Source organism: Thamnophis sirtalis, unplaced genomic scaffold (genome assembly GCF_051295495.1).
Source record: "Thamnophis sirtalis isolate CommonGarterSnake01/CBP01778 unplaced genomic scaffold, rThaSir2_p1.2 scaffold_6, whole genome shotgun sequence".
Taxonomy (NCBI): Eukaryota; Metazoa; Chordata; class Lepidosauria; order Squamata; family Natricidae; genus Thamnophis; species Thamnophis sirtalis.
In genome coordinates, this window is record NW_028261386.1 from 27,191,574 (window position 1) to 27,335,752 (window position 144,179).

The 144,179-nt window shown below is 40.2% G+C and overlaps 2 protein-coding genes and 3 long non-coding RNA genes across 7 annotated transcripts; 4 read left to right on the forward strand and 1 right to left on the reverse strand.

Annotated features, from left to right (window-relative positions):
* Positions 1–8,533: 8,533 nt before the first annotated feature.
* FDFT1 (farnesyl-diphosphate farnesyltransferase 1) lies at positions 8,534–21,345 on the forward strand. 2 transcript variants are annotated; one of them, XM_014063470.2, is made up of 9 exons: positions 8,534–8,650; positions 8,929–9,046; positions 11,924–12,021; positions 13,869–14,052; positions 15,613–15,741; positions 16,420–16,611; positions 17,317–17,493; positions 19,078–19,230; positions 20,766–21,345. In XM_014063470.2, the coding sequence occupies exons 2-9, from the start codon at positions 8,945–8,947 to the stop codon at positions 20,985–20,987; spliced, it is 1,257 nt and encodes a 418-aa protein (XP_013918945.2). In that variant the 5' UTR covers positions 8,534–8,650; positions 8,929–8,944; the 3' UTR covers positions 20,988–21,345. The 2 variants fall into 2 exon arrangements, with proteins under 2 accessions (XP_013918945.2, XP_013918943.2); XM_014063468.2 differs by lacking the exons at positions 8,534–8,650; positions 8,929–9,046 and having other exon boundaries at positions 11,619–12,021.
* A 2,753-nt stretch (positions 21,346–24,098) lies between these two features.
* CTSB (cathepsin B) lies at positions 24,099–40,451 on the reverse strand. 2 transcript variants are annotated; one of them, XM_087717480.1, is made up of 11 exons: positions 40,325–40,403; positions 38,678–38,793; positions 34,880–35,032; positions 33,380–33,465; positions 32,317–32,431; positions 31,684–31,802; positions 30,773–30,858; positions 29,791–29,937; positions 28,366–28,482; positions 27,243–27,371; positions 24,099–25,879 (listed from the first exon to the last, which is right to left on the reverse strand). In XM_087717480.1, exons 3-11 carry the CDS (start codon positions 35,003–35,005, stop codon positions 25,782–25,784), a joined length of 1,023 nt encoding a protein of 340 aa, XP_087573606.1. In that variant the 5' UTR covers positions 35,006–35,032; positions 38,678–38,793; positions 40,325–40,403; the 3' UTR covers positions 24,099–25,781. The 2 variants fall into 2 exon arrangements, with proteins under 2 accessions (XP_087573606.1, XP_013918948.1); XM_014063473.2 differs by lacking the exon at positions 38,678–38,793 and having other exon boundaries at positions 40,325–40,451.
* A 202-nt stretch (positions 40,452–40,653) lies between these two features.
* Positions 40,654–106,490, forward strand: LOC106546565 (uncharacterized). Its single transcript, XR_015697134.1, has 6 exons — positions 40,654–40,726; positions 44,541–44,627; positions 96,653–96,745; positions 98,012–98,206; positions 105,323–105,444; positions 106,316–106,490. It is a non-coding gene; the product is annotated as an uncharacterized LOC106546565 (long non-coding RNA).
* Positions 106,491–121,126: 14,636 nt separating this feature from the next.
* Positions 121,127–123,995, forward strand: LOC148044912 (uncharacterized). Its single transcript, XR_015697135.1, has 3 exons — positions 121,127–121,255; positions 121,607–121,728; positions 123,821–123,995. It is a non-coding gene; the product is annotated as an uncharacterized LOC148044912 (long non-coding RNA).
* Positions 123,996–124,388: 393 nt separating this feature from the next.
* On the forward strand, positions 124,389–129,303 carry LOC106546571 (uncharacterized). Its single transcript, XR_001313374.2, has 3 exons — positions 124,389–124,543; positions 128,041–128,162; positions 129,127–129,303. It is a non-coding gene; the product is annotated as an uncharacterized LOC106546571 (long non-coding RNA).
* Positions 129,304–144,179: the final 14,876 nt, after the last annotated feature.

Below are 144,179 nucleotides of genomic sequence, written 5' to 3' on the forward strand. Positions count from 1 at the left end.
TTCAAAATCTATTGGAAGGATATGGGAGAATTGAGAAGAAGCTGGAAAAACTAGTCTTCCTCACAGCAAAAGATGATGGGGTTGGAGCCCCCAAAATTAAAGGGGAGAAAGAAGATATAGAAGATAAAGATAAGACAATAGATGAATTTATTAATGGAGCAAATGTGGGTGAAAATGGAAAGGGAATGTGGAAAAGGGAATTCAACGAATTGGAGATTGGAGCTCTACCCCAGATTCCAGGACACATAAGAGAAAAAAATACTAATGAGGATAGACATAAGAAGAGAAATTTTTTCAGAAGCAAGATTGACAAACAAAGACAAGTTAACTTTAGTAGCAACTGGTGGGCAAGGAGATTATCTGAGAGACCATTCAAGCAACAAAGTGCGGAGAGAAGCCAATAAAAACCTTATAAAGGAGATAAAAAGAAGACTGACTCCACAATTGGCAAGAGAGATAAGACTGTTTTGTTACTGGAAAGATACAGGTTGACAATTAAAGTTGATAATAAAAAAATAGTTTTTATTATTGGTGATTAATAAGTAGGAACTTTGTAACTCCTAGATTGTTTTAGATTGTTATTAAATGTTTACTAACAATTAATTAACCATAAATAATAATAATGAAATGATAATGGATACAGCGTAATGATCTATACATGTACTGACAATTTAGTAAAAGAAATTTGGATATAAATTGTAAATTGTGACTTGGGAAAAAGATCTATAAATTTTATTAACAAATTTTCATTTAGATCTTGTTATAAAGGTGTAAGGTTTTTTGGGGGGGGGGCTCTGATGAGAGGAGATGGGGCATAAATAGTAAATGATTTTTAGCCAATTATAACAACAAGTAAATGTTAATGGTCATTGTTTAACAATATATACATGCCAGTGAAGTGCAGTGAGGTTTATGGCTGGTGAGGCACTGACACAGGGGTTTCAAAAATGTATAGACTTGTGGACTTCAACTCCCAGAATTCCACAGCCAGGCATGCTCAGTTCCGATTTAAAGCAACAGCATTTGTTTTTCTCCTTTGCGAAAGTTTTCCTTCATTCTTTTTCTTCTCCCTCCCCCTCCTTCCTCCCTCTCTCCCTCCCTCCCCCCTCTCTCAAACAGACACACGCACACAGAGGAGTTGGATTCCTCTCTCACTAACTGAATCTCAAACAAACACAAACACAGAAGTTGGATTGGATATATTTTCCAATGGCTTGAAAGCAGCTCCTCTGGCATACCGTCCCCCATTCCCCTGTTGCCTTCCAATCTGAGCCTTTGATTGCAGGTGGAGCCCGTTGCCTTTTCAAACTTGTAATCAGTAAAGCTGGGCTTATATACTTTTATCCAGGTGTGTGTGTTTGTGTGTTTGTGTGTGTGTGTAAAGGCAACGTAGCTCTGCATGCAATCAAACTACACTTGGGGAGGGATCTATACTTGAGGATGAAGTTTGAATTCCTCCTCCTCCCTCCGACCCACACACGTACCTTTCCCAGCTGTTTCAGAGAGGATTTCAACTCTGCTCTTGCCTGCCATCATGAAAAGAAAAAAAAATGTAAAAGGAAAAAGGCAAGAGCTGAGATCAGGCTGAGCTAGTTGCTGCCAGAGTCACCGTGTGGATGACTCTGCTTAACTGTTTAAAAAAGCCTCTAAAAAAACACCTTCTACAGGAGGCAGGAGAATGACGTGCCTCATTACGTCAGGAATTTTTCCGCTTTTAACCCTTGCTTAGCTCTGCTCGAGTGATTATAAAGTCAAGACTAGATGAGGCATCTCGTTCTCCTGCCTCCTCCTGTAGAGGCACTTTTTTAGAGGCTTTTTTAAACAGTTAAGCACTAAGCAGTCATCCACTGTGAGTCTGGCAGCAACTAGCTCAGCCTTTTTCCTTTTACATTTTTCTTTTCATGATGACAGTGGTGAGGCTCTGCCTCCCCTGACTGCACGTCCCTGATACATGCTATGGTATTGGCTAAAGTAACTTAGATATAAATTTTAGTCAGTGAGTTGGGGAAGAAAAGGGGGGGGAAGGCTTAGAAACTTTATTTATTGACTTTTACGTAAAAGATGCTATAAAGGTGTAATGTTATTGAAGGATTTTTTTGAAATAGCTAATGCATGCCATTGTGTGGTTGTGTCTTTAAGTATGAATGATTTGAGGTAAAAGCATGTTCAAATAATTGTAGTCAAATGAGAATTGTGGTACGTTGATAGTAAGATATACAAAGATTTTTGACTTAAAGTGTATAATCTAATATGAACTATAAGTAATGACTATGGAAGAAATGCATGAAAGTTATCTATAACTAATCCACACTCTTTCTACAAGAAGTAATGAAGGATGATTCTTTTTTTGTGTGTTTTTGTTCAATTAAAATAAAAATAAAATAAAAAAAAGAATCTTTGTTTGTGTTAAACAAATGTTACACGAGGCCTGGCATTAGACAAATGCAGAAATTAGGAAGAGCCCTATCTCATTTCAGTATTTCAGTTGTAAGGAAAATGCTACGGTTGCATACTTCTGGTCTCTTCATTTACTGCAGCACAGTAGGCAGACATTTCACCTCTGTTTTATTTTTGGCTAGAAAGTAAACAGAACTTTGGGGAATGATGAAATGGGCTGAATTTGGGCAAAGGGTAAAAAAAAAAGTGAAGAAAGTCTACAAAGGAATGTAGAACCTGTTGCTATCTCCAACATAGAAGTCAAATTCGAACCCTCACCACCCTCCAGGCCTTAAAACCTGGCTATTCCGGCAGGCCTGGGGCTAAAGAGCTTCTGCCCACCCTTCTCGAATGGTATGGTTATTGTGTGTTTTAAATTGTGTATTGTTTGTTTGTCTTTGTTATCCCGTTTGTACCTCCTTTTCCCTTGACTAAGTTGTGAGCTGCCCCGAGTCCCCTTCGGGGAAAAGGGCGACATATAAATGAAATAAATCCTAATCCTAATCCAAATCCAAATGGTTGGTAAAAGGGGAATTTGTGAGTGAGGCTATAAGGATGTAACCAAGTCTTTAAAGATGTTGTCTGGAGGAACAAACTGACATTAGGCAATTCAAGCATATTTTTAGGAAAAAGATTTCTCTTTTCTATGAAATCAAGAGTCCCTTTCTAGCGGGCATTTAGGGAAAGGCTTTTCAATGACTACAAGAGAGGTGATAATCTGCCTAATGTGTTTATGCAAAACACAAGAACTTGACCAACTGGGTTTTTTTATGAAGTTTATTTTTCTTGACAATTTTATTTATTTATTTTATAAATATTCAATAAGAATTGGGTTTATGAAGGAAATTCTAATCTTTGAAATGGGGGAGGACAACATAACCATCTTCCAGAGGTAGAGATAAAATGAAGGTTGTCTGCAATTGGATTCACAAATTTCATTGCTGTGCTTGCTTAACTAGTTTGCTGTATAAACCACAATTGCTTAGGTTCATACAATATTATCCAGAAGCAAACAAACAACATTATAATTTAGGGTGAATCGAACCTGTTTTTATCATAATCAGCAACCTCATACCTGTACTACAAGATGATGTTGTAGAGCACTATCTCTTTTTGCATCCTTACAAAAGTGCTGCTCTCACAAGCCTGGTGTGCTCTGAACTAAGGAAGGCTGTAGTAGAGGGGCAATCAATTGTGGACTCTAATGGGGAACTTCAATCTTCAACCACAGAATGTCACTGAAACCAATTAATGGAAATCAGCAAAGGAAATTCCCCCCCCCCCCCTTCTAAGCCTCTACTTGAGAGACCGCCTACTGCCAATTACCTCCACTAGACCGATAAGATCGCATAGATTAGGCCTCCTCCGAATTCCATCAGCCAGCCAGTGTAGACTGGCAACTACCCGGAGGAGAGCCTTCTCGGTGGCTGCTCCGACCCTCTGGAACGAACTCCCCATGGAGATCCGGACCCTCACCACCCTCCAGACCTTCCGCGCCGCACTTAAAATCTGGCTATCCCGACTGGCCTGGGGTTAAAGACTCTAACCCCTACTCGAATTGTATGATTGTTGAGTTCTTAAATGGTGTAGTGCTTTTATGTTTTATGTTGTAAATTGTTTGCCCTTCCCTCCCTCCTTTTGAACTGTGAGCTGCCCTGAGTCCCCCCAGGGAAAAGGGCGGCATACAAATAAAGTGAAACCAAGAAATATCTTGGTGCTACTGGAAATCTAATCCTTGTAGATATGAGATAAAGAATGTAGCCTAACAGGTCCAGTTATCCATTGCTCTACTAGCTTGTGCCAAAATACAAGTTAATAAATCAACGTTATTGAAAACTGTCTAATAAATGATATAAATTGACATATATTCTGCTGGATATCAGATAGTTTAGGAAAAGGTGTCAAATCCAAAGTATACCCAATGTCATTTGAGTATAAAATTCAAAGTAAAATTTTGTTCCTCTTGTTCAAAATCTGTTGGTTTTGAATGTATTTATTTATTACTGTTCTATAGCCACCATCTTAACCCAACTGATTTTGAGAAAATCTGATTTCACATATCAAAATCATTTGGATGAGGATTTGTGAAATCAGGTTTTCATAGTCAGTTGGATTAAGATGATGGCTATTGAAATGTAATAAATACATAAAAAAACTTTTTTTGCTGCAATAGTCACTTTTTCTCACAACACATATATAAATAGAATAGAATAACAAGAGTTGGAAAAGACATTGGATGTTTTCTAGTCCAACCCCCTGCTTAAGCAGGAAACCCTATATCACTTCAGACAAATGGTTGTCCAATCTGGAGCTGGAGTACTGCAATGTGCTCTACATGGGGCTGCCCTTGAAGAGTATTCTGCGACTTCAGCTAGTCCAGAATGCGGCCGCGCGAGCGATTGTGGGTGCACCTCGCTTCACCCACATAACACCTATCCTCCGCGAGCTGCACTGGCTACCTGTCGATCTCCGGGTACGCTTCAAGGTGCTACTTGTCACCCATAAAGCCCTTCATGGTAGTGGATCTGGGTACTTGAGAGACCGCCTACTGCCAATCACCTCCACTCGACCTATTAGATCCCATAGATTAGGCCTCCTCCGAGTCCCATCTGCAGGTCAATGTCGACTGGCAACTACGCGGAGGAGAGCCTTCTCGGTGGCAGCTCCGACCCTATGGAACGATCTCCCCGTGGAGATTCGTACCCTCACCACCCTCCAGACCTTCCGCACAGCCCTCAAATTCTGGCTATCCCGTCAGGCCTGCGGCTAAAGATTGTAACCCACCCGAATGGTATGAATGTTGTGTTTTTTAAATGACGTATTGTCCTACGTGTTAAATGTTTGTTTCCCCCCCCCCTTTCGAGTTGTAAGCCGCCCTGAGTCCCCCCAGGGAAAAGGGCAGCATATAAATAAACTTCTCAAATCTCAAATCTCTTCTTAAAAACTTCTAGTGTTGAAGCATCCATAAGTTCTAGAGGAAAATCGTTCCACTGATTAATTGTTATCACTGTCAGGAAATTTCTCCTTAGTTCTAGGTTGCTTCTCTCCTTGATTAGTTTCCACCCACTGCTTCTTGATCTACCCTCAGGTGCTTTGGAGAATAGCTTGACTCCCTCTTCTTTGTGGCAGCCTCTGAGATATTGGAACACTGCTATCATATCAGACCTAGTCCTTCTTTTCATCAAACTAGACATACCCAGTTGCTGCAACAGTTCTTCATATGTTTTAGCCTCCAGTCCCCTAATCATATTTGTTGCTCTTCTCTGCACTCTTTCTAGAGTCTCCACATCTTTTCTACATCGTGGTGATCAAAACTGAATGCAGTATTCCAAGTGTGGCCTTACCAAGGCATTATAAAGTGGAATTAACACTTCACCTGATCTTGATTCTCTGTGGCTACTTTGGCTTTCATCCTTCTGTGGTCCTAAAGGGACAGATACTAAAAGAAGTAAGAAAAGAAGTGTAAAAAATGTCTATCAGCCTTAGTATTGACTCTGATTATATCACTGAAATTTATTAAAAATATAGTAAAGAGCCGCCAAAGCTTCTTTGAAATAACTGTCATAACTTTATGTAGTGAGAACTAGTAACTTTAAAAGTTGTATCGTTACTACATCTTGCACCTCCCCCAGAGCAAGGAATGTCTTTTAAAGTATACAAAATTAATTTAAAACCGTTGTGAATGTAGAAAGTTATCACCCAGCCCTCTCCCAGAAAAATGATATCCTAGGAAATATTGAAAAGGCAGAATATATATTTCCCTGGATGTGAAAAGGGAGAAACATGTTTTAAAGACAGAGTAGCTTCCTGCCTCCCCCCTTTGTCAATGAGCCATTAAAGTCTGAACTAGTGTACTTTACATAAAAAGGTAGTATCAGCTTTTCACAGAACTCACCACTTGGCATTTGAGAACTCAATCAAACTTGGGATTCAAAACATAGCTTAGAGAGTTGCCCCTGCTGTCCCCATGGGAATCTGACTACCAATCAGAATACATTTCTTACCCAGGAACAGGAAACAGAGAGGTGGGGCTGAACAGAGTATAAAAAGCCCAGAAAACCCCTTCCTCAGCCCTTCTCTTCTTCTTCACCCAACATTGAAGCATGTGATCCCCCTTTTCTATTCAGGACTCAAGCCATGTGGTCCTGTCCACCATTAAACCATCTTTCCAAGCAGTCTCCAGTCTTTTCCCCCCACTTGGAGCTGAACCCAGGTCATTTCTTCCAACGTGTAAAAATCATAGTATATTCTCTTCCCACAAATTTCTTATAAATCCAAATATCACATATTGTTTAATCAAAACAGTTAATGGATTAGCATTTGCGCAAAAGCACACAGAAATTATGGCTCATGAAAAATCATGAAAGTATTTGTTCAGTGTTTTGTTTTTGAAATATATTTGCTGCAGCTCAAATTCTCTACATTTATAAATGCTCACACAATGAAATCAAGTACCTATAAGAAACTGTAACTATGGCAAAAAAACAGCTTCTAAGCAATGTTTGTAAAATAAATAGATAGTAAATAGCCAAGTGATAATGTGTATTAAATTTCAACTACTTTTTAAAAAAGTGGATCAATGGCTGAGGCTGCTTGTATGTGAGGGTAAGTCCATCATTCTGGTCATCGGAAGAGTGTCAAAACAAAGCCATTTGGCAAAATCTGGATTCCTTCAATTGTTTTCATTAACACTATCATCCTCAAACACCAAGCTTGCTTGAAAATTATAGGCCAACTGATCTGGAGGAAACCAAGTTTGGGGCCTCAAGTAGCAAATTTACAAATAAGGGTATGGATAGGTAGATGGGTTTATTTTATACTAAATCATAATATTGAATGTTTATAAATAATTAATGGTAACTGATAATGAATAATAAGCCTTGATTAAAACAAATGGCTTAGTGAGATTTCTGTCATTGAATTCAATAGAGTTCACTCCCGGGAATCCTTTTCATTATTCATCCAATAGCTAATCCCAGAAACATAAAAGTCTGATAGTATTTTAACTTTTTCATCTACTTGCATTGGATTAGCATTATCTTTAGACACAGGGATTATTTGAATATGGAGCGCCAAGTCAGTTTTTGCATTTCCTTAGCATACTTACAATGTTGTAATCTATTCCTTAAGTTTTCCTTTCATCAAAGTGTCATCAAAACATTTGTGGTGATTGCCATTTCCCCCAATAATTTTAATTGTAATTTCCACTCTTCTAGTCTAATGTTTCTCATTATATATTCCACTTGTAAATTAAATAAAGGAAGGGGCGGAAATCAATCTTTCATTATAGAAAAAATCTATAGTGAAAATTTTTGTAAAGTTACTTCCCTACTTTATAAATCACCATTACTGTGGAACCAGTGGGCTGTTAGAAAATTTTACTACAACAGAGATACAAAAGTGGGCGGTGGGTATAAAAAGGTTGACTACCCCTGATCTAGACAGTTGCTAGGAGTCCAAAGTGACCTGATGGCATATATTCAATCTTAGCCTAATGTTGAACCACTTAGTTGCTCCGATTCCATTCTGCGACTGTCTGCTCATCATTATACAAATTCTTCAGCAGACAGATGAGGTGGCTCGATGCTTCCACATTTTGAGGTCTTTCCACAAGAAAATGTTACAGGGAAAAAATAAATCCTTTGTGACATGACCTTATTTGTTTGGTTTTCTATTTGATGTTTGCAATATGAACTCTGGGATCCTGCCTCTACTGAAGGTCCCTTGTATATCTGGAAATTCTCGTTCCATGTACTATGTAAATCTGGACTACAAAACCTTGAGATTTATCTGACTATTTTGAGTAATAATTGCTATTACTACAGCAGTAGCCAAACCAGATTTGTAGGACGACATCTCTTTCTTCCTTGCACAAAGAAAAACGTCCCTCCGGCTCCTTTAAGAAACCCGGCGACTTCTAAATCAATCCTACCATTTTAGGCCGTCTATGGCCGAGCATTGACCAACCAAGAGATAGCGACGCATCGTTACACCAGCCCGAAATGATGTAATTGGCTGCCGTCTTCCTGGTGCGAGGACCGCGCGGCTACTGAGCTTCCTATCAACCTACCGAGTCGGCGGCGCTGCCTTGCTGATTGGTTGCTGCTAGGGGACTAATGCGAGCAGAGAAGCAACATACCGTAACCGGTGTGGGTCGGACGATGCTTTTGGGTTGAAGCGTCCCCACGGGCGGAGAAGTGGAATAGAATTGCAGGTGGCGTGTGGAGGAGGAGGGAATTTCCTCGTTTTTTGAAACCTCTAGCGGGGGGGTTGGGGAGAAAAACAGGAGCAGCCAAATGAAGAGAGAGAGAGGGGAAATTAAGGGGGGACCGTGAAGTCGGAAATTAGAAGTAGGAGCGAGGGGCAGGAATTATTGGAAAAGCAAAAGACAGGTGGCCGAGTTAGAAAAAGGGGAGGGCAGGAGAAGGAGAGAAGGAATCTGCTCTTGCAAGTCTTTCTTCAACAGCAACATTACTATCCCTGCCTTGCCAGGTCAACGCAGAAGTCAATGGAGCTGCTAAAGAGATGGCTGGGTCACCCAGAGGAGATCTACAATCTGGTGAAGTTTAAAATGGGTGGATACAAGACAGTGATGCCTAAGATGGACCAAGTGAGTGGGGTTTCTTACTACATATTTTATCCCTTTCAATAAACCCTTTGGTTTTTTCCTTTGGTTTTTTTAAAATTTTGTTTTCTGCTGAGGTACAAAAACAAAGAGTTTTTCTTTTTTTAATGATTAAGGCAGCTGGAGAATATCTCTCTCTCTCTCTCTCTCATATATATACACATATGCATGCACACATAGACACACACACACACAAACACATACATATTCTCTCTCCATAAACATTAGATATACTGGGGGGAAATGAGATAATGAAAATGCTTTCAAATGTAGTATGAATACTCTGACTTGGAATGTTATTTTAGGTGTGCTTAGAGGATACATTCTATTATGATTTCTCTTAATAGAATCACTGAAATGAACACATAAACATATCATTACCTGCAATAAGGTATATACAATGTCATATGTTTATACTTTTATAAATAAGAAAATAAAATGTGAACATTTTGTCATAAAATATTGATAGCATTCATTATTTATTAAGTGATATGACTAGCTTTTACTATTCTTGAATTGTTATCAACAGTTCATTTGCTTGTCAGTATCTTTCAAAACATATTTTATGGGAAACAAATACTAGACAACTTAATCCTTTGTGTGTGTATGTGAGAGTTTGTGTGTGTGTGCGCGCTTCCATAATAATTACATGATATTTGAAACTTGGTTCCCAATGTAATTTTTATTTTTGCTTTAAAAAAGTAGCTAAAGAGAAGCAAGAATAAGTCATAGAAGAAAATGGAATCTAATTCTTGTCCAATTCATCCATGGCATTTATCATTTTTTAGCAATGAAACATCTGCAAGAAAACAGCCTCAGAGACCACCAAAGACACCTAAGTTCAACCCTGAGCTATAAATATTCTCTTCTGTCAGTATTGTAGGGATACAACCTACAATATGATTTTATATTTGTTTTCAGATTCAGCAATTATATTGCTGCTAAGAAAAAATGGCCAAGGAAGTAGGAAGGTAACAGTAGAATCTTCACTTCAGAGCCATGTTCACACAGTGTACTTATTACTACTTTTTTGAGTTATCAGTGCTTAATATCATTTCCTAATCACAGCAAAGCTACTGAAGGTCAAGGTTAACTATGCTTCGAAATATATTTGCTTTGCTTTGTTAAGCATGTTATGGCAACCCATTGGGTCAGCACTACTTGGATAAGGGGACCCAGTGGGTGCTTGGATGCTAGCATAAAATCCTAGAATGCATGAGTTAGGAGCAATGGCCCTTTTAGTACAATCTGTTCAGTATAGGTATCTGCTGAGCTATGCCATTAGGTGACTATCCACACCCAATTTGAAAATTACCATCAAGGGAGAGGACAGACTGCTTCAGGTAGACCATTCCATGACTCAACTGTTAGGTGTTCTGAAAATTCCTCCCAAAGTCAGTGGCAATATCCTTTAATTTCAACACATTGCATTTTATTCTGTTGTCAGTTTCAATAGAAAACAGCTCATTGTCCTGCACAAGGCAGTGTTTCAACTACATGCCCTAGTTTTCATTTTTGGCAAACAATTCTTCCAAGGACCATAGTTCTGTCAAAGGCTTGCTAATCAGTCATTTACCATTTTGGATGGCATGGTTCACAAACATTGCTAAAATAGGTTTGTTTCAATTCTTGGCTGGAATTACCCTACCCTAAATGTAATCCATTCTAAGCTTGATTCCAGGAAAAATGATTTCAGCAATAGTAAATGTGTGTAACACTCTACCGGATCCTGTTGTTAGCTCCTCTACCCCCCATACCTTTTACCTTAAGCTGTCTACTGTGGACATTACGTCTCTAAGGGGGAGTGCATAAGCGTACCAGAGTGCCCACCGTCCCTGTCCTACTGTCCCTATTTATAGGTATTCTTTTTAGGCGTTTATGGCTATGTTTTGCTTATTTTTATCCATTTATGTGTGTCATTTTTTCCTGTGTTTTTCCTACTTGTTTCCTTATACTTGTTGACAAATTAAAATAAATAAATAAAAGCCATCATGACTAGCTTCACACCCCTCACCGAATATTGTGAACAAAGCATATTAATGGTTTAGCAGGACGTGGAATTCCAGCATTCATTATAAGGGCTGGCATTGTGGTTTGCAAAACATTTTTATTTTATTTATTTTGTCAAGCATGTATAAGATAACATAAGTATAAACACGATTTATGATTTTTTTTAAAAAGCTTTGCTAGTTGGATTCTTTCAATAAAAAAAGCATTGCGGTATTAAATTAGCCTATTATGTGATGCGCACTCTGCAGAAGGTAAGGTTTGTTTCCCCGGCGCGGAGGCTCTTTGAATTTAGCAGGATTTTGATTTGCCCCGAAAGAAGGGCTGGATAAAAACGCGCTTCTAGCCTCCCCTCTTCATGTGCTGATTACCGCATTTGCTCCTGCGGCCTGGAAGGCGGCCCTGCTCCATGCAGATCCTTCTCGGCGCTTCCCCCTTCGCTCTGCCTGGTGGGCGGGGCCTGTGCCCTAGAAGAAGAAAACAAAACATTCCGAATCTGAAGGGGGGTGTGCGCGCACGGTGGGCGTGTCTCGCTTCGGGGAACCCCGGAACCACTTCGATGCTCCGCAACCCCCAGGCTCGAGGGGCCCTGCGAGGGGCGTAGAGGGGGGGGGGCGCTAGCCGTGCGCCTTGTATGCCTTTTCCATGGCCAGCTGCAGCTCCAAAGCCGCTACGTCCCTTTTCAAGCGCACCTTGGCCTTTTCTCCACCGCGTGCAAGTGGCGGCGGGTCGAGCGCTTGTCTGACTGGCGGTGGCCGGTTGCGGACCTGCGGCGGCACCCCTCGTCTCCCGCAGCGCTCGCGGCCTCGATTTCTGGTCTCTCAGGCTGCCCCTCCGCCTCTGCTCCTTTTTCAGGACTCGCTCAGCGACAGCCTCCAGGTGTGTTACAAGTACTTGAACCAAACCAGTCGGAGCTTCGCCGCCGTCATCCAAGCTCTGGACGGGGAGTTGCGGTGAGTTTGTGTCTGTGATTCATATTCCCTTGCTGGGAAAAGGGAATAACGGGATGACTTTAGGAAGTTTTGGACAGCATTCACCAACCTGATATTGGGGATCTTCTTCATCATTTGTAATTCCAGGCGGAGGAGGAAAACGAAACCAGTTGCAAGTTTGAAAACGACCTGAAAAGTTTTAACTGATTGGGAAGGGCTGCTGATTACTCTTTTTACAAGATCAGACTGTTGTGATTTGTACCAGCTTTGTTTTAGCTGACTGAGGTTGGCTTAGCTTCAAGGGGACACACTAGGGCTCTTGCTTAGGATAGAAGTCAAAAACTTAATTAGAATTAAAATAACAAGAATTGGAAGGGACCTTGAAGGTATTCTAGTCCAATCCCCTGCTTAAGGAGGAAACCCTATACTACTTCAGACAAATGGTTATCCAATCTCTTAAAAACTTCCAGTGTTGGAGCATTCACAACTTCTGGAGGGAAGTTGTTCCACTGATTAATTGCTCTAACTGTCAGAAATTTTTACTTAGTTCTATATTGCTTCTCTCCTTGATTAGTTTCCACCCCATTGCTTCTTGTTCTACCCTCAGGTGCTTTGGAGAATAGTTTGACTCTCTCTTCTTTGTGGCAACCCCTGAGATATTGGAACAGTGCTATCATATCTCCCCTAGTCCTTCTTTTCATTAAACTAGACAGACCCAGTTCCTGCAACGGTTCTTCATATGTTTTGGCCTCCAGTCCCCTAATCATCTTTGTTGCTCTTCTCTTTTACTTTTACTTTTTACTTTTATTAAACATTTATAGGCTGCCCTTTTCCCTGAGGGGACTCAGGGCGGCTTACAATAATAGGGGAGGGGAGTGCAGGACAAAACACAAAAAGGAAAATGTGAGTAAAAATAATTAGCGGTAAAACACAACATTCAATCAACATTCGGGAGGGGCGAGAGTAAAGTCTTATCCCCAGGCCTGATGGGATAGCCAGATCTTGAGGGCTGTGCGGAAGGCCTGGACGGTGGTGAGGGTGTGGATCTCCATGGGGAGATTGTTCCATAGCGTCGGAGCTGCAACTGAGAAGGCTCTCTTCCGCGTAGTCGCCAGTCTCTGCACTCTTTCTAGAGTCTCAACATCTTTTTTACATTGTGGCAACCAAAACTGGATGCAGTATTCCAAGTGCGGCCTTACCAAGGCATTATAAAGTGGTATTAACACTTCAACTGATCTTGATTCTATCCCTCTGTTTATGTAGCCTAGAACTGTGTTGGCTTTTTTGGCAGCTGCTGCACACGTTATAAATTATATGCATCCACTGAAGTTAGCTCTGGCTGCAGTTATTATCCATTGACTTTAAGCTTTTCCATTACCATAGGCTGTGAAATAAATTAATTTATTATCTCTTAATCCTATACATAAGAAAAGCATTTTAGAATTTTGGGACATCCCCTGATTTGCTAGCTGAAGTCAACAGTTAATTGGATCACAGCCAAATCCTAGCACATTGTTTCCTTTGTTTTCTTTCATACCTACTACTTTGACTTGGAAGAACATATGCTTCATATTAATCCTTTGTGGATGCCTAGAAAAATAAGATTCAGCTATCACAAACTATTCCGTTGCTTCAGGTTAAATGCTCAATGTATGCCTTTAAACAATGCAGTTGTGTTGAAGTGCATCAGACTTAAGTGTGAACTGATGCTGTTCATTCCATACAAGTATGTTGTGCTTTTTTCTGCTAACAAGTTCTGCTAGTGAGATATGGGAGTTTTATACTGATTAAAGTTGAACAGGACAAATTATTTTTCTCTTTCCTCTGGCATCTAAGTCACAAACAATTTGTTTCCTTTTTTTCTGTAGCCATGCAGTGTGCATCTTCTATTTGGTTCTCCGAGCTCTGGATACTGTAGAAGATGACATGACTATCAGTCTTGAAGCTAAGGTCCCCATGTTACACAATTTTCACTCCTACTTATATCAGCCAGACTGGAAATTTATGGACAGCAGAGAGAAGGACAGACAAGTACTAGAAGACTTTCCAACGGTGAGTGGTGCCTCTCATTCATTTATGCAGTTAAAATATCCCTGCGCTAAGGCGCTTTCCCCCTTGACTTTAGTAAAATCAGATATATTAGCATCTGTTTAGAAGTGTGAAAGTTCCCTGTCCTAGAACTTTAGAGGTGCCGTTTCTTGAAAATTGAAATCAGAACTGTACTACATACAGTTGCTTTTATATGTACATCTGTATTACATGGTAGTCTATTAGATGTGTGAGGAACTGGTGCAGACCCTTCACATACATAATTGAGTATCTTGATTCAGTAAGTTTTTCCTTTGAGTTTACATGCATTAAAGATGTATTTTCATATTAACGTAGTTCAGAGTTGATCATTTGTAGTAAGTGGCTTCCCAGATAGTTTTTTGGTAGTTATCAGGATTGCTTAGGATTCTGCTGAGAAATGGCAAATTACAAGTGCTTCCTTTTCATTTCAAGCAAAATTTTGGTAGAAGAAAACAAAATGCATTAGCGCTTTGGAAAGCCACAATACAAATTAAACTTAAGGTTTTCCCCAAAACGTGTCTGCATATTTTGTGTTATTATTACTATGATGCCTGAACAAATCATTTTAAAAATCTGCAGAAGAATTATCCATAAGAATTTACAAGAAGCAGATATTTCATCACAGGATTTAGGTGGATATTTGTACCATTGGTGTAGTAGGGTTATTGGTTTAAAAGTAAATAGGATAAATTTATGAAGAATTGGGGTAGCACAGGTTTTAGTCTAATGCAGGGTATTAAACTTGCATTGTCAAGTGACGTATTGCACCCCCCCCTTTTGTAAACTGAGCATGGGTGTGGCCAGCACGTGATGCATCCGGCCCTTGGACCATGAGTTTGACACCCCTGTTCCAATTGTTATTGCTAGCCTCAGTCCCAGGTAAACGTTAAATAACAACTGCTAGGAGGCAACAGTTAAAGTACATGTTTATACTTAGGAGCTTCCTGAATATCTGTAGTCACTGGATGGGTTTTTAGCATGATGCTGCCAGTAACTTACTTTCATGGCACACTGGCAAAAATGTGCTTTGTAATGTAATCTGTGTAAATTAAACTCTGACACTGATTTAATCTCCAAAATAATTCTTTTTAAACAATTACAGCATTTTATAGGCATGTTGCGCTCAAGAGGAAAGGAAGTAGCAAGAATTAAGGAATAGCTTTCAAATAGTTATGTATCCTTCCTAATGAAGTTTGCAGAACTAATTAGTAAGAAAAATCATTTTGCCCTTATTTCTTTGGAAGTAGTATGATCTGCTTTAAACTTGAGTGCATTGATTTTGGTCCTCCTGGATAGAAATAACTTGTCCAAGTATCTTTTTTCTAAGTATATTTCCTGTATTACTCAAATATATATGACATTTGATTGTGGTAAATTCAAGATTAAAGGGCTGCTGAAATATTTTTAAACTTTATATGCATGGAACCTAAAATTAGCTAGCATTTTTGAGCTCCTTATTAATTCAGAAAGGGTTTTTGGGGGGTAGGGGTAGGGAGAGACACATTATCATTTTCTATGATCCCATTTCTTCTCTGCCTTTAGATTTCCCTGGAGTTCCGGAATTTGGCAAAAGTCTATCAAGATGTGATTACTGACATTTGTCACAAGATGGGTCTTGGTATGGCAGAGTTTTTGGAAAAGAAGGTGAATTCTAACAAAGAGTGGGACAAGGTGAGTGAGTTCGGAGGGGAGTATAAATTATCCTAGCAAACCTGTATATTAGCTATAACCATTAAGTTTACAATACAGAGACCATCAAAATCTTTTATTCAGTGAGGCTTTTAAAATGTAATGTCCATGAGCATGGGAACAAAATATTTAAGGAGAAACAATGCAAGTGAATAACTTCTATAGAACAAGGGGAAAGTGGTATTCAGACAGATGTTGGGGGATGTTTCTTTAGCTCAAAAGAGATGATCCCTGCAGTTTAGGTGTCTTGGAATTGGAGTTGGTCTTCAGTATGGATTTAGTTCACTCATTACCATAAGGTTGGCATAAAGAACTTTCATCACCCAAGATCTGTTGCAGACTTTGAGTGACATATCATTACCTCAACCTCTTAAAAAGAACAGCCCTGAGAATTGTATTGGCAAGGTTTTGGGGTTTTAAAGGCTGAACTTTTGGCTCTTAAACTCACTCCAAAACAACCCATTTGTAACAGTGGCTGTACAAATGTTCCTAGCAGTTTACATTGTAAACAAAGTTTACATTGGGGGTTTTTTTTTCTTTCTTTCATTAGCAAAAATAATTCAAGGAAGGAAATTGTACAGTTTGGCAGCTGCAGCTTTTATGGACTGAACTAGATTTTTAAAAGCATCTTAATAAAGCTCTGAATGTTCCAATCTACAGTATTGCCACTATGTTGCTGGCCTGGTGGGAATTGGCCTCTCTCGACTCTTCTCTGCTTCAGAATTAGAAGATCCTGTTGTCGGTCATGATGTAGAACTGGCTAACTCCATGGGACTCTTTCTGCAGAAAACCAACATCATTAGGGACTATCTGGAGGACCAACTTGAGGGCAGAGAATTCTGGCCCAAAGAGGTAAAAGAAAAAAGTATGATATATGTCAGGAAGAGGTCTTAACTCAATGGTATGAATGTGTACAGCATGCCAAACCTGCTAGATTCTATCCTGATTTATGCTGTTTAATTGATGTAGCATATGGTTGCAACTTTTTCTGCCCAGGGATCCTATCCAATGATAGCGTTTGGATTTGAGGCTGCATATATCTACACATAAAGTGGTCTCATTCACATCAAAGATGTTCCAATTGTCCCTAAGATTGATAGAGTAAGGTTGAATGACGTCTTTTGCAATCAGAGATAATGCTTCCCTACTGCTAATTGCAGCATGGAAATATCCTCTGTCTTTCTTTATGACTATCATTACTGCTGTTTTGTTACTAAATTATGGCTGCTAAGAGGCTTATATACTGTAGTTTTTGAGATGGGCATACTGACTGCTATTTTGACATTCTGATCAACAATCAGAAGGTCAGAGAAACCTTTTTCAGAAACTGCTCTAGCAGCCATTTTGTGAAAACTCAATGATTGATCATAGTGGTCTCCTAATACCTCCCAGAATGGCTTCTAATCTAGATGGTCCTTGACTTATGATTATTTGTTTAGTGACTGATCTAAATTACAACAGTGCTATATGAATAGAGTTTATGGCAACTACCCATAAACCAGCAAATCTCAGCTGTGAAAAGTGATCTCAACAACCTTGATCTCTTGGTGTTTCTAGGTTTGGAGCAAATATGTGAAGAAGCTGTCAGATCTGGCTAAACCAGAGAACATTGACAAAGCCGTCCAGTGTATGAATGAGCTCATTACCAACGCCCTACATCATGTTCCTGATGTCTTGACATATTTGTCCCGCTTGAAGAATCAAAGTGTGTTCAATTTCTGTGCGATTCCACAGGTATTGAATTGTCTTTTTACTTTTGTTTACTTACTACATTTAAAATCCTGCCAAATCGATCAAAGATTCCTGGCAGTTTACAATTAACAAAGCAACCATTGTTCAAAAACTCAGTTAAAACATTCAGAATGAATAAAATAATAATTAGGAGTAGGAGTAATAGCAAAGTTAATTGCTAAATACCTTCTGGAAGAGCTCTGTCTTAACCATCTTTTGGATCATCAATAAAAAAGGGCACTGATCTGATTTTTAAATGAATGAGCCCTAATCAACAATGCCTCCTAGAATTTCAGATCAAGCCTAACTTGGGTGACTAACTTAAAAAGCTTTGAACTTAAGATATTTTGGTTGAGAGATTGCTAGAAAGGTTAGGGTTGTAGGCTAGAAAATATCCTGGAAAAAGGCAGTAAATAATCAATTTTACTCGTATAAGCATACAGTAGATAATGAGCTTGTTGTTATTCATCACTAGATTAGAAGTCTAATTACGCTATTTTAAAATAGACTTGGATAACATGAGATTCATCATGTGATGGGTACCCATTGTCATAACAGTATGACAAATAACTTGGGTTATTCATTTGTTATCCTGAGTCAAAAAATGAAAAAGGATGGAAAAATGCTGGAAAAAGAATGGAAAAATTGTGTTTTTGTATGGCATGTGTAGTCTTTTCTGCTTTTCACTATTGCTGGGATTATCCTTATAAACCTAAATTAACTAAAAAATAGTTGCTGTGTTTATAAAAACTTTAAGGCCTAAATATACTTATGGCATAATATAACACTTGGTTCATGTAACTTGCTAAGAAAGTGGCTAGACTTTTACAACATGCTGAAAAACTCTTGGTTTTGCCTTACTTAGGAAGTGATAATAAAACAACCTTAAACACTAAGACTTTTATGGGCTTCTGGTTTGTTACCTTGTAAGAAGGTGCATTCCGCTTGAGGCAATTGATGATGATTCCTGCCCTAAGGAATCTGTCCAGGAACGTAGCATTCCTTTCTGTAGGTAGTGTTGTTGAACATTTGTGCTATTTATTATTCATTCACTGTTCTTTGGCCATGGCTGGTGTGTGTGTGTGTGTGTGTGTGTGTGTGTGTGTGTGTGTGTACATATATATGTATATATATGTATAGAGCCAATTTGTTGTAATGGTTAAAACATCAGACTACAAACCAGGAGACTGAGTTCTACTCCCACCTTAGGCATAAAGCCAGCTGGATGGAGCTTAGACCAGTCATTTTCCTTCAGCCATAGGAAGGAGGCAATGGCAAACCACTTCTGCAAAACTTTACCAAGAAAATTACAGCGACTTGTCCAGGAAGTCTCCAACAATTGAACACAGCTGGACAGAAGGGAAAAAATATTTATCACATTTATATAGCTGTCCTTCTCACATATGTGACTTTGTAGGCTATTTTATAAAACTCAAAGCCTTTAATTAGCATATTAATCTTCATAAATAACAATTATTATTTTTTTAAAAGTAGCTCAGTGTTTTTCTTTGGAGCCTGGTTGTGCACAACTATACGAACACCTGCTGATCTTGATCATAAGCCCTTTATCTCCTCTTTCCTGTCCAGGTGATGGCTATAGCCACCTTGGCAGCCTGCTACAACAACCAACAGATCTTCAAAGGTGTGGTGAAGATTCGAAAGGGACAAGCAGTCACATTGATGATGGATGCTACTAACATACAGGCTGTCAAAACCATCATGTACCAATATATGGAAGAGGTGAGTTGGGAGAGCCTAGAGATTGAGTTCCTGATGTAAGTGCCTTTTAGTGGGAAAATGTTCGCGTGTTAGCATGAATTCCTGTACAGATGTATGGAAGTCACCAGCATCTGCCTTTTCACGTTGAAACTCTGTAAAGAGGGAGAGCAAATTTTGCACAGCATGATGTAAAGCTTAGGAAGTTGGATTTGGTCTAGGATGATCTGGCTTTGATATCCAGGAGAGGCTAAGACTGAATCTAGGGTAGGGGAAGATAACTCAACATGGTTGTAAGTGGAAATTTGAACATTTGCAGTTGCCGTCATTAAGCAAATCATTTCAGATCATTAAAGAGTCATGTGGTCACCATTATTATGACCTGCCAGCTTCCTCACTGTCTTTGCTTGTAAGTTGGTAAAGGTTGCAAATGGCGATTATGTGACTGCAAGAACCCTGTCATCAACATAAGTATGAGGATGGCTCAGAACCACTATTTCTTTAGCCCCATTATGTTTGAATAGTGTTGCAAATAGTCATTAAGCAAGGACTATCTGTTGTGCTATTCTATCTGTTGGGCTATTCTATATATTTGTTGCTACGAATTCCTTCGAAAGAAACACTAAAATGTGTAATATTTCAACATGGAGAGCACATGGCATTTGGAAAAGTCATCGAGCAAAAAGGACTGAACTGGTATATTGAAGTCCTCTCTCCCATGAATTCTCTCCATGCTGTCTGTCCTTTCCTTCCAGGTGCGGCTTCTCACATTTTTCACTAGCTAATGAGAGGAAGAGAAAAAAAAAAGAAAGGAATGGAAAAGGGTTGCTGGTTTCTCATGGGAGTTGTTTGTAAGGAGGAGAGGGGAATTTCACAGACATCTAATGGAAACATAGCAAAAGCTCTAGCTTGGCAAAAAACTAGAGTACCACAAATTCACAGAGCCCTGTTGCACAGGCTTGTTTAAGAACTGTTCTTTATCTAGTAGTGCAATTACCTTTTCTTCTCTTAAACCAAATTACAGCTATGCCAAGCTCATCCTTTGGAAACACAAAATGGGGCTCTAATGATGATCTAAAAAGCCCAAATTTAATATTTTACTGCAAATTAGATTGTGAGATGGCAGAGTCAAGTAATCCATAAATGTGTTTTTAGTAGAAAAGCCACATGGGATCATTCCATCAATCTGTGATGTGTTGTAACAACTGTAGAGCCAAGGTGGCGCAGTGGTTAAATGCAGCACTGCAGGCTACTGCTAGATCAGCAGGTCAGCGGTTCAAATCTCACCGGCTCAGGGTTGACTCAGCCTTCCATCCTTCCGAGGTGGGTAAAATGAGGACCCAGATTGTTGGGGGCAATATGCTGACTCTCTGTAAACCGCTTAGAGAGGCCTGAAAGGCCTATGAAGCGGTATATAAGTCTACTGCTATTGCTATTACTGCTATTTGAGGTCTTGCTAAAATTAATATTTTGTTTAACTTATTATTTTATTTTATCTGTGATTGCTATTATCTTTCTTTAGCTATGGTATCTTAAATGATTTCTCTCTGTCTCACTAGATCTACCAGAAGGTCCCAAGCACAGACCCTTCCTCTGCCAAAACTCAACAGATTGTCAACACTGTCCAATCCATGAGCTTACCCAGTGGTACCCTGGTCTCCCGGACCCATTATTCACCCCTCTATTTTTCCTGTATTATGATTTTAGCTGCCTTGAGCTGGCAGTATCTGAACACTGTCTCAAAAGCAGCAGAGGAATATGTGCACACTGGTGAGAACTGAAGGTGGAGCCCTGACATTTCGAAGGGGAATATTTTGAAATGGGAGAACTTTTTGGAGTCCCAGGAATGTAAGGAACAGGACTGTGAATGTTTCACTACAAGCTGACTAAACTGGAAGCCTTCAGTTGAAAGCATCTGCTGCTGGTTTTGAAGCCTCTAACAGTTTCCCATGGAGACATTTGCTTTTTTCCCCAGCTAAACTAGCTACGGTCAATTTTGTTTGAGTCTTACTTGATATTTTCTTTTCTGCAGTTTGCTCTGCATTTGTTTTTGATGTAGAGTGTTTTTTAACTGATGTTTCAAAGTGTTTGTGAATTTTGACAGTAAAAAACATGTGGTGATAAAACCACTTCTCTATGTCCCGCTGTAATTCAAGCACTACATTTTCTGTTCAAAAACACTTCCAAAGCCTGCACTATGTCTTACGTTGTACTAATTTTAGGAATTTGTCCTTACATTAACTTTGGAGATAGATATTTATCTTTATTATATGATTATTTTTTTCTTTTTCCATAAATGTTATTGTGCCTCTTGGAAAAGGTTTCTATATTGTAATATGCAAGGGATTTGGGGATCCAATAGAGAGGGAAGTTGTATGAATGTGTGAACTGTGGCTCTTCTACAGTAAAGCTGCCCACTCCTAAAGCAGAGATCAGCACTGAGAATCGGAATACTTTTAACATCTTCTGTAGTCTGGAGAAGTTCTAGTTTGGGATAGCATGCGAAGTAAGAATGTGAGAATATTGGTAGGTGAGGCCAAACCATCCTCCCAGTATCTTCATATAGCAGCTTCCTTTTGCAGATTCATCCTAGGTACCTGGCCAAGCTCGTGGCCTGCAATTTTGTTTCACTGGCTCTTCCATCAGATCTGTGGTTTCCATGCAAATGGTAAAGCACTGTCCCAAAGAAGCCCAAGAAGGGTGCTTTACAAAGTATCTGTTCACATGGTTTAGAACAGGGGTGTCAAACTTAAGGCCTGAAGGCCAGATCGGGCCTGCAAAGCCAGCCTGGAAACATCGAAGGACTGGCCCACAATGCTTCTGTCAGTGAAAACTGAGCTCCGGAGGGCCAGGTGCAGCTCTCCCAAGCTCTGCTTTTGCTGGCAGAGGGTTGCAGGAGGACATCGCAGCTGAAAATGGAGCTGGGGAGCTCATTTTCACTGGCAGAGCGCTTGGGTCACCACAGGTGCCTCTGACATGAGTGATGTCGAGTTGGCCACAACCAATTTGGCATTCCTCCTCGCGCGGTCAAACACAACCCTGATGTAGCCCTCAATGAAAGAGTTTGACACTTCTAGTTTAGAATGAGATTCATGAGGTGAAATCTCTAAAATGAAGAAATCAATCTAGAACAGCATATGTTCATGGTAGTAAGTAATAATTATGAGGTCTGAAGTAGAGCTTTTTCAACTTCTGATAATAGACTCCAAGTTGAGCTCCACTAGTGTCACCGGGACATGTGCATTTCTCTTTACTATTACTATTGATTTCTCCTAGAATGGTTGACATCCTAAACTAAAGCCCCAGTATTTCCAAGTGGTCTCACCCAAGAGTCAACCAAGATCAACCCTAGTTAGCATTCTGAGGAACACCCATATGCTGTGGCATTAGCATGGAGGACTTGTTTTCTCTGCAACCCCTGGGTCCCAATTCTATGAAGAGGGGTCACAGAAATGTCTTGATTTACAATGCAGGTTAGAAGGCCCATTATAGTAGCCTTCAGCATTTGATACTTAAAAGCCATTTCTTAGATATAGTGAACCAACTTCAGAACAGATTCTGTAGGCCTTGTGCTATGCAATTTACCATATTTTTCGGAGTATAAGATGCACCTTTTTTCTTCGAGAGGGTGAAAATCTGGGTGCATCTTATACACTGAATACAGCATTTTTTGCCTCCCAAAGCCCCGCCCCTTCACCAAAATGGCCATGCATAGCCTTTAGGCTTTCAGTGCTCCTGGGGGCTGGGGAGGGCCGAAATGAGTGAGAAATGGGCCATTTTTTCCTCAATTCTCCCCCCAAACCCAGAGGAGCACTCTATAAGCAGCCTAAAGGCTATGCATGCCCCTTTTTGACAAAAAATGGGCCCATTTTTGCAAAAAGCTGACCATATTTTGCTTGTTTTTTGGGGGGAGGGTGGTGCAAAAGCACTCTACAAGCCTCCTAAAGGCTATGCGCGCCTTTTTGGGGGAAAAAATGCCATTTTTGGGAGGTCTCCAGAGTGCAAAAACTTTTTTTTTTTAAAATTTGTCTCTTCCAAATAAGATGGTGCATCTTATACTCTGAAAAATATGGTAACAAAAAGCTAAAAAATAAACACGAGACAGCTTGGATTACTGGGATTTTTGCAAATAATTCTCAACTAGATAGCTCTTGATTTACTTTCCACAAAGGCACCATTGATTAAATCTGTATATACTGAAAATTTAACTGTTTATTTCAGTCTATTCTTGCACCCTTTGAAGCACAGCAGTGAACGACAATAAAGCATATTTAAATAGAGTATGGAAGGCAAAATCTTGTTCAGCTCTGTGCGGATCTTTAAGTAATGAGCTATAGTGGGTTTTGAAGAATGGTTCTAGATGCTAAGGACTTTCATGGTCAAGGACTGTGATACCACTTGTAGATAATTGCAATTCCTAGGTGTATGTACCTCAGTACTTCAAAGCAATTTAAGGCCAAAATTAAACCAAAAACTAATATACATTATTCTAGTGCCAATCAAGAAATCAGAATTGCAGAGGAGCTAGAGGTTGGGAAAGAAGGATCTGCAGGCTGTATGGAATTCAAAATTAAAACCTTGTGACATGTGCATAAAGCATTATTGCTTCAAATCATCAAACTTTCGAGGTACGTAGGGAAGATACTGTAGCACACGATCTACACTCATACTCACTTCATCCAATCTCTCTATCCTAGATAGATATAGGCTTTATATCAAGACCATTAAATTTGATCTCAGCAACCCACATTATCCTCATGAGTTCAAATACAGAACCTCAAGGATCAGTAAAACGTATTGGTGTGTGAAACAGTCGCCTGCTAAAGTTTTATCAGCTATGGCACAACATGCATTGGGTCTATTTTCCAAAACAGAATGAACAAACATACACATTGTAGAAAAAAAGAGATACTTTACTGGACATAGGAATTGGAAGTACACTGATGAAATTCTGGTCATAAGTCTTAAGTGTATAAAATATTCTGCATTTAACAATAACTTTGCATTTGAAACCAGAAACCAATCACATAAAGCCGGTGGGTCAGATTCAATTTTAGGTTGGGTTCATCTAAACCCATGGTTTATTTTAAATAGTTTGTTGAAACAGACTGGTCACCTACCTAGGCAAAGCAAACCCATTTATGGCTTCTCATAACAGCAAATCCAATTGTGTCTAGGTGAGATTCAACAAACTCAGTAAGATTAACAGTAGCAAACTGAAGTTCCTTTAATTTGATATTCAGTGTTGAACCATTTTTATAGCCCCTTTTCGTGCACAATTTTTATGCTTGTTGCTTATGTTTCCTCATCATTTACAATAATAAAAAATGAAATAATTCATGCATATGTGCAGGACCAGTTAGTGCAATTGCCCAAATAGTTTCATGAATCAAGCTTAAATGACAGGCACAAATAAAGCTCTCTCTTTATTACTATATGTACTGCTTCTGCAACTATTTGTGTGTGTATGTGTGGGTCTCCTGTTGCTGCAACTATTTAAAATTTAATTTAATTTAAATTAAACTTGAAACTTCATGGTCCTACAGTCTCACCTAGCCAGGTTTATCAAGGAACTGAAGTTCAATGCGTAGAGTTACAACAGATTCGGGAGTTTTGTCTGTTTTGACTATTTGGTCAGTTTCAGAAGGTCTCTCCCTCTACTCCTTATCTTTTCACTATTGAGGCACATATTGACATTGAGAATTTAGGAAGAAAAGAATTAAGACTGCTGCTACTGTGAGGACATCCTCTTAAAATTTCTTTGAAATTTAGGCATTGATTTCAGCATTCATGCAGTAAATAAGCAACTACTTCAGCCTTTCTATTTTCTATTTCCTGAAAGTGTTTGTGTGAAAAAGAAGGGGGGGGGAGGGAGAATCCTCTTTACGACTTTGCACAATAATGTCTACTAAGGATTAAACTTAAAACAACCCAACCCTGAGATTCCATTAACCTACACTCTTATCTGATGGGTGGTCATCAATATGTGGAGGGTAAAATTAAACACCACTGCAAACAGCAACCTCAACATCTTAAGCAGGAGTTGGTTGTTTCTAATCATCCCTTCTGTTGGTGAAATGTACTTTTGGTTCCTTTAGAGCAGTGGTTCTCAACCTTCCCAATGCCGCGACCCTTTAATACAGTTCCTCACGTTGTGGTGACCCCCCAACCATAAAATTGGTGTCTCGGTTCCTAAGACCATCGAAAATATGTGTTTTCCGATGGTCTTAGGCGACCCCTGTGAAAGGGTCGTTCGACCCCCAAAGGGGTCCCAACCCACAGGTTGAGAACCACTGCTTTAGAGGTATTTCATTTAAAACAGCCAGTTTCACCTTAATTTCCTTGCCATTCTGTCTTGCCAGTCATGAAAAATTGTTGAGTGAAAATTAGAGAGCCTCATGCTTCAGACCCAAGGAGAGCCTGCTAGAGATATCTGTGTTGTATATTTTTTTTTAAAAAATGTTAAAGGCTTAAAAAAAAAATTCCTGATGTCTAAAATGTCTTAGAGCAAAGGATTGCCACCATGTCTTCTATCTTTATAAGTATGATTATGTGCCATTCAGCTGGCAGGATGATTACAGCTGCTTCCAGTACTGGCTTGTGCGAGGGATTCCAGCTACAACCTCGGACTCAATTCCACAGTGATCTTCCCCACGGAGGATTCGGAAATAGCCTAGAAGATATTGAGAGAGAAACATTGCAAAAAATTCTCAAGACTAAATAAAACGAAACAAACCCAGCCCAACTGACTTGTCCCCTAGCCATTTTTTTGGGTGTGTGTGTGTATACAGGTATTCTTCGATTTATGACAGTTCACTTAGCAATGGTTCAAAATTACAACACTTCTCCCCAAAAAGTACTTACAACCTGTTCCCAAAGTTACATATGCTGCAGCACCACAGTGATGGTTCATCCTTATGATAGACTGCAGAGACGCTGCAATGTGCCCTCTGCCTATTCCCCATCCTCACCAACACCCATCCTACCTCTCTAGGGTCTCCCTATTTGGCTAGCCCTCAGAATTACACTTGCTCCTCCCCCATCCCGTTTCCAATTGCTCACTTTTCGAAGATCTCCAGAGTCCCTGAACAGGCAGAAAATAAGTGGCTTCAGGTACAGAAGTGTGAAATCAATGTAGAGCTTCTTTCCATTGTCTCATTGGGCTTGCAGTCGCTGGATTTCATTGGATGATGAGACATAGGAAACAAGCTCCAGGTTGATTGGCAGCCACCTCCATGCTCGAATCCTTGAAGCTGCTCATTCAAACCAGTTCCTCAGCAGCAAGTAGGAGGTTTCTGCGCTACTGGCCATGGATGCATGGATGCCAGAAAACGGCCATCTTTTACTCAGATGCTGGGGAAGCTGTTTACCTTGGATCTTGCATTCTTATAACTTCACCAGCATCTGAATAAAAGATGACAGCTTCTTTTCTCCCATGTGGATCAACCTATTCTGGGGACCCTGGAGATCTTTGAAAGGTAAGTGAGCGATCGGAAATAGGGTGGGAAGAAGCAAGTGTCATCTGCGGGGGGGGGGGCAGCTAGCAAAGCAGGCCCAGTACCAGTGGAGACCCAGCGGGGCAGTATAGGTAGGGGGGAAGCAACTATGGGAACCCCAAGGTAGGAAAGCGGAGCGTAAGATATTTCAGTTCATGGGGGGAGGTCTTGGTGGCCTATTCCAGCACTACAACCCCCCTATAATGTTACCCACCTGAGATACATAATGTCCACTTAACAAAGTGCATTCGATTAACAAATATATTGGGGAAAGCAGGGAGGGATTGTGTTTATTTAATGTGATCCAATTAATGAATCCTCAAGTTACAAATGTAATTGGCCGGCTTTATTATATTCGTAACTCAAGGATTACCTGTACTGATATGCATGACAAAGAACATGATGGATCCGGTCAGATGTGTCAACCGAAAAGGATCATAGACGACCTCCAGATGTTGCTCAACCACAGCCCCTGGCAGTTTTACACCATAGGGATCCCTGAAAGATAATTAACCCACTAAAGGAAGAGAGATCACCTACCATTTTCACCCCAGTCTGTGTTCCAGGAATTAGCTATCAACCAGTAAGGTGTGCCATTGTCAACACCCCAGCCAAGAATTCGGATTGCATGGCCACCAACTGGTTCACCAGAAACATGCTGATAAACACCTGCAGGGAAAAAAACTGTTAACTCTATTCCCAAATATAAACGCTGTGATTTCCCTACTAAGATCACTACTGAGTTAACAGAATGCTTGGAATTTAAACTTGGGAAGAAACCGTAGATATTATGGCTTCTGAGAGCGTCTTGCTTGGCAACTTTATTTGAATCCAAACTTTCACATTTCAGGCACCCGGTGAGATGCAGCTCCCTCCAGACCTTCCGCACCGCACTTAAAATCTGGCTATCCCGGCTGGCCTGGGGTTAAAGATTCTAACCCCTACTCGAATTGTATGACTGTTGAGTTCTTAAATGATGTAATGCTTTTATGTTGTAAATTGTTTGTCCTTCCCCCACCCTTTTTGAACTGTGAGCCGCCCTGAGTCCCCCGAGGGAAAAGGGCGGCATACAAATAAAGTGAACTGAACTGAACTGAACAGCTCAAAAAATATATTTCAGGTGCAGAATGGGCTGCTTAAAAATGGAGCCAATTTAACCTTGAAAAGTTCAGGAATTGTTAAATCTATTCTGAATTCAAAATAATTGATCTTCATTTTATATTCCTAACAGAGTCATAAGAATAATTCATGAAATATGAGTCAACAAAACTTATGCAGCTGCTAAGAAGGCAAATGCAACTTGGGGATGTATTGAGGAGCAGTTAGACTCACAGGAAGTACCATATTTTTCAGACTATAAAATGCTCTGGACTATAAGACGTACATTAGCTTTAGAGGACAACAAGAAAAAAAATCTGCCTCAGCCTCTGCAGTCTGTTTGCCACCGATCAACATGAACAGGCAGCCAGAGTGAACAAGGCGTGGCAAACACGTAACCAGAAGCGATGCCAGTTCTATCAGAAGATTAAATCAAATCCATTATAATGGAAATTAAACCAAAATCACCCAAGTGTAATTAATTTAGCTATTCAAGAGTTTACAAAATGAATATTTTTTTAAAAAATATCTATTTTAAGAAGTTACAGAAAAAAAAAACACTTACCTGATTTGTACATGAGGAAGTCAGAATAAACAGTAAAGGCTCCCTCCACTGGTCCATTTTTGTAAATCTCAGCCATTATTTCTTTCTCATTGCCAGGCACGCTATAGGAAGTCACTCCTGGCCAGAGGAAAGGGGAAAGTGATCTCTAAGTTAGAAAGCATTTTAATTGCTTATTTCAAAACTTAATGAGTCTTCACCACATTATTACTACTATGATCCTCTGTTACTCCTGACTGTAACTGACAAGCAATGCATCCGCTGGGTATTCCAACATTCATTCTTTAGTTTCTTTCGTTACAAAGATTACAAACATGTTTTCACTAAATTCAAATCTGATGCTGTCATTCAATGAATCGGAGAAGAGCAGGTTTAAAATATTCATTACTTTATAACAAGAATATCATCTGTCTGATTTAACTTAGTGCATTATGTGAATTGATCCGAGTTGCCTGAAAGTTAACTGCCACTTAAGAAACCCTGGTTCACCAATTTTGGTAGTGCCATATATGAATCCAGCCTGTAAAACACATTGTACTTTTTATGCTACAGCTGATTTTTGTCGATGTACTGATTTATAATTTGTTTATTACATTTATATGCCGTACATCCCTGCTACACCAATCTAAGTTGGAAATGGGGAATCTTTAACTCAGCTTTCAGCCTAATAACCATCCATCAAAGCCTTGAGTATATCCCTGGGCAGAGATCTTTAAAAAATTACAGAATTGTAACAATGTGACAGAAGGGGAAATTACTAAATCCCCTGGGAGATATACTCAAAATAAAAAATGTACAAATAATTTTATTTTCTAAATGTACAAAGGGACAAATAATTTTAGCCCTGCTTACTTGTGCTATTGAAAGGTGAATGCAAAACTTGGCTTGGCTTGACTTGGCCTACATCCTAGCTGCAGACTTTACCCAGAATATCCAAATGTAAGGCCACATGCAAAGCTATGCCTCTTCTACCCCCCCACCAATAGAAAGCACTTTAATTCATTTTCTCTTATAAATAACATGTGGCTGCCTGTGTAACCAATCAAACAATAATCGTACTGTTTGCATTGGTAATTTTTAATTAACATTTCTAATCTTTTACTGCCTTTGGAAATATATTATCAATCCTCTTTTACCAACTCCATAATCCCTTGCGGCGTGGAGTCTGGATGACTGAATGGAGCTGAGTGTTTAACTGGCCAGATGCCCTTCCTGTTGCCAATGTGAAGTTTTTTTCAGCAGATATCTTCTCATCGTGTGCCCAGAAAGAGAAATATCTGCTTCTACCTACTCACAGCCTCCTGATTGTGAGTTAATCTATTGTGGAAATCTATTGTACCGAAAACAAAATGTTATACTTTATCATGTCAATATTTTGAACTTAAAAGCCTGTGGAAACCGGAATATGCAGTTTAATATATGCATTACCATAATGCTTGTCTTGCTTGTATGAAGGAGAATAACCAGCTTCACATGTTTTGACGCATTCAGGAGTGTCACCACCTTCTCCGGTGCATGGGGGCCGAGTCCCATTGGTGTGATGCTCACAGGGTGGAATAGAGTATGGTCTACAGCCTATTGGATACAATACAGAATAAAATGCCATTTGAAAAGAATCTTTTAGGGGGCAGTTGGCTAAAGTCCCTAGTCTAAGCTCAAATCAAAATAAATCATGTAAGCTATTGACTTCACTTACAATCATTTCACTTACATGCAAAAATATTTCATTCTGTAGTTCCCTGCAGTTGTACAATATAAACCACTAATTCAGATAACAGCTCATCCTGCTTTTCCCTTGAGACCTCCATTTCTAAATCATGACAGCCATAAAATGAGTTATCATGTGACTGACCCAATTTTATGACCTGTTTGCGGTTCTTGTAAAGCAAATATAACAGTGGTAAAGTGAACATATTGTTCACTCTGGACTGGGTTTGCTGGAAACCAGAAGTAAATGACAGCCAAACTGTCATTAATCACAGTCGCAGGACCATGAGGTGCTGTAAACAACTGTAAATGTGGGGCTGACTGCTGAACACCCAAAATATGATCATGTGAGAGAGGGAAGGCAATGTCAAGACTTCAAAATCTGATCATAGCTAGCTTTAGAAAGCTCCGTTGTAATTTTGAAGGTCGTAATTCGAGGCTACCTGTATTTCACAGGGATTCCCACTTCCAACCCCCACATTGTCTGCCTGTTACTTCCAATTCTTCCACTTGTCATTAAGCTCCCCTTTCTCATTCTAGTGAAGATTCTTTGAATAAACCCAAACCGTGTGTACATAGAAATAATGATGGAAGCCAAGTCAGCAACTTAATTGCAAGGTGAAGTCATGGGCAATACGCCATTCAAGAGAGACTTCCACCATTCAGTGCTGGTCACAGTCATTTTGCTCAGAGGAAAACTCACCAACATGTGAGTCGTAAAGGCCACCAGACACCAAGCCCTTTTCGGTCCAGTATTTCCATGCTCCTGAAGGATAACCTCCATTACAACTGCAAGAAAATGATGTACAATTATCACAAAAGAACTCCTTAGCAGAAATATATTTTAACTGGGGGTTACAGCCTGAAAGACTGAAGACTCTTTGGATTGATGATTATGCATGTGATACCCAAAGAAGTACTTAATAGAGACGGGAAAGGCAACTTTTTCAAAATTTTGGGGAACACTGTAATTTAAAAAAGTGCAGACATGGCACATTCACAAAATACTCATTTACCATTAAGTAAAAAGGCTGCTCTCATCTCTAGCTGCCAGCTCTTTTTGTTCTACAATGATTTCTCCGTACAACAGAAACCTGCTTTTAAAATTTTCTATAGGGCCTGGAAGCATTCCTAAAATAAAAATAATGCTAAAAGCTAAAACTAGAAGCAAAACAGTTTTCTGCAATGTTTTTAATTAAATGATTTTTTAAAAAAGGAAATAGGGAAGAAATTTGACAGGCACCAAGTAAAGTGTTCATGGTGATCTTGGAGCTCATGCAGCCTCAAAACAAAACAAAAATCTTTCAAGTTGAGCTTGACTCCTGATTAGTGTAGTATCTTGGCTACTATGAAGTAGAAGACAAACTGTGCTGGGAATAGAATGATCTGAAAAATATTAGATATTTATTTTTACTCTCAGACCACACAGTTCCAGCCATTCGGGAATGGTCTGAGGGCTTTCTAGAAATCAATCTTCCAGAACAAAAAGACTTCTGATCTCAACATATAGTATGAACTGAACTTTCCACTGTCATTCCTGAATATGTGAACCTATCTAGCAGGAGGAAAAGCTGTTCAAAGAAAGGACAAGTGGCAAGGTAGGAAGTAATTTACCCCATTCCACATTCAAACCCGCAGCAAGAGAGCAGATCTTCAGCAGAAATTTCCACATTCACTTTGCCATTAGTATGGACACAAACCCGGTCTGACATGGCTTCAACTGCACCAAAAGCCTACAAAAGACAACCCAAAAGTTCTGTTAGTGGCACTGTTGAGACCTGTATGCTGTCCTAATCCCCTGTCCAACCGCCACCAAGCAAAATTATTGTTGCTGCCACCACCTCCACTATCACTACCATTCTACTACATCATTCTCTTTTTATCATTGAAAGCTCTTCTGGACTTTCTTTGGGCATATGTACACTGATGCTTCATAATGGATAGGTGGTTCCAACACAAATAGAGCCATAGTGCTGAATAAGAATATATACACTGTGTTAACTTAAGAGTTGATTTGTCCTAATTGTAATTTGCCGAGTATGTCACAATAACTGAGTTCTCACATAAGCCAAAGTGAACCAGTTCATACCACACATAAATTAGTGCTATGCATGAATTTAGCCAATGTGTGTTTTTCTCAGATATTTGAAGCTTCAATTAAAGATGGAGAACTGGATATGAACTACCAAATCTGCTGAATTCTGGCCCATGGCAAAGGTAGTATGGATATACCACTTCTCTACTTACCCAGCAGGAACCGCAAGAGCCTTGGTCTCTGATTTCACGAATGGTTGGGCAGTTTGACCATTGTTGCCTTGAGTCAAAGCTTTGTGGCAAGACCAAATCACCAGCAAATTCAAACCTTTCAAACAATAGGGAAGAAGTTGAGTGAAAAAGAGAACCATGCGCTAATTAAGTAATGTTTTTGTCAGTCAAAGTCCTTGGATTTAATGTCTTATGTTTAATTTCTTATGTTCAATTTTGCTTCCAGCATGTTGACACAATACTAGCATCCATATGATTCAGAGTCCACACTATATAAAAATGAGATCTATTTAATAACTTCAAAGTTTAGCCCTCGTGAATGTATTAATATTTTGACCTGGAACTACATCTGTCCAGATTGATTCATTCCACTAAGAAGCAAGACTATCAACAGATCATTATTGCGGAATTCAGGTTTTGAAAATGATACCTGCAACTACTTTTTTAAAATTAATATGAAGCACCTCGTTTCCTGTTTTTTTTTATTTTTAAATAATAAAAACATAGAAAAGCTCTCTAATATCAACTCACTGGCTCCATCTAGCTCCAATTTTTTTCTCCCTGTTCAAATTGTATCTGATACCTGAAGACTGCCTGGATAAGTCCTTTCAGTTTTCTTGGCAAGAACTAGTTTGCCATCGCCTCCTTTCTAGTGCGGCGAATAACTGACCCAAGGTCACCCATTAGCTTTGTGACTAAGGCAGGAGTAGAACTCAAGGTCTCCTAGTTTCTAGTGTGATGCTTTAACCACTACACCAAACTGGCCTTCATCTACCTCAATATTTAAATATAAAAGTAGTAACAGAATTTCAGCAGTGGTGTTTTCCAGTCCCAACGAGCTATTAAGCTACGACTTTCTGCATAAAAACAGTTTTTCTGTCATTAAATTAAGCTCTTTCTTTTGTGTCCATTAGCAACTTTAATACAACTGTAACCAGGAAACCATTCCCGAGAGCAGAAGGCAAGATAGTCATTATCTACAGAGTCCAAAAGTTCAAGAACACATGTGCAGCAGGATTAGAAGCAGAACACATAAATATCCTACCTCTCTGGCAGTTTGGGGCCATGCAAGAAGGTGCCACACAACGTCTTCACATAACTCATGTCAGCATTGGCAAAGTTGTGTCCAGCCTTTTAAAAAAAGTAAAAATAACAATAAAACACAATATAATCAAGACCTTCAACCCCAAGCACAACTACCTTTTACTAATTAAAAACATAACTATACAGGTGCATAAAAATGAACTCATGGTTCCACAATCTACATGCTCATATTATTTCTTTATGGCAGGCAGAGATAAAATATATGTATATAAATACTGTCTTCAATAAATATTGTCTTTACTTGGACTAAAGACTAGATTTTCTCTCCCTGTCCCTGCTAATGATTCACTTTTAATAAATAACACAAGTGAACATACTTGATATGCCTTTCTCCTTGAATTTTCCCCATGCCAACCACTTATGAGGAGAGTTGGGCTGAGTGACTGGCCCAAAGTCACCCAGCCAGTCTAAGAAAGATAAGACTAGAACTCTGTTTCCTGGTTTCTAGTTTCCTGGCTTCTGCCTTACTTGCTAGGCCAAAGTGACTCTAAATATCAAATTCAATCAAATCTTTATTAAACATTGCTTTCAATTTTTTCCTTAAGTAACTTGGGACTTGCCTTAATTTCAGAGTAATCCCTTATTTAATCATTCATTCATTCAATTTCTATAAATGGCCTTAACCAATGACTCTGGGCAGCTTACAATTCTAAAACTATAAAAATAATAAAACATTTGAACAAATACATACCAAATAAATATATATAGCAACTGAGATTATTAATAGGAAAGCCAAAAAAAAAAGCGGTCCTTAATATATTCAGTGCTCTAAGCTCAGGTACATAGTCACGTTTTTAAAGAAGGGGTGTTCAACCTTGGCAGCTTTAAGACTTGTGGACATGGCCACCTCTGGAATTTTGGGAGTTGAATTCCACAAAAGTTAGACACCCATTTTAAAGCCTTATGAAAGGCCAGCAGAATTAGGACCCTTCTAATCTCTGAGGGGAGAATACTCCACAGAGCAGGGGCTATTGTGAAAAGGCCCATCTTTTAGTTCCTTTCCAGCTGGCACTTTGGGGAAGTGGGGAAATATAGTATTTCCCAGTCAACTTGCAATTTAAAAATCTTGCTCAGTGTCCTCCAACAAAAGGCTACTGGCCATAATAGAAACTGAAGCTCCGAGGCCAAGAGATAATGTCCCTAGAAGTTGACCACAGAATAGCAACTCATCTGCTTCTGCATCTATACTTTACCAGCTCAACTAGGGTCTTGCTTCTATGACTATAGGATGGTGAGGGGTGGGGAGTTAATAAAATTGCCCAGAAAGGAAAATGCCACAACTTATCTACTTCATGCCAGGTCAACAAACTGTAAGTTAATTAGCCCTTGTAAGTGAAATCAGTCCATTAATATTAAGTTTGCCAAGCTGTATCTCGGAAGACAGACAGCCACCAATTCCCACCCCCCTGCATAGTTGGCCCCTACCCTAAAATTTACTCACCTTCCATGTAGTATTGAGTTTATTGATATAGTTCACTAAGTCAGGAGAGAGAGGAGGGAAGTATGGAACATTACGGGCACTTGTGATGACCACAAACAGACCAAGAATTACCACAGAGCACCACATTTTGATAATGGATGCTTAAGATGCTACCTGGAAGAGAGAGATTAATAATTTACACAGTTGCAATGTTGACAAAATTAGTCCTATAAAGAGATCCAAACTTGGAACATGAATAAAGCAGTCATGTTTTTTCCTGAGCTTCTGTAGTTGCCTCTACGAATGGCAGTTGGTTCTGAGGAAACATATATCTATCTGACTTGATATATTCCTGACTAATGATATGTGCATTCCAAATCCAGCTCTGTGCAAGCACTGCCATATCTATATGAACAAGAAAATTGCCAGGTTTCCAGCACAGAATGAACAAATCTATGTCAGTTTGTCTAATGTTATACGCCACAAAAACTCAAATGGCAGTGAACTCATGAAAGTGTCCAATTCCAAATCATCCAAGTTCATAATGAAAGATCTTCCACCCCATTTTCAACTGCCAAAAGGTCCAATGCTTTAAATCTGCATCCTAAAAGCTAGGTTGTGGAGGTTCTGCCCTCTCTTTCCCTGGTTCAGATTCAATATAGAAATTTGGACTGCCAGCAAGCTTAGAAAAACACTGTTGGATACAATCCAATGGGAAAAACATAGCCAAGATGGAAATGCAATTTGTTATATATTTATTTAATTTATATGCTGCTCATCTTGCCAATGTATCATTGGCACAACCAAGAAATAAAGAATAATTAGACATAAAAGAAGATATTGCTACATTCACTCCTGACTCAGGATAGGGAGAAATATAGGCCTATTCCTTTCCAAGGCAAAACCAAGAATTTGAAATAGAATTGTGCAATATATAGCAGCAATTTGATGCCCCATCTCCACCCCCGGAAGTCAATGAGAATGGTTTTTATTCCAGAAAGGTGGAACATTCACATTACGGCAGTGCACCAGGAACTTACTGAATATTGCATCTTATTCAAACTGTGAAACCAAATTTGGCATTTTGAGGCCTACTCTATGACTCATGGTTTTGTATGCCGTGGGAGTACAGAAATTTGTAATCTTTTCAGTAAATAATGGTTATTTAGGTTATGGTTTTGCATGCTGCATGACCTATCATGTCTAAATATTGCATTATACAGGTCATCCTCAATGTATGATCACAATTGAGCCTAAAACTTCTAAGTGAGACATTTGCTAAGTGAATGTTGCCCCATTTTATAAACTTTCTGGCGACGGTTAAGTGCATCACTGCAGTTGTTAAATCAGTAACATGGTTATTAAGTGAATCAGGCTTCCCCACTGGCTTTGCTTGTCAGGAAGTCGCAAAAGGTCACATGATTCCCAAGGGTACTGCAACCATCATACATGCGAGTCAGTTGCCGAATTCTGAATTTTGATCCCATGACCATGGGGATGTTGCAATGGTCATAAGTGTAAAAATGGGCCAGAAGTCACTTTTTTCAATGCCGTTGTAACTTTAAATGGTCACTAAATGAACTGTTATAAGTCAAGGACTACCTTTAGCATCAGGGCATTATAAGTATTGCTATATCAGTCTTCACTTGTACAACAAATGGTCCAAGGTTTAGCTCTCTCTGAAGTAGGCAGCCTGTTTCAGGTGGTACAGCAGAAAACAAATACGATTTGGCTGATCTTCAAGCTATCTTAAACAACTGTATTCTGTCCAACACAAAACCTTACTGCTAGGAGAAAAATGTTCCCAATATTTGCCTTTTATTTCTCTTGTAGAATTTCACATAACTATATCAGCTCTTTGATTCAGAAACTTGTCATGAAACCCTCTACCAAATTCCTGTATTTCAAGATATTGGTCAGCTGACACACACACACACACACAAAACAATCACCAAACCCTCATAACATAAACATCTGCCAATAGTTAAGTAAACATGTCATGGGTCACAAACTGGAAAATGCTAGAATGCTGCTACAATGCTTGCTTTCTTAACTTCTTCTTTTGCAGGTGAAATGCCTTTTTTTATCTATTGTTGTTGCTTGAATTCTTTATAGACCAAGGGTTTATAACTAATGATGTGTGTGCTGAGTGGAGAGGAAGCATGAAAGACAACCATATGCTATTGTAAGCCCTTTAACTTTGTTAAAAACAACAGCAGAAAATGAGCTTCCCAATGCTGCAAACTATTACACAACTACAGAAGTTCTACTGTTGTTTTTATTCTACTTCAAAATGGGAGTGGGGTGGGTGGGAATGCCACTTGTTTCTTGCCAACTGTAATCAAACATGGTTCCATGCACCAAGTATGGCATACAATGCATTCCACACTGTTGTATGCTTACTTACTAAAATATCCCTACTCAACATCTTGAAGTCAAACTCTAATGTTTTTTGAAGACAGATAATGAAGAGTTCCTACAAATTAGAATTAGCCAAATTCATAGCCATGGGACATAGATTCATCAAAAGAAGCGGGAGGAGAGTAATGTTAATTGTTGGAACTCTTTGGACCAATTCCTGAGATCCTCCCCCAAATTGCATGTTCAGTCCTGCATTCTAAGATTACTACTTCTTCTGCAGACCACAAGAAGCCAACATTCACAGCATCACAGAACTGATACTGCAAGGTTAACACATTACAATCATGATGGTGAACTTATGGCACGCATGCCACAGGTGGCACATGGAGCCATATCAGTGGGCACACAAGCTCAGCTCCAGTGCACATGCATGCCGCGGCCAGCTGATTTTTGGGCCTTCCCACCAGAAATTGGGAAACAGGCTGTTTTCACCCTCCGGTGGGTCTCTGGGAGGTGGGAGTTGGGAAAGGCTCTGGAGCCTGGGGAGAGTGAAAAAGAGATCTTCCGGTCTGACCAGAAGTCAGCAAATGGGTCGCAAATGACCAGAAGTCAGCAAATGGGTCGCAAATGAGCCAAGGTGGCGCAGTGGTTAAATGCAGCACTGCAGGCTACTGCAGGCTACTGCTAGATCAGCAGGTCAGCGGTTCAAATCTCACCGGCTCAGGGTTGACTCAGCCTTCCATCCTTCCGAGGTGGGTAAAATGAGGACCCAGATTGTTGGGGGCAATATGCTGACTCTCTGTAAACCGCTTAGAGAGGCCTGAAAGGCCTATGAAGCGGTATATAAGTCTACTGCTATTGCTATTGCTATATTCTGGCCAGGGGTGGTGGGGAAGGCCTTTTTCATCCTCCCCATGCTCCTAGAAAGGGTCTGGAGCCTGGGAAGGACGAAAAACTGTGCATTGCATGCAAAAAACAGGGGGGAGTTGCATGCGCATGCGTGGGGGAGGGCGCATAGAATTATGGGTGTGGGCATGCACACAAACCCCCTGCTCTCCCCACTTTTGGCATGTAATGCCAAAAAGATTAGCCATCGCTGCACTACACTACAACATGAGGGTTTTTTTTAAAAAAAAATTGAGCTTGATCAGCAATCTAAAATATTAGTTCCTACATTCCCAAATAAATTCTGGCCTACTGACCACAGCACACGGGACATTCCCTTAGAGATGTATAGGTTTAGCCAGTATTCAACTCTTAATAGCCCAAGTACTGAACATACAAATTAGTTCCCCCTACATTTTACTGTACCGAAAACCACCTAACTCAATTTCAATTTATTTCCCCATTCAGTAGGGCATCCACAGCCCTATTCTAGCTTCCACAATGTTAAAAAATATAGAAGTCATTGTTCATTTTAAAGCAATAAAATGTTTGCATATATTAATAGGAGACTACCTCAACAAGAAATACTTGCATCCAGCCTGTCTTGCTGTTGTTGGGCCTGTTTCAGGGAAATTTCATTAGAATTTGCTTACATGGCAAAGCACCAATTCCACTTCTAATTCAAGTTTCTGTAGAAAAGCAAAATACATGAGCCTCTTTCTGTTATCAGAGTCATGCTAAGGCCTTTTCCTTTTAGTACTTGCACCTAACCAAAACACAAACATGCCTGAACAGCTAATGTCTCTGCAGATGGGCAACATGGCCTTCCCCATCTAATTCTCAACTCACACTACTTGAAGGTATAAGTTGCTCCGGTGGGAATATTACCCACTGTTCCCCTAATAGTGTTTACACTTAATACAAACTGACACACTTCCCTGCTTTGTCAACAGCAGTCAGGTGATCTCTAGAAGAGGTGATGTAATCAAGCCAACTTCCAGTTACTTAGGGCAGGAAAGTCCAATTCTTGTAAACCAGACTCACTGTCTGCACCAAATCTGACTCAGAAATAAACTGAACAGTAGCTGGCCAGCCCTCACTCTCTGGCTGCTCTATGGTCAGGTCCCCTCCCTCACCTGAGCTGGTCAGCTGATGTATGGTTTCCCACTGGCTGTGGCACTTGATGGGAGGGAAGGCGAGGGAAGCAAAGCCATGGTGTTTTATCTAGGTTTTAAAATCTGTTCTGCACACATAGAAAGGGGTTCAATGGGAAATACCATGGAGAACTGATGCAATCTCCCCTTCCCCTTTTGTATTTTTGATTCCCCAAAGACTCAAAACCTTTTGGATAAATAAGGCACCTTACATCTTTCAGCTAATTCAATTTAAGCTATTTTACCAGCATATCAATGTCATTGAGGATTTCCTTACACATAATCTTGTCTGGTTTTGATTTCAGTTTTGAGTCCAACATAGCAATGAACTCCTTCCTCATCCATTCCCCTATGGCACCCACACACACCAATCACTGGGCTGACTTGGGGCTACAGGAGTTATGAAGAGGCCAGGATGGGGGATGGTTATCCTGAACTGAAATCCCTTCAATGAGTCAATCCATATGGTAGAAATAATCTGAATATGGTAGAAAATAAGACACTTCAAAGCTCACACCCACAAACATGAACCCACAGCCAAAGGCCATGAAGTGGAATCTGGGTCAAAATTGGGGGCGACTATACAAACCCCCCTCCCCCCAAAAAACAGGCTCTTTCCAAAATTCTGGCTAAGATTTTGCAAAATCCACAAAAAATCTCATCCGCTTCCTCTTTCGTCACGGCCAGCCGGGAGCAGGAAATCTTTTCCTAATTGCTCTTAAGAAGAAATCGAAGAGCTTCCTTTTCGAGCAAATTACCCAGAAAATAGCTCTAATCGTGCAAAGAGAGCTAATCATTTTTAGCCGCGAGTGTCGCGCGAGTAGCGGAGTAGATGGTGAGAGTAATAACAATTTTTAAAAACCTAGGGAATTAAAACCGGCCCATCCCTTTAGCCACCTTTTAAAAATCAGCGGCGACAATGACTGACTCTGGATGACAACGGAACTCTAACGCCTCAATTTATCTACGAGGTACCAGATTTTGCAGCGGAGGGGGGCAAAGCCCCCGATTTTAACTAAATTTAACCTGGATTACGGCTTCCCCTAAAAACAAAACCCTTCCTTACCTAAGGCAACACTGGCGGAGTCACCAAAGGCCTCACAGCTCGCCCGCCGGCTCTGCCTGCCTTATCTACGATCCCAACCACTACCCCGAAAGCCGCGTCTCAACAGCCCTGCCCTCAGCTGCTCCTCCCAGCGCTGACTCACCCCACGTGGCCGCTCCGCTCCGCCAGCGGCAGTCGCAACCGCAGCGCCTGATCCTGGGGCACGTGATTCCCTCCCACTCCCCTGAATCACCTGATCTGTTTCCCCCTCACCCCCCCCTCTCGTCATCCTTTTAACCCGGCAGATCTGTTTTCGGGAGATCGCTGGGTGTGGGGTGGGGTAGGGTGGGGTAGGGTGAATTTAACCTGGACAATCGTGCTGCTTTCCACCTTGTCTGATTGGGACCGACGCATATCTTAGAGGTCAGTCTGGTTGCCCCGGGCAGGGCGTTCCAATATGCGGCGGCTGAGCCCGGCCTCCGGTTTACTCGGAAGCAGAGCTTTCTCTGCCGTTTCATGCTTCGTGGTTTCTCTTGAGTTTGCACGGGAATAAAAGATGGCATAGGGTTTTTAGGGTCTCTTTAAAAAAAAAAAAAAACAAGAGCGAGCCGATTTGCGATTTTGGGATTTTTGAAAAAACAATTTTGTCCCGATGCTTACCTCACCTTTCGGGTGTTCGTGGATTTTCCCTTTTAAGTGACGGCGAAAAATATGTACAACCACTATACGCAATTTCTGATTTCTGCCAAATGTTGCCCTGTGTCAAAAGTCGCAGCCCACAGACACTTCTATTGTAAGCATCCGAATACACGTTTCCCCCCCACCCAAAAAAAAATCTCTTAATGAAAAGAAGACAAGAAAAAGGCCATGTGCCCCCATCTATTCCATCCTAATACTCTAATCCCTGCATTTCTTGACAATCCCTTCCAGGGGTGGGTTCCTGCCAGTTCTAACCTCTTCTATAGAAGAGGTTCCACAAATCTTCAGTGCCATTTAGAACCAGTTCCAGCTCCCTCCCCCCCCCCATCTGCACGTCATTAAGATGAAGAGCGAGAGGAGGAATTCTGGGAGTTGAGGTCCACAAGTGTTAAAGCTGTCGAGTTTGAACACCCCTGGGGGTAGGGTTAGGGGTGCAAGGGTCTTGTAACTTGACAGCTTTAAGACTTGCGTGTTTCAAATGCCAGAGTTTCTGAGCCAACATTTTAGTTGCTAAGCAAGAGTATTGTTAAGTGAGTTTCACCACATTTGGCAACGCCTGCCCAGTCACATGACTGCCAAGCCACTCCCACCTGGTGACATGGCCAGCAAGCCACTCCCACCCAGTCACATGGCCAGCAAGCAACTCCCACAAAGCAGGCCACACCTACAGAAGAGGTTCTAAAAAAATGTGAAACCCACCACTGATCCCTTCCCACAAGACTGCTCTTATAAATTACCTTCCTGCAAAAAATACAAATTTTGTTTGTTATTTAAGTTATATTTCCCCAGGAATAATTTGATTTCTGAATTTACCTTCTTTTTTCAAAGTGCAGTTCTAACCAGATCAGTTTAGAGACAAAATATCAGTTAATTTTAAGATACATAAAGGCAAATATTTGTATCTCAGGGATTGAAATGAGGGATCCTTGGTGCTCTCTAACCTAGATTGGGCAATGCAAGGTCTACAAGAAAAACAACCAAGGGCAGAGAGCACCAAGGACTCACAGTAATATATTCCCAGGTAAACATGAATGGAACTACAATTTAAGTGTCACAACAACCTTATAAAATTTGGGTGTATGAGGCAATGGTTTTCCAGGGTAAATGTCTATGGAGATTCTCAGTCATCCAGGTCATGATTGTTCCAAAGGTGCTTTTTCAAGAAGCAACTGAGCTGAAAAAATTTCTTGAATGAGAAGTGAAACATTTTCAAAGAATAACCAGAAATTCCAGTTGCCTGCTGAAAAAGTACCTTTGGGACTTTCTAAGGTAGGAGTGTCAAACTTAATTTCAAACACATCAAGGTTGTGTTTGACCTTGGGGGGGTTATAGCTAACTTGAGGTGACTTATGTTGGGGGTGCCTGTGGCGGCACAAGCACTCTGCCAGTGAAAATGGGCTCTTGAGCTCTGTTTCGGCTGTGATGGCCTCCTCCAACCCTTGCCAGCAAAAACAGAGCTATGCAGCCCTCCCGAGTTCCGTCTTCACTGGCAAAGGCACTGCGGGCCAGTCCTTCACTGTTTCCAGGGTGGCCCCTGGGCCAGATCTAAGCACCCCAGGGGCCAGATCCGGCCCCCATGGACTTGAGTTTAATACCCTTCTTAGCAATAGCAGTTAGACTTATATACCACTTCATAGGGCTTTCAGCCCTCTCTAAGCGGTTTACAGAGTCACATATTGCCCCCATAGTCTGGGTCCTCATTTTACCCACCTCGGAAGGATGGAAGGCTGAGTCAATCTTGAGCCGGTGAACCGCCGAACTGCAGATAGCAGTCAGATGAAGTGGTTGCAGTACTGCACTCTAACCACTGCGCCACTTCGGCTCTTCTAAGGTAATCCTGTCTGTTGTGAGCAGAATAGAGAATTTGATCCTAGATCTTTTGAATTCTATTGGAGGGTTTCTAAATGTATCCATTACTTACTTTTGAGTCCATCGGCCCGCCTTATTAAGACTAGCCAAAATGTCAAAAAGAAAATAGAAGAAAAATGTCCCTAATTACTCAGAGCTTTGTTCATCAGTCTGGATGTTTTCCATCCACACAGCTTGTATCACTACTAAGTGAAGATTTCATTGCACAATTTCCTTGTCCGAGACTTGACATTTTACAAGGACCTGAACAAAAGCTTCTATCCTTTTTCTTGTATCACAACCATGTTTTTTCTGAAGGAAAACCTGGGAAGTGCACAATATTTTGAAAATATAAGTTTTCTATAGTTCAGCCTATTCTGCCTAGTCAAGGAGAACCTGTAATTCTATTTAAGGCTAGAGCAAACTTTTCCTTCCTGAGATTCCGGGGGTCTCCTAAAGAAGCCACCTATTTAAAATTAAGATAGATGGAGGGAATTATTAAATGCAAGGGCAATAGTTAAAATAACGATTGAATTCATTTAAAATTAAAACAGAATAACATTAGTTTTTAAACTAGCCACAACCACTTTTATATCCTGTCTCCTTGTAGTTTTTGGAGTGTGGTCTCTGGCTTGCTACTTAACAGATAAGTGAAATGCTCCCAGATCATTACTTAAAAAACGACAACACTCAGCCATTGTTCCTTTGTTCCAAAATCTTAGGTGTAAACCTGATTCCTACAAAAAAGTACAAATTCATTCAGCCTGCCACCTGCATCTCGCTATAGATTTAGGGAACTTTAAGGAATGCTTGCTCACTAGCCTGGTTGATGTATCCTGTTGTTGCCATTCAGTGCTTAGTCTGCTTTTAGTTTACATAATATGTGAACTACAAGGACATTATGGCTTTGTTCAATCAATGACCATTTTTTGCTACACAAAAGCTGTGTTTAAATATAGTATCTTTTTGATGATACTTTGGCTGGATGGGTCTCAGGGAAAACATGATTGGATATTTTGTAATATTATCTCCCAATCGGTTGCCTGGTGCCACTTCTACTGTTAAGGTCCAGATTCAATCAATTCTGCCTTTGTTTTGATTGGGAATTACTTCATTCTTCTTTAAAGAAAAATGCCATTGTGTTGCTTGGTTTCTTCTTATCTTGTTATCTTATACTTTTACAACATCAGCCACCTTGTGAGGTAGCATATCTTTTAAACATATAAGCCAAAGGGCAGCATGACTCATGATCCCTGACTTTATCTATGATTCCCCAGAGACTGAACCAACCAGAAGTTTACTAAAGAGCTGCAATGTTCAATATGACTGAAATAAAAGTATATTAAACACAATTTAATTGTTTAACTGGGAATAAGCATGTGAACTATATTTTGTTGAATTTAAATGAAATGAAATTAAAATAATTGTACTGATTTTTTGTTCTTATTACAAATTTTGTAATAAGACTGCCAGCATGCCTGTCAAAACCAGTACAGAAGTGCATCTTTTAAAATGAAATACGGTTTAATTCTAAATAAAAGAGTGGCTTGGATAATAGCAGTGTTAAGCCACAGGTTGACTTATTTAGATCTAGATTAGCAAGTCATGTCAACTTGTTAATTCTACCTTTATGATGTGGAGGGTAATGAATCAACGTTTATATAAACCCATCCAATTGTGATTTATTCAGATGGAGGAACATCATGGCTTCACACAATATCAAAACCCAAGCTTAGTATATGGAAACTCTTCCGCCTGATTTCATGAGGAATGGCTGGTAGGATGCTTGTGAATGCCTAACACAAAACAAAGTATGCTTTGTTTGTTTGCTTGCAAAGCTGTTTCCCATGAGAGGGCAAAGTGACTCCAAACTTGTTTAAAAGTATTGCATCTTTTACTCCATATATTGAATGTATTTTAATAGGTACATGTTCTGAGCAGGGCCTCATCTTTTATCTATTTGGTTTTGGTTTCGCATATGATATAATCTTGGGTTATGTGGCCAAAGAAATCAAGGTCTTATCTGCACGTGTTGTATCCTGTGGCATCATCTAGCCATCACATGAATAAAACAGACTTTATTCTGTCACATTTGATGGGTGACATTTTTGGCTCTCCTCAGTGTGCTTTTCTCCCATCCTTGAGATGAGACAGTGATATAAACAGCACTGAATCCGTAACCTACAATTTTCTGCTGCTATTGTGGTCCTCACTCAATATAATGTGGAGTAGCTTCAAGGCAATAATTTGTGGTTTCCCTCCCATCCTTGTCATCTACTTGTGGAAAGATGACTAGCCAATCACTCCTTGAGTGAGTGTGGGGTTGGGTTGGCTGTTCAAGCCATCATCATTATTACTTATTTTTTATCTTTGTTTGCAACTAGACTTTGTAACTAGATAGATTGGTGTCCCCAGCTTTGCTGAAAAGGGAGGCTTACAGCCTCTGAACTGATGGACCAACATACCACATGATGAGCTATCTCTCTGAATATCTTCTCCAATGGAAAAAGCAGCTCCTGGGTAGAGTGTTTCCCCATCCTGGAGTGGAAAATAAATAGCCCCCTCATTTTCTCCAGGGTCTGGAAATTGTATCATGTTTTTTTAAGGTCTAGTTTTCTAAGAATGTCATTTTAAAATTCTATTCTGTGATTTTCCAGAAGAACAGAATTGTCATGGTGAAAGTAACAATGTGTGAAAGATAAGGGAGCCTTGGTTACATGGAGCCTTTGACAGTTTCCTCAATTGTCAAAGATCTTGTTGCCCTTGTCAAATGATTGGTAGAATTGTCTTCTCACTGCAGCAAGCCAGATGTGCTGTCCAACCTTTTCTAACAATGGCTATATTTGGGATTTGGGGAGTTTATGGTGGATACTTTAGGGGGAGGGCTGGCCAATTGAGAAAACATGGCTAGAAAATGAGGTGGGGCGTTCCTTGGAAAATCTAATCTTTTGTATAAACCAGGCCCATTTTCTTAGTTTGCTTTGGAGTCATTTCCCCTGCAAGAGTGAAAAATTCCCATACTGTTCATATTTTGTTGCCAGCTTTTATGAACTTCTGATCTATGGCTAACAATTGTCCAATATATAAGAATGTAAATTGGATCCTAAGTATCAAACAATGGTCTGTGATTTCACTGGATAAAAAGAAGCAGATTTGTTCAGATTTGTGGTTAGACAGCAATAAGAGTACAGGACCACTTCCATCTCTTTACTCATATGAACTGAAACAGCCCAAGTAAACATCATCCAGCATGCTTGTAATACAGATGACAAGGTATTTACAAGAATTCTGCAGATGTTGAAATTGATTAATATTTCAACATCTGCAGAATTCTTGTAAATGTCTTGTCACCTCTATTTTTCTTTCAAGCATCTGTTCCTACCAGCTACTTCTGCAGAAATGTACTGGGTATAATTGGACTCTAGAGTCAAAGAATCAAGGGAAGATAGATCTCCAAAAGATCAATTAGACTACGTCTGTAAAGCCGAATTTGGATTTTAAAACACAGTAAAACTTTTGAACTCTCATGTCTTTTTAGTTAATTGTCCTGGCATCTAGTGCTTCTATAAAAATTGGTTTTGCTTTCAAATTGCTTATGGATCACACAATTTCTGGACAAGGCAGGGGGCCCATCATGGAGACAAACAAAATTGGGTGGTGGTTTCTCTCCAGTTCATGAACAGTGTCAGCTGCAGATGTATGCAGGTGTTAAACTGAATGGAGAAACAGTAATGTGGAAAAAGCTGGGGCTGGTTGTTGGTTTTGTTCTGTATCTGATCTAATTTTAGATTGAGCAACTGCATTGTTGATGCAGGTTCCCTTTTTCAATAATAGAAAGAAGAACTGCATTATTAGGAGAATTCAGTTTTTACTTGATGGGGCACAGAGAATAAGCCTGGCTTGTAATAGGGGGACTATTCTTGCTGCTCTGGGCAGATGGGAGCTAATGCGATCCCTTAGGGCAGGGGTGTTAAACTTGATTTCATTGAGGGCTACGTCAGGGTTGTGTTGGCCTCTGGGAGCCAGGGTGGGCATGGGTAGGATGGGCATGGCCAGCTCACCGTCACTCGTGTGATAAAATGCCACTTTGGCTAGTAGCTTGTTTTGCTAGCACTCTGCCAGCCAAAAACGGAGCTTGAGGGCCGCATGCAGCTCTCCTGGGCTCAATTTTCAGCTATAACGGCCTCCTGCAGCCCTCTGCCACCGAAAATGGAGCTTGGCAGGGCTGCATGTGGGCCTTCCTAGTTCCATTTTAGCTGGCAGAGGCACTGCGGGCCAGATCTTTGCTGTTTCCAAGGAGGCCCTGTGGATCCGGCCCATGGGCCTTGAGTTTGACACCCCTGCCTTAGGGTTTGGATTGGGATTTTGTGAAATGTTATGGTTTGAATTGGCTTTTAGGTAATCTAGACATAAAACGGATGATGTTCATTAACCAAGAATTTGTTTCATTAGTTCATAGGATGCATGTGGCCCAGATTCTATTTTTTTATAGTTTTAAGAACTTTTTTTTAAAATGGAGGTATAATTTTTCAATGTTTTTTTGGGAGGGGAAAAGAACTACATAAAAACATATCAAATTTGTAAACATCTCCCTAGAATAATGTTTTCCAACCTTTGCAACTTTAAGATGTATGGATGTTAACTCCCAGAATTCTTCAGCTAACATCTTAAGATTATCAAGTTTGAGAAACACTGCCCATACCAGCACATGGGTCACTTGGGGATGTCACTGCATGTGACATACACACAATGGCCCACAACTCCACCCCCCAAATCCTACCTTGTTACCCCTACAGGTCATCTACCCTAATGATACCCTTCATTATTCAATCCCCATTAAGTTGTCAATAACATTAACAAATCAGAGCTATTGTTAAATTTTATTTATACTTTATTTAAACTAGGTCAAGTTGTACAGTTTTGAACAGTGTTTCAGAACATTACAAGCCAAACAGTTATTGTAACACTGCACAAGTATATTTGTCTTCTAAAGCAAGACCTAGCAACTGTTTACATAACACTCTTAACTCTTGTATGATTTGTCTAAGCCAGTGGTAGTCAACCTGGTCCCTACCGCCCACTTGTAGCCATTCCAGCTTTCATGGTGGGCGGTAGGGGTTTTGTCCGATACTGAAGCACTTTCCTTAATTTAATTTAATTGACTTCCCTACTTTATAAATCACCATTACTGTGGAACCAGTGGGTGGTTAGAAAATTTTACTACTAACAGATATACAAAAGTGGGTGATAGTTATAAAAAGGTTGACTACTCCTGGTCTAAGTAGTCTATGTGCAACCAGCCACTGCATCTGGAAAACTAGAGAAGCCAGAGGTTAAGAATTATATTAGACATTCTGGATTTTTAAAAAGTTTGCTTTCTGTCCCCTTCCATTCTCTGGTGGACTCGCTTTTTTTCTCTTTTTTAAAAAAATTCTAGGCTTCCTCTCTGGTCGAAGTACTGTATCTTAGACTACAAATCCCCCATAAAATCACTTGATAGCAGTGAAGAATTAGGTGTGTTTACTGCCATTTTGCAATCATATGGATTTTTTTTCAACCCAGATATGGTAGTCCTGTTAGTGTGGTTCTGTTACTGTTATTATCTCTTTATCACTGTGCTTTGTTTGATCCAATGGGTAGCTTGGGCCAGGACATTTGTGTGTGGGGGGGTGTGTGTGTGAGAGAGAGAGAGAGAGAGGGAGGGAGGGAGGGAGGGAGGGAGGGAGAGAGAGAAAGAGAAACTCAGGACAAGTCCCTACACTTCAGGTTAAGAAAAAGACCCATCAGATATTTTAGGAAAGTTATTTTATTGTATGGAATAATAACAGAATCTTAAAAATCTGTTCATATTTTTTTCTTGTTTCTCCTACTAAAACAGAATAATAATAATAATCAAGGTGGAGTTATTTTTACAAGGTTTTTTTTTACTCTTTCTTCAACCTTTTATCCAAGACTCTCTTTAAAAGCTCTTTCATATTTTCCTCAAAGTCAGCTCTGGAATCCTTTGCAAGTGAGCCAATGTAGCATTGGTGGTTGATCAGAAAAACAGGTGTGGGGGCTTTCCTTCTAGTTATTAATTCTGAATAATATCCTGCTGTTAAATTGGAAAGCATTTTGTAGCAGCTAAGTTTAATAATTTCAGATGAAGGTTACTATATGGCTGTATTTGGGACACATTGTAAAAAAAATCATCCTGCTCTCTTCATATCTTAAAACATGGAGAGTGAAGGGATATGACCAAATGCCATGTGAAATTATAGGAAACAGCACAGTGAACAGTAGAGAAATGAGACTAAATCCTATAAATATCTGCTCTGAGAAACAACTGCTCTATAAATGAGAGAATATCATTGTCAATTTTATAAACAAAAGGAATGGAAAGCAACACACACATCGAGAAGGTGAGAGCTTGTCAATATTTTGAAATATTTATTTTGTATCCAAACATAGCCTTAATTACAGTAGACCCACTGAATGAATGAAATTGAAGTTAGTAATTGAATCCCATTAATTTCGGGAAGTCTATTTGAAATGCAGCTAATGTGCTTTCTATCTGCCAAATCACAAGATAGTTCAAAACACAAACATCCAACAGAACAGCCAAAGTTCACTGTTCCTACAGACTGAAGGAGGAAATTAGAGAATCCTAAAATTCTGTAGGTAAGATAATTCAAATGTTCCCGTCTTTCTCCCCGGTCCTTAGTATTTTTCAGACTGAATCCTTATTCTTTGATTTCTTTTAAGAGAGCTTGTCCCTTGCTTAAGGGAGATGGAAAATATTCATTTTTAATCAATCTGGAGTAATACTTTTTATTAAAAGGTGTAAGCTTTCCGTAAGTTAGACTTCATCAGATATAAGGCAACTGTAGATCAGGAAAGCTTATATCTTTCAATAAAATGTTTCTTCTGTTTCTTAGCTACCATAATCTCATGTATGTGAGATGGGTGGCTATATAAATGTAGTAAACAACAAACAGAAGCAAACCGTGGCTCTCTTCCAGCAGTGCCTTTAGCAATATGAGTCTCGGTCTTGAGATGTTTGCAAACTGATTCCCAGCAACAAGCTTGTAAGCAAGTTGTGGCAAAAAACCCTTTATGTGGGCCATTCTAATTTTACAGCAGGCAGAATCTAAACTGTATTATCTGTTATTAATGTTTATTTTCCCAGCAGATGGGTCACTTTTCATTTATTTCCCAGGCATTTTATAGCAGTCTTTGGAGCAGATGGTATTTTTTAAATTATGCACTTTTAAGATAGTTGTAATTTCTGTGCAAGAAACCATCTAAGGATCTTTGCTCAGATTATAAAAGGTAAAGCAAAGAGAAATATGTTTTTAATGCACCCCAATCATCTTCCATTACATCACAAACATGTTGCCAGGTGCATCCACAAGAGGGAAGTAAATAAAGCTCAAAGCATTTGAAGTGATTCAATGAAGAAGTCCTATTCTGCAGCTCTTCTTGCTCTATAATCAAAGGAATTGTACTGCACAATTATGTAGAATCCATGTTTGGGTAAATTAGCATACAATTAACTATACTATTGGTACTCTGGCTGTCCATATTTTCATCTAGATTCTGGATTTTAACTTCACTCTAAAGTCTTAACATGCCACAATTTAGCAAGTGAATTAAATCCCTTCATTTCAACTAGTTTCTTAGTTAAAGGAGATAGATAGTGGGATTAAAAAAAACCAAACTCTACTGAAATCAAATCCTTTCAGAAGCAGATAAGGCCAGCCACAGACTTTTGATAGAAACTATGATGTTGTTATATATAGTATATTATGCCATTGCACAGATAGTGGGAATTATATTTTATTTTGATTTATGTACACTGAGAGTATATGCACCAAAGACAAATTCCTTGTGTGTCAAATCACACTTGGCCAATAAAGAATTCTATTCTATTCTATTCTATTCTATTCTATTCTATTCTATTCTAGTTAAAGGAGATAGATAGTGAGATTAAAAAAACTATTGAAATCAAATCCTTGCAGAAGCAGATAAGGCCAGCCACAAATTTTTAACAGAAGCTATGATGTTGTCTTATATTATGCCATTGCACAGACAGTGGGAATTATATTTTATTTTTATTTATGTACACTGAGAGTATATGTACAAAAGACAAATTCCTTTTGTGTCCAACCACACTTGGCCAATAAAGAATTCTATTCTATTCTATTCTATTCTATTCTATTCTATTCTATTCTAGTTAAAGGAGATAGTGAGATTTTTTTTAAAAAAACTATTGAAATCAAATCCTTGCAGAAGCAGGTAAGGCCAGCCACAGAAGCTGTGATGTTGTCATATATACCCTGTTTCCCTGAAAATAAGTCCTGCCCAGATAATAAAATCAATTGGGCTTTTGAGCGCATGTCCTAAAATAAGCCCTTCCCCCAAAATAAGCCCTCCCTGAAAATATTGCAGCACAGCAACAGCCATGAGGTGACCACACTTACTGCCTCCTGCACCTCAAAAATAACAAGACCTCCCTGAAAATAAGGCCAAGCGCTTATTTCGGGGATCAAAAGAAAATAAAATCCTGTATATTATACCGTTGCACAGATGGTGGGAATTATATGAACGTGTCTGTCACATTATGCAGAGTGTGTAATTTGCAACATTTACATGGTAACATGATGCACATGACAAATGTCCTCTTTGCCCCCTTCAGTTGGCAACTGCAGATTCAACCCTGAAAAAAACACATTTCAGGCCACTGATTAGTGCATTTAATTCTGGTTTGCATCGTCAACAATTATTATGAAAGTGCGTGAGAGAATTTAAAAGCCAAAATTTAAAAGGGAACTGAAAATCATGAATTTTGTTCATTTTCTATTTGGTTCCTCTGCTTATTTAAATCTAGCCCTAACTGCAACTCTCTTTCTTTTACCTCCTCTTTCTCTAGTTTGGAAAAGAACCAAAGCAAGCCCTTGTAAGCCACTTCCTTCTAGCCCAGTTTATGCACAGGTTTCTTATTTTGGGAATAAAATTCAGGGAATCCCCATGGGGGTGAGAAAAAGAGAGATTTCCCATGTAAACTGGCTTGCGCAACTAGAGAAGTGGTAGGTAAAGTAGAAATCGGAGGTTTGCCTGTTTTCTTACAGATGTTTCATTACCCAAGCTGGGAAATCTGGCCTGTATTCCGTAATTTGAGTCTAAGACATTTGTAAGTATCAAGAAATTGCTTGAATCATGAAATTGGAGAAGGAAAAGTTTTCAGGCTTCTTTCCAAAGGAGCTCTTTGGAAAGAAAATTGGAAAACTCATTTGAAATGCAACCAAGTGAGAAGCATGTTGATTGTTTTCAGTTAAGAGCTCAAACTAGGCATGAAAGCAAAACAAAGTGTGTCTCAGTATGGAATTGTCCCCTGAAAAGCTTACATGACATTTAGTATTTATGGGCAGTGTTATAATCACACATGTTGCATTTCTGACAGAGGTGGTATTCATCCAGCTCTTACAGGTCCTGCAGAACCGATAGCAGAAATTTTGAGTAGTTCGGAGAACTGGCAAATAGTCTGCCCCTGCCCCTGCGGCCTCCCAGCTGATCTCCTTTTGTTGCTCTGAACAGGAGAATGAAGCTGGAAAGCAGGTTAGTGGGAGGAATGAGGATTTTGCAGTATCCTTCCCCCAGGAGTGGGGAGGGAATGACGATTTTGCAGTATGCCCACCAAGGCACGCCCACCAAGCCATGCCCACAGAACCGGTAGCAATTTTTTTTGAATCCCACCACTGATTTCTGAGTGATCTTTAGTGGTATGTGAGAAGATAAATGCTGATAATCCTGCTTCCTTTTTCTCTTGGTGACTCAGCAGATCTTGAGAGTCTGCAGAGAGGAACTGAGAGCAAGAAATCTGGAGCACAAGACGCCCTCAGCTGACAAAGGTTCCACTGAAGAGTCCAATGTTGCTGACTTGTTCTTTAGATCTTGCTCCATTGTAAATAGTTAAGACTTGTGACATTGCTGCATGCAGTGCTAACACAGCAGTTCTGAGAAGAACTTTCGGCTACATGGGCGGCTATGTGAATCAGAAAAATAAGTAAAACAACTGACACATAATCCAACACAAACTGTGTGCAAAGCAAAAAAAAAAACCTTATGACCAGTATTACAGATGGATACAAGCACGCATTATTACATTAATCATACTTTTCAGTTTGGACAAATAGAAAACAGTCAGATATGATTAATAAGAAAAGCAATAAGTATTTTTTGTTCTATTCTCTCAATGATCGACAAAAAAAATGAGTAAAGATGGAGCATGTCTTTTAATTTACTTTCACATTGATTTTTAAATTCATTCTCGCTTTTTAAATTATATATACTGTTTTTTTTTAAATGTTTTATCTGTATACTGCCCAGAGTCCCTGTCTGAGGGAGATGGGTGGTTCAAAAATTTGATAAATAAATAAAGTTTATTACTTTTAGCTAATATATTTTCGTTTTTACAATTTTGAAGTTTTATGGATATCTATACGCCGGTGAAGAAGGCAACTGGTAGTGAAGAAACCAGTTTGAAATCATGAATGACTTGGTGTTGCAAATGGGAGCCGAGTACCTCTTGCAGATGATAAAAGTGTACAGGCAGTCCTTGACGTATGATCACAACTGAGCCCAAAATTTCTGTTGCTAAGTGAGACAGTTGTTAAGTGAGTTTTGATACATTTTACGACCTTTATTGCGACAGTTGTTAAGCGAATCACTACAGTTGTTAAAGTTAGTAAAATGGTTGTTAAGTGAACCTGGCTTCCTCATTGATTTTGCTTCTCAGAAGGTTGCAAAAGGGGATCCCATGATTCAGGGACATCGTGACCGTCATAGCAATAGCGCTTAAACTTATATACCGCTTTACAGCTCTCTCTAAGAGGTTTACAGAGTCAGCGTATTGCCTCCAACAATCTGGGTCCTCATTTTACCCACCTCAGAAGGATGGAAGGATGAGTTAACCTTGAGCCTGGTGAGATTTGAACTGCCAAATTGCCGGCAGCTTGCAGTCAGCAGAATTAGCCTGCAGTACTGCACTCTTAACCACTGCGCCACCTTGGCTCAAATCATAAGTACATGCCAGCTGTCAAGCATGCAAATTTTGATTATGTAACCATGGAGATATTGCAATGGTTGTAAGTGTGAAAAATGGTTATAAGTCACCTTTTTTTCAATGCTGTTGTAACTTCCAACGATCACTAAACAAACTGTTGTAAATCAAGGGATACCTGTACTGTGATATCATTTTCTTTCAGGTTAGTAAGCAGTGACATCTAGTGGTAAGTGCAATGGTTGTGACTCATTTTGCATTTTCCATCATAGTTGTTGCAAATGATCATACAATGTGCATATGTGCTTGTGTGCAGGGCAGCCCCCAGATTTGGAGATTTCCTCTCCCAGAATTCCCCATCCAGAATTCTGGGAATTGGTCTATACATCTGCAAGCATTCAGTACAGAAAATGGGTACATTATTGTCATCTTGTGACTTGTCCCTTCAAGTTCCTAATGAAATCTGTAAGCTAATTATATGTGTGCATAAAGATAGTTTCATATAGATTCCAAATTGATGAGGCTACAACACTATACAGCAAAGTATATTTTCACATCTGTAGGGCATCTTTGCAGATGCTGTGAACATGTAAGCATTAGACTCAGTAAGGGCCTAGGCCTGTTTTTTGCAGAGCTATTCTAAGTTCCCAAACCTTTGACCTAATTCATGTGGCTTTCCTATTGATGTAGCCTTTGGCCGTAACCCATTTCCTCCAAGGCTCTGTCAGTGGCCAATGGGATGTTGATGGAGGAATCACTAGAACTTTGTCCTGAGACTGCCTGTCGGTGGCCGTATCGATGAACTCATTCATCTCTAGAGGAAACGTGTTGGTTGGAGCCAATGAGAGTGCTTTGCACAGCTTAAGGGTGACAATTTAGGAAGAAAAACAGGAAAGTGAAAGAAGATAAGGAAAAGTGCCTGGAAGGGATAGTTTACAATGAAGAGGGACACAAAAAATTCTGTATTTTTCAGAGCAGACACAGTGGTGTTGGAGGAAACAGTCAAGACAACTCAGAAATGAGACTTGTTGGGTCAAGGAAATATTAACCTCCCAACTCCACCTGTATCTACAAAATGAGATTCGGGACGGGAACTTAAATGGAAAGTAAATCTCTCTCTCTCTCCCTCTCCCTCCCTCCCTCTCTCCCTCTCTCTCTCTCTCTCTCTCTCTCACACACACACACACAGATACACACAAACCATAACACACTGTATGTGGGGCTACTCTTGAAGGACTCCCAAAAGCTGCAACTGTCCTAGAAGACAACCGCATAATGAGTTATGGGCATGCCTTTGATATGTCCATCAAACACCTCTTTCTGGGGGCTACATTGGTTATCAATGGGCTTCCTTGTGCAGTTCACAGTGCTGATTATCATCTGTAATGTTTAGGGGCCTAGGCCTTTGAGAGACTGCCTGCCTGCCTTCCTTCCATAATTGCTGCCTATCCTGTACAATCTAGAAGAGTTGGCCTGTTCTAGGTCCCATTGATTAAACAATGCTACCTGCTGGGATTTAGGGAGTGAGCCTTCTCTATTGTGGTGACTGTTCCATAGAACGACACCCTTCCAAATATTTGTAAGTTCCAATGTTAACCTTGTTGGATGATCCCTTAAGTCCTGGCTCTTTTCCTGAGCTTTGAACTATAGTGATGGATGAAACTCTTGTGAATTATGTGGTGTATGACATGGTAGTTTTCCCACAGAATATTCTTTATGTACCTGTGTGTATTGTTTTATTCAAAAAATAAAACTCTGCCTACGCAGAGTTGTAATGAGTCAGCTGGTTTATAAATGTAATACAGTAAAATAAAAGTAAAATATAGAATTGAAACCCTAATAATATACCTGTGGTTGTATTCATGTTATTAATTCAAATTATAGCTGTAATAATTGAGACTGGTGAGCTCTGTGTAGTGTGATTATTAAAATATATATAGTTGCAACTTTTCCTTTTTATATAAATGTTTCCTTTATTGGGAAGAGCAACCAAGATGATTAGAGGACTGGAGGCTAAAACATATGAAGAACGGTTGCAGGAACTGGGTATGTCTAGTTTAATGAAAAGAAGGAATAGGAGAGACATGATAGCAGTCTTCCAATATCTCAGGGGGTTTCCACAAAGAAGAAGGAGTCAAATTATTCTCCAAAGCACCTGAGGGCAGGACAAGAAGCAATGGTGGTTGCTCCCAGTTTGGCCGGATTGGGCGAACTGGTAGTGGCAGCAACGGGAGGCTCCGTTCACCTGCCTGGATGCTTCTCCGCATGCGCAAAAGTGTGTGCAAATGCGCATGCAAGCACAAGTGAACGGGTAGCGCCAGGATTTGCAACCCACCTCTGCAATGGGTGGAAATTAATTAAGGAGAGAAGCAACCTAGAAGTAAGGAGAAATTTCCTGACAGAACAATAATCAGTGGAACGACATGCCTCCAGAAGTTGTGAATGCTCCAACACTGGAAGTTTTTAAGAAGAGATTGGATAACAGGGTTTCCTGCCTAAGCAGGAGATTGGATTAGAAGACCTCCAAGGTCCCTTTCAAATCTGTTATTCTATTCAAGAGAGACAAAAAGGCTTTCTTCAAATGAACTCTGATTTAAATGTAAAACACATGTATTGATTTGCGTCATTGCAGAATGGTTTTTACATTATGTTGTGAGTTTGTCTCAGAAGTCTAGGAACCGGTTAGGTTTCTAAAATTAAAAAAAAAAAACTAAAACAAGATTTCCAATTTAACAAAAGGTTAAGATCTCAATGCTTAATTTTGTTGCAATTTTTTGGAAGGCACATTAAGAAAGGTGCTTGAATTAGACCTTGTACTCAGTAATACTATGTTGTAGATAAGGCTAACCACAACTCATTTGTCCATGTCATCTCCTGGATGACAAAGTGATGTTAAAAGAGGCCGTGGGAGTTTGGCTACCCTTTCCCATTCTTATCTGGTGTAGCTTTTCACCCATCCTGCTCAACCCAGGGACTGAAGTAGAACCAGTAGGTCAAAATTGACTCCTGTCTTTGTGACCCTGCAGGATGCTGGCAGGAATCCCAGTTTTCTGACGGCAGAGACCTCCCCTTCCCACTGCCCTCCTGGTCTTCCACCTCCTTTCCCCCTCCCCATCCAGTTCCTTACAATCTGGCATGGATTCAGGGGAGGCTCCACTCTTACTTACTGAAATAGCAATGCTGATAACTGAGTGCCCTAGACAGGAACAAGCTGATAAGTTTCCATTCAGAAAATTATTTCTCTACTGGCCTGCTCTTCCATTGCCCCATCCCTTCCCATGTATCCTAATGTCAAATTTACATCTGTGTTCCTTCTTGGCCATGGAGTCAGGCAGGCTGCTGCAACTAGAACAGGGGTGATGGCTGTGAGGTTCAGGGGTCAGGGAGCTGGAAATCGAGGCAGAATAGAAGCTTTTCAAATAACTGGTTGAATATGCTCAAAGCTACTTCATATCTTAAACATATTCCATAAAATAAACTATATGCATAAAGGTTTTATAGCACTCAGTTGCAAGAGTTTGCATGGCTTTCCATTGTGTTCTACATTAAATAACCATGCAACTTTGTGTCTTAAGGTAAGAACGAAAGGACTTGTTTGCATGATAGGGAATCACAAAAAGGACACCCATGTTTTAGCCTAACATTGGGCAAATCCCACATGTCAAGTATTCAGTGTGTTGTGCAAATTGAGAAAATGGGGTTAACCACCCCAAAAAAATCATAGTTCATTTAATCTTGGATTAGAAAAACAGAGCCATAGAATTGGAAGGGATTTCAAAGATTATAGTTGACAATGCCAGATTTACTACTGAATTCCTAAGAGGTGCCCCTTTCAAAGAGATACCTGTTATGCAGGGGAGACCACTAACTTCTGAAGTCGCCTGTTCAATTGTCAAATAAGCTCATGTAATAAGAAAACATGCCAAATGTTCAGTCAAAATAGCTCATCTTGGCCCTTGCGTTTCAGAAGTAATAGAAGACAAATTTGTTTGATCAGATATGCTGCAATCCATCAGATACCACGTTGCATTTTCAGGCTATACATAGCCAATACAATATCATCATGAATTCTTTACCCTGAATATTTGTTAAACCGTGAAGCTCATAAGAGGCATATTACTTCTGAATAAAGCAGAATTCCTTCTAGTGTTGACTTTCAGCTGTGATGCCAAAGCAGCATCTGGCAATGTGGAAGGTGGTGACAAGGAAGGGAACATCTGAAATGGGAATTCTACTTTTCCCAAACCAGTCAAAACCCCTCTCCAAATCCATTCTTTTCTATTCTCCCCAGCTGATTTTGACGCAAAGATATGCTGGTGCAGGGATGGGTTCCTGCCAGTTCTAACCTCTTCTATAGAAGAGGTTCCACAAATCTACAGTGCCGTTTAGAACCGGTTCCAGCTCCCTCCCCCCGCCCATCTGCACATCAACAAAATGAAGAGCGAGAGGAGGAATTCTGGTAGTTGAAGTCCTCAAGTCTTAAAGCTGTCAAGTTTGAACACCCCTGGGTTTTTTTCCTAAAGGGTTAGGGGTGCAAGGGTCTTGTAACTTGACAGCTTTAAGACTTGCGTGCTTCAAATGCCAGAGTTTCTGAGCCAACATTTTGGCTGCTAAGCAAGAGCGTTGTTAAGTGAGTTTCACCACATTTTACAAGTTGGCCACACCCACTCAGTCACATGGCTGCCAAACCACTCCCACCTGATCACATGGCTGGCAAGCCACTCCTACCTGATCACATGGCTGGCAAGCCACTCCCACAAAGCAGGCCACATCTACAGAAGAGGTTCTAAAAAAGTTTGAAACCCACCACTGACCTGGTGACTGAAAAATTTCCTGGAGGTGGGTGGGTTCTTTTCAAGGCAAAAGTACCGATTCAACATCTCTTTCATTAAACTTTTTATCTCTCTTGAAGATAATTGATTCCCTTTTTGAGAATTCTCTGCAGTGGAAATGGACCTGCAAAACTATCAGTATTTCCTTGATGGAGTTCTTTCATCTGAGTCCTACCCTTGCCTGACCCTGTTTGGCTTCTGAGCTCGGATGAGATTGGCCAGATATTACCATCTGGCCAGCTAGATTTACTGGGGCTGCAGGCCGGATCTGGCCTATGGGGTGCTTAGATCTGTCCCACAGGGCCACCCTGGAAACAGTGAAGGACCGGCCCCTGGTGCCTCTGCCAGCTCCGTTTTCACTGACAGAGCGCTCAGGCCAACACAGGTGTTCCCAACACAAGTGACATCAAGGTGGCCACGCACACCCTGACACAACCCTGATGCCGCCCTCAATGAAATTGAGTTTGACACCCCCTGAGGTAGAACTACCACATCTAGGCTCAAAAAAGCCAGACTAGGCAGCAGTATATAATTTTTTGCATGTTATATTTATATGTAGTGGCTACCAAATTTTTGCAAATATGGTAGCCTTAGCTTTCCAATTTTAAAAGTTTTATTGGACTCTATTCAAAAGAAAGGAAGCAAAACAATGAAGTGCAAGTTTGTCTGTTTGTTGTCTGCATTAGAGGTTTGAAGTTAAAATAACAGTTTAAAGTGATCTTTAAAAATCAATCAGCTTAATTCCAAGAATGTTGTCTAAAGTAAATAAGGGGTAAAACCTGGCAAAACCAAGACTAGTTCTTGGAAATTTCCGGTCTGTTGGGTGTGGAGATTGAAGGACTTTGGACCTCAGGAACAGCTTTTGGCTGTATGTATACTGGTTGAGTTTTATAATGAGTCAACGGACAGGGATCAGAGATTTTATACTGAAATCTTACTTCTGGTAAGATTAAAATATTACAAGAAGCAGGAAAACAAATAAAATGGACATCCCAACAGACTACCTGTGTGGTACGAACAGAGGAAAGAAATCAGTGTAGGGAAAATACTTGGTAGGTGTCAGTTCTAGAAAAGAACAAACACCATGTCAGACTTCTATGATAATGATAAGAGGTGGGTCATTACCACAGTATCTCAGTGAGGAAGATTAATTGCTCATCTCTGACAATACAAATGACCTGCGTATGATGCCCTTCAGCCATGGCGAATCTTCTCCGAAGGCTTAATACAGTCCAGAACAGCATTTTTTAAAATCAAACCCACCATTAATCACTTAACTGAGGGTGTCATCCTATAGCATTCGATCTATCATATAGCAATCCCATCAGGGATGGCTTGCCAATTTTTCTACTATCAGTTCGGGTGCTGTCCCCTACGTGCCACTTCTGTGCATGCACAGAAGCTTCTACGCATGCGCAGAAGTGTCCAGGTGGGTGGGCAGAACCTCCCACAGCCACTACTAGCGGCAACCAGCAGCAACCCACCTCTGGATCCCATGTAGTCCATTAAGAATAGCCATTTTCAACTTGCGAAGGCCCTAAAAATGGCATGCTTTCATTCCCATGTTTAGAGGGAAGAGATGTTTGCAGATATGCTGGCAATCAGCATAATATGTAAAAGATTTCCTCCTTACACAATATGCTATGCAATTGTAATTGACATTTTTTCTGGCCTCTTTACCAATTTGCAAGAAAGAGAGAATAGGTTTGTAACTGTCCTCCTCAGGGTAGATAATCTATTAAGATTCCAGCAAGTGGTGACACTTCAGTTTGCTAATTTGCAGAGGAATTACTTAATGTCATTTTTCTCAAAATTTATCTCCCATACAGTTAAAAAAAAATCCCAATCAGCAACACTAACATAAAGTTAATATCCAATTTCACTGTTAAATTAACACCTTTATAAACAAAAAACCCTTAAAGGACAAGTTGCTAGAAATAAAAAAAAATATTCCACCATTCAAAGAAGCAACTCAAAAAGTTGAAACACCAAGCCCAAATGAAGTGCTATGCACCAATTACTTCTCAGTAGAATGTTTAGTCTTGCACAAGAATACCTGCAAGTTTAGATGAAAGGTTCAAAGGTTCAAGTGTTAATGATGGTGGACAGATTTCTTTCAAATATTTTTAAAGAACAAGGCGGCTGGAAGGCTGCCAGTCCATTTTATTCATGCTTGAAATAACTGATCTCCATGAAGAAGGCATGTTTTAAAAAGTCATTGAGACAAGTGGAGTTCAAGAATGGCCAAGGAACCAGGCAGTAAACCCATAGAGGTATGGGCAAAGATAAGAGTATGGATCAGCTGCCCTTAGCAGTAGGCCACTACTTCACAGCAGAACACATGGAGAGCGACTTAGAAAAGTCCTCAAGATGAAGCATTGGGATAAGCAACTATCCTGGAAGTTAAGTTGGGGAGGCAGGGAAGTCCCTCGCTGTTCAGATCCTGAATAGGTAGGCTGATTGAGTGGAAAAACAAGAATAGAATGGTCCATGTCATACCCTGTTCTGGGAGCTGCATTGGCTGCCAGTTTGCTTTTGGGTACAATTCAAGGTGCAGGTTATAACATTTAAAGGCCTTCATGGGTCCAGGCTACTTGAGGAATCATCTCATCCTACTGGGATTGCCATGCTCCACCCATGTTAGCAGAGGAGGCATGGTGCAGCCCAATTGGCCAGGGAACTCTTGCTGGTAGGGTCCAGGAGAAGAGCCTTCTCTGCTTATCCTGTTCTTTCCCTCCCGATCTTTTAATTATAGTTGATAATTTGTATTTTTATAGCACTTTGTTTTTATTAAAAAGGTAAAGGTTCCTCATGAACATATGTGCTAGCTGTTCCCAACTCTAGGGTGCAATGCTCATCTCCATTGCAAAGCTGAAGAGCCAGCGCTGTCCGAAGATGTCTTCGTTGTCATGTGGCCAGCATGACTAAATACCGAAGGTGCACAGAATGCTGTTACCTTCCCACCAAAGGTGGTCCCTATTTTTCTGCTTGCATTTTTACATGCTTTCAAACTGCTAGGTTGGCAGAAACTGGGACAAATAACGGGAGCTCACTCCATTACGAGGTGCTAGGGATTCAACCACCGAACTGCCGACCTTTCTGATCGACAAGCTTAGCGTCTTAGCCACTTATTTTTTTTAACATTGTAAGCCTCCTAGAGTTACCTAATGGTGAGATGGGCAGCAAACAAATTTAATAAACAAACAAACATAAATAATAAATGAATAAACGAACATAAATAAATAAATATTTTGTGAAAAACATAATTGGTTTCAACTCATAGCTAAGAAAGATCTGAAGTGGGCTCACCACGCACTTTAAAAAAACTATAACATACTGGATAATATGAGCATTATTTGCATTCATGTCGAGTTCTTTATTTTCTAAAAGTGTCACATTAATTGTTTGCCTGTCCCCTTAATTCTGAGGGGTACATTTTGCTGTTGATGAACATCCCCCAATCACCCAGACAGCTTCATGGCTGAGCAAAGAATTTGAATATCGACCTTGCTGGTAAAGACGATCTATCTCACACTGCTGAAAGTTTGCTATCAAAAAAACCATGATGCCTACTTCTATTAGAGCCTGGTAGTCAGTGAGCAATGCACAGTGATTTATGAAATATACTCACATAATTTTTGGGGTAGTAAAGACAGACTCCAGCCATTCTTTCTTTCAGCATCTATTTTCATACCATGCTGAGATGCTATCAATCTTCTGCTGCCTTCGATTTATTGACATCTATGCTTGTCACCACCTCTCCCTGATTTAGCAATGTGGCGCTATGTGAAATGGAGGGTGCTTTAGGCCAGAAATTCCTGTCAGCATTTGGGTTCATATTGTGTAAATAGTGGCATCTAGTGGAAAATACAGGTGGTTGCATCAGTGACCAATCTATTTTTGACAAGAGTTCTTTGACTTTAGTGGTTGATTTCTTTTGAACCAATCAGTGTCAGACACTATAGCTACTTTACAGTTGGCAGAAAAAAAGTATCTTGCAGTCTTGCCTCAGATAGAAGAATTATACTGGAAAATTAGATTTTCTATTTTCTCTCCATTTGAGGGTTTCTTCTAGAGTGAGAGTGGGAGAGAAAAGTGGGAGTTTTGTGCAGACTAGAAAGGAATTCTATGTTCAAATCAGTGGTGATATTCAGCCAGTTCTATCTGATTCGGGCGGTAGCGGTGGTGGCGGGAGGCTCCACCCACCCACCCGGACATCATCACGTCCCATTTCTGATGGGCTGCGCATGCGCGCACGCCAGTAGTGGGATTCAGCCAGTTCGTACCTGTTTTGGAGAACCGGTTGTTGGAAGAAATCTCATTTTGTTTTTTTCCACTACAGGGCTAATCCTGTAAGGAAGGCAGGAAAGAAACATTCTGGTATTGTTTCTAGCCTAATCTTTATTGCTCTGATTACAGAAACTGCCCCTCTAAGGCAGTTTCTGTCTTAGAGTTAACCCTTATTACATTGTAACAGCTAAGGCAAAGCACCCATCGACATGAGTGACGTTGAGTTGGCCACGCCCACCCAGGCCTACCCAGCTGGTCATTAGGACAGAGAACTGGTTGTTAAATTATTTGAATCCCTCCACTGGAGCGTTCACATTTGTGAACCGGTAGTGAAGGTAAGTTGATTTCACCCCTGGTTCAAATTCATACTGAGCTACTACAAGTCCAGTATGTTTATGGAGATTCTCAATCATCCAGATCATGATTATCCTAAAGGTGATTTTCAGAAGGCAGCTGGCCTTTCTTGGGATTTTTTCGTTGAAAGTGTTTTGCTTCTCATCCAAGAAGTTTCTTCAGCTTCTTCAGTTTTCCTTCTGTTCTTCAGAAATTCTCCTTCAGAACTGAAGAAGCAAAATGTTTGCAAAGAACAAAACACAAGACCAGTTGTCTTTTGAAAAATAGCTTAGTACAAGTCCAGTTGTTGGAAACATTGGACAAAACCTCATTTGTCACCTTAACCTGCCTCCCAGGTATATTAGGTTGAACTGCAATTCTAGAAGTTTCTTTTTTTAAAGAGGTTACTGGTCTTTATGGTTTTGAAAAAAAGCATTTTTGGGACAACTATGATCTAGGTGACTGAGAATATCTATAGACATCTCTAGAATAAGAGATCTAAGCAGAGGTGGTATTCAGCAGGTTGTGACCAGTTCTGGAGAACCAGTGGCAGAAATTTTGAGTAGTTCAGAGAATCGGTAAATATCATCTCCGCCCTCATCTATTCTCTGCCTCCCAAGCCCCAGCTGATCGGGAGGAAATGGGGATTTTGCAGTAACCTTCCCCTGCCACGCACCCTCAGAGCCACGCCACGCTCACCAAGCCACGCCCACAGAACCGGTATTAATTTTTTTTTGAATCCCAGCACTGGATCCAAGTGTGGGCACAGTATGAAGATGCTGTGCTATGATTTTTCAATTGGAATGTGGGAAAATCTTGATATCCCCTCCTACCCTCTGATTCTAGATAATCTTAAATTAGAGATGTAGAATAGCCCCTTCTAGAAAGTGTGGGGGCACTTCCCCCAGATTTTTTTTCCTTTTGCATTTGTTTTTAGTTTTGAGATTCAGTGAAAAAATTATTTCTTAAAATCCTACAAAATTCCCACAACGGGACTTGGCCTCACACATCTTGTAGTGTTATTATTGACATGCTGCAAAACAAGAACAATAATGACTAGATAACAACCAAAAAGAATTTTTTTGGGGAAAAAAATTACCATTGTAATATAGGCCTTCAAGCTTTTGAACTTAAAGGAATTGGCTGCTTAAAAGGTTACAATAGTTGGATCAATCCTATCCTCAATTGGGAAGTCTCCTTAGGTGGGCTGCTGGGGGGTTCGCAGGTGTTTGTGAGAACGTCTCGCAAAGACGTCTGTGCAGTTCGGAGAACCCCCAAATCACACTCTTGGCTAGCCCCACCCACCAGGTAAGTGCAGGGCGCGCACAGAGGCTCAGGAAGGGCAAAAAATGGGCCTACTGAAAGTTCAGGAAGGTCAGAAACGGGCTTGTGTCCGGCCTCCAGAGGCCTCCAGTGGGCCTCCAGAGCCTGGGGAGGTCATTTTCACCCTCCCAGAGGCTCAAACAAAGCCTCTGGAGCCCTGGGAGGACAAAACCGCCCCCCCCCAAGTGGTTCAGGAAGTGACTAGGCCATGCCCACCATGGCACGCCCACCCAGCACCTGAGCAGAGAGCCCATTGTTGAAATTTTAGAAGACCACCCGTGGGATGGTTTCACTATCTCCAAACACCTCTTTGATAAACAGCTGATCACAATAGAGGGCCTAAGGCGTTTGCAAGAGGCCAAAAATTCTTGTAAAAATGAGTCATTGGGAGAAATGTTTTCTCTCCTCATCTCTGTGTTTTTCTTTCTATAAAACCATTAACTCCGTTTGCTTGCTAAAGTATAGATAGCAATGATTTAGTGAAAAAAAAAAGACTAAAGGTCTGTTTTTTTAGGAACTCTTGAAAATATTTGAGGATGTGGGAACACTGAATTTCAGGACTTTTGTCAGAGTGGTTAATGATGTACCTCCACGTAGGCTCAGCCTGCCTCCACATATATTAGTCTAAATGCTACAAAATCCTATATGATTGTAACCTCATTGTAGAGGGAGCAAATTAGAAACATGCTATATACCAAGGGTGTTAAATTTGATTTCATTGAGGGCCAAATCAGGGTTATGTTTAACCTCAGGGTGGGGTGGGGAGTGTGGCTACTTGATGTCGCTCATGTTGGGGGCACAGCAGTGGTGGGGTGCAGGTAGTATGTCCCGGTATGGGCGTACCGGAGCCTGCTTGGAGCACCAGGTACCGTTCCAGTACAGTGCTCCGGAGGACCCACCTGCCCACCCACGTTCCTTTCCTGTATTGAAAGCCTTTGGCGCTTCCATGCACGCGCATGGCACATACAGCACCTGCTGAGCAGCTGGAGCTTTGTGGAGTCTTGCAGAGGCATCGCTGGAAGGTAAGACACATGCACGCGTTCATGTGGAGAACACTGGGCCCCATTGAACCCATACCGGTTGCAACGGGATCCAGAACTCACCACTGGGGCACATGTAGTGGCTCGAGCATTCTGCCAGTGAAAATGGGCTCCATTTTCAGCTGTGACAGCATCCTGCACCCTCTGACAATGAAAATGGAGCTTGGGAGGGCCACACGTGACCCTCTCTAGCTCTGTTTTTCCTGGCAGAGGCACTGTGCGTCAGTCCTTTGCTGTTTCCAGGGCAGCCCCGCAGGCCAGATCTAAGCACCCAATGGGTTGAATCTTACCCTCGAGCATTGAGTTTGACACCCCTGCTATATACTTCATGGAATTCTTGCTACTTAAATAGTTGGAATGTGTAAAGGGGATGATCTCTTCTTTTACCTTTCATAGTTATCATAAAACCCGCCATCCTGGCCCAATGTTTGCGAAGCCAGGCTCTGCCTGTCACAAGCCAGGACAAAGGGTGAGTGATGGAGGACTAACACCTCCTTAAAAAACCTTGGTCCAACTGGCCGGGCTGGTAGCATCTAGTAAGGGCCCCTTTCCAGGGTTACAGGAGAAGACGGTCAACAGTTTTGAAGGCGGAAGAGGGATCTACACCCCAACAGCAGATAAAGGAGCAGAACCATCTTCTAGGAGAAGGAAACTATGATTACAAACCTCCACTACCTTGTGGCTATATCCACTACTGGAAAAGGCTTCAGGAGTCAACCTCGAGGCAAAATCTGGAGCCGGAGTCCTGGAAGCAGTTTGTGACTCTGTACAACCACTGTAACGCAGCTGGAACCAATCGTATCAGCTCTGCCATTCCATTGGACTATTTCATTGACGTGGAGAAGGGGGGGACTGCTTGGGTAACAGTCTATCCTCCATATTAATCTACACAGGCCTTGTGCTGAAAAGAACACTCCAGCTTTGACCTCTTTCCAGAGCACGATACCATAGTCTTTTGAGATTGAAGGATGCCAATACAAGTTATCATAGGGGTTTGCATTAGTACCAAAGCTCAAACCTTAAATCTGCAGAGGTATGCTTAGACAAACCTAGATTATGAACGGGAAATGGGACAGCCAGAGGGTAATTTCCCAATCTGCCACACTGTTGGGGGGGGGATTATGGGAAAGAAGCTACAAAACAGACAGATCTCCTATATTAGAGTGAAAAAGGAATCAAATCCCAGCCATGCCTGGCATTTCATTTAATCTTCCTATAATAGACAATTCCTCCTCCCCTCCCAAATCCTGAATGCCATATAGATTTGTTTTAACTCATACATGCTGGATATTTCTATGCAGATTTCTTTTTGTGTGGAACAGGGTATTTTGGAAGGTGGATATTCCTACCAGCGGCTGCCTTCCTCATCTGTTAATACTCAGAGGGTGGGAAAACATTGTCACAAGTGATCTCATTTCCTGTATTTGGGAGCCATTGATAAAAATGGCAGAACTGGACAGTGACAAATCTCCAGTTTTTATACCAGTCTCTGGAAAGATGAAGATTGAGATAAAAGAGAAGGAAAAACATGAATCTTGATTCTCCACCATTAAACATTCAATGTCAGAGACAAGACTATTGTCATCAATAACTGTTTCCAAGTGTCAGAATCCTTTGCTTCTTCTGCACAATTGTTTAACATCATGGTTTTGTATATTCGTATCTATTTCATTGTGGCTGTACAGGAAAATTGTCTATGGAGGTTTGTTTACATTGCTTCTGGAAAAAAACAACTAAGAATTGAGCCTGCACATTTCAGTATGTGAACTGTGGCCTCTTCAAGTGAAGACCTTCTTCCCATGTTTCATTATAGGTTATGAGTGCAGCAAAAATAAACAATTCTCAGAAATTTGTTGCACAAAATGTGATCCGCTGGTGAGTTGCAATTTCCTTAAAACAATATTGACCTTTCCCCACAACATCTCAATTGTCTCATGCTCTGTTTAGAATTCTAGATAACAAACAATCCATTATCTTAATTTTTCAGGATCTCCTGGGTTTTCTGCGTGCTATCAACCACACAACACATAATCTAAACACTTCTAAACAGAAGTGTTGCAAATTCATGTAAAAAAAAAAAACCATCCCGAGACCTACAATATGTACATTGAAAGAGGAGATGATTGCATATAGCTATAAAACAATATTTGACAATTTAGAAATCATCATTGCAAACTTATTTTTCCTCCATTCTAGGGATATATTTATCTTGTTATAATCCCGTTTACTGAAGTAACACTGGAAAATTTATCCTGTTTGTATTTAGTGCCAGAAATATCTTTCTTCTCCACATTTTCCCAGGTTTGTTGTGGTTCTGAACATTCTCTGGACTCTTCCAGACTGCTGTGTCAAAGTGTTACTCAGTAGTTGTAAAACAGTTCTGAATTGTGCTATCCCAGTACTGATCCCTATTCTGCAAAAGTAACATGATAGGTTAAAAATTGCTGTCCATATCTTTCTATCATGGATCATATTATGTGTTGGTCTTCCGGAAGAGCACCAAACCTGTGTTTATTAAAAAAAATTGTCATCTATCACAATAAGCACTATGGAGAACGCTGGTCATGAATTACATGATGCGGAAATTTGGCCTTTTTTCCTGCAGTAAAGTTAAATGACTATGATGGAATGGGGTAATAGCCACTACAACCTAAAATAGTGAAGAGAGAGATTGACACATAATAATGCTTAGAAGAGTCTGCACAAGAGAAACCCTTATCATCGATGAGAATATATGTAGCTCAGGATTGAACTGTGGAGTCCTTGGTGCTCTCTGAGCTTGGTTGTTGTTTTTTAACAGACATTTTGCTACTGAACGTGAATAATGAAACATCTACAAAAAAAATTCAAGCTCAGAGACTGACAAGAACTCCACTAAACCTTATATTTGCTCCAGAATCAAAATTAGTGCCCCATTGTTCTCTCATCTCCCTCACCTTGCATTTGATGGAGGCACTGTTTGCTTGCAACACTGAAACCCCACAATATTATGTGTGCACTGCACCCTCTCCATGGGAAAAGTTGATCTTGCCTGTTCATACAGAGGTCTGTTCTTAAGTAAACGCTAGCACAGCTAAGCTGGAGGAAACAAGCTGGAGATTTGGTTACTTTGGCAATAGCTTCCTGTTCTGCAGAACATCACTGGCCCAGACTTCAGATGAATAACCTCAAAAGTTGCTTTTTCAGTAGTCCCTTGTTTTCCAGCAGGCGGCTTATCGCTACTGCTGACCTTGGTGCGATCCCAGCATGTCGTAATGGTGGCTGGCTCTGTGGCTCGCGTCATTCATTCATTCTCTCTTGCTTTGCCAAACTCCCGAGGGAGAGCGCTGGCCAATGAAAAGAATAGGTCAGAATGTTATGCGTGTGAAGGAAATTCTGGGCCAGTTTAATAAAGCTTCAGCTGAGTGCTGGCCAAGAGGACCACAGAATGATTCCAAACTAAGCTGAGCAGAAAATTGTCATTTTGCCCTACTACTGATCTCATGTCCCGCTTGGGGGCTTCCCAAAAACATCTGTTTTAACAGTGGGAGAAGAGAAGGCAGATTATGAAGCTTTTGGTCTGGTAGCATGGCTCTTATCTTTTGGTTGAAGAAATCAAGCAGGCTGGTTTGTAAGGGTGTCTCCTAACATCTTGATAGTACAATTGCTTTCCTGGAGGTCTGTATCTCACAGTCATAGGAACCAACTCTAGGTAAAATGAAGTAGAGCCTTATTTTCTCAACTTCTTCTAGTGTCCTTTGTTTCCTCCGCAAGATAAGAATGCATATAACATGCTTTGGACGTATCTGTGTCCTACGTCTTCTCTAAGACAAACCAACATAGTTAATCCCGTGTTGCAGATGGAGAGAAAGGAGGAGATGGACAAACTTTAGAGAAAGAACTTGAGACAAGTGGCTAGATTTATAGCTCGGCATGTGAGTCGTTACACCACTATTGATACGAAGCTGCAGAAGTGGGAAAACAGTCATGAATGCATTGGGAAAACTCTACCTTAGGTGAGTCATGATCCTTGAGGCAGTATTTGCAATTAGTATTAATTGGTCCTATTGCAATGTTGTTCATACTTCAACAGTGAGATAACCCTCTTTTAAATTGCCCCTTGAGACCAAGTTAGATGTTTCTATTGGAATGTTTAAAAGAGGCATTGGACTCTTCCTCCTGACTCAATCTTTAAATGCCACCCACCTATATTCCAGGCAGAAAATTATATCAGTAGAACATTTATTGCTGAGGAGAAAGCAGCTGGATTTTAGTAAATTTTGGGAATATTTTGCAGCTCCAAAAAGGAATGACACCCTCCATTACTTACTGCAAATTGCTATAAGGTAGACATTCAGTTCCTCTGGAAATGAAATGAGATGGGGAAAATCCTGGCTGGTTGGAATCTTGAACTTGAGTTCACCTTAGAGCAACTTGGCGTTATGGACTGGGCTCTTAAGCAGTAATGTGTACAGTGAGACCTTGCTTCTCAGAAAATAGGAACCATCCATTTTTTTTGTAATTTGGAAGTATATAAACATTGGGAAATAAATTAAAATCAATAAATACCCCCCAATCCAAACTATGCTGCCTGTGTTTATCTGCAGAGATTGTAATATAAACTTGGATTGTTAGACTTCTGCTCAGCTCCAAAGTCTAACCTTTGTGGTTCTTACCAGTCCTACCTGAATAAGAAGAGTAGCCACAGAATAATGAACATCCTCACATATGCAGCACTGACAAGGATGTGATACGAACCCACGCATGATGAGCACAATGGATTCGGCCACTTCGTCCACTTATTTGCCATCAAAGAGATGGGGTGAATAATGCATTTTCAAAAAGCCTCTTTCACTCACCTGGTGATTTGATGGGTAGACCTATGTCAGTGGTTCCCAAACTTGGCAACTTTAAGACTTGTGGACTTCAACTCCCAGAATTCTCCAGCCAGCTCTGCCAAGTTTGGAAACCACTGACCTATGTAATTACTCTGCCTATATATAGAAACGGATTTGCCTCTGCCTTCTTCCAGGACAATTTTCTTTTTAAAAATTCCCAGTGTTGATATTCCCAGCAGGACTAACTAGAACCAATCCAGTTTAGTTTCTAAGCTCAGAAAAAGATTAGCCAATTTCAGTCACATATACAGCATCATTTGATTGCTAAAGCAATTTCTTGAATAAACAACTGTTGTACGGTTGAAAGATATTGTTGAGCGATATTGCAGTGGGAATAATTGTCATGACAAAGCCTCTCTTCTCCACTCCCCCAGAACAGACAATTTAAGGTAGAGAATCTAGAGTACACAGTTGTAGGAAAGCTGGAGTGGAAAGAAGGTACAAAGGGCTGTAAAAGGAGAGGCATGGTGGAATCATGTCTTTGAAGCTCCACACTTTTTAAGTGTTTTGTATGTGTGACAAAAAGAAGCATATAGCATAGCTTCAATTAATCTTGAAGTCATCTACACACCCACCCACCCACCCACACCTTTCTGCTTTACAATATTGTTCGTTCTGATTAATGCTTTTGACTTTTATTAAAGATATTGCCTTCCATAATTTTAGCTGAACATAGGGGGCTTAACTTTGCATTAAAAATTTGAACGATTTTCAGATGGCTAAAATAAACTGGGTGAATGCTGCCACCTGCTGGTTCTGCCTGAAAATTGTTTGGAAAGTCAGAGAGGAACACAATCTTTTCCTATCCTATTCCTATCCTACAACCATTGAGAAGCAGTGGCTAGTTTTCAAACTATTCACAGACAATTCACTTCATAGTAGCAAACACTCATGATTTTCTTGTTCCATTGGACATTCCCACTATAATACAGTCGTGTTTCAGAGGCAATATTTAACTTCTGCAATATTCCAGGTGCTTTTAGTCATCGTTCTCTCTGCTTCTTTGTAATTCCACAACCTCATATAGTTCCTTTCATTTGCAGCAGCGTTGCCGGCCATTTGTGCAAGTGCCAATCACATGTTCATGGTGGAAACAAATTCTCCGGCAACGTCCATGATTGTTGCGGCACGTCAGGGTGTCATGAAGTTCCTCCTTTGCTATTAAAAAAAACAAACGTTTTAATTAGTCTTGAAAGAAAACTTGCAGGAAAACTGGAAAAACGATTGTTCCTAGATTGTGCTGGTACTGGTGCAGAACCCAAATTTAATGCCTCTTTATATAAAATATACTCGACTGCTAATGGCATTCCGTGTGACACTCTCTGGAAGTGAAAGTTAGACTTTAAACAAGGAGAATAGGAAGAGTATTGCTGTCCTTGAATTTTGCTGTTGAAGAAAATTCCTGAGAATATTGTTGACAACCAAAGAAACACATCTGTGGATCATTGAACAAATCAACTCACAGTTATCCTTTGAAGCACAAAGAACCAGACTCAAATTATCCTACTTTGGACACATTATGCAAAGACTTAGCTCTCTAGAAGTGGCTCCATTGCTTGGAAAGATGATGGAATAAGACGATTAGGCACCGACCCTTAGCTGTAAAGTGGATGGACTCAGTTACAGTGGCATTGAATGCAGGGCTTCAATCACTCAGTTGCAGCCACTATCTTGACTGCGTTGAACTTCTCCACCGATACTCCCGAATGCAGCAAGAGAGATGGGGATGCAGGATTCTTCCTTCATAGCAACTGATTCATTCCATTTAGACTTTCTTTCTCTCAATTGTCTTTAGCATCAACTATCCCACATATTTATAGCAGAGAGTGGGGAAGGAAGGACAAATCCATTGGGTTTTCTCTTCCATTGTGATTCAAGGACTAGTGAAATGGATTTCCTTATTCTTACTTTGCCCCAATTTCCTTGTTCATTGAGTGAAACCTAGTGCAACTAACAAAGCAATTCTAACATCTCCTGTAAGGGAAACTAATAAAATAAGAAAGCCCACCATCCTCATTAGTATTGAATGAAAGTATAATTTCAATACATTTACCTCTGCTAGGTCTACCTACTGTTTGTCATTCCAAACCATATCCAGGCTGCAAAACCAGTGGATGGCAAGAAAGAATTGAGAATTTGCTTTATTTTCTGCAGCACAGCTACAAGGTGCTTTCTTTATACGGCATCTGATTAATCTAGGGGAATAAATTAAAAGCAATGTTCCTAATGCTTATTTTATGTCTGGAGGACAGAAGCAGCTAGACTAAAATTCTGACCTGTTTGTCCCATCCTGGTTGAGTCTTTATTTCTCACCTGGAATAGACTGGCAGAGAAAGAGGAAGAAGGCCCAAAGTATAAAAATGATCCTCATGATGTTTTGGATGAATAAAGTCAGATGGCAGGAACGATCAAGTGGAGTGTATCTACTGAAAGCCTCTGCATTTATAGAAAATATTTGGGAAGCCTTTTCAGTGATAAGTGAATAGGTGGCCAAAATAGGTGGCTAATCATTTCAACATGGATTCAGACAAACATAACCTTTGGTGGGATGGTTTTGTCTGTTATGACAAAGTTCAAACCAGTCTCCATGTGGATCCATGCCAGATGCTTCTCTCTCCCCTCCCCCCACTTCTGGCTCTGTTTTAATCCATGTGATACTTTAGGTTCTGTTAGCAGCTGAGTTAGCTTGCAATGGGAGCATTTTTTAATTTTTTTTTAAATTTTTAATTTTCAAAACAAACACAACACATAAAATTTTCCTTTTTTACATACTGTAGAAAGTGTATCAGTTGGTTACAAACGACTTTTGTGCATCTCTTCCACAGTCATCAAGCATAATTCATATTAACTCAAGTATTTTAACTCAGATATTTATACATGTTACCGTCATCATATCTCCATTTTCATTTGACTACAGTTGTTTAAACGTCTTTCATCATAAAATATACCAAGATTTAATACATAACCACATACTGACATTTCATTTACTATTTCTAAAATCCTCCAATGACACTAAATCCTTATGTCCTATTCTAGCTAAATACCCATAATATTTAATAACGTTTTCTATCTTTCTTTCCAAATCACTGTTTACAATTTACATCTCATTTTCTTACATTGTACACACACACACACACACACAAACACACACACACACACACACACACACACACACACACACACACACAACACATCTGCCTACGATGTAATACAGCACAGCTTCTAATCCCAGTAAGGGTATGGCTAGCTGATGAGAGCTAAATAGCTTGAAATAGATCTATACTAGTCTCCCTTTATTTATTTATCAGCACAAATACAAAACACACACACACACACACAAACACACACACACACACAAACACACACACAGGAGGGATAATGACAATAACATATTATATGTGTGTGTGTGTGTGTGTGTGTGTGTGTGTGTGTGTGTGTTATTTGTGCTGATAAATAAATAAAGGGAGACTAGTATAGATCTATTTCAAGCTATTTAGCTCTCATCAGCTAGCTATACCCTTACTGGGATTTGAACCTGGGCTATATTATATACTAGGCAGACTTCTTAGCCATTAGGCCACAGGCTCATATTTATTTATTTATTTATTTATTTATTTATTTATTTATTTATTTATTTATTTATTTATTTATTTATTTATTTATTTATTTATTTATTTATTTATTTATTTATTTATTTAACCTTTATATATAATCCAAAAGGGTTTCTAATCTTCCTTTCATGGCTACCATTCAATATTCATATCCAGTTATTACTTATAACACTATACATTGTATATATTATTATCATTATCATTATCAATTATTTATTTAACTATATCTATTATCACTAAATTTTGCTAAGTTTAGCTAGTTTTAAATTTTACTCTTCCATCTATCAACTTGTATCTTTCCAGTAACAAAACTGTGTCATCTCTTCTGCCATTTGTGGTATCAGTCCTCTAATCATCTCCTTAATCAACTTTGTATGGATTCCTCTTAACAACTCTTTGCTTATAAAATCTCTCATGTAATTTTGATGTCCTTCTTTTTTTCCTTAATCAGCTTATCTTTGATTATCGGTGGTGTTATCAAACCTTTGCTAATAAGATTTCTCTCTTTAAATCCATAAATTCTTTTATTTTTTCCTCTTCTGTATCTTTCCATCTGAGGTAGGTTTCCCCTCCATTTAATTCTTCTTTCAGTATTCCACTCTTTCCATTTTCAGAAAAAAACAATCACCATAAATATCAGCAATTTTAATTTCTTTATATTCATTTTCCTCTTTGATTTTTTGGATTTTAACTACCACTTTTTCCATTTGATGAACATCTTCAACATCTCCGTCATATTTTACTGTTAGATGCACTAAGTAATCCAACTTCTTCTCTATCCTCTCACTTGTATTTGATAATTTCTGTATTTCTGAGAGTATCTTTTGCAGATTTAAAACTTCTTTCTGGTGTTGAAATTGCGCCATGATTTCCAGATGGCAATCACTACTGCTCTAACTTAGAAGGTTTTAACAAAATTAAGCATCACACTAACATTTCCCCTTTCTCTGGTTAAAAATCTATTTCAAAGGAACATCTGTGTGCTTTTCTTCTTCTTTTTATCACTCTCTATAAACAAGCTATGAGTCCTTGAAGTGTCAAACCAGGATAATCAGTGAAAAAAGTATTTCGTTTCCAATACACAAACCTCTAGCCTCTGAGTAGCAGTGTTACAATATTACAATGTTACAATTTCTTTGTTTCTTTTTGTATCATTTTGTATTTCAAGTTAAAAAAAGGTCCAATTCTTAAATGAGTTAGAAAAACGCACACAGTAATGAAAGAGGAGAGTTTTAGTCCATAGATTACAGAGAATAGTCAAAGAAAAAAAATAGAAGAAGGAAACTTAATCTGTTCATTTTAAAAGGCTTGCATAAATTTCATCCGTAAAAATAGCATTTAAAAAGTAAGATAACCCACTGTTCAAAACCAGCCCAAAATTAATTCCGCCACTTATTACTTCTGTTTTCCAATTTAAATTAATTTTAAGTTTTTTTTAATAGGCAGCCACTTTTAAAACAGTAAAAATTCCTCACCAGCTGAAAACACTTTCTCTTTCAATATCCTTCCATTTTGGAACCGCCCTGACTTAATCAGCCATTTGGCTGGATTTTTTGTCACCAGCTTGAAGAGCTTCTCTTGGATCAATCAGAAACTTTGCAATGTCCCTGTGATCAGCAAGATGTATTCTTCCTGTTCACCATCTCTGCGGGACGGTTTAGGTCCGTTTGGACCACCAAGAGACAAAAGTATCAACTGCGATCTCAGAGCATTGAGATCACATGTTGTGTTGTCGTGACTTCAGCTCCTCCCATCCAGCACAATGGGAGCATTTATGAAGGTCACTGAAGCCTCATTTGTAAATATGAGTTATTTTCTTTTGTTCCCATCTGGTTTCTGCTAGTTTCATCCTTCTCCTGTTGTTATTCCTCATTTTGGATATTTTAAACAAAGTCATTGGGAGTCAAGTCTAAATATACAACTTGAATCTACTTCCCTGTAATTTCCGCTTTTGGCTCTGGTTCTGCTCTCAGGGTGATTAAAAATATATTTCACTTCCTCCTCTTACCTTTAGATATATGAAGACTATGACCTTATCTCCTTTCAGTTTTCTCTCCTGCAGGCTAACATACCTGTTCCTCCAGGGATTTAGGTTTCTAATTCTTTCATCATCTTGGGTAGCTGAAGTCTTGTCCAGAATAGTATTCTAAATGAAGTCTTACCAAGGCAAAGTTGAGCGAGACTATTATTTCCTGTTACCAAATTATACCTGTCATTTTAGCAAATCACCCTGTTGGCTGGTATTCAGCATGTGATTTACAAGAACACCCAGTTTGTTTTCACATACACCATAAAGGACCTGGATTGTTGTTGGGGGCAATATGCTGACTCTGTAAACCGCTTAGAGAGGGCTGAAAGCCCTATGAAGCGGTATATAAGTCTAACTGCTATTGCTAACTGCTATAAAACCACCAAGTGAGGTCTCTCACCTATATCCTATACGTGTGCTTTTTCAGTTTTAACTGCAGATGTAGGGCTTCATATTTCCCACTGATGTTCATCTTATTCAGTTTGGTCCACTGTTCTGTCCTATACAGATCTTCTTCAGTCATCTTTCTTCTAAAATAGTAATTGCTTCCACTTCAGGTGATCAGCAGGTAACATTTAGACCAGTGATGGCTAACCTTTTTTTTCCATTTTTAAAAAAAATATAAAAGACAACATTAAAAAAAAATCTCATTCATTACATACAGCATATTGTTTGGTTACAAGCATTTGTGCATCTATATTTTCAATTACATATACAATCACAGATTTTCCATCTAATATAACTAGATAACTCACTTTCATTGTACAACATATGTTCAATTATGATTAATATTTCTTTCTTTTCAACAAACCTAATTCCCTTGCATTCTTGATTGTCTATTTAATAACAATATACCTTTATGTAATTACTTATCTCATTCTGAATATTTTAACAGTGTAAAAGAATTTACCAACTGTTTATGTTTATACATCACTACTTTCAATTATGTATAATCCCACCAATCATCTATCAAGCTTATGTTCATTGTTGTCCTTGTACATCATACATTCAAACAAAAATGTTATTCCTTCATTTTTCAACAAAGTATTCTAAATACTCATTTCATATATATACCAATCTTTCATTACTTCCTTATTAAAATTATTTATCAACAACTAGATATCTTTATAATATACACTACTTAGGGTTATTCATTATATCACTAATCCTCTATCAAATGTACATAGATTCATTATTATCCTTATCCTTCATTTTAAAACAAAATATTCTAAATTATTCAATTCATATATATGTCAGTCATTCATTGTATTATTATTAATCAATTTAACAACATAATTGTATTACCACTTATCTCCTTCAATTAAAACATAAGTAAAACATTTTTCATTTCCAGGTTTTTTTCCCAGCCACTGATAAAACAATCCCATATCTTATAAAATTGCTCGTCTTCTTGTTCTCTAATTTCAAATGTCAATTTGCTCATTTCAGCACACTCCATTATCTTTTGAATAACTTCCTCCTGTTTTGGTATTGTTTCATTTTTCCAATTTTCTGCAAATATGATTCTAGCTGCTGTTAAAACATTTACAATCAAATATTTCAAGTCTTTATTGTAAATTTCTGGTATGATACCCAATAAAAAAATGTCTGGTTTAAGGTCTATGTGTTTGTGTATCATTTTCTCCAACCACATGTGAATTTTAGTCCAGTATCTTTTGGCTTCAATACAAGCCCACCACATGTGGTAATATGAGCCGGTGTCTGATGATGGTTAATATGTGCTCACACACATAATCCAATGCACGCATGACCCCCTGTATGCTCCCCTATGATGCCCCTTGCCCCCCATGCAATGTCCAGCTGTCTGCAAGGAGTATAAATCCTTCCATTTCCCACCATTCAGTCAGAGCTGAAGAAGCTTCTTCAGAGGTGGATTACAAACCCTGGCACTAACTGGTTCATTCGTGCTCACGCATGACGTTTCTGTGTGTGCTCAGAAGCTTCTATGTATGTTCAGAAGTGTCTGGGCAGGTGGACGGAGCCTCCTGCTGCCACCACTACTGGTTCACCTAATCCGGGCCAAACCGGGAACAACTCACCTCTGAGCTTCTTGGATGAGAAGCAAAACGACTTCAACCCCCCCCCCCCCCCGAAAGTCCAGTTGTCTCTTGAAAAAAAAAAGCACCTTTGGGACAACCATGACCTGGATGATGGAGAATCTCCAAGGACAATTTAATCTGTTGACTGGGAAATTATTACTGAGTTTGGACCTCATAATGCAGGAGATGGGAAGAAGGGAGAGTTCCTGAATGGGAAAATAGCCTTTCCAACTAATTCAGACCTCCAAGGTCACAAATCTTTGCGCTATACTCATAGTCAAACCAGATGAAAATCAGCCTAGCTACTCAGGTGCAAATATTAAGAGTGGTGCTGAAGGCCCATATTTTGAACCAACTCATTTCTAGGCCATGGTTTTGCATCTTTATGCTCTCCAGATGTTTTGAATCATAATGCCTATCATCTCTAGAAAGCACATAATTTTTATCACCCATTTAAAGGAATTAAAAGGAGTAATTAAGTAGAGAAAACAAAGCAATCTCTAATCCTTGGAGGTAAGGCATAACCCATACACAGTTTAACACAGGAAAGTAGTATGAACACAAGCTACCTCTCCTATGGAATTTTATATTTATATAATATTGTCTTTGCAGAAGTGCTCAGGTCAATGCCATGGACAGAGTGTGCAACTGACAAAATGTACAATCCTTTCCCAAGCCACACGTTGTCCTTGTTTGTCTCCTGACTCAGCTGAGATTAGATAAGAATATTATATAATCCAACAATTGAGCCAAAGTCCTTCAACTGCAAGGCTTTTTTGGGCTACTGACCAAATTTCATGCGCAGGACAGAAGGACAAGTTTGGAGTGGTTTTCCCCACAGACAAAGGGAATAAATAAATATCCTTGCCAGCTTTCCCTGTCGAATGGGGATTAACTGCTTGGAGAAAAATAATTATGAAGTGAATAAAAATAAAGAAGCAGTCCTTACAACTTAGTTATGTGTGAGAAGTGAATACAATATTTTGAGCTTTTAACTTAGGAAAATTTCACCAGGAGCTGATAGATAGGTGTCAAGCTGTCAAAATGTTGGGGATAAAGTGGGGAGCGGGAGGAATGTTTTTATAACACTGGAAGCTGGGCTCATGAAATGAAAGTGAAATAGGGAAATACAGAAAAGTTTTAAAAAATCTGTTTTTTCACATGACTAACAGGGAATTTGATATCAAGAGAGTTAGTGGCTATTAGGTTTTAAAATGTGGGGGAACACAAAAGAAACATTTGTTTTTCAATCATTAAATCAGCCACATGAAACCAGAAATGATACAAATTGTTTATAGTTAGCCTAACAAGGAGGAGCTAAGCTCAATTTAAAGACATTATTAATTCTCTACTTTCTCTTTAAGTATATTTTAAACTGTTCTTGTTAAAGATTTATACCTTGTATTGGTTCTGGGAAGTCAGGGGGGGAAGGTTGGGGGGGTTGGGGGTGGGTGGGAGGGAGGGGAGTATACTAGGTTGGAGGAGGGGTGTTGGATTTTAAGGTAATATGATTGTATATGTATACTGCTATTTTTTATTTTTTATGTATATTGAAATGGAATTATAAATACCATCAACACAAAAGGGAGTTTGCTCAGAAGCTGAAATACACCAAGTGAATTAGAGGAAGAGTGGGAAGGAGAAGAGAGAAGAAAGATAGGAAGAGAGGGACAGGAGAGAGGGTGAGGGGGGTAGATGAGGTGTATAAGGAGGAGTGGTAAGGGAAGAGAGCAGGAGAAAGGAAGGGGAAGTAGAGTAGAAAAGGATGATGGAGGGAAGAAAGGAGATAGAGAGGGGGAGGAGAGAGGGGGAAGAAAGTGTCGGATAAGGTATAAATATGGTGTATGGAGAGCAGAAGAGCCAATAACTGTTTTTTGGGTGTGTGTGTGTGTTAGTTGATGGCAAGATGAATTGATGTAATTACTTACATACAACATGATATTGACTATGTAATAGTATACATGTGATTATGTGCTATGAAAATGGAAAAAAAAAATTATGGAGGAAAAAAAAATCAGCCACATGTGTGTGCACAACCATTACACAGACACACACATCAAAGCAGAGAAAGCAGGAAGCAGCTTCGGATGCCGCTGCCTGACATTTATAAGAGATGCGACTCCTTTAATGCTCTGAAAGATTATGTTGGCTTCACACTCCTGTCCTTTGTTTTGCCGCCCCTTGCAGACTTCCCTGCTCGAACAGAGTGAAACACTTTTGCACCGTCCTCTTGTTGATAATGTTCTTTCATTATTGTTGGTATATTAATTTGTCCTTCAATATAGTACTAATTCCAAGGGAACATGATTGAAAGGAAGAAGTAAAGTAAGGTAAGGTAAAGGTAAGGTAAAGGTAAAGATTCCTCTCACATATATGTACTAGTTGTTCCTGACTCTAGGGGGTGGTGCTCATCTCCGTTTCAAAGCCGAAGAGCCAGTGCTGTCCAAAGATGTCTCCATGGTCATGTAGCCAGCATGACTAAACACCGAAGGGGCCTGGAATGCTGTTACCTTCCCACCAAAGGTGGTCCCTATTTTTTTACTTGCATTTTTACATGCTTTCAAACTGCTAGGTTGGCAGAAGTTGGGACAAGTAGCAGGAGCTCACTCCATTACGAGGTGCTAGGGATTCGAACTGCTGACCTTTCTGATTGACAAGCTCAGCATCTTAGCCAGTGAGCCACCACATCAGCAAAGCAAAGCAAAGCAAAGCAAAGCAAAGCAAAGCAAAGCAAAGCAAAGCAGAGCAGAGCAGAGCAGAGCAGAGCAGAGCAGAGCAGAGCAGAGCAGAGCAGAGCACTATGAAGTAGTATATAAGTCTAAGTGCAATTGCTATTCTACATGGGAAATCTTATATGTGGGCTTTCAATCATATCTGGCTCAGGATGCCAGGATAACCTTTGGTTTGGTCTGGTACAGATTTCACTTTCTTGTGCTAATCTTCTAGAGCAGGGATCCCCAACCCCCAGTCTGTAGACTGGGACCTGTCTGTGGAATGCCGGAAACCAGGCCACGCAAATAAGGGAAGTCCCATCCACAGAATGCAGGCAGCATATGAAACCACATCCCCTCCAGTCCGTGGAAAAACCTCTTTCCACAGAACAGGTCCCTGGAGCTCAAAGGATTGGGGGCCCCTGTTCTAGATGGTTTTACTTCTCCTCAGTAGGTGATTTTTTTTGAAATGTATATAAATACAAGGCTTCATTGAATTATCATGTCCATAAAGGAGCTTTTTATCTTTACCATTGAAGTAAATGTTACTGCGTAAAAATTAGGATGAATGTATTGAATCACTGGTGATATTATCACTGAATAAAGCCGAAATAGTAATAATAATATGAATTACAGTATGGGGGACAGCAGTAAAAAATGAAGGAACCTTTAACAAATGGTTAATTGTTTTAACTGTTTTTAATTTTATTTATATAAATTTGTTTATGTTGCTTACGTTGCTTCCAAGTGTGGAGTTATTAGTTTTGATTTAGCTTGTGAATCACCCAGTCATATATGTAAAAATGGATGGCTATATACATTGAATGAAATAAAATAAAACAGATACAGAGAATAAAAGAGCCACGGTGGCACAGTGGTTAGAGAATGTAGTATTGCAGGCTAATTCAGCTCACTGCCAAGAGTTTGAATCCTCACCGGCTCAAGGTTGACTCAGCGTTCCATCCTTCCGAGGTTAGCAAAATAAGGACCCAGATTGTTGGAGGCAAAACACTGACTCTGTGAACATCTTAGAGAATGCTATAAAACACTATGAAGTGCTATACAAGTGTAAGTGCTATTGCTGTTGCTAAATCAGATGATAGATGTTGCTGGATTAGAAGGGAAAGGAGAAGACCTTTTCCCAGTGGATTCCTTTTTAAATTGAGAGATTTGGCATCAGATTGGGCTTAATCAGTGATAGAAAAATCTAAGTTCTCATTCCCTAGGTAGACTAGGGTATGTCAAGAGGGTTCAGATCAGTACCAGTTACTCTTATTATTTTTTACTGGGAAGTTCTAAAAGAAAAAGAATCTGCCAATAAGATTTTAAATTATACTGTATCATCTCATATCTTGTAACAACAACCTGAAAGCAGAATCAACAGGACTGGAAGAATCCTGGAGTTTCACAAAGAACAAAACCAGAGGGTTGGAAGAATGGTGTGTGTGCTGTCTGGAAAAAAATACATTAATAATCAAGAGGTATGTTGAGAGTCAGTATAGTGAGGTCAGTAAATATTGAGCTGCACAAGGGGGATTGAGGTTCAACCTCCACCTACCAAGACAGCTCACTAGGTATATCTGCACAATGACTTTTCCTCTTCCTTTCCTTAAGGAAGCAGGCAGAAGATGGAATTTAAATACAATGCATTTATGAACAAATTAAAGAGATGTTCAAATCCTTTCTCAAAAAATATTTAGCTATAAAATCCAGAGGGTTAGGTATAGTAGTAAAAATGTGCAAAAACCCCTTTCACTGTCATCTGCTAGTTATTTTGCAACCTGGATGTGGTTGCTCCAGAAACATCTTAAGGAGGAAGAGTCAAATGTCACATCTTCAAACTTTTTAAAGAAAATGGCATGGGCACAAAACAAACCTGTACCAAAACATATTAGCAAACTCATCACTTATCTATCTGTCCATGGATCTGGTGCTAATTCCTCCTGATTTCTGTTTTATGTAGAGCTGGTTTTGGTTTCTTACAACATATTTTTTTAATCTTGGTGCAATTCCCAATCTGTACTTCATTGTCCTTGCAGGTGTTGGTTTCACAGGTTCCACCTCGGAAAAGGCAGCCCAGTGTGACAAAATCTCCTTTGCCTGCATGGAGAAACAACACAAATATTATCCATGTCAGATAACTTCCCAGCAGATATCAATGAGACCACTCGGAGTGTCCTTGGAATGGTGCCTCCCCAAATTTAATTTAATTTAATCAGAATAGAGCTGGAAGGGACCTTGGAGGTCTTCTAGCCATCCGTGGTATCCTTGTGTTGGAAGAAATGTCCATCTGGTTCAGTTCCAAGTGTGGAGTAAGACACTGGAAACATGGAGGCTGATTGGAAAGATGGTTTAATGGAGCAGAACCATCAAGCACATCAGAAATGATATTCTGTTTTCTTTACTACCAGTTCGGTAGTAGGACTGCGCTCTCATGCATGGCCCATCTGGGCATGCACAAAACCTTCTGCGCATGCACAGAAGGTTATTGATAATGTCAAGGTAGGTGCGTGGAGCCTCGTACTGCTGCCACTTCCAGTTTGCCAGAACTGGTGCAAACTGGCAGCATACCACCACTGAAGCATATGGTCCTAGTGCAGCTGACCACATGGATTTGAGACTGGGTGGCTTTTATACCTTCTCTTGGGCTTTGAACTTGAGCTTCCTGTTCTTGTGCAAGAAAATGTATTCTAGTGGCTGCTGTCAGACACCCATGGGATTATGCTGAGGTCATAGCTGAGGTTGTCTGAGATAAGTTTGGTTGAAGTTGCTGGGTGATGATGTAATGAAGAGGCTTGTGTTCCCAAAGGATATTGGATAATTCCTATTGTGTCTTAATGGCTTTGTCCTAGTTTTGGATCTTGAGTGAGGGCTAATCCCAGCACCTTGGAACTGAAGTTTTTTTGTCTTGTAGATAGCTGGCCCAGTCCTGCTGGGATTAATAAGAAAGGTGGGGACTGCTTTCCAAGAGCATGTTTCTCCTTTAGGGAAATATAATATTCTGCCTTTTTAATATTTCTCAAAATATTTCATTCTTCTAGGACAGAGATTGGTGCTAACATTCTACACTACAGTCAGAAATGCAGAAAAAAACAATTACGGCCAACCTGCCTTCCATTGAGAACCTGTATACTGCAAGAGTCAAAAAGAGGGCCTTGAAAATATTTACAAACCCCTCATATCCTGGACATAAGGTGTTTCAACTCCTACCCTCAAAACAACACTATAGAGCACTGCACACCAAAACAACTGGACACAAGAACAGTTTTTTTCATGAATGCCTTCACTCTGCTAAACAACTAATTCCCTAACCACTGTCAAACTATTCACTAAGGCTGCATTACTATTACAATTATCTTCTCATTGTTCCTATCACCCATCTCCTCCCACTTATGACTTCAGGACTGTAATTTTGTTGCTTGTGTCTTCACGATTTATATTGGTGTTGATTTCCTGATTGCTAATTTGTACCCTATGACTATCATGAAGTGTTGTACCTTATGATTCTTGACAAATGTATCTTGTCTTTTTATGTACACTGAGAGCAGATGCATCAAAGACAAATTCCTTGTGTGTCCAATCACACTCGGCCAATAAAGAATTCTATTCTATCTATTCTATTCTATTGGGTCAGTTGTGATTCCAATTCCTAATATAGTTTTTCCAGGGCTCTCAATTCATTAATGTTAGCTGGTAATTCTTAAAGTTTTAATCTCAGTACATTTGGAAGTGGCTGGGTTGGAAATGTTGTTTCATCATCCCAGGTTTTGGGGGGAAAGTATGGTTGTGCTGCATTTCATATGGGAAGCCTCCTTGTCCTCCTTAAACGTTATTACCTTCTAGATCAGTGTTTCTCAACCTTGGCAACTTGAAGATGTCTGAACTTCAACTCTCAGAATTCCCCAGCCAGCATTCGCTGGCTGGGGAATTCTGGGACTTGAAGTCCAGACATCTTCAAGTTGCCAAGGTTGAGAAACACTGTTCTAGATAGTAGACTGAAATGTTAGGAATTTCTTGAAAATCATAGTGCACAAATGGGATTTTGCTCACCTGAACTGGCCAGGAAAGACAAGATGACGCTGGCAAAGAATATGCAAATCATCCTCATGGCTGTCAGTCTCTTGACCTGATTAGAGTTTTGGAATCTAAAAGTTGAAAACAAAACCTGCTTTTACAACAGGAATTTGGATGACTGAAGCCAAAATGTTACCGTTCATTTCTAAACAATCTTATTTCATTAGTGTTGATTACTACAAAATGTTAGGTAGGCTTTTAAAAAAATTGACTTGGACCTGTTTAGAAAAGCATATGTCTATTTCATGTGTTACCTACAAAAGGGCCTCTTAAGGCAAATGTAATGAATAAACACATTATGAAAACAATTGAGAAACTGCTTCAATTAGGAAATAACACATACTTTAAAAATATTTGTTTACTGCAAACAGCTTGAGATATAACTGTCTTTTGCAAATCACACCCATTCATTCGTGAATACCATTGTTAATTGCCACATATTGATGTGTGGATGGATTTATTCTGTTTACTGAAGTTCTGAACTAATAAAATCCCTATGTGGACCAATATATCTACTTTAAGCAACTGAATAATATTTTTAAATGCTTTATTTTTTTTAAAAAAAAACACTACTAAAAGTATAGAACTGCTATATTACAATTTCAATCATACCATATTCTTCAGCTAAATCAAAAAACAACATACGATTCATAGGTTAAAATATAGTGACTAAAATAATAATAATAAAATTAGAGGAATGTAGAAATGCATGCCTTTAAGCTGTTTCATGTAATTTTAACTTGAGATTTGAAGGCGAGCACCTTATTTCAGAATTTTACTGCAGAGGCAGGCAAGAGATGTTTTGAGTTCTAAGCATCAAGGACATCAAAGGAAAATTGACAGAGTTAAAAGGCATACTTGGAAGGAAATAAGGAAAACAAATCCACTCCTGGGCTTAGTGGTATTGGAGCCTGTAGGAAGGATTCAACATGTCATTCAGGCCTATTGGTTCAGTTCTAAATTCTACTATGTCATAATAGGTAAACCAAGAAAAATTCCAGGTAGGAAGTCTAAACCAGTGTTTTACAAATTGGCAACTTTAAGATGTGTGGACTTCAGCTCACAGAAATACCCACCCAGCCACGCTATCAGGTAGTTCTAGGAGATGGAGTCCATACATATTAAAGTTGCCATATGCTGCTCTAAATTTAACCTTATTACTTAAAGTAAATGCTAGAAATCAGTTATATATGGTGGGAATTAATTAATTACTTCCATACTACATTTTGGGGGATAGTTTCCAGCTCTGATTAAAGCAAGAGTATTTACACCTACTCCAACTTGCCTCATTTCATATTTCTTGCTCTGCTACCCAGGCTTTGGTACATATGAGTTTGCCAAAAAGGGATCAATTCATATAGCTCCCATGTCAATATATGGCTCTGGGCATCCCTCACTATTGAACAAATAAAATATATACAAATAGAAATTTGAAATAAACAAGAAATAAATACATAGTAACTGAAGAATTATAAACCTAACATATAGCCAGGTAATGGACTCTGTTACACACCCACATTTGTAATCCAATTTTGTCCTGCTTTTTAAAAAATACCTGTTGTAAATATCGGGGCTTACTGATTATCCAGGCATGCTTTGGGTTGAAAAGCCGTGAAAACTTAAAAAACAACTTCTAGTGATGTGACTTCTCAGATCATTCCATTGATGTTTGTTATGCACTCGACATTGTAACAGTGCAACACTGGGGGTCTTCTATTTCAATCTCCTGCTCAAGTAGGGACCCTATACTAGGGGGTCAAACTGGCGGCCTACAAGCCGGATACGTCAAATGCAGGCCGCGGCTACCCCAACTCCACAAACAGGAAAAAAATGTCACAAAAGGTTACATGATGGCAACATGATGCTGCGAGTTTGACACCAGTGCCCTATATCATTACAGACAAGACGTGGTTGTCCAATATTTTCTTAAAAACCTCCAGTATTGGAACAGACACAATTTCTGAAGGCAAGCTGTTCCACTGATTAATTGTTCTAACTGTTAGGAAATTTCTCTTTATTTCTAGGTTGGTTCTCCTTGATTAATTTCATTCTATTGTTTCTTGTTCTGCCTTCAGATGTTTTAGAGAATAGGTTTGTGGAAGCCCCTTTGATATTGGAACACTGTTATAATGTCACCTTTAATTCTTCTTTAAATTAAACTGAACATTACAATTCCTGTAACCGCTCTTCATATGTTTTAGCCCCTGTCCCCTAATCATCTTTGTTGCTCTCCTCTGCATTCACCCCCCAACATCTTTTTTTATATTGTGGCAACCAAAACTGTATGCATGGCTATGAAAAGCTGGACATAAGAAAGGCTGAGCACCAAAGAATTGACGCCTTTGAACTATGGCGCTGGAGAAGACTCATGCAAATCCCAAGGACCGCAAGGTGATCAAACCAAGTCAGTCCTAGAGGAAATCAACACTGACTGCTCTTTAGAAGGCCAGATCCGGAAGATGAAACTCAAATACTTTGACCACCTAATGAGAAGGAAGGACTCGCTGGAGAAGAGCCTAATGCTGGGAACAATTGAGGACAGAAGAAGGGGATGAAGAGAATGAGGTGGCTGGCTGGAGTCACTGGAGACATAGGCATGAGCTTAAATGGACTCCAGAGGATGGTAGCGGACAGGAAGGCCTGGAGGAACATTGTCCATGGGGTCACGATGGGTCAAACATGACTTTGCAACTAACAAGAACAAACCAAAACTGGATGGAATATTCCTAGTGTGGCCTTTCATTATAAAGTGGTACTAGCAAGACATTATAAATTGGGACTAACATTTCAAGTGATCTTGATTCTATCCCTGTGTTAATGCAGCCTAGGACTGCCTTAGCTTTTGGGCAGCTGCAACATAGAATCTCCATAGTCACAGTACGGCTCATATTTAAATGTTTGTCCACTTGAACTCCAAAATCCCTCTTGCAGTTACTGCTGGTGAGCCAAGTTTCACCTACTCTGTACCTCTACATTTGTTTTTTCTTGCTTCATCATTGAATTTGATTTTGTTAGCTAGGGCCCGATGTTCAAGTCTGTTGAGATCCTTCTGTATCTTCAGCCTATTTCCTGGAGTATTGGATAATCCTGTCAGCTTTGTGTGAGCTGCCAATTTGATGACTTCACCTATTCCCTCATCTAAATTATTTATGATGATATTAAAGAGAACTGGGCCCAAGACTGAATCGTGGGGTACCCCACTGTGTGTTTCCCTCCATGTAGATGTTGAATGTGGTTGGTTAGCCATTTATTAATCTATCTGGTGGTGATGCTATCTAACTCACATTTTTCTATCTTTATCAAGTAGTAGATAGTTTTCTACTTTATTAAATGCCTTATTTAGTCCAAGTAAATTATGTCCACAACATTTTGTGGTTTCACTAATTTAGTCACTTTGTCAAAGAATGCATTAAGATGTGTCTGACATGATCTGTTTTTACAAACCCATGTTGGCTTCTGGTTATACGTTTGCTTGCTTCCAGCTGTTTGCAGATTCATTACTTGATTATCTTTTTCAGGATCTTCCCAGGAATTGATGTCAGGCTGATAGGTTTGTAGTTTTATAGCTCCTTCAGTGCTTCAATTTGAACTCATCTGTATAAGTGTTCTCTTACATTTTCTTGCTTATTTTGACTTGCATTTTACAGTATTTTTGATAGGTTGGACTATTTTTTTCCTTTTGAGTAAAGACAGATATAAAAAAATGAATCAAGCAGTTCATTTTCTCCCTGCTGCTTGTCATCTTTTTGCCATTTTCCCCATTATGAACCAATTGTTTCCTTGACTTTTTTCTTTTTCTTTTTCATGTTGAAAGCAGCTTTTAAAAAATTATTTTAAACATTAGTTAATTTTGAGCTTAAACTTTTCCTGACTTTATTTTTTGCATGTTTGGGCTCATCATTTTTAAAATTTCATGTTTTATGAAATCTGTTTCAGTGGCTATGAATTGCTGCCTGATTACATGTTTAGTTCTTTATACATCCTTGTAAGTCATTTTGAATATTGAATATAATAGCAAAGCAGGTGTTCATGTGGATGAAACACATGGCAATGTAAACTTCATTATTTATGCATGAACATGGAAACTCTAGAATTGTTGCAAATAAATGCCAGATGTTAGTGGTGGAATAGGCTTAATATTGACATCACTCTCTCTCAGCCCAACTTCTATTCTAGAATTTTAAATTGGGATATTCTCTAAGTGTTTTTACTTGTTCTGATCATTGGTTTATGACTGTAATAAATGGAATTGAATAAAAGCAGGATAGTTTTTTAAAAAAAAACTGGGTAAAGACATTTTAAACAGGAAAATAGCACTAAGGAAGAATACATACAAGTTTAAGAGCAAAAAATAGCTTTTATTAGGAAGGCAGTGTAATTTTTAGCCAGGGAAAAGGGGATAAAAGAATCCTCCCTTATTTATTGGTCTTTCCATCTTGCCAGGTTGCTCTCTTAATTACATTACTTCATCCCGGCAACAGATCATAGTGTGGTGATAACAGGTCCCAATCTGTTCTTCACCCTCACTGCAATCATCGTACCGGCAAATCCCACCTCTCCGAAGGCAGTGGCTTACAAATCGGACCATACGTTCACCATTTCCTGCAGAAAAGAGAAGAGCTTATGAATTACTTTTTAATTTTCTTCCCAATACAGCAATATTTGAAAACAGTTACCACATTGCAGCTTTCCTGTTTCTTTTATCCCCAACGTTTGGTATCCAGAAGTTGATTGTCTTTGTCTATAGAAGTTCCATGTTGTTTTTCATGATTATTTTTGTGTGTGTGTGTGTATGTGTGTGTGTGTGTGAATTTGCCTATTTCTATTTAGTAGAAAACTATCAGAAAAAATGGTCATTTTCATGACTCTTTTCAGGAATTCCATCAGCTAATTTTATATATAGTGTGGAGCAGAGGTGGGTTCTAGCCAGTGTTACTGTCGGTTTGCTTGCACAGATATGCTCTGGATGTGCGATTCACATACATGCACAGTTAAATAGAAATTGTTCTGTGCATGTGAAGAACTCAAAAACAAGATGGCGGTAGCGACTGCGGCGACGAAGAACTGATTCGGAGGCCTCGGTCGCTGCCGGTTTTGCGACCCAGGCCGGCATACTACTACCAGTTCGGCCAAACTAGGCCGAACCAGTAGGAACCCATCTCTGATGTGGAGTAACGCTTCTTTGTATAGCAGTTACCACTTTAAAGAGAAAAGTCTGAGACTTCCAGCATATAACAGTATTAATGACCTCATAAAGGAAACAATGCTCACATTATTGTATTGGAAGAAAAAAAAAACCCACAAAATACTCCCTTCCATTTTCCTCTTCAGTAAAGTGTCAAATGCTTTGCCAAGTTTTAAATCAAGAATCTGGAAAGGTACACCAAGTAATTGCTGGATAAAAAAGGAAATAGCAGCTAAATCCTTAAGTTTGTTTAGTCTCTGCTGTGCAGTTTTAATGGAAAATTACTGATCACTTTTATAAATTTCCTGCTGGATTCTCCATCAATGCTACTAAATGAAGTTCATTCGAAAGTATTGTCTTTACCATGAATGTATACCTTATGCTCATTATGTCCCAATGTCATCAGGAATTCAAAATATTTTTAAAGCACATTTTCCTTGTACCTTGACCACAAATTGCTGGTTTAGGACAAGCAAAAGTGAGGTGTTTTTGCTAGTATCTGAGAGATTCAAAGCTGGAGAATTGATCCTGGATTTGGTTCCCTGAAATAATGACTTTCAAGACAGAGCTTGTGACTGTGTGATTGCATCTTACCTGAGCTCACTAAGAGCATTGCAAAGAAAAGGGCAATTGAAAGGTGACAGATCTTCATGGCTGGATCAAACTCAGTCTTCAAATAACTGAGAGGATCAAATAAGGAAGACAATCATTGTAATCTCTTCATATGCTGACAAAAACAATTAAAATAATTTTTAATAGTGATTATAAAAATCTGGGGTTGGCAATAGAACAGGATAAATTGCTTCAAATGATCCCCATTATAACTGGCATAACCTCCAGTCATCAAAGATAGGTGGCAGCTGTGGTCCTATATGAAGAAATAATCAGACTGTTGAAAGTTAAAATCTATAAATAATTTTTTCCTCTCTCCCTGCAAGACTCCATATTTCTTTTATTTTTTTTCTATCCATACGAAAACTCTTTTTGAACAATAATCAAAACTTTTCCTGCAATCTTTCTGAATTATATAGTTATATATTAATTTAGAGATAAGATGTTGCTTTCAATCTCTTGTAGTATGTGGTTTAGTTTATTATGAAGTATTTTATGTCTTTTTTTTTACAGTAAGCCACCCAGGAAATGCTAAAACAAGCAGCATATAAATGTTGATTATTAATGACTCAATGGGCATTTTTATTACCTTTCTTCTCTTATATTTCTTGCCCACGTGTGTGTTTCATTGTCAGGGCTATTCATTCTACCATTCATTTTTTTGAAAAACTAAATTTCACCCATATTAAGAATCCAATTTATCAAGCTATTTAAATCAAGCTGTGTCTTATGTTGTCCTATTTTGATAATAGGTAATCATATTTAATTCACTGTGATTAAATTATATGAAGAATAAACTACTTATAGATGTTTCATGACATTTTATACAGTTAGGGAGATATTAATGAATCTAAAAAATAGAGAAATGTGATATTTAATTAGAAAAGAAACATATAATGATAGAAATATGTTCTTTAATTTGTTTTTACATATAAAAAAGGGAGAGTCATATCGAGAAAGGTGCGTGTCAAAAATACAAGTCCCTGTATATTTTGGATTCTCTGGAAGAAAATCACGGATCCAATTTTGTGGTATTTATTTTACCAGGCCAATATGTATAGGTGAATGTATTAACCAAATTTAATATAATTTTACATTAATTAGGACTTATCTTCTAAATCGCCTTCCCCAACATGACATTCTTTTGCGGTGCCCACTGTTTCCATCATCTCTAACCAGCATGGTCAAAGATGCTCATGTGGATGGAAACTATAATTAAATGCATCCACCCAACAGCAGATTGGAAATCCTGTTCAGTGTCAGTAGATCTACTGCAATGATTTTGGCTTTCTGAAATTATTTGGGGTGAAATGAAATAAAGGTGGGCAATAGAATAATCTAACATTTCTATCAGGTGGCGACCCAACAGATCTTACCTCTTTCTCTCTTTAGTACAACTTCTCTCACTGTGATTCTAACCAACTCATGCTTGGAACTCCTAGTATGACATAAGATAATGAAGGCCTCTTTTGCTATAGGCTGAATAAGGTCTCGGTTCCAGAGCTACTGGAGCCAATCAGAGCACACATGTAAAATAATTTATTTTCAATTATTGGCAGAGAAGTACTTTTGTCTTTTCGAATCCAGATCTGCTCTGTATTCTGGAGTTGATTTAAAACCCGTAACTGAACAATTGTGCAGTGTGTTAGGATGCTTAACATGGACCTTGAGCCATGAGTGTAAACCACTGAATATCAACACTCACTATACACTAGTTTAAACTTTTATTTGGTAGCTGGAGATGGTTACTAAATGTGAAGATAATCAAAATGACCCAGTGGGACTAAAACAAGTGCAAAATGACAGCAGCATCCTGGTCTTGATTAACTGACTGTACACTATCAAGCTAGGATCAACTCCAAGGGACCACATTCAGAAGTGGGCTGCACATACTTTAACCACTGGTTCGCCAAAAATGTGAGAGTACGCATGCATGCTCTCTTCCCACAACACCTAAAACAAGGCTTTTCCGATGGGGGATATTTTCATGTGCAGAGCAGCTGCAAAGCAGAGCAAAGGGAAATAACTTGGTTGCTTCTTTCTGCTCTCAGAAGGAAGGGGGCAGTGTTGCATTGTGATGCAATTTTGGGTGGACTTTACATGAACATGTCTTGAAGCAAAGGATGCTTTTGAAGATTGGCACACTTGTAATTATACACAGCAAACACAACTCACTATCTTATTTATTTGTTAAACCATCTAAAATACACAATGCAATTACGGTATGTGCTTTATGTATTTCTGTTTAATTAAGGCCACATTTCACATCCCTATGGTTCCTTGGATATTTGTGAATAATACTAATCCATACAACACTTTCTGCTGCCATGCTTTATTTACACCATGAATAATTTTACATAGTATACACTTTCTATTCTATTTCCTGATGTTTCTCTTCTAAGCTGAACACTTCCTTTCCACATAATATGCTCGCTGCAGTTCATTTAGGTCATCCTCTTCTACGTTTACCACATCTACAAGATCCATTTGTAGTAACCTGAATTATCAACAGTATTTCAAGAGATGCATAGCTCTGGTATTAAGGCAGTTCTCCCATCATTTTGCATTTGCATCTCCTTTCCTTAGGGTACCTTATTCAGGTGGAAAGCAACTGAATTTATGATGATTGTTTTAAAAAATAGCAGTTAGGGTATAGGAGCTGGTTCACCATGACCCCAACTGCCAACCGCTATGCTTTCAGGTGGGAGAATTGAAGACAGCAAGTCTTTACAGGTTCAGATGAATAGCTGGATTTTCTTTTTCCATGAAGTAATTAAGTCCTTGCAGCATTTTAACTATCTAAAGCAAAGATACTGGGCTTGTTGCTATATGATGCATAGCTTTGGTTTATAAAAACAAGCCTAATTTAAGAAACTGTTCAGTTTCTGAGAGCCATATTTTGTATCCCTCGCTCAATGACAAATGTCCTTATTTGGTAACAGCTTGGCTACATTTCTATTGGGGCTAACCTGAGATTTTGCCACTCAGATTTTTTTGGCAGAAATGAATCTTTTAGGAAAAATGTTTAGTTCACCTCAATCTATTGATAAGTTTTCCTCATCTCCAAGGAGGCGGATTCATTCTGGTGTGGCATATTATGACTTCTCTCTCCTGGCAATTTTATTTATCATTTTATTTGTTTATGAGCCAGGATTGCACAGTGGTTGGAGTGCAGTACTGCAGGCTACTTCAGCTGACTGCTAGCTGCAGTTTGGCAGTTCAAATCTCACCAGCTCAAGGATTAACTCAGCCTTCTATCCTTCTGAGGTGGATGAAATGAGGACCAAGATTGTTGGGGGCAATAGCCTGACTCTGTAAAATGCTTAGAGAAGGCTGTAAAAGTGCTATGAAACAGTATATAAGTCTAAGTGCTATTGCTATTAATCAAATTTATATACCACCCATCTCACCTAAGTGACTCTGAATTGGTGGTTTATATATTGTAGACACTGTGCCAAACAAACTGTATGTAGTCTCAATAGTCATGGCTTGAGGAAATTAGTTGAAACTCTTTTCTTGTTATTAATTGTTTTAGATTTGTTTTTTCTGTATTTTAAATTTTGCAGTTATCTTTTATTGGTTTGGATCAATCAGATCAGTCAAGGGTTTTTCTATTATAGTGAGGATGTGTTTTGTCACCAAGCTATTTATTGCATGTATTTTGTCACTAAGCTATTTATTTATTATATTTATACACCATTCATCTCACAGAAATGTGAAGCTAATGCAATATCAAGATCCATTTTCTTGGCCAACCACTTTTATCAGTGTATATATAAGAAGGCAGCATCCAGATAGCCTTGGCCAATTTTGTAAGGGAAAAAAACTAAGTAACCTTAGGCATAATTAATATTGATGAAAAATCATCAGGAAATCTCAGCAATAGATTGGCCAGTTTGGGAAATGAAATTTCTATAAACAGGTACTTTTATTAAACCAAATTCTACTGCATTTGGAATTTTAATATTTATTACTTTAATTTAGTGAAATCTGTTCAAGTTCTTTACATTTCCATATGCAATTCTAATTACATATACATTACATTTACTAGCAAAGTAGAACAGTATTTTGATTGGTTGAACAATATACCGTATTTATCGGCGTATAACACGCAGTTTTAAAACTAAAATTGGAAGCTTAAACCCTGCCTGCATGTTATACGCCGATACTGCGTGTTATACGCCGGGTCCACTGTTCCCTCTAAGGTGCAAGAAACATGGCAAGAAACCCCCGCGCAGAGGTTTCTAACTCCCGCGCAGAGGTTTCTTTCAAAGCAAACGTGGGGAAGTCCTTTGCAGGCAGCTAGAACTGGCTGCCTGCAAAGGACCTCCCCAAACTTGTTTCAGCGGCAGCTCTCAGCCTGGCGGCAGCGTCACACAGACTGTGGAAGGAGGGGGAGGAGGAGGGAACCAAAGAGAGCTTTTACCGAGTCTGCGCCCCACAGCCAGGACCGTCCTGGCGCCTCCAGCCGCGTTTCTTCCTGCAAAGCCCTTCGGGCAACCCGAGAGTTCCGCTTGACGCCAGAAGGGCTTTGCAGGAAGAAACGCGGCGTTTCTTCCTGCAAAGCCCTTCTGGCGTCAAGCGGAACTCTCGGGTTGCCCGAAGGGCTTTGCGGGGAAGAAACGCGGCTGGAGGCGCAAGGATGGTCCTGGCTGTGGGGCGCAGACTCGGTAAAAGCCTCTCTTTGGTTCCCTCCTCCTCCTCCTCCTCCTCCTCCTCCTCCTCCTCCTCCTCCTTCTTTCTGGAGCCCCTTCCTCAAAGATTTGGTACCAAAGCAATGGCGGTGAGGAAGTTGTGTCTTTTGGATTTTGCACTGTTGTCTTTTCAATGGTTCTCAGACTGGTTGAACCTTTAGCAGCTGGGGTGATATTCTTTACTGTTAAGGTTACAATTGGATGTGTTGGACAAATCTTAAAAGATGAAACTTTTATTAAAACGTTTGACTTAACTAAAAACGTCTTCCTTTTTCTTCTTCTTCTTAAATATGATTTATTTATTTATTTTTACTTCAGAAGTTTGATGACCGTTGTACAAACTAATCCAACCTAAATGTAGAGGAGGAGAAGAAGGGGGGGGGATTTAAAAAGAGCAGAGGAAAAAGAAAAGAAAGCATGAAGAAAACATAAAGAAAGGGATGGGAGGGAGGGAAGGAAGGAAGGCACTTTATGTTGAAACAGAAAATATTATATAAGGAAGAAAATGGAAATAACTTTTTGCTCAAAGAGGTGTTTTTTCATTTCATATTTGCCTTTTAAGAGGAGTTAATGTTATAATTCATGTTCTAATGTTATAAATTTTAATCCAACATTAAGTTCCGAGCTTCCAAGTCATTTATTTTTAATGAAAAAAATTTTTACTCAAATTTTTGTGTTAAAATGGGGGATGCGTGTTATACGCCGGTGCGTGTTATACGCCGATAAATACGGTACATATTTTGAATGATTAAATCCAGAATCACATAAGTTGTTTAGGGTCTAAAGATTAATCTCAGCCATGGCCAGTATGGCTTTCTAGTAGAAGATCTAAAAAAAAAAAATCAACAATGGAGCATTCCAGAGTTATCACATGACTTGCTTTGGCCAATAGAGAAACAGAATGTTTACTCTTGGTTAAGGTGAGTTTGTGGGTTTAGTCTGATGGGAGGCTAACACATTCTTTCTCCATATCATTACAGATAAAACACATTATGAACCAAATTGGTACTATCTGACCCATTTTCCCCTTTTCTGACTAGCCACTAAAAAGCTGCATTTGACATTCATTTTCTATTGTTGTTTGTTCCAGGTAACCAATGATTACAAGTGATGACTGTCTCAGCCATGAGTTCCTGTAAGCTGTTGGTTGTTGCTCTTTTTGCTGTCTTCCTTATCTCTTTAGGTAAGATGTGTAAGAGTTGATGCTCTACAGGATACCTTTCAGGGGTTCTCCCCCTTGGGGAAAAAAAACCCAAGTTGCCCGCCCAATATATCACATAAGGGAAAGAGATGCCTATAGTGCCAGGGTGTACTACTGCTGGTAAGGCAGGTACTGCTGCTGGTTTGGTCTTGTGTGCGCTTGATGTGCAATGTGCGCACATGTGCAGTGCACATGCTCAGAAGTGAAAAACAAGATGGCGGCTCTGATGGCCCCCACCAGGGAACCGGTTCAGGGGCGTGGCAGGCCTGGGTCACTGCTGGTTCCAACGACCCAGGCCACCAAACCATTACCAGTTCGTCTAAACGGATCCTAACTGGTAGGAACCCACCAATGCTATAGTGTCATGTCAAGGTGTGTATCTCCAGTGTCATAGCTTTGTTTTGGAGCCTTTAAGTCCATGTTGATGTCTGGCTTTAACATTTGTCCTACTACTTGGGTTAGAACGGGAAAATGGCAGAATTCTCATCAATTTTATTTCACTTGATTAAAGCAAGTAAACCAAACAACAGCAGGTTGTTCCATCACTGAGCCTGTTAAAATTCATCAATAAATTCTCAATGAACTCGTAGAAAACAAAACAAACCTTTTATGTTTTTGCTGTTCCCCTGGTGAAAAGTGATGGTAGATAAAAGGAAGAAAAGAATTGTTCCTGCCACAGGATAAAGTAGGTAAATGGAATAGAGAATGTTTTTTTTAAAAAAGTAATTATTATTTATTAAATTTTTCTCTGCCCATCTCCCCTTTAAGGTGACTTTGATTTAATTTTGCTTACAAGGAACTGAAGTGCAGCACATGAAGCATAGAGTAAGGGTTGATCCAGTTCAGGGTGAAAAACATCATTTCTAACCCGGAGCCAGAAAACACAGGCAGAGAATGTGTGAGTTATTGCCTGGAAGTGAGTTAAGGAATAGTTTCATGCATCTGCGTGCCAGAAATTGTGACTGGCTCAGGTGTACACTGGGGCAAGCTGGATTGCCAATTTGCCTTCAGATCATCAACCATCTAGTCCATCACTATCTTCTTTAATTCCCCAGTTGCAACAATTGTCAGGCAAGTTTTTTTTTAGTTTGCAATCTTTTACTTGAAAATATCTTGGGTTGAATTGAAAATCTACTGCATGCACAGTAGATGTTCGGGCTACTAAGCTACAAATGATTTTCATCCTATTTTCTTAATCATTTTGCATGGGTATCAAGTGGTTTTGATTACAATTTTTCTTTTGTTAAGGATCCAGTCTGAATTTATCTGCCAGGGTCTGTTGGCAAAAAGGAGGAAGATGCCACCGAGCTGGACAATGTTATGATAATGAAATCGAGATTGGAATGTGTTACCATCTCCGGATGAAATGCTGCCGAGATAAAAGTCAAGAAGAAACACCAACATAAATGTTGCAAAATTGTGAACCAGAATATCTGAAGCAATGTAATATTTCAATTTTCATTTAATGCTTCTTCATGCTCAGCAGTTCAGTGATGAAACAGGAGAGTTATATGGACGATGTATGAATCATTTATTCCAATACTGCTAGAAAATTATTCCTGGTCCTCACTTTAAAAAATTGTATATTTTTCCAGACTGTGGATTTATTATTGAACCAGGGCACAAGTATGGGGAATGTTGGAACACAAAGGTTGCTTTAGCAATTAAAACATGTAATTTAGCCTAGTCTTTTTAATATGTAAAGTTTTCTTAAACAGGTAGTCCTTGACTTAGGACCATAATTAAACTTGGCAATTACAGTCATAAATCATGACAGATAGTGAGTTATCATGTGACCGGAGTGTTAGGTCAGCTCCCTGTTGAGAGAGTGAGTACGTTCAGAGAAGCGTTGTGAGAGTGTTGTTGGAGAACACACAAACCAGCATACAGAGACACTGCAGTTTAAATAGGCTTTTACTTTCATGGAAATACAGGTATCAGAGTCCATCAAACAGTCCAAGTCATACATGGATAAGGCAGTCAGTCATCAATGTTTTTCAGTTAAGGGATAATCCAAATAACATAGTCCAGTATCTTATAATAAGTTTAGAACTCAAAGTTTGCTAGCAGTTGCAAAACTTACAATAGCTCACAGCACTCAGATCAGATCATCCCAGCATCTAATGAACAGAGAGCTAACAGTCATTCTGGCTCCCTCTTATGGCCAATTGAGGAAAACAGCAACCAATCACATTTTACAGTATGATTTAAAGTACTTGTACTTGTACTTGTACTTGACGCCTCTTCACCCATCGTGGGTATAGGCGACTTCCATGGAAATTTGACGCCACTGTTTTCGGTCCTGGGCTAGGGTTGTCAGGTGGTGCAGCCAGTCGCTATTATATGATTTTCGGCTAAGATTGAATGGGCGCATGACTATATCTTCCGCTTTCCGTTTGAAGTGACGCAGAGTGGTTAGACGAACACCTCCTTTTGGCCGTTTCCAGGTCGGACCAGGCTCTGCAAGCAGGGAAATTTTTGGGATTCGATTTTCTGGCATTCTCAATGTATGGCCTAGCCAGCGCCAGCGTCTAAGTTCTATAATGGCAGATACATTTTCATTGATCTCACATTTTCGGCGGATTTCAGCATTGGATATTCTTTCAGAGTACTTGATTTTCGTAAGTCTATGCAAGCAATGGTTTTGAAATAAGTCCAGTTTGTGTTGATGAGCAATTTTTATTGGCCAGGTTTCACAACCGTATAATAACATTGGTATGATAGCAGCCTTGTATATACGGACTTTGGTTTTCAGGCGAATGTCTTTCCTAGCCCAGAGTTTCTTGAGTGAGCTCCAGGCAATTGTTGCTTTTTGAATTCTAGCACTTATTTCTGAAGAAACATCTCCATTTCCCGTAATGTTGCTGCCAAGGTAGGTGAAATGATCAACAGCTTCAATTGGTTCATTTTGAATGTGGATGGTTTGGTCGTCTATGTGGTTGCAGCATATCATAACCTTGGACTTGTTGCCACTAAGGACTAAGCCTAGACTTGCAGCTTCTTTTGCCACTCTATCCACCATGCCTTGTAGTGAATCCAACGAATCCGCGAACAGGGCAATGTCATCGGCGAATGTTAAGTTGGTCAGTATAAAGTTATTTGGGTAGATAATGACTCCTCCCGGTTGATTACCAAGCGCTTTCGACAATATGGCATCCATTCCGATGTTGAATAAAGTTGGTGACAAGATACCACCTTGCCTGACTCCAGAGTTTACAGTGAAGGCGTCACTTTCTTCATTATAGGCTTTTACTTTTTAGGATGTATGGCGATAAAGGGCTGTTATTATGCCACACAGCTTGTTTGGAATTCCGTCTTGATGTAATAACTTCCACAGACTTTCTCTATGAATGCTATCAAAAGCAGCGATAAAGTCGAGAAAGGCAACATAGGTTGGCTGCCTGTACTCGTGGCGCAGTTCTAGTAGGTGTCGTAGGACACTAATTTGGTCAATACACCCTCTCCCTGTCCTAAAACCCGCCTGATTTTCCCGGGTTCTTTGCTGTCGTCCATCTTTTATATGATTCAGTATTATGGCCTCAAGAATCTTATATGCCAAATTAATTAGTGAGATTCCTTGGTAGTTTTTGCACTCGGTTTTAGTACCTTTTTTGTATAAAGGTAGTAGCAATGCAGTTTCCCAATCCTTTGGAATTCGTTCTTCCTTCCAGCTAAGACTGAAAATACTTTCCATTGCATTAATCACATGGATACCACCGGCTTTAAAAATTTCGGCGCTGAGACAGTCATCTCCAGGGGCCTTGTTATTTTTTAGCTTTTGAATGACTGCCGCAATTTCTAATCCGGATGGCGGCAAATCGTTGATATCATACGGCTGGTGATTTGGAGCATCTATATTATCTATTTCAGCAGTAACCGGTTCTGGTCGGTTCAGCAGGTCTTCAAAATATTCACACCACCTAGTCAATCTAGCTTCTACGTCGGTAATCTTGTGGCCAGTTTTATCTGTGATACACTGGCTGACTGGGGTTGAATATTTCCCAGCAGTAACTCTGACCAATCTGAAGAACTTTCTGTAATCGCCGTGATGTTGAGCTGTTTCCAGTTCTGTGGCTAGCTGATTATAAAAGGTCTCTTTATCCTGCCTAGCACTTCTTTTAACTTCACGGGCAAGTTGGGCAGCTAATGGATGATTATTATTTGCAAGAGCTAGTTTCCTTTGTTGGGAAAGCTGGATAGTGGCATGTGAAATCCAGTCATTTTTCTGATGTTCATATGGTGGAATGCATTGGCTAACCGTAGTTTGCAATTGTTTTCAAAGGAGCGACCATGATTCATCGACTGATTGTGGCATTTTATCCGATTTTGATACTTCTTCCTCAAGAGATTTCATAAAGTGGTCTCTTATCTCGGGATCTTGGAGGCTGTGAATATTCAGTCGTTTTGGAGCTGGTTTATGCATTCTGTTTTGGAATTTAAGATGGAATTTGGCAGCCACTAAGGCATGATCGGTTGCAACATCGAGTCCCCAAAAGGACCTGCAGTCAGTAACTGATTTGCTCCATTTCTGCTTGATTAAAATATAGTCTATTTGGTTTCTAGTTGCTCCATCAGGGCTTACCCACGTTTGAAGATGCCGCTTCTTATGGCAAAAGAACGTGTTAGAAAGCATGAGCCCGTGGTGACTTGCTAGCTCAATGAGACGTTCGCCATTTTGACAGGTGTTGGTATGTGGAGTGTAACAGCCAGTTATTTTACCTTGTCTTCTGCTTCCACCAACTTGGGCTTTAAAGTCACCCGCTACGATCAGGAAATCCTTTCTGGGAATTAGTGATAGTTCGTCTTCCAGCTGATGATAGAATTCTTCAATTGTCGCCTGATCATTAGCATTCGTAGGTGCATAGACCGATAATAATGATACATTGAATGGATGGCTTTTGATACGAAGGTAGACTAATCGTGAATTTATCGGTTTCCAGGCTATGACTGCTTTTGCGGCTTTTTGACTGAGGGCAAAGCTGACACCAGCGAGCCCAGAACCGTTTGTTGGGCCGCTATAGAATAGTTGTATAGATCCCTTTTTGTGTGGGACTGATATTGTAGCAGTTCCATCGTTTGGCATTCTCAATTCTGACACACAACATATATCAACATCTCTATCGTAAATACTTTTAGCGAGAAGGGCCTGCTTCCCTGTTTGTAGCAATGTTTGCACATTGAGGCAACCGATATTGTTTAGCCCTAAAAAGGAATGGATACGGCGATCCATGGAAGCTGTTTCGGCTGGATATACCCAAGGGGACGCCAGTCCCAAGGGTCGACAGAGCCCGATTGGTGGGAACGGGGGGCACCACGTGAAGGCCGGGTTGTCGTTTGATAGTTGAGAGGCTTTGCAATAAGTGTTGCAATGTATATTTTGCGCATCAACTATCCTTGCCTGCCCATGATTTAAAGAAACAGGTATAGCATTGTTACATGATTTATATATTGCCAACCCAACCATTAGAATTATATTCCTAACACGGATTTTATGACCTTTTTTTTGACAGTGATCATTCAACAAACAAGGTAGCCATTAAGTGAAAGTGATGTTCTTTTAAGCTACCCCTTATTTTTTTTTTGGGGGGGAGTCCTTTTTTCTGGAAACTGGAAATAAATATCTGTGAGGAGTCCTTGGTGCTCTCTGAGCTAGCTTATTTTCTTGCAAATGTTTCATTACCCTAACCAGGTAGCATCATCAATGCTAGTAAGGAGTGCTGCTTGCTGTCAGTTTATAAACAAAAGAAAAATTGCTTATAAATGACAGCAAACACCACTCCTTTACCAGCACTGATGATGTTACCTAGTTAGGGTAATGAAACATTTGCAAGAAAACAAGAAAATTCAGAGAAGCAACAAGGATCCCTAATTTCAATTTGGACTTAAAAATATTCTCCTTTATTGATAAATATCTGTTTCTGGAAAAACCTTTGCAAATTATGATCAATTTACATCAGTAGCAGTGATGTGCGGTGAGGTTTACGGTTGGTTAGGCAAGAGTGCAGTGGCGGTGAGAAGCAGCGTCCCCACCGCTGTCCCACCATCGGACACAGCGGCGAGGACGGAGGAGGCAGGGTGGGAGGCGGCGGAGCACAGCGGTGGTGAGAAGCAGCATCCCTGCCGCTGTCCCCGACACAGGTGTCTCGCGCGTTTATGTCCGCCATAGATGCAAGACGCCTCTGTCGGACACAGCTCCGAGGACAGAGGAGGAGGGGGAGGCGAGGCGGCAGCCAGCAAAGAAAGAAGAGAGGAGGAGAAGGAAAGGGAGAGGGAGCAGAACGGGGGTCCTGGTCGGGGGGAGAGGAGAAAGGGAAGGGGGGGGCACAGCAGGCAAAAGAAAGAAAGCGCCAGCCCGCCAGGAGAGGCGGGTAAAAGAACTCTGATCAAGTGATCATAAAGATAGAGTAAAGGAGGCACATGGTTCTCTCGCCTCCTCCTGCAGTTAAGCACTAAGCAGAGTCATCCACTGGGACTCTGGCAGCAACTATCTCAGCCTTTTCTTTTCAGGATGACAGTGGTGAAGCCCTATCTCCCCTGACTGCACGTCCCTGGTCAGTAGATTGGGATGGTGCAAATGACTAGAAATGTGGGCCAGTTGCTGAGCACCCAAAATGCAATAATGTGACCAGTGAGAGGGGAATGTTGAAACTTTAAAACGGGTCATAAGTAGCTTCGAATGATTGCTAAGCAACTGGTTCCAAGTTGAGAACTATTTGTACTGAATTGGACCATTGTTCTAGTTGGCTCTGTGCTGACCAATCAAATGCTAAAGGCTTCTCACAAGCTTGTAACAAAAACCTCCCAATTGATAAAGGTTGCTGTTTGAACATAGGATCTCTTGAATCCAAAGCATGTGATCTGTTATTGGGCTACAGCAGTACTGGGATTTTTTTTTAATGCAGCTGAAGCATTGCCACAAAGAAGAATGGAAAACACCTGTTTGCTGCTGATGTACTAGAAGGCAGGATCTGTTCATGATGATCTAGAACAGTGATGGTGAACCTTTCTCTTATGGCGTGCCAAACTTGTGCATGTGTGCACTAGAATGTGCATACACACCATACCAATTCAATCCTCCCCACCCAACTGCGCATGTGACCCTCCTCATGCAGTGCGGTTGACCCCCCTAGACTCCAGAGGCTTTCCTGAAGCCTGGGGAGGGTGAAAACGGCTTTCCCTGGCCCCTCAGAGGCTCTCCAGAAGCTGGAAATGGATCATCTCTGAACTTCCAGTTGGCCCGTTGGGGCCGTTTTCGCCCGGAGAGTGAAAACGGCCCCAATGAGCCATCCACAAGTTCAGGAATGAACTTGCTTAACATTTGCTTGTTTCTCGACCCATTCACTGTCTCAGATGTGTGGAGTGCAACTCTAAGCCTTAAAAAAAAAAGAAGACAGATTATATCTCCAGTGGGATTAATGTGTTTCCACCCCATAAATTTAACACAGTAATATTTATTTTTAGAACCCAACTATAAAAAAGCAAATACACTCTGGGACTATTAGGAAAGAGCTTGGAAAATTTCCAGGAAACACAAATATATTATTTTCTATAGTTTCCCAGGAGTTTTCTACAATTTGTCCTCTTGCCAAAATATAGATGATTGCATAAATGAGTTTGCATATTTAACAATCAAAAGGTATTATACAAGGTTCCATATTTGTTATTACTTCAAACACACTTATCAAATTGGCAAACTTTGCACAAATTTTAATGCTAATATTAGTCCATCCCTGTATAATTATAATCACACATGTCAACTGAGTAAATTGTTTGGCATTTCATTACAGCAAAGGTTGTGGCTACTTAATTCTCCTTAGCAAAGTTTCAAATGACATTTGAAGATTCATCAATACGCATGTGATAAGATTCATAGGCTTGCACATGTTACAGGAAATAGTGAAAAGAATGGGGTGCAGCAGGTTTTGATAAAAAGGATAAAAAAGAAGTGGCATTTTAAGAGGAGAATAAGAGGAATTAAAATGTTTGCAATGTTTGCCATATCAATGATGCCATATCAGTGATCCATCCTTCATGTCCACATTCTCATGACATCATAACTTGTTATAAAGCTGGGCTTTTTGTGGAGTCCTCCTAACTCTCTTCAGTTCTGCTTTTTTGAACTAATTGGAGAGATTTCAGAGGCAACTTCAATCATGAGGTTTCTTTTGCTCACCTTTGCTTTGCTGCTTCTCTTCTATGTAGCTTCAGGTAAGAAGGGGCTGGGTAAACTGGGGGAGGTGGAGAAATAGATGCAGAATGGGAAAAAGAGAAAAAACACGAAAGAAATGCATTTTTTAAAAATTGTTCCCACTTTTGAGGGTAATTCACAATTTGAAAAATATGCGGCTGACTTCATAGTATTTAGATGCAACTCCAAAGAACAGATGGACAGCTTTAGATAAGCGTCATTTGCAAGAGCTAAACAGCTATGAAGTATGCTGGCTAAATGAAGTCAATAAAATGAACTTTCTTCTCTCCTTCCACTGATTTATTGAAGGTGAAATATATCATTGTGTTTTGATGACAGCTGCTCACTCAAATAATTTTTCATAAATACAGGGCAACTGTTTGAGTGTATGAAGGATGGTGGTTTCTGTCAGACTGGTCTTTTCAAGGAATGCGAGTATGGAAGTCTCCCATACAACTGTGGTATTAATGCCATCTGCTGCAAGCGTGGACCGGTGAGATCCATTTCTTTCTTAGTTATGAGATAAGAAATATATGGGCATAGCATCTCTCTGCTGCAAAACTCTATACATAAGCATTAGATGTTTGCAAGACAGTAAGAGTTTTCACAATTTTCTTTCACTTATTCGTCATCTGGATCTTTAGAACTCAGATCTGGTAAACTCAGTCGAGAAGCCCCATCTGCAGTATAAGAAAAAGGAATCTGACTTGTTTTTTTTAAACATGTCCATTTTCTTATTTAATATGTCCTTACCCAAACCATGAAAACTTTTTCAGATGACCCTAATATGGTGGCAAATGAAATGAGGCAGATAGCAGTAGAATAAAGGCTTTTCATTCATTAATCTTTCAATATTTTGAATAACCGTTTCGGACAGATTTATCATTAAAGCACACATTTGTGGACTATTGCCATTCTATTTATCAAGCCAGTATTGCTGTTTCAGCAATGGAAAACACCTGCTATAAACACCTGCATAAATCTATTGTTATGCTTATATATGTTTCATGTGAGCTGATCCCAGAAAATCTTCCTCCTTTCCCTTAATTTTTGCTTATTTATTCTTACATTGCATTGTATCTGGAAGCACCAAACTCATAGCTTTAAGATATACACTTACTGATGATCCTCAAAAATCAGACACTATCAATAGGTAGTATACCACATTACAAAAAGTTGGGCACAGTTGGGTCCACACTGTAAATGTGGAGGAACTGAACAATAGAAAAAATAAGAATTAACTAACTAGATTCACCATCAAATCTTAAATTGTGCTCCCCCCCCTACCTGTCTATACCTCTATCCATTATTTTGGACAAGACAAAGTCACATCAGTAATAAAATCTTCTGTTTCTTTTCTGCAGTGAAACCATCAATGACAAGAACTTGTGAAACCCTGAGAGGTTATTGCCATGTTCCCTAACAAGAACCTTGCCTCTCTAGTGTGAAATATTCAGCAATTGTGATATTATTGGAAGATGTTGCAAACTGTAACATAACAGCAAGGAGTGAAAAAACATTGTAATTGAACAATTTAATAAATTTGGATCAAATATTTGAATTTTGTATTGTCTTTTGAAAGCGCCTGCTGCAAATGTTGATCTGAATTTGATTTCTGGGTTTGGAACCTTTTGGCCACATTGCTATTCTTATGAAATGATGAGCGATTGCACCCATAAGCTTTCATATGTTTATGAGTTCATGAGAATGCCTTCATCTCATCTCCAATTTACACATGAAGAGGCTTAAACTAGCTAGCTAGCTAAGAAAACTATCTTTCCTTACCTAGTTTGATGGCTTCCCTATTCAATAGGCAAGAAGACCCACTATAGCTCTAGGTATAATGTTTACCAGTTTCACAGATGTCATGGCCAGTTGATATACGTAGATGTGTGGGATAAACCCAGGACCTACTGCTCAAATTAGGATGGATTCTTCCCTCTTTTCATCTCTACTCTTTGGACATGACTTCCTAGGACTGTAATGCAAAAAAGAAGTAGGTTTTAGATAATGGGTGTCATCTTGATTTCCCCCCCACAACTCAGGAATGCCAATTGCAACAGATTTTATGCTGATCGGTTTCTGTTGGTGTGTTGCACTTTAACTTGATTTTAAGTTAGGGCTTAAATTACATTCTAGTTGTGCCACCAGAGGTTAAATTGTTCCTATGAATGCATACAGTGTATATAGTATCTGAGTTTCTAATGCAAAAGCCATCCTGAGTTCAAGAAGATGATTTCCATAAACTCTCCCTATCAGAAGCTCTCCAGCTCTTTTTGTACTCCATTCAAAACAAGCCTGTTGTGAAATGAGGGATCCCAAAATATCATTTTGACCCTTGTGTCCTCAACAATAAGAAGACCAGGCTGTGGCCACATGAGAAGGGCTTCATAATTCACAAAGAAACATAAGCCATATGTATACAAACATTGTATGATGAACATGCTAGAATTTAATCAATGATAAACTACTGAACTCTAAGCCTCGAGAGATGGCTTGCTCAGAAGCTAATAGTTCTTCCCCCCTTCCTCCAGAACACATTTAGCAGTCTCCTTAAGATGCAATACATGTGAAAGGAACTGTGAGAATTTCAACAAACTCATTCTCTGCTGAATTTGCCTTTATAAGAACAAAGGTCCTGTCAAGCTGTAGGGGCTTTCTTAGTCATCTCAGCATGGCTGCTTGGGGGCTTCCTCTTGGGCCCAGTAGATCCAGTTTTTTTCCTCTTCTTGAATCTTCTTGACTTTTCAAACCTTAGTCCTTTTCCTATTGTTTCACTAGCCAATTTCATGATGATGAAGATGCAATATTTCCTTTTCTCTGTGGGCCACGTACTGCCCTCCAATATTCCTGACACTTTTGCACCTCTGAGCTGCTCATCAGCCCTGTTAACAGCAGGAAGTACTGCAATTGGCAATTGAGCAAAACTACAAACGTCACCTAGGACAAGAAGTATCCAGTGAACACAACGGAGAGCCTTGAGGTTTGATAAGGGAGGGGAGGAAGAGTTTTAAAGGGGAGTAACAGGAAATACACGTTTGCAATGTTTGCCACCTCAATGATCTATACTACATTTCCACATTCTTATGACACCATAAGGTTATAAATAGACAGACCTGGTGTGTTTTTTGTTGACTCTCCCTAACTCTTCTTCAGTTGTGCTTCTTGGAACTAGCTGGAGAGATTTCAGAGGCAACTTCAGTCATGAGGTTTCTTTTCCTCACCTTTGCTTTGCTGCTTCTCTTCTATGTTTCTTCAGGTAAGAAGGGGCCGAGTAAACCTGGAGAATAGAAGCAGAAGGGGAGAAAAAGAAAGTTGAGCCAAGGTGGCGCAGTGGTTAAATGCAGCACTGCAGGCTACTGCTAGATCAGCAGGTCAGCGATTCAAATCTCACCGGCTCAGGGTTGACTCAGCCTTCCATCCTTCCGAGGTGGGTAAAATGAGGACCCAGATTGTTGGGGGCAATATGCTGACTCTCTGTAAACCGCTTAGAGAGGCCTGAAAGGCCTATGAAGTGGTATATAAGTCTACTGCTATTGCTAAGTCTACTGCTATTGCTAAAGTTTGATAGAAATTGGTTTTTTTTTAAAAAAACATTCCCACTTTTTGAAGGAAACATTGACACATCTCCTTTGTCCCTTCTCTCTTCCTATTTCTCTTCCCCTCCTGTTCTCTTTCATGCCGCCCTTTGTCAGTATCCTTAAGTCCCCAGCATTAGGGCTGGGCAGTTGGTGCAGTTTCTGCTTGGAGTTCCCCTTCATTTTCAGTATCTGAAGAAAAATTGCTGTTTATTCGTTAGATTTTCTTACTGCTGCAATTGCTATTGGCTTCTTTTCCATTGCTTAGCAGCCAATCTTACACATTTCCAGCAGGAAATATGACATTATCCCCAAGTTTTTCAAGTGTTTTCAGAAATGTCAGGGTCAGTATTCCATTTGTCCCAAGAAGACTCCACGAAGTGGAGTCTCCAAATAATGTGGTAACAAAATTGTCTGCTCTATTTATGCTCACCCTTATGACATACATTTGTCTCTGTAGTTCTACAAAGACACAAGACCATTGCTATCTCCAAACTTGTAGGCTGAGGACTGGCTATCTATGAACTTCATTATTACTTTGCATGATGGTTATTTTAATCTGCTTCCTTTTATGAATAAATAATGAAGTAGCAATGCAAGGGATGTAAAAATTGGAAAGTGAACCACAGCTTCTCTTCAGCAAACCTCCTCCTCCTCCTCCTCCTCCTCCTCCTCCTCCTCCTCCTCCTCCTCCTCCTCCTCCTCCTCCTCCTCCTCCTCCTCCTCCTCCTCCCCCTTCTTCCTCTTCCTCTTTAATCATTACTGAAAAACATTAATTTGGAAGACGGCTTTCTATGAAGCAAAGTTTTATCTCTTAATTAAGATTTCTTGGGACCTATGGCCTTTCTACCCAACCCCCTCAAATGTTATATTTGGATGATTATGGTATACTGAAATTCTATACTAAATGAGTTGCTCTCTGCAGGAAGGAAGCTAGATGGTCAGATAGATGAAACGAGTATACCTTTCTATGTACATTGCAATGTTGCATGTTCCCTCACAGGACGGAGCTTGTAGTAAGAATTCTGATAAAAGCAGGAAGATCCTACAATTTCTCACTGGGCTAAACTCAGCACAAGAACCTTTTTTCCCCAATGAAGCAAGACTCCTGTAATTCAACCCCTCTTATTATACATGTATGCATAGAATTTCAAATATGTTATTCTATCCCATTTAGCAACCATTTTTAAGATAATGGAAAAATACCTTTGTAATCAATCATCACATTCATGACCTTCTCAGGTCTGCTTGACCTAATGACCAAATTTCTGGTCCCAATTTTAATTGCTAAATGAGGACCACATATAGTTTATATACCCTCCATCAAATTTGTGTGAAACTTTAGCATGGCAGTCCCAGGATGGATTTAGGCTGGGGAGAGATAAAAAGATAACTTTGGTCAGTGATTCACAAACATAAAGCTTCTGCTGTCAAGTGGGAGAAAGGGTGCTTTGAGGAGCTAGTGATTGAGTACTTCTTGAATCCCTAAAATCTCTTCAAGTCACATCATAAAAGGGCTCAGGGCCTGGCATTCTCTGCTACTAATTCATCAAGCTGTTGATTTGAGATGACTTCAGAGACCACCTGACTCAACCCCTCTGCAATGCCTCAAAACCAATGAAATCAGACAGAAGTTCTTTTTGGACATCTTTAGAAAAAAAAAGATAAAAAATGCTAGACTTTCAGCATTCCAACTGGCAACCAGTGGTTGCCCCCTAACACCACTGAATTGTATTGCCAGGTCTTGCTGTTTCAACAGAGCAAGGAAGATACGTAAGGATGATTCATACCCTGGCCAGTGTCTCTTTTCACTTTCACCATCAGGCAGAAGACACTGAAGTATAGTCAGGTGGACAACCGGTTTAAAAACACCTTCTATTCATGGACTGTCAGACTCCTGAACACAATCACAATCACTCCATTTACGTATGGAAACATATGACTAGTTTTTCCCCAATTACTTGTATAAGGATTATTCTCTATACTATTTATGTTGTCTTTTATTTTTGTTATGGATTGCACCAGCTGAGGCTAAACCAATTTCATTGTATACACAATGTACAATGAAAATAAAGGCTGTTATTAAATTTGGTTAATCTTTGGTGAGATTCACAGCCTTTGGGGCTGGTTGGTAGCTCAAGAGCTCGAGTCCTAACCAAGGACCTAGGAACGTTAAGGTAATGTCAGAGGATATAATCTGTTTCAAATAGGGTATTTTTTTAAAAATAGAAACAGAATGTTCAATTCTGATAAATTTAAATTTTGGCACAATTTCCAGTGAATGATCTTAGCAACATGGTCATGGCATTGTAGGTAGTCAGTTTGTGAAATTTTGCTGCACCCACTGATCAAGTGGTCGACTGTCTTGTCTTTCTCATTACAGAGGCGACATTTGCTGTTGGTGGTAACATGTTGAATTTTTGCCTTCATGTAGTTTGTGGCTTAGGCTTGTTCTTGAGCTGCCAAAATAAAGCCTTCTGTTTCTTTTTTCATTGCTCCTGATCTTAACCAGTTCCAATTGTCCTTTTGGTCAGCTTTGCCTTCAATACTTTTCAAGTATTGGCTATGGATAGCTTTGTTTTTCCAATTTTCAGCTTGCTTCTCAATTACTTCTTTCTTATATTCAGCTTTTGACTTAGTTGTCTTTAAAAAGCCTCCTTTATTTACTTCCTTAATCATTGGTTCTTCAATTTTCTGGATGTAATCATTCAAGCTGTGTTTTTTCTTCTTCCACAGTCTGTTTTATTGTAGGAGTCCTCGACCACCCTCTGCTGTTGGTAGATATAATTGGTCAACATCACTTTTAGGGTGCAAAGCATGATTCATTGTCATTAGCTTCCTTGTTTTTCTGTCCAAATTGTCCAACGCCATCTAGGTCCAGTCAATTATTCCTGCAGAGAATCGAATCATAGGTATAGTCCAGGTATTTATGGCTTTTATGATGTTTCCTCCATTCAATTTGGACTTTAATATCTTGCGAATTCATTGAATGTACTTGGCTGAAGTTAATTCCTTAACTTTATTATGCATTAAGTCAGAGGCCTCTAAAATCCCCAAGTACTTGTATCCTTCTTCTGGTTTTATTGCTTCCTTGTTCTGGTTTTATAGCTTCCTTGTTCTGGTTTTCTTCTGGTTTTATAGCTTCCTTGTTTTTCTGTCCAAATTTTCCAACGCCATCTGGGTCCAGTCAATTATTCCTGCAGAGTATCGAATCATAGGTATAGTCCAGGTATTTATGGCTTTTATGATGTTTCCTCCATTCAATTTGGACTTTAATATCTTGCGAATTCATTGAATGTACTTGGCCGAAGTTAATTCCTTAACTTTATTATGCATTAAGTCAGAGGCCTCTAAAATCCCCAAGTACTTGTATCTTCTGGTTTTATTGCCTTTATCATTTCTTCATTCTCAAGTTCTATTCCATCATCTTCTATGACCTTACCTGCTTTGGTTGCCATTGTTGCACATTTTTCAATTCCAAACTGCATATCAATTTCTTGGCTAAATTCTTTTGTGCTTTCAGTTAATAAATTCAGTTCAGCTTTTGTTTTACCAAATAGCTTTAAATCATCCATGTACACCAAGTGGGAAATTTTCAGTGCTTTCTTTGCAAGTTTGTATCCGTAGTTCAGGGGTGGGTTTCTCGCCCCGTTCCAACCGGTTCGGTTGGAACGAGGCTGGCGGCGTCCTTGCGCATGCGTGCAGCGCGCGTGTGCACGCGTGCAGCGCACGCATGCGTACTAGCGTCTGTGCGATGCTCCAGCTGCTCCTGGAGGATCGCGCAGGCGCTGTATGCGTCCTGCGCATGCGTGGAAGTACAGAATTTGGCAAAACTGGGTAAGGAGCGGGCGCGGGGGCGGGGGCGGGGGGCTTCGCCGTTCCCAGAAGTTACTTACTTCCGGGTTCGGCGACCAACCGGATCGCAGGGACCGCCGCGAACCGGTTGAAACCCACCCCTGCCATAGTTCATCTTCTTCATCATGATTGTCAGTGGTATCATTGAGAGTATAAAAAGTAGGGGTGAAAGGGAATCGCCCTGAACAATGCCTTGTTGAATTTCAACTTCACCCAGTACTTCTTCATTAGCTATAAGCTTCGTTTTCCAGAGGTTCATTGAAGTTTCCATGAATTTTTCTATGTTGCTGCTGATACCAAAGATTTGACAGGTCTGCAAAAAAATTTTTAGAGAGCTTTTTGGTTATTCCACATAATCTTTATGTTTTTTGGTGCCAAGGTGGCGCAGTGGTTAAATGCAGCACTGCAGGCTACTGCTAGATCAGCAGTTCAGCGGTTCAAATCTCACCGGCTCAGGGTTGACTCAGCCTTCCATCCTTCTGAGGTGGGTAAAATGAGGACCCAGATTGTTGGGGGCAATATGCTGACTCTCTGTAAACCGCTTAGAGAGGGCTGAAAGCCCTATGAAGCGGTATATAAGTCTACTGCTATTGCTATTGGTGCACTGAATCCGAAAATGACCTCCATTTTGTCATAGGACATCACTTTTCCTAACAATGTAGGTAACTATGTTAAATAAGGCAATAGCTCAAAATAAATGGAAGTAGACTTATAAAATTAAAGTTTTATTACAATATTTTCATGAAAATCCTTTTTTGAACTGAAATGAGCTTACCTACACACACTAAACTCGATTCTTCTTCCTTAGTGGCTCCCCTTAGTGCATTTACGCTTGTGAGTAGCATCTGGAATGTCTCTCTGAAGCATCCAACAGTAATCTGCCATCATTGTAATGCTCCATTTTCCCTGGTATCACCTTTCCATCTCTTTAATGTCTTGGTGGAATCGTTCACCTTATTCCTCACTCACAGCTCCCAAATTTTCAAGAAAGTAGTCAAGGTGGGACTGGAGGAAATGCACTTTCAAACTCATCAGACAACCTAAAGCTTGAAAGCATTCCTCCGACGATCTTTTTGTAGTAAGGATCTTTGTTATTGCCTAAAAATTTCTGTACGACTTCTTTAAATGCAATCCACCCTTCTTTTTGAGGATCCGTCATGGTATTGACAAACTCTTGATCAACTATAAGTCACTAATGTCTGGTCCGACGAACACACCATCCTTCAATTTTGCCTCCGACAGGCATGGAAACTTGGTGACCAAGCATTTGAAGCATTCTCCATCTATTGGAAGTGATTTTATGAATTGCTTCATCAATCCCAATTTTATGTTAGAAGAACTTTATGGTAGAAGAACTTTATGCGAAGGTACCAAAGTTTCTCGGAGGACATTTTTTTTCACTGACTGTTAGCACCCTCGGCTGCCAACTCTTCTTGGTCCAGTGATTTTGTCGATCTCGACTGTCCCATAGACACGGAAAACAAGGGTATTTGGTATACCCAGCTTGTTGCCCAAGCAGCATGCACAAGACCTTTAAGTCCCCACCCACTTGCCAACCATGGTCTTCATCTTTAAGTTTACGAAGAACCAATTCCAAGTTCTCATAGGTTTCCTTCAAGTGTACTGAATGACCTACAGGTATGGAAGCATAAAAACCATTGTGGAGTAAAACTGCTTTGAGACTTCTTTTTGAAGAATCTATAAAAAGATGCCATTGCTCTGAATCATATTGGATTTTAAATTGATTTGCTCTGTATTCTGGAGATGATTTAAAACCGGTAACTGAACAATTGTGCAGTGTGTTAGGATGCTTAACATGGGCCTTGGGCCATGACTATAACCATTGAAGGTTAAATATCAACACTCACTATACACTAGTTTAATATTTTTTTTGGTAGCTGGAGATGGTTACTAAATGTGATGAAACAGATAATAAAAATGGCTCAATGGGACTAAAACAAGTGCTAAATGACAGCAGTATGCTGGTCTTGATTAACTGACTGTATACTATCAAGCTAGGATCAACTCCAAGGGACCACATTCAGAAGTGGGCTGCACATACTTTAACAACTGGTTCACCAAAAATGTGAGAGCTTGCGTGCATGCTCTCTTCCCACAACACCTAAAACAAGGCTTTTCCGATGGGGGAGGCTTCTTGTACACCTGCTAGGTCAGTCACAGCATGGTTGCAGGGTGAAGCGAGCAAGATATCTAGAACTGGATAGCATTGGGGTGGGTGGGCAGGGCTAGCCGGTGCTCAGAACTACCGATTTGGGTAAACTGGTCCGAATTGGTTGCAGCCCACCACTGACCACTTTAGATATTTTCTTCCTGTAGATCTGTCCTTAGTCTGGTTCTTTAAGTCTTCCAATAGCGTACCCATCACCATTATAATTGAGTCCACACATCTTTTTCTTCTTTCTCTTTCCACCTTGCCCAGCGTTATAGACTTCTCCGGAGAGTTACTGACAGTAATTGAAACCCAGACAAGAAGCGGTTAATACCAGATTAATACCAGACAAGCAACCAAACAGTAACCCTAACCCTAAGACATTACTAAGCAGAAAACAATACCCTCACCAACACTCATAGGATAACCTCTGTATATAAACCGACAGTCAACTCCACTCACTTTTAGATATTGCCTATTCCAGTACTAAAACATGTTTAAGAAAACAATCAAGCTTAGAGAGCACCAAGGACTTCCTAGTTCAGTCCTGAGCTACATGTATTCTCTTTTATTGGTATAATGGTGTATCTATTTTAAAAGGTAAAGATACCCACCTGCATTGTTTCCTTGGTACCAGTACAGGAGTGATTCTCTTCACAGAGGCTTAGAATTGCTTTTTAATCTCTTATGATTAAAAATTAAACAGCCAAAAGCCTTTCCTGATATTTTCATGTGCAGAGCAGCTGTAAAGCGGAGCAAAGGGAAATAACTTGGTTGCTTCTTTCTGCTCTCAGAAGCAAGGGGGCAGTGTTGCATTGTGATGCAGTTTTGGGTGGACTTTACATGAACATGTCTTGAAGCAAAGGATGCTTTTGAAGATTGGCACACTGTAATTATACACAGTAATCACAACTAACTATCTTATTTATTTGTTAAACCATCTAAAATACATAATACAATTACGGTATGTGCTTTATGTATTTCTGTTTAATTAAGGCCGCATTTCACATCCCTATGGTTCCTTGGATATTTATGAATAATACCAATCCATACAACACGTTCTGCTGCCATGCTTTATTTACACCATGAATAATTTTACATAGTATACACTTTCTATTCTATTTCCTGATTTTTCTCTTTTAAGCTGAACGCTCCCTTTCCACATAATATGCTTGCTGCAGTTCATTTAGGTCATCCTCTTCTACGTTTACCACATCTACAAGATCCATTTATAGTTCAGTGTCCTAAATTATCAATGGTATTTCAAGAGTTGTGTAGCTCTGGTGTTAAGGCAGTATATAGACCTTTCTAGTAGAAGATCTAAAACAAGAAAAAAAAATCAACAATGGAGCATTCCAGAGTTGTCACATACTTGCTTTGGCCAATAGAGAAACAGAATGTTTACTCTTGGTTAAGGTGAGTTTGTGGGTTTAGTCTGATGGGAGGCTAACAAATTCTTTCTCCATATCATTACAGATAAAACACATTATGAACCAAATTGGTACTATCTGACCCATTCCCCCCTTTTCTGACTAGCCACTGAAAAGCTGCATTTGACATTCATTTTCTATTGTTGTTTGTTCCAGTTAACCAATGATTACAAGTGATGACCGTCTCAGCCATGAGTTCCTGTAAGCTGTTGGTTGTTGCTCTTTTTGCTGTCTTCCTTATCTCTTTAGGTAAGATGTGTAAGAGTTGATGCTCTACAGCAGTGATGGGCAACCTTTTTGGCGTGGTGTGTCAAAAATCGGCAAAAAATCGAGCATAACTCGCGTTGTGTGTCACTTCGACAAAAACATAATTTTGCGCAATTTATAGTTTAAACTACAAAAATGTATAATTGCAATATATAATTGTATTTAATAAACCAAAAACAAATTATTTAACATACCTGCTTAGTAACTTCTTTGTTAAGCGCTTTTGCATGCTGAGCTATGGAGTGAGCAATGCTCAAACTTGCAGAGTTTAAATTTGTAGAGCCTTTCATAAATTTAAGGATGGAGTTAGATTGGCTCTTATAAAGGTGTAGCTTCCTGGAAATGTATTCCCTCCTTTCATCCTCACTTTTTTCCAAGAGCTGGGAATGATTAGTTTCAAAATGTCTATTTATATTCCACGTTCTGCTTACTACCGTTTCAGTACATAGAACGCAAAATGATCTGCCATTTTTTTCTATAATGCCATACATCTCACTCCATGTCTCTTGAAAGGGTCAGCCACTGCCACTACCACTCCCTTTACTTAACCTTTGTTTTTTATTTTTTGGGTGCTCCATCAGTGGGCCAGTGACAGCAGATAGAATTATAGATAGCCAATTAGGGGTTAACTAGCCTAACAAGCTAACACAACCTCTCCCTCACTTATCTCAGTTATTGTGGGCAATTACAAGTCCATGGCACCCCAATAGTTGCTGCTAATGGCGCTCACAGTTCCCGTTGGCACTCCGCTGTTCCCTGCTGTGGTGCGGTCGTAACCGACAGTCCCAGGAGTAGACTCTCTGTGCCGGCCTGACTGGAGAGAGGCGCGCACTGTTCCCGCGCTCCTCTCCTGCGGGTCCTCCCTCGCCGCGCTGATGACGTGTGTGCGCACGGCACGCACGCCTTACCAGCAGCCCCTGTGCTCAGAAAGGGGCGGCGGCGATACAGTAAGTGAGTGTGGGCGGGGGAGATCACACGTCCCGCCCCCCCGTTCCTCCAGCACAGATTCTTTCATCCTTGGTGGCCGTGCAGGAGCCAAGGATGAATCGCATGAAATCCTGTGCGTGTCACCCCAAATGGCTATGCGTGTCAGCACTGACACGCGTGTCATAGGTTTGCCATCACTGCTCTACAGGATACCTTTCAGGGGTTGTCCCTTTTGGGGAAAAAAACCCAAGTTTAGTGCAGGGATGGGTTATGGCAGGTACTACTGCTGGTTTGGTCTTGTGTGCGCTTGATGTGCAATGTGCTCACATGTGCAGTGCAATTAAAATTGTTCTGCACATGCTCAGAAGTGAGAAACAAGATGGCGGCTCCGATGGCCCCCACCAGGCAACCGGTTCAGGGGCGTGGCAGGCCTGGGTCACTGCTGGTTCCAACGACCTAGGCCACCAAACCATTACCAGTTCGCCTGAATGGATCCTAACTGGTAGGAACCCACCAATGCTATAGTGTCATGTCAAGGTGAGTATCTCCAGTGTCATAGCTTTGTTTTGGAGCCTTTAAGTCCATGTTGATGTCTGTCGTTAACATTTGTCCTACTACTTGGGTTAGGAAAATGGCAGAATTCTCATCAATTTTATTTCACTTGATTAAAGCAAGTAAACCAAACAACAGCAGGTTGTTCCATCACTGAACTTGTTAAAATTCATAAATAAATTCTCAATGAACTCGTAGAAAACAAAACAAACCTTTTATGTTTTCACTGTTCCCCTGGTGAAAAGTGATGGTACATAAAAGGAAGGAAAGAATTGTTCCTGCCACAGGATAAAGTAGGTAAATGGAATAGAGAATGTTTTTTTTAAAAAGTAATTATTATTTATTAAATTTTTCTCTGCCCATCTCCCCTTTAAGGTGACTTTGGTTTAATTTTGCTTACAAGGAACTGAAGTGCAGCACATAAAGCATAGAGTAGGGGTTGAGACCCGGAGCCAGAAAACACAGGCAGAGAATGTGTGAGTTATTGCCTGGAAGTGAGTTAAGGAATAGTTTCATGCATCTGCGTGCCAGAAATTGTGACTGGCTCAGGTGTACACTGGGACAAGCTGGATTGCCAATTTGCCTTCAGATCATCAACCATCTAGTCCATCACTATCTTCTTTAATTCCCCAGTTGCAACAATTGTCAGGCAAGTTTTTTTTTAGTTTGCAATCTTTTACTTGAAAATATCTTGGGTTCAATTGAAAATCTACTGCATGCATAGTAGATGTTCGGGCTACTAAGCTACAAATGATTTTCATCCTATTTTCTTAATCATTTTGCATGGGTATCAAGTGGTTTTGATTAACATTTTTCTTTTGTTAAGGATCCAGTCTGAATTTATCTGCCAGAGTCTGTTGGCAAAAAGGAGGAAGATGCCACCAAGCTGGACAATGTTATGATAATGAAGTTGAGATTGGAACGTGTTACCATCTCTGGCTGAAATGTTGCCGAGATAAAAGTCAAGAAGAAACACCAACATAAATGTTGCAAAATTATGAACCAGAATATCTGAAGCAATGCAATATTTCAATTTTCATTTAATGCTTCTTCATGCTCAGCAGTTCAGCGATGAAACAGGATAATTGTATGGACGGTATACGAATCATTTATTCCTGAAAATTATTCCAGGTCCTCACTTTAAAAAATTGTATATTTTTCCAAACTGTGGATTTATTATTGAACCCTGGCACAAGTATGGAGCATGTTGGAACACGAAGGTTGCTTTAGCAATTAAAACATGTAATTTAGCCTAGTCTTTTTAATATGTAAAGTTTTCTTAAACAGGTAGTCCTTGATTTAGGACCATAATTGAACTTGGCAATTATAGTCATAAATCATGACAGATACAAAGTGAGTTATCATGTGACTGGATTTTATAACCTTTTCTTGACAGTGATCATTCAACAAACAAGGTGGCCATTAAGTGAAAGTGATGGTCTTTTAAGCTACCCATTATTTTTTGGGGAGTAATTTTTGCTGGAAACTGGAAATAAATTTCTGTGAGGAGTCCTTGGTACTCTCTGAGCTAGCTTATTTTCTTGCAAATGTTTCATTACCCTAACCAGGTAGCATCATCAATGCTAGTAAGGAGTGCTGTTTACTGTCAGTTTATAGAGAAAAGAAAAAATGCTTATAAATGACAGCAAACACCACTCCTTTACCAGCACTGATGATGTTACCTAGTTAGGGTAATGAAACATTTGCAAGAAAACAAGCAAATTCAGAGAAGCAACAAGGATCCCTAATTTCAATTTGGACCTACAAATATTCTTTGTTGATAAATATCACAATATATTTGCAAATTATGTTCAGTTTACGTCAGTAGATTGGGGTGCTGCAAATGACTATAAATGTGGGCCAGTTGCTGAGCACCCAAAATTCAATAATGTGACCAGTGAGAGGGGAATGTTGGAACTTTAAAACCAGGTCATAAGTAGCTTTGAATGATTGCTAAGCAACTGGTTCCAAGTTGAGAACTATTTGTTCTAGTTGGCTCTGTTCTGCCCAATCAAATGCTAAAGGCTTCTCACAAGGTTGTAACAAAACCCTTCCAAATGATAAAGGTTGCTCTTTGAACATAGGATCTCTTGAATCCAAAGCATGTGATTTGTCATTGGGCTACAGCAGTACTGGGATTTTTTTTTAATGCAGCTGAAGCATTGCCACAAAGAAGAATGGAAAACATCTGTTTGCTGCTGATGTACTAAAAGGCAGGATCTGTTCATGATGATCTAGAACAGTGATGGCGAACCTTTTTCTTATGGCATGCCAAACTTGTGCAGGTGTGCACTATCATGTGCACACACACCATAAAATTCAATCCTCTCCACCCCACTGCACATGTGATCCCCTTGTGCATGTGCGCATGACCCCTCCCCAGACTCCGGAGGCTTTCCTGAAGCCTGGGGAGGGTGAAAACGGCCTTCCCCGGCTCCTCAGAGGCTCTCCAGAAGCTGGAACTTCCTCTCTGAACTTCCAGTTGGCCCGTTGGGGCCGTTTTCGCCCGGAGAGTGAAAAATGGCCCCAACGAACTAACCAGAAGTTCAGGAATGAACTTGCTTAACATTTGCTTGTGTCTCCACCCATTACACCTTGCTTGCTAACAACAGCAATAGCAGCAGCAGCAACAACAAATAATAAACATTCACTGTCTCAGATGTGTGGAGTGCAACACTAAACCTTAAAAAAAAAAAGAAGACAGATTATATCTGCAGTGGGATTAATGTGTTTCCACCCATAAATTTAACACACTAATATTTATTTGAGAACCCAACTATAAAAAAGCAAATACACTCTGGGACTATTAGGAAAGAGCTTGGAAAATTTCCAGGAAACACAAATATATAATTTTCTATAGTTTCCCAGGAGTTTTCTACAATTTGTCCTCTTGCCAAAATATAGATGATTGCATAAATGAGTTTGCATATTTAGCAATCAAAAGACAGATAGGTATTATACAAGGTTCCATATTTGTTATTACTTCAAACACACTTATCAAATCGACAAACATTGCACAAATTTTAATGCTAATATTAGCTCCATCCCTGTATAATTATAATCACACATGTCAACTGAGTGAATTGTTTGGCATTTCATTACAGCAAAGATTGTGGTTACTTAATCTTCCTTAGCAAAGTTTCAAGTGACATTTGAAGATTCATCAATATGCATGTGATAAGATTCATAGGCTTGCACATGTTACAAGAAATAGTGAAAAGAATGGGGTGCAGCAGGTTTTGATAAAAAGGATAAAAAAGAAGTGGCATTTTAAGAGGAGAATAAGAGGAAGTAAAATGTTTGCAATGTTTGCCATATCAATGATGCCATATCAGGGATCCATCCTTCATGTCCACATTCTCATGACATCATAACTTGTTATAAAGCTGGGCTTTTTGTGGAGTCCTCCTAACTCTCTTCAGTTCTGCTTTTTTGAACTAATTGGAGAGATTTCAGAGGCAACTTCAATCATGAGGTTTCTTTTGCTCACCTTTGCTTTGCTGCTTCTCTTCTATGTAGCTTCAGGTAAGAAGGGGCTGGGTAAACATGGGGGGAGGTGGGGAAATAAAAGCAGAATGGGAAAAGGAGAAAGCATGAAAGAAATTCATTTTTAAAAAATTATTCCCACTTTTGAGGGTAATTCACAATTTGAAAAATATGCGGCTGACTTCATAGCATTTAGATGCAACTCCAAAGAACAGATGGACAGCTTTAGATAAGCGTCATTTGCAAGAGCTAAACAGCTATGAAGTATGCTGGCTAAATGAAGTCAATAAAATGAACTTTTTTCTCTTCTTTCACTGATTTATTGAAGGTGAAATATATCATTGTGTTTTGATGACAACTGCTCACTCAAATAATTTTTCATAAATACAGGAAAAATAATGAATTGTAAGAGTGATGGTGGTTTCTGTCAGACTGGTCTTTTCAAGGAATGTGAGTATGGAAGTCTCCCATACAACTGTGGTATTAATGCCATCTGCTGCAAGCGTGGACCGGTGAGATCCATTTCTTTCTTAGTTATGAGATAAGAAATATATGGGCATAGCATCTCTCTGCTGCAAAACTCTACATAAGCATTAGATGTTTGCAAGACAGTAAGAGTTTTCACAATTTTCTTTCACTTATTCATCATCTGGATCTTTAGAACTCAGATCTGGTAAACTCAGTCGAGAAGCCCCATCTGCAGTATAAGAAAAAGGAATCTGACTTGTTTTCTTTAAACGTGTCCATTTTCTTATTAAATATGTCCTTACCCAAACCATGAAAACTTTTTCAGATGACCCTAATATGGTGGCAAATGAAATGAGGCAGATAGCAGTAGAATAAAGGCTTTACATTCATTAATCTTTCAATATTTTGGAATAACCATTTTGGACCGACTTATCATTAAAGCACACATTAGAAGTGAGGATTAGTACCATTCCATATTTATCAAGCCAGTTTTTCTATAAACACCTGCATAAATCTATTGTTATGGTTATATAAGCTGCATGTGAGCTGTTCCCATAAAATCTTCCCCCTTTCCCTTAATTTTTGCTTATTTATTCTTACAATTGCATTGTATCAGGAAGCACTGAAGCCACAGCTTTAAGATATACACTTACTGATGATCCTCAAGAATCAGACACTATCAATAGGTAGTATACCACATGACAAAGAGCATTAAGATTTGAATAATTTTCTCTAGGCTGATCAAGTAGTAAACTGAGCAGCTATGGATTTCCTCTGAGGAAGTCATCAAGATCATATAGCTGCCTTCTTTCCTTCCAACCTTGGGAATCAGATCAAATTGAGAATTTAAGAATGAATAAATAACAAATCTATTTGGGATGATCGAGAACATACTGTCATATTGCATTACTGTCTGGTTTGGAAGCATTACTGCTTCAGACTGCAAGGGGGTGCAAAGAGTGGTGAGGACGGCAGAAAAGGTTATTGGCATGCCACTCCCTTCTATCCAGAACATAACATATAAGTGATGCTTGAACAGGGTCCTCAGGATTGTCTGCGATGCTACACATTCACGACTTGTTTTCCTTGTTGCCTTCTGGTATCCGAAGCAGAACATCCAGATTCAGACACTGTTTTTTTCCCATACAGTATCAACACATTCAGGATGGATAGTGATTAAAATTTATATGTATTTATATCTTAGGGTGTAAGTATATACATGTGTATGTATATAGCATGTGAAATTCTCTAAAGTCTGCTACTGGCGTGCATTCGTGCTTCGCATACACACACACTGCAATTGCTAAAAGACTTTTTTGAGTCTGCAAAGGTAAGTAGAAGAGTGAGGGAGGGGGAACAGCTGTGTTGTGTGATTTAGATTCGCTATATAAATTGTGTGGCACAGCTGATTGACAGAACTTTTTTTTTACTTTTTAAAGCATTTTTAAAATATTGGTTTGAATATAAATCACATGACACAGCCAATTGTCACATAGCTGATCATCACAACTACTGGTTGGCCTGAACCAGTAGCATTTTTTACTACTAGTTTGGGTGAACCAGCCTGAACCGGTAGCATTTCACCCCTGATCTATATGTGTATTATGTATCTGTACACTTTTGAAAACAGGCAACAGATTTTCACTTTTAATGTATGCCAGAATGCCTATAGAATAAAATGACAATAAAGATATCTTAAATCTGTGAACACTTAGAAGGAAATACAACTATGATCAGAAACCAACAGGGGTTCATTAAAAACAGATCTTACCAAACACATCTTATTTCATTCAAAGTGACTAAATTAGTGTATCAGTGATTTTTTTTCAGCTCACATTTCACCTTCATTCAGCTGAAAGTGCTTCTGATCTGTGAAAACAAATTGGAGGTGAATGAGGTTTAGTTTAGACTATGCTTGTTAACTAGAATGTCTTGTTAACTGAAGAGTAATGGCATAGTTCGGGTCCACACTGTAAAAGTGGAGGAACTGAACAATAGAAAAAATAAGAATTAACTAACTAGATTCACCATCAAATCTTAAATTGTGCTCCCCCCCTACCTGTCTATACCTCTATCCATTATGTTGGACAAGACAAAGTCACATCAGTAATAAAATGTTCTGTTTCTTTTCTGCAGTGAAACCATCAATGACAAGAACTTGTGAAACCCTGAGAGGTTGTTCCCTAACAAGAACCTTGCCTCTCTAGTGTGAAATATTCAGCAATTGTGATATTATTGGAAGATGTTGCAAACTGTAACATAACAACAAGCAGTGAAACAACATTGTAATTAAACAATTTAATAAATTTGGATCAAATATTTGAATTTTGTATTGCCTTTTAAAAGCGCCAAACCTTAGTCCTTTTCCTATTGTTTCACTAGCCAATTTCATGATGATGAAGATGCAATATTTCCTTTTCTTTGTGGGCCACGTACTGCCCTCCAATATTCTGACACTTTTGCACCTCTGAGCTGCTCATCAGCCCTGTTAACAGCAGGAAGTACTGCAATTGGCAATTGAGCAAAACTACAAACGTCACCTAGGACAAGAAGTATCCAGTGAACACAACGGGGAGCCTTGAGGTTTGATAAGGGAGGGGAGGAAGAGTTTTAAAGGAGTGTAACAGGAAATACACGTTTGCAATGTTTGCCACCTCAATGATCTATACTACATTTCCACATTCTTATGACACCATAACGTTATAAATAGACAGACCTGGTGTGTTTTTTGTTGACTCTCCCTAACTCTTCTTCAGTTCTGCTTCTTGGAACTAGCTGGAGAGATTTCAGAGGCAACTTCAGTCATGAGGTTTCTTTTCCTCACCTTTGCTTTGCTGCTTCTCTTCTATGTTTCTTCAGGTAAGAAGGGGCCAAGTAAACCTGGGAGAATAGAAGCAGAAGGGGAGAAAAAGAAAGTCTGATAGAAATTGTTTTTTTTAAAAAAAACATTCCCACTTTTTCAAGGAAATCCATGATTTGAATCATAAACAGCTCATTTCATAAGATTCAGAGATGAATTTGAAGGACAAATGGACAGCCCTGGAATTTAGAGAAGTGGCTTAATCAGACCAGCTGTCCTTCTTCATCATTGTTCTGCTAATAGACATTCCCAGTTACTAGGGTCCAGGTGACAAAGGAATTAACATAATAGTACATTTATCATGTGGAATTGGACTTGTGCAACACATTACACCATGGTAAAATTGTATATAGTTGGTTGTCTTGCATAATGTCTTGTATAAAGTTGACCTTAATTCTTTATGGTGTCTTTGAGTTAATGTTGATTTCTGATGACTGTGTGAACAAGTCCATGGAGTTTTCTTGGCAAGAATTTGGAAGTGTTTGGTTATTGCCTCTTTCCTAGGGCTGAGACAAAGTGATTGGCCCAAAGTCAGCCAGATGGCTTTCTGCCTAAGCCAGGACTAGAACTCAGAGTCACTCACTTTCTTGCATGATATCTTAATCACCACACCAAACTGGCTCTCAATGATCTATCTGCTAACCTTATTTATTTAGTTGCAGGATGTTAAGTGAATACAACCATTATTCTTTTTTAAGCGGATGGATAGTGGTGGTGGGAGGGGACCATTCCCAGATAAACTCAAAATAGTAAGAACAACCATGTGACCAAAAGCCTATCTCTCTTTTATGGGAGTTGTCCATGCCACCAAGCTCTCCTATCCCCCAAAGGTGTTTGTTTTCCTGAGCTTATTGTGAAGTGTGTTGTATAAAACAAACTGCATGTTGGTCCAGGGCAGCTGATTTTTCTTGTTATAGGTTCACAACAAGATCTGGGTCTAAAGAGAGTTGCCTAATTCTTCCTAGGAACATTGACACATCTCCCTTGCCCCTTCTCTCTTCCTCTTTCTCTTCCCTTCCTGTTCTCTTTCATGCCGCCCTTTATCAGTATCCTTAAGTCCCCAATATTAGGGCTGGGCAGTTGGTGCCGTTTCTGCTTGGAGTTCCCCTTCATTTTCAGTATCTGAAGAAAAATTGCTGTTTATTCGTTAGATTTTCCTACTGCTGCAATTGCTATTGGCTTCTTTTCCATTGCTTAGCAGCGAATCTTACACATTTCCAGCAGGAAATATGACATTATCCCCAAGTTTTTCAAGTGTTTTCAGAAATGTCAGGGTCAGTATTCCATTTGTCCCAAGAAGTGGAGTCTCCAAACAATGTGGTAACAAAATTTTCTGTTCTACTTATGGTCACCCTTATGACATACCTTTGTCTCTGTAGTTCTACAAAGTCACAAGACCATTGCTATCTCCAAACCTGTAGGTTGAGGACTGGCTATCTGTGAACTTCATTAGTTACTTTGCATGATGCTTATTTTAATTGCTTCCTTTTCTATGTACATTGCAATGTTGCATGTTCCCTCACAGGACGGAGCTTGTGGTAAGAATTCTGATAAAAGCAGGAAGATCCTACAATTTCTCACTGGACTAAACTCAGCACAAGAACCTTTTTTTCCCAGTGAAGCAAGACTCCTGTGAATTCAACCCCTCTTATTATACATGTATACATAGAATTTCAAATATGTTATTCTATCCCATTTAGCAACCATTTTTAAGATAATGGAAAAATACCTTTGTAATCAATCATCACATTCATGACCTTCTCAGGTCTGCTTGACCTAATGACCAAATTTCTGGTCCCAATTTTAATTGCTAAATAGGACCACATATAGTTTATATACCCTCCATCAAATTTGTGTGAAACTTTAGCATGGCAGCCCCGTGATGGATTTAGACTGGGGAGAGATAAAAAGATAACTTTGGTCAGTGATTCACAAACATAAAGCTGCCGCTGTCAAGTGGGAGAAAGGGTGCTTTGAGGAGCTAGTGATTGAGTACTTCTTGAATCCCTAAAATCTCTTCAAGTCACATCATAAAAGGACTCAGGGCCTGGCATTCTCTGCTACTAATTCATCAAGCTGTTGATTTGAGATGACTTCAGAGACCACCTGACCCAACCCCTCTGCAATGCCTCAAAACCAATGAAATCAGACAGAAGTTCTTTTTGGACATCTTTAGAAAGAAATAGATAAAACAATGCTAGACTTTCAGCATTCCAACTGGCAACCAGTGGTTGCCCCCTAACACCACTGAATTGCATTGCCAGGTTTTGCTGTTTCAACAGAGCAAGGAAGATATGTAAGGATGATTCATACCCTGGCCAGTGTCTCTTTTCACTTTCACCATCAGGCAGAAGACTCTGAAGTATAGTCAGGTGGACAAACAGGTTTAAAAACACCTTCTATTCATGGATTGTCAGACTCCTGAACACAATCACAATCACTCCATTTACGTATGGAAACATATGATTAGTTTTCCCCAATTACTTGTATTATTCTCTATACTATTTATGTTGTCTTGTATTTTTGTTATTGATTGCACCAGCTGAGGCTAAACCAATTTCGTTGTATACACAATGTACAATGAAAATAAAGACTATTATTAAATTTGGTTAATCTTTGGTGAGATTCACAGCCTTTGGGGCTAGTTGGTAGCTGAACAGGTAACAAGGTAAGGTTTGGGGATATAAGCTGTTCCAAGTAAGGTTGTTGTTGTTGTTGTTGTTATTATCACAACAACAGATTTGTATCACAGCAGCCAGTTGTTTCGCCAGATTTGGCATTGGTTACTAGTCGGGCCCCACCCAGGGGCCTAGGACGTTGTAACGTATTTTCGTAATATGCATGCAGATCCAAGCAGTGCAGCTTTTTGCATTTGACTGATGGTGATTTTATCAATTTTTAACTGTTTTAAATGTAATTCCAGTGCTTTTGGAATAGCACCCAGTGTGCCAATTACCACTGGAATTACCACTGCTGGTTTGTGCCAAGTTTGTTCACTGTCCACTTTATCTTTTATTTTTTCCAGAAATTGGCCATGCAGTGCTTTGTTCTGCCAACTCTCCATTCTTGATTTTATCACATCTTTTCTGTATTCTTGTTTTGTCTGTTGGGCCTTCAGTAGATTTTTGTTCTTTACTTCGATTAATAGATGTTCTTGACTTTCTTTTAAATAATCAGCCAGTGCATGTTTTTCTTCTTCAACTGTTTGCTTCACTTGTAATAATACTCTGCCACCTGATTTTCGGGGCAGGTACAGTCTATCAGTATCACCACATGGATGAAGTACTTAAGTGGATGAAGATGAGATTTTATTGCTATCCCTCAATATCCTTTGACAAGCCATTCTTTTCTGGGTTTCACTAGTTCCCACATGCAAGATTGGGAATATTGTAGTAGCATCCATGGGACAGACAAGAGGAGTACATGAAGAAAATCTATAATGATTGTGTTTTGATGACAACTGCTCATTCAAATAATATTTTTTTCATAAATGTAGGGCAACCTGAAGCCTGTAAGGAGAATGGTGGCTTCTGCCAGATTGGCCTCCAGAAAGAATGTGTATATGGAAGTCTCCCATACAACTGTGGCATTAATGCCAAATGCTGCAAGCGTTCATGGGTGAGATCTATTTCTTTCTTAGTTGGGAGATGAGAAATATGTGGGCATAGCATTTTTCTGCTGCAAAACTCTGCATAAGCAATAGTTGCTTCCAAGATCATAAACATTTTCTCTATTTGCTATCAGCTATTTGTCACCTGGAGTTTTATAGCTCATATCTGGGAAGCCTAATTGAGAAGCTCCATTAATGATTTAAGAGAACGGAATATGACTTCTTTATTATCAAGCTTCATATATGCTTACCTGAACTATGATAAGCTTTTCAGAGGTTCCATTTTTAATTTATATTTATTGAGGACCTTACATAAAGTAAAAGACAAATCCAGAGAAAAAGAAGAGAAGAAAAAAAGGAAGTGCAAGAAAAAATCGAAAGAAAAAAGTGCTAGTTATGAAAATAGAATGACTTCCGACTTTCTTGTCAACAATTATTAAACGACATCATTTTGAGCTTTTTCAACACTTTTACCAACTCACATTTCACCTTCACTCAGTTGAAAGTACCAAGCTCCTGAAAGTGCTTCTGATGTGCAGTTTGTGAAAACAAATTGGAGGTGAATGAGTCCTGGTAGAATAGGTTTGTTAACTAAAGGATAATTGCATAGCTGGGGGTCCACATTATAAATGCTTTGAGCTAAAGGTCCATTTCCTCAATTTCCAAATTTCTTACAAATATGTTTTGCCTGTAGGCTTCACTGAAATATGTAGATAACTGTTGCTGGGTACTGGATGCTGCTCTAGTTCATTTTTTTTTCTTGATCAAGACAAATTCAAACTGAAACTCAATGTGAACAGGCATAGATGGTTACATTTTAGCAAATGGACAATAGAAACAATAAGAAATTAACTGATTAGATTCACCATAAAATCTGAAATTGTGCTCCCTCCCCTTGTCTATACCTCTATCCATTGTTTTGAACAGGACAATGTCACATCAATAATAAAATCTTCTGTTTCTTTTCTGTAGTGAAACCACCAATGACAAGGTCCTGTGAAGCCCTGGGAGTTTATTGCCATGCTGTCTAACAAGAACTTTGCAATATTCAGCCAATTATGGCATTAATGGAAAATGTTGCAAACATTTATGTAACATTAAGAAGTGAAACAACAGTGTAATTAAACAATTTAATGAATTTGGATCAAATATTTTGAATTGTATTTTGAAAGCGTCTATTGCAAATGCTGATTTGAGTCTGATTAATGTGTTCCTATAAAGTAATGAGCATCCACAAACCTTCCTCTGTCTATGTGCTGAGGAGATGATCTTCATCCCATCTCCACTCCAATTTGTCTTTATGTAACCTGGTGTTTTCCTTATTAAATAGTCAACGAGTCATTGCATTCTTGCTATGGGATTAATCTTGACCACCTTCACAACCATTAAGTTATGTACCTCTTGCCAGTAAAAGATGAATCTTCCCTTCCTCTCTCCCCCATTTCTTGGGTACTACCTTGAAGGGCTCTTCTGCTTCAGGTTGTGGGAGAATCTGGACCTTTCAAATGAGACTTTCCCCCTATATCTGCCATGTCTTCAAGCTAAGAGAACCAGATCAGCCAGAAGAGCGGTGGATGTGCAGTGGGCGTGCCTGAGGGCTGCAGGATGAAACAGGAGGGACACAGCTTGTGTTCTCTCTCTATGTGTGCTTTACTGGAGCAACTCTCCCAATAGCCAACATTTTTTTTTCTGACTGGTGAGGTGAGACAATTCCCTCCCGCTTTCCCCACCAATAGGAAGAATATCAGAGTACCATCAGCCAAATGTATTACATATGATACAAGTTGAAGTTCCTCTAATTTCAATTATTTGTTACAGACATGGAGTTTTGTTACTGACTTCCAGTGACATGCGGTGAGGGTTACCATTGGTGAGGCAAGACCGCAGTAGCAGCGAGAAGCAACGTCCCCGCCGCTGTGTCCGACAGGCCTCTCGTGTTTATGGCAGACATAAACGCGAGATGCCTGTCGGACACAGCGGTGGGGGTGTTGCTTATCGCCACCATCGCGCTCTACCGCCTTGCCCCCCCGCCTCCTCCAATGAACAATCCTGCTGCCCGCCAGCCCACCCCCCCTGCCTGATTTGCTTCCTGCCTGTACTCACCGCTCTTCTCCTCCTCCTCGTCCTCCCCGCTTGGTGCTGGACTGGCTGCAGGCCAGGGCAGCAGGATTGTCGGAGGAGGCGGGGGGGGCAAGGTGGTGGAGTGCGACAGTGGCAAGAAGCATCTCAGATGGAGCCGGGACACCCGGAAGGCAAGCCGGCACTTCAGCATGCCTTTAAGTGCCAGCTTGCCTTCCGGGTGTCCTGGCTCCATCTGAGATGCTTCTCGCCGCTGTCGCACTCCACCGCCTTGCCCCCTGCCTCCTCCGACAAACAATCCTGCTGCCCCAGCCTGCAGCCAGCCAGCCAGCCCACCCACCCCCTGCCTGACCTGCTCCCTGCCTTGACTCACCGCTCCTCCTCCCCGCTCCTCCTCCCCGCTCCTCCTCCCCACCCACCCAGCCCATTCCTCCCCCCCGCCACCACTGTGTCCAACAGGCCAGGCGTCTCGTGTTTATGGTGGACATAAACACGAGACGCCTGGCTTGTTGGGACACAGCGGTGAGAACGTCCCTGCCGCTTCCGCGCTCCGCCGCCTTGCCCCCCGCCTCCTCCGACCCCACCGGACTGCTGTGAAAAACACACACACACACACACACTCCACAATATAAAATTACATATTTAATTACAAAAAATTTGAACCCCCCTCTCCCTCCGTCCGATCCACATACCTTTTCCAGCTGTGGAAACTCTCTCAACTCTCCTCTTGTCCACCCAACGTAAGCGTGCTCAACATAAGCGTGCTCATAAGGCATGATTCGCTGCTCCCTGATCAGGAGGCGGGAGAATAAGTGCCTCCTTTGCATATGGAATTTTTTGCTTTTTAACTCTTTCTTAACTTTTAAAAGGCGAAAAATTCCTTATGCAAAGGAGGCCCCAAGTTCTCTGGCCTCCTCCTAGTTAATACTGAGAGCAGACACCAAGCCACTGTGACTTGAAATCTGGTAGCAACTACCCTGGCTTTAATTATTTAAAAAAATATTTAAAATTCTTTCCTTTCCCTGAGGAGACTGGTGAGACCCCGCCTCCCTGCTGACTTCTAAGTTGCTTAGTTTGCCTGGCAAATTCCCACCAGTTTGTATCATATCTTTATTACTTTAATTATTTCAAACTCCACTCAATCTTCTGAGCTGTAAGAATCTGCAAACTATGGAAGTCCAGCATCTGATTTAAATGAATTTAAAGGGGTGATTCATCCACTAAAATATAATAAATAAATACATTTGTGTCTCTTCTTATATTATTATTCCTGTATATGAGATGGTTCACAAAACATTTTGAGAGGCTATTCTGAGAACATATACAGTATATAAGCATTTGAAGGAGAAGGGCAAGAGGAGGAAAGTGACAAAGTATTGATTGAATGTTGTATAAGGATGAAGGTTGCCTCCTGAATTTATGACAGAAGTTTAAACTTGAATAATACCAAAAAGAAATAAAAATAATAAAAAATATAAACAGTAGAAAAGTTAAGGAATACCTTCGATGGACCTCTTAGGAGTTTATTGACTGTCAAACTATATACAATATAAATAGGAAACTAGTATATTAAAATCTTAGCAATTACTAAAACCTCATTTCTTGTGATGTTGCCCATCTCATGATACTAATAATTATTTTCTGGATTTAAATTAAAAAGCTTTTCCGCGAAAAGAGATTACAGCTGAGGGATGTTTCTCATTTCTTCCTAGTATCTACATACACATGCATATTTCAATCTATACTGCCAAATGATTGTACGCTAGGAAAGATTTCTAAGGAAAAAATTGATGGTGGTAGTGTTGACTGAAGAGATCGTCTCCAGGAGGGTGGGAAACTGCAGAGCGAAGTTTAGATTAAGTGTTGCTGAAGACTAATAGAAAACCATAAACATCATCACAGAATAACACCTACATATAATACAACAATGGAATTCCAGTGCCTGGATTATGCTAGATGACTGGATTAGACTGGGACTGCAGAGCCACCTCTGTATCCAGAGTCTCTTCTTTGAACATGAAAACCTATATAGAGTTGCCTTAAACCCACAGTGTTCTCTGAGTCTTATGTCTTATAACTGCCTAAGCAACCACAGACATTTGCATTAAAACAAGTATTTGTATTCAATGGGAATGATGTCTGAGTAGATACTGTAAGAATGCAGTGGATGGCTGTTGCACTCTGAGCTTCCTTGTAAAGAAAAATGTTGATCTTCCTGAAGGCAAGAAGGAAGTTCCTCTTTATTAAGGTACTTAGTATGTGACAAAATCTTCTTATTTTTTTTTAAATCTAGTGATAAAATATGTTCAATATTTTCAACATTTAGCACTCTATTAATAATTTATAATCATATTTACCCAAGAACTTTGTTCACCCTAGTATTAACATCAAACTAATAAAGGACTAACAATGGACGTGTCCATTGCGCAAACAGTGAATTTCCTTCGCATTTATTATATCTCTAGCATGTAGAAAGGGACCACCAAGCAGCATTCAAAAATATCTGTCCTAACAATATGATCAGATAGACTTTAGAATCAAATGCTGAGGGAGGTGGGGCAAAACCCATTTAAGAAAAACAAAAACAATTTCCTCTAAGTTCTAAAAAATAACAACCCCTCCCCCCCGTAATGGCTAATTTGAGGCATTTTTCTTTTTTTGAAACAGTAAGCATTATAAAAATATGCTGTTAAACATACAGCTGGGGTCACAATATCACAAAACTGTAGAACTCAGGGAGATCCTGTAGGCCAATGCAGCCGCACGAGCGATTGTGGGTGCACCTCGGTACACCCATGTTACGCCTATCCTCCGCGAGCTGCACTGGTTACCGATTGGTCTCCGGATATGCTTCAAGGTGCTAGTCGTCACTTATAAAGCCCTTCATGGTATTGGACCTGGGTACTTGAGAGACCGCTTGCTGCCAATTACCTCCCAAAGACCCATTAGATCACAAAGATTAGGCCTCCTCCGGGTTCCGTCTACTAGCCAATGTCATCTGGCCACTACCCGGGGGAGGGCTTTCTCTGTGGCGGCTCTGGCCCTTTGGAACGAGCTCCCAGCAGATATTCGGACCCTCACCTCTCTCCAGGCCTTCCGAAAAGCTGTTAAAACCTGGCTGTGTCGGCAGGCCTGGGGTCGATGAGTTCCCTTCCCCTCTTGAATCGTGTGGCTGTTGGTTGTTTTAAATGCCCTGCACTTTTTGTTGTAGTTCTGTGTTTCCCTTCCCCTCCTTGGGTTTGTGCGCCGCCCTGAGTCCCGCTCGGAATAGGGCGGCATATAAATAAAATGAACCTTGAACTTCGAACCTCGAACCTCATTGATTACTTAGCTCCAGGGGTGAGATTCAGCCGGTTCATACCAGTTTGGGTGAACTAGATGTTAATTTTAATCCATTTCGAAGAACTAGTAGTTACAAGAACTGGCTGACCCCACCCACCCTGCCCTGCCCCTCCCAGGAGTCTCCACACAACCAGTTCATCATGCCAGATAAGTGCAGGGCCCATGTGGAGGCTCTGGGAGAGCGAAAAAAAGGCCTACCAGACATACCAGAAGTCCAGAAACTGGGGCATTTCTGGCCTCCAGAGTGCATCCAAAGCCTGGGGGAGGCTGTTTTCGCCCTCCTGGAGACTTGAGAAAAGCTTCCGGAGCCTGCAGAGGGTGAAATCACCTTCCTCCGCCATGGTGCAGGAAGCTGACTAGGCCACACCCCCACGGCTATGCCCGCCCAACAACCTGGTAGAGAATTGGTTACTAACATTTTTCAATCCCACACCTGCTTAGCTCTGGTTTACATTATTCTGTAACAGATAATTTCTATTTCAATATGAAATTGTCAGATGGTTTATGCTATTTCATTTTAAAAACATATCCTACAAAACTTTCATGCATAGTTCTAGGAACCACATGCTGGTACATATTGTCTTGACATTTCTATAAGCAGAAGAACATCTTCTGAGATTCGGATCTAGATCTTTAGTGTGGTTTTCTTCCAGAAACTGTAAGAGTTCAAAAAACATCCCCCCTCAACAATGGGGTTGTTTCTTCCCCCCCTCTGGTCATTCTTCTTTTCCACATTGCTGCAGGTAAAAGAATACTGTTCACTCACCCCAGAATCCTTTTCTGCACTTTCTATATCTGTTTACTTAACCTCTTTTTCATAATTTATTTCATTCAGCCAATTTCCTTCGTTCTTTGTTTTTCCATTTATTTCTTCTTCCCTCATATTGTATATTCTTTCATTGTACCCATTGTGTAATCTGCATTCATTGCATAAGCAACTCTTCTCTAGCAAGTATGCATATAATTGGGAAACAGGAGGCCGGTTTTTCTTTTGTTGCTTAAGGAACATGAGAGAGAAAATGTAATTGAGGATGGATGTGGCACACCGTTACCAATAGTTCATTCCTGATTTCGATTACTTAACAATTTCCCTTATTTTTCTCTTTTCTTTTCTTTTCTTTTCTTTTCTTTTCTTTTCTTTTCTTTTCTTTTCTTTTCTTTTCTTTTCTTTTCTTCTCTTCTCTTCTCTTCTCTTCTGTCCCTCTCCCCTCCTTTCCCTTAAATCTATTCACATAACAGCTTTGATAGCAAGACATAGTTGAAAGAACAGAGAGAGGTTTTTCCTGTGATATGAATAATCTAACAATTAAGAAAAACCCTCAGCTATTTCTGTCTTGGAACTCGAAGAAAAGAACTCTAAATACTCATTGCAAAGTGTATTTACCTGCAGTTCTCTTTGAAGCCTTTTGTTTTTTCTTTGGGTACATATTGACATCTGATCATTGGGTGATATCTGTAATATGATCTTTACACTGCTGATCTGTATCACTTATTTGGAAACCATCATTGGGCAGTGGACTTTCTTCCAAGCTAGGTCACCTATCGCTAGAAAAATAAACTGTCTTTGTATTCTATGATAAAGTTTAATTTCTTTAATATATTCTGTCTTTTTCTTTCACAGGAAGACTGTATAGTTCTCTGGCTTTTGTTAGGAGGAAGAATGGTGAGCTGATTATGTTAAAGTAGACAGGGTAGAATTCAAAGTACATGCCAATTTCTTCTTTAGAAAATGGTTACACAATATATATTATTTTAATGGGTGAAGCTGAAAGAGAAATGTTGACATATATATTACAAATATATTTGGAAGGCATTTGCTTGATAACCAAAAGCTAGAGTGTACCAGAAAGTACCGTTCCCAACTCTAGGGTGTGGTGCTCATTGTTTCAAAGCCGAAAAGCCAGCGCTGTCCGAAGATGTCTCTGTGGTCATGTGGCTGGCATGACTAAATGCCAAAGGTGCACGGAACGCTGTTACCTTCCCACCAAGGGTGGTTCCTATTTTTTTTACTTGCATTTTTACATGCTTTCAAACTGCTAGGTTGCCAAAAGCTGGGACAAGTAATGGGAGCTCTCTCTGTTACGCGGCACTAGGGATTCGAACCACTGAACTGCCGACCTTTCTGATTGACAAGCTCAGCATCTTAGCCACTGATCCACCACGTTCCTGATCACAACAGTTGGAGAAATATAACTTCCATCACATGCATGCTGTAAGTCATGCACTCTGGAGAGAGCACTAATAGTATTTTCGCGGAAGCTATTAAATGATGGATCTCCCATCTCAGAGGGAAAATGATGGACTCACTGCTGAAGATTTTCTTGTAATTGTGGCATGTACTGGAGTTGGGTTGAAAAGATGCCTGAGGAGAATCTGGACTTACTGCATCACGATTGGAGAAGAGCTTTTTTTAAAACACAGCCTGACCCCCTACACACACTCCCAGTCATCTTTGGGTATGATGGGAAACAAGACCTGGCTGTTCTGGCAGGCCTGGAGCTGTTGATTGATATCCAGCCCCGTTTAGATGGAATGGGCGATGTGAATTTTAATACTGTATTTTATTGTTATTCTATTTTTAAATTTTAAATGTTTCTTGTCTGTTGTGAGCCGCCCAGAGTCCCTATGGGAGTGGGCGGCATACAAATCCTAATAAACTTGAAACTTGAAACATCATTAGAGTCTGCTATATGAGTTTTTCTGGGCTCATGTATTGCAGTACAGATTATCCTAATGGTAACCAGCAGAAAGGAAGCATGATCTTTAAGTGGGAAAACCACACTTCAAAGATAAAAGTGATGGCATCGGCTAGACTTTTAATTTAATTTAGTGGATGACTTGATCATTCTTTTTTTTTCTCTTCAGAGCCACCAAAACCTTGTGCAGAGTTACAGAGTTCCTGCTTTCATGAATGTTCTCCCATAACTTCTTCCAGGCATGGAATTTGAAAGGAAATGCTGAAACCAGGGATGGTCTTTCAAGAGTCACAGCTACAAATATTTAATGCTCATCTCAGTTTGATGATTAAACAAGAGACATCTGCTTCACAAGATTTATCCACTTTAATGAATGTTTAAACATTATGTTTAAAATTCCAGTCAAAAATAATTTATTTCATAATATAATTCAGAAAAATGTTACATAATGAAGAAATTAAAATTGGAATATTAGTAGAAGTGCTGGAGTTTAATGTGCTGAAGAAAGAAGAACAAAACTTAAGAGGCAAAGGAAGGAAGAAAAGAAAATAAAAAAGAAAAAGAAAGAAAGAAAGAACACCCCAAATACTGTAGAAGATATATCTGCAGCCATAAGTGTCCATGTCTGTTTTGCAGGGCTGCTGAAGTGCTCCTCCATAGGTGAGAATTAGGGAAAGAAAGGCCTTTGGAGACAAGATGCCGGAGAAGCTTAGTTCCAGCAACCCTAGCCAAAGGTTGGAGAAGAAAAGGCAAAGGGCACACTGGATGGAATACATGGAAGTCAATTTCCATGGATTTCATGGATGTCTCATCTAACAAATGCTCTGACTTACATATTGGCAACAAAAATCAGAATACCAAAAGAAGGTGGGCACATATGACCTCGTAGATGACCTTCACTCTGTCAAGGACCTAGGAGTACTCATCTCAAATGATTTTAACCCCAGAGCTCACTGTAACAGCATTGCCAAAAAGGCACTAAGAGTTGTTAACCTAATTTTGAGAAACTCCTTCTCCGGTAACATTGTACTTGCAAACTAGGGCATACAAAACCTTTGCCAGACCAATTCTTGAATACAGCTCATCTGCCTGGAATTCACAATGTATATCGGACATTAATACAATTGAGTGAGTCCAGAGGTATTTCATGAGAAGAGTACTCCATGCCTCTGCTCATAATAGAATAACTTATGCCACCAGGCTTGAAATTTTGGGCTTGGACAAGCTGGAACTACGCTGCCTACTGTCAGACCTAAGCATAGTACACAAAATTGTCGGCTACAACATCCTATCCTACCTATCAACGACTACTTCAGTTTCAATCTCAATAATACCCGGGCAAACAATAGATACAAATTCAAGATAAACTGCTCCAAACTCGATTGAGGAAAATACGACTTCAGCAACAGTGGAATGCTCTACCAGACTCAGTTGTTACAGCCTCAAACCCTCACAGCCTCAATCTTAAACTGTCTACCGTGGACCTCACCCCATTCCTAAGAGGTCCATAAAGGGGACATGCATAAGCTCACCAGAGTGTCTACCATCCCTGTCCTACTGTCCCAATTTACTTGTACTCATTTCCTTTGTTCATGTCCATGTTTATACTTATACCTGTTATCCTGTACATGTTTGACAAACTAAATAAATAAAATAAATAAAGCCAGAGGCTATCAGGACCCTCAGTAGTGGGTTTTTACGAAGTTCATGTTTAGGCCTCGGACTTATGAATGACAGCTCGGCAACAGTCAGGCGCGCCGGAACCAATCAGGTGCGACCTGCTGTATGCGAGCTGTCAAACGTGCGGCTATTGGCCTCCCTGCTTGACAGCTCTGTATAAATAGTCAAGCAGGGAGGGGGTGCCAGTCTACTTCTGTTCTCGCTTGTGAATGCCCTGCTAATAAACGGTTGTATTTAACTTACCTCAGACACCTCCTGCCTCATCCTTCTAGGGGATTTAACACTGGCGATGAGCTGGTGGGATTCAGGCTCTGAGCTACAACCTACAGAGGCAAACAAGCATAGTCTGTCAGGTGCTCCGCACTGCCGGAAAATTCTAACAGTGTCTAGCTATAGCCGCAATGCCTCCGTTCGCTCCGTTTGGGACTGCCGGCGAATCGTGGGCCGCCTTCCTGGAGCATTTTGAATGCTTCCTTATAGCTAATAACTGGCAGGGGTATTTGCAGGCTCGGAAGTGCAGCTTCTTCCTCAGTGCCTGCGGCCCCGAGATGTTCTGGACAGCCCGCTCCTTCGCGGCCCCGAGACCTGTTTATGAGCTTAGTTGGGACGAGCTCATGGAGGGGCTGAAAAATCACTATGCCCCAACTCCCTCTAAGATCACATGCTGGTATGCCTTCTCCCGGTGTGTCCAAAAAGAATCTGAATCTATCAGCCAGTTCCTCCAGTCGCTACGGGTTGCCGCCATCCAGTGCGAATTCCATGATCTGGAGGACAACTTGGTAGAGCAATTTGTCTGCGGGTTGAAGGGCATCTGCCTCAAGCGGTGCCTCCTCTCCAGGGCAGACATCACCTTGCCACAGGCAGTCGATGAGGCTAGAGCCGCGGAACTCTCAGAGCAGTCAACTGTGGAGATGGCCAGCTACCTGCCTCTGTTGCCTGCATCACCCTCCCTGCCTCCTCTGCCTTCTCCGCAATCAACCTGCCTGATCGACGAGCTGACCCCCTTGCCGGACCCGATCTACATGGACCAGGTCGACCACCTCCGAGCCGTTCCCTGGCGGCAACAGCCTCCACAAGTCTGAGCCACTGTGGCAACTGCTGCCTGCCTTGGCTGCAGCGGCAATCATGCCCGGGCGTCTTGCCCATTCAAAGCTTCAATGTGCCACCGTTGCGGCAAGTAAGGGCACCTGGCGCAAGTCTGCCGGGCCACCCTGCCACCTCCAGCTCAATCCGAATCATCTCTACCGGCCTACGGTCCACCTGCACCACCCAGGAATCAGCTGCCCCGCTGCCAGCAGACCCGCCGCGCTGACTGCTTCGCCTTGGGAGAAGACCTTCCTGCCACCCCTGCAGTGTCGGTCAGCCAAGCCACGGCTGGTACGAAGAAAATCACTGTCACGGTCTCCATTGAGTGTCCCCCTGCCTCATGGAGGTGGACTCGAGGTCCTCCCGGTCTCTCCTGTCATGGGTCACTTTCACCCGCCTGTGCCTGGGAGTCCCCAAAGCGCAGCTGTCTCCTCCGGACACCGTGCTCAGAGGCTACCAGGGGACTCAAATTCCTACCCTGGGCTGCTATGGGGTGCAGGTGGAGTATGGGGGAAAATGCTGTTTCCTACAGGTCTTGGTGGTACAGAAGCCTCTGCAGGCTCTCTTGGGCCTGGACTGGTTTACCCCATTGGGCTTATCCCTCTCTGGGGTGTGTTTTGTGGCAGACTTGCACCCTGACATCACGGCCATCCTAGCGGACTATGCCAATGTCTTTAATGGTGACCTGGGGAGGTATAAGGTATAAGTTTTCCCTCAACCTAGACCCCCAGGTTGCCTCCATCAGGCTGAAGGCCCGCAGGGTGCTGAACTGGATAAGTTGTTGGCGTAGGGGATCCTGGAGCCCGTCGACCACTCATGCTGGGAGACCCCAATAGTGGTCCCCATGAAGGCTGACGGGTCCATCAGGATATGCGCTGACTATAAGTCGACCATCAACCTTGGCCTCCAGGCAAACCCCTATCCAGTCCCTGTGGTGCAGCACCTGCTCCATTCCTTGAGACAGGGCTGCACCTTTGCCAAACTGGATATGGTGCAGGCCTACCAGCAGCTCCCGGTGGATGACGATGCGGCGGCTGCCCAGACCATCATCACCCACCGTGGGGTTTTCCACTGTCGTCACCTACAATTCAGCATCTCCATTGCCCCGGGGATCTTCCAGAGCCTCATGGAGCACCTGCTCCATGGGCTCCCTGGCATTGTCCCATACTTCGATGACATCCTGATCGCTGCAACCAGCCGCTCAGGGCTCATTGAAGTACTTCGGAAGGTCCTCGACCATTTTAGGGGCGCGGGTCTCAAATTAAAGCTCAGCAAATGTTCCTTTGCTGTGCCTAAGGTGGAAACCCTGGGCTTCATGATTGATGCCCAGGGAATCCACCCCACCCCTCTAAAGTGACTGCCATTAAGAACGGTCCTGCACCCACCTCCAAGGCAGAGCTGCAAATGTTCCTCGGCCTTTTAAACTTCTACGCACCCTTTCTTCTTCACAAGGTGTCACTAGATGATCCGCTGCATCGGTTGCTCGACCGATCCGTGGCCTGGCAATGGGGCAGCCGCAAAGCACATGCGTTCGCGGCTGTCAAAGCCATGCTGACATCTGAGGCAGTCTTAGTGCAGTATAGCGACAAGATGCCTCTGATGTTAGCCTGTGATGCCCCCCTGTGGGTCTGGGGGCAGTCCTGAGCCATGTTCTGCCCAATGGCTTGGAGGCCCCCATAGCTTTTTATTCCCGGACACTTTCCTCAACCAAGAGGAACTACAGCCAGATCGACAAGGAGGCTCTGGCTGCGGTGTCCAGGGTTAAAAAGTTCCACAATTACTTGTATGGTCGGCACTTTACCCTCTACACTGATAATAAGCCACTCCTTGGGCTTTTGGCCAGTGACAGGCCGCCCCCCCATCCTGTCTCCCAGGATGACCTGTTGGATGAGTTTCTCGCAGCGTATTCCTACGTGCTGAGATACCATCCGGGCAAGCAGCTAGGGCATGCTGATGCCCTCAGCCGCTGCCCCCTTCCCTGCGCTGACCCTCAGCCGGTCCCATGTCTCTCTGTCCTCTCCATCGCTGAGTTGGACCTTCCTCTCACTGCCACTGACATGGCCGCCCACTGAAAAGCTGACCCTGTCCTCTCCTCTAGGGAGTGGGAGGTGCCTTGTGGGCCATGGTCCCGCCTTCACCTTGATTTTGCGAGTCCCTTCCACAGCCAGGTCTTCCTGATTGCTGTGGATGCCTACTCTCACTGGGTGGATTGGTGCTCATGCGCTCCACCACCGTGGAGAGTACGGTGCGGGCCTTACGGCACCTGTTCGCCACCCACGGGTTGCTGGACATTGTAGTGTCTGACAATGGCCCGCAATTCTCTTCCACAGTCTTCCAGGCTTTCCTAGCTGCCCAAGGGATCCACCACGCTCCGGTCGCAGAGAGGGCGGTCCGCTCGGCCAAGGAGGCTTTGGGCCGCTTGGACCGTGGCGACTGGCAGGCAAGGGTGGATGCTTACCTGCTTGCTCAGCACTCCACTCCTTGCCCCCTCATGCGGCAAAGCCCCGCGGAGCTGTTGATGGGTCGGCACCTGCGGAACACCCTGGATAGACTACACCCCCTCTATTCAGGAATTCAGCCTGGCAACCTGGGGCACCTCTCCCGTTCTTTTGGTGTGGGGGATCTGGTATGGGCCAGGAACTACTCAGGGGACCCCTGGTGGGTGCCTGCCACCGTCACCGATATAACCGGCCCGGTGGTTATTGGCCTCCCTGCTTGACAGCTCCGTATAAATAGCTGTCAAGCAGGGAGGAGGTGCTGGTCTACTTCTGTTCTCGCTTGTGAATGCCCTGTTAATAAACAGTTGTATTTAACTTACCTCAGACACCTCCTGCCTCATCCTTCTAGGGGATTTAACAGTTTACATGCTGAAGGACATCTAAGGACACAAGTCATCTCAGCAGTAGTAGCCTATGTCTTTTAGATATCCCTTGAGAGATATTTATGCAAATAATACCTGTAGCAGTTTTAATGCCATGGTAAGAATCAGAATCAGATTATGTGCTGTCCAGCTTCCAGTGACACCTTAGAGCCAAGGTGGCGCAGTGGTTAAATGCAGCACTGCAGGCTACTGCTAGATCAGCAGGTCAGCGGTTCAAATCTCACCGGCTCAGGGTTGACTCAGCCTTCCATCCTTCCGAGGTGGGTAAAATGAGGACCCAGATTGTTGGGGGCAATATGCTGACTCTCTGTAAACCGCTTAGAGAGGCCTGAAAGGCCTATGAAGCGGTATATAAGTCTACTGCTATTGACTCTAAGTGATTTACAAATTATTAACTACCAGTAATTGTTATATGCTGCCACAAAGAAGAAGTGCTTTTGGAACTCCAATAGGTGGCAGTGTTTAATTGATTGAATCAGTACTGCACCAGTCCTGCCAGATCAAATCAGCCAGGTAGATACTATGGGAGACAGGCAGTAGCTCAAGTAACCAGTCCCTATGCTGCCTGAATCAACTGAGACCTACCCAGAAATAATTTAGCCAAGGAAGAAATAGTTGGTAGCATACAGGACTGGGACCAGAACAGATGGTGTTAACCTAAACCTGCAATTATACTGTTTGAAAGAATAATGGAATTATGAAATAATAAGGAATTGAATTCTAGTAGACCTTAGGAAGAAGAGTAAAGGAGAAGTTGGAACGAGTATAAATTATGAAAAAAATATGGAACTTGGAAGTACTCTAGAAATAGCAGATATAGAATAGGGACACAAGATTAAAAGATGATCGGTAATCTTTTGTAATTGAAAAAAACATATTTTGTAATAAGACATTGTCCAAGTAGAAGTGATGTGTGTGCATGCAGAGCCGAGGTGGCGCAGCAGTTAAATGCAACACTGCAGGCTACTTCAGCTGACTGCAGTTCTGCAGTTCAGCTGTTCAAATCTCACCAGCTCAGGGTTGACTCATCCTTCCATCCTTCCGAGGTGAGTAAAATGAGAACCCGGATTGTTGTTGGGGGCAATATGCTGACTCTGTAAACTGCTTAGAGAGGGCTGAAAGCCCTATGAAGTGGTATATAAGTCTAACTGCTATTGCTATTGCTATCCTTCTTGGGAAGTGAACAATCCTGAATCTGGATAGTCTTGTGAGGTGTTCTTGGCCATAGTTTATGAGCAGGCTAAAGCAATCTTCATCAAAGGATGCTGGACATGGAATCCATATATCCATGTGTTGTAATTGCTGAAACTGTTTTTCTTTTCCTGGCCAATATTGCTCAATGATGGCAATGTGACTTGTGACCACATTAAACAACTGCCACTCTCCATAATGCAACTGTTTTTCCCTGTAGTTTTTCTTAAGTAAGACTTTAAAACAGTTAGTGGTTTGTGGTTTAACAGTGGTACATATGTGTCACCTGCTGTCAACCACTGAAGGCATGAAACAGGAAAACCTATCTTATAGGCTTGTAAGCATTAAATTTAAAAGTACTGGAAATATCATTTCCTATGGAAGTGCCAGGTGAAGTTAACAAGCTTTAACTTCTCACTTTATCTTTGGACAACAAAAGAAATATAGGAATGTAAACAATGTTTGTGGCAACATTGTAATTGACTATACTTTGAATGTAAATGTAGCTGCATATCACATGGAGAATCATTGATTTTATAATGTAAGATAACTGAAAATAATCTATGTGCTGGCAAGATGAACAGGATTTTTAAAAAATAGAATTGCAAAGGTCTAAGTTAAAAATATTACTTTCTGAGATATCTTACACTGAATGCAAAGGAGAAAACAACAATTAAACTGTCTGAAAGTAATTGTGTAATTGTTTCTCTTCTAACTTCCTCTATTTTCTACCCATTTGTTTTAACTCTTACCACAATTGAATGCTCTCTCTGCAGAGATGGTGGCTTTTTACAGCATCCCTCAGCTTTTCCCAAACAAGCAGGAATGCATTTGGGGATCTGTTTCTGAATTTTCTCTTTTGATTTCTAAACTGGGGAAGAATCAGGACCAGCTTTAATAGACTTCGGCTGCCACATGTTTCGGAGACCTGAAAGGCCAGGTTCTATGTGGCTGCTATGAGTCAAAAATGACTTGATGGCACATATAAATCAATCAACCAATTGCTTTCTGGAAGAAATATTTTTATTCTGGGCAACTGCTGATAATGTTCAAACCTGAATGAGTTGTAG

Bases quoted from the DNA above. Each gene is read 5' to 3' on its own strand.
- FDFT1 (XM_014063468.2), top strand. From the start codon at position 11,714: ATGGCCAGCTGCAGCTCCAAAGCCGCTACGTCCCTTTTCAAGCGCACC. The intron at 15,742-16,419 runs GTGAGTGAGTTC...TCCAATCTACAG, and splicing joins CTAACAAAGAGTGGGACAAG to TATTGCCACTATGTTGCTGG. The intron at 16,612-17,316 runs GTAAAAGAAAAA...TGGTGTTTCTAG, and splicing joins GAGAATTCTGGCCCAAAGAG to GTTTGGAGCAAATATGTGAA.
- CTSB (XM_014063473.2), bottom strand. From the start codon at position 35,005: ATGTGGTGCTCTGTGGTAATTCTTGGTCTGTTTGTGGTCATCACAAGT. The intron at 30,859-31,683 runs GTAAATTACTTC...ATTTTCTTGCAG, and splicing joins GGGTTTGAATGTGGAATGGG to TTGTAATGGAGGTTATCCTT. The intron at 29,938-30,772 runs GTGAGTTTTCCT...TGTATCCAATAG, and splicing joins CCTTTACGACTCACATGTTG to GCTGTAGACCATACTCTATT.